The sequence below is a fragment of the Saimiri boliviensis genome, chromosome 3 (assembly GCF_048565385.1).
Source record: "Saimiri boliviensis isolate mSaiBol1 chromosome 3, mSaiBol1.pri, whole genome shotgun sequence".
Classification (NCBI taxonomy): Eukaryota; Metazoa; Chordata; class Mammalia; order Primates; family Cebidae; genus Saimiri; species Saimiri boliviensis.
The window spans coordinates 173,550,590-173,694,768 of record NC_133451.1 but is presented as its reverse complement, the minus strand read 5'-3'; the positions used below and the strand labels follow the sequence as shown (position 1 = coordinate 173,694,768).

Here is a 144,179-nt window from a genome sequence, read left to right as displayed (position 1 = left end):
TGTGACTTCTAAGCCTTGGTCTCAAGAAGCCTTGCAAGTTTTGCTTTCATGATCTACCAAGTGAATTAGCCACTATCAAGTGAATCAGACCTAGCTCTCTTGCTGGACACCCATGGTCCAGCTGATAGTCAGCAACAACCACCAAACATGTGGCTGAGGCTGTCTGGGCCATTCAGCCTCCTTTAAGCCATTAGATGACTGAGGCTGCCTGAGTGATTCCAGACAAAGCCAGCAGAAGAATCACCAGCTGGGCCCAGCACAAATTGCAGAATTATGAACAATTTAATGGTAGCTGTTTTAAGCCACTAAGTTTTGAGATGTTTGTTATACCATAATATCTAACCACTTCAAGAGACTACATGGGTTTTATCTGATTCTCAAAGATTATGAACGACTACTGAAGTTGAATTAGATTATTAAAAATTGTAGCTGGGTGTGGTGGCTCATGCTTGTAATCTCAGCACTTTTGGAGGCAGAGGTGGGTGGATCACTTGAGGTCAGGGGTTTGAGACAAGCCTGGCCAACATAGTGAAACCCTGCCTATACTAAAAATACGAAAATGAGCTGGGTGTCGTGGCGCATACCTGTAATCCCAGCTACTCAGGAGGCTGAAGACATGAGAATCACTTGAACCTGGGAGGTGTAGATTGCAGTAAGCCAGGATCATATCATTGCACTCCAGTCTGGGCAACAGAGTGAGACTCTGTCTCAAAAAAAAAAAAAAAAAAAAAAAAAAGTATGATTCTTTGTCTCTCTACTCTCTTCATAAACTATGTCACAGGCATGATTTAATTTAGCAAATCTTGCATTCAAACTGCATTTTAAAGTAAATCCTAGAATTCTGTAGCTGAAGAATCAGCAGACCCTTGAGTCTGTCCTTTACAGAATTTCTCTTCTTTCTTCTTAAAAAAATAAGTTAGGCAGTGCTCAGGCACCTCTTTCATGCTCCAAATTTTTTAAAGATTAAAGCAATTCCGTCTGAAAATTCTGTTTACATTTTTGCTTGTTATTTCCAGGCCAGTGTTTGAACTTATTTGTGACAGTAAGAATCTGCTCCTAGGTAATCTTAACCTTCAATTCTTTCTTACCAAAGCATCTGAGAGTGTTCCATCTTGCATCCTTCACCACTGACACAATGCCGTCACAGCTGGCCATGGATCCTAGACTTTCTTGCTTTGAATTCAAACAGCCCTCTTCATCATCTAGAATGTTAACCTCCTTTAAACTTTCTGACTCTTCTCACATAGTCTTGACAGATTTTTTTTTTTTGTATCAATGCTTGTTTTTCTAGATCAGCTTTTGCATTTTAAAATATATCTGATCTCAGCAGACAGCTTCCTGCCCAAAGACATTAAATCTTTTTGGCTACCTCTTTCCTTTTTCTTTTATTCTTCTTTTTTTCCCTCCTGTGTTGGACCATTTACAATAGTAGCAACAGAATTTTATTTTGAGGAATCTCCTCTGCTTCCTTTTGGAATCTCAGACCAGGGTGTCAAAGTCAAGCTTTTATAATTTCCTGAAATATTTTTAGGCTCAGACTAACAGAGTGTGTGTCTGGCAGTGACCACATCCTTCTGGAATTTTCTGATGGCCAGGTGGCCCTCTTCCAGGGTTCCTGTCACTTCGGATTTTCTATTTAGGGCCTCCTTGTTGTCCAGAATTAGAAGCAGGGTGTTAATCCTCCTCCTCACTTCCTCTCTCTCTCCCTTCTGAAAGATGAAATTATCATGTGAGTTACTGATTCTTACCCTGGCTGCACGTTCAAATCACTTGGGAAACTTAAAAAAAAAAAAAAAAAAGTTCTAGGGCCTCACCCTGAGATATTCTGCTTTACTGAGTATGGCGTGGAGCCTGTCTATCAATTTTTTATTTTAAATTCCGGGGCTATTCTAACGTGCAGGCAGGGCTGAGAACGCTAATCGAGGTAAATCATGGATTTATCAGATGTTCTGAATTTAGGAAATGAGACATCTGGCAGATGGCTGGGTAGTTGAAGCTCTCGCCATAAAGATTTTGAATGCATCTTTTCTCTAGTCCATTACATTTTAACACAAGCTATCTAGTTCTAGCATGTCTAAACAGGATAATGACAACCAGAACCATGATATTACATACTTTCTGATTGTTGATATTAATCTCAAAACAGCTCTAACATCTTTGAACAAGATGAAGTTAGACAGCAAAAGTCCTTTGAAAATCTCAGAAGACATGGTATGGGACATTAACTTTTCTGAAATTCCAAATAAAGGTGGATCATGTTGCTTTTGATGGTTTTCCTTATTAGTTGAGAGTAATTTGACAAAGGAAGTAAATTTAAAATGAGAAAATAAAAACTTTTTTCACCTTTTTTAGTCAGTGTTCAGGATGTTAATTCTTAGTCAAAATGTGATTGAGATATGAAATATATTAGAATTTTAAAAAATTCCCTCTCAGGACATGTCATATAGACCACACATTTGGGCTTTTAAAAAATTTTAAATTTGAGTTGTTAATTATCATCAAGTATGCAAATTCTGTTTTCTGTAAGCCTATTTTTCTCTTTTCTCCATAGAAATGGTCTGTTTTGGGCCAGGTGCTGTGGCTCACGCATGTAATCCCAGCACTTTGGGAGGCCGAGACAAGCAGATTGCTGAGCTCAGGAGTTCAAGACCATCCTGGACAATGGTTTTTTATTCTCTAATCCGTTACATTTAACACAAGCTATCTAGCATGTCTAAACAGGATAATGACAACCAGAACCATGATATTACTTTCTGATTGTTGATATTAATGTGTGGTGAAACCAAAAAAGGGGCTTATAAATTATTCTTCTTGTCTGTTTCCTACAATTTGAAATAACTTTTTTCCTTAATTCATGATAGGCTCTATAACTTCATCTCCATACATGCTTCCTTCTCCCAGAAGATTATTGCTTCCTACTGGCCAGAAGGTTTCTAGATAATTTTTCTTTTGGATTAAAAAGGAATATATAGACATTAGAGTTAGAAGTTTAACTGGATTCAGGAGTAAATAATCTATAGAGAGAGAGAGGAAAAAACAAAACAAAACAAAACAAAAACCTCTCATTCTCAGGGACTAAACTCAAGTCATACTCTAAAAACCAATGGACTTCAAGATGGCACTGTCAAACATAACCAGCAATAGCTCCATCTTAGATAGGGACATTATTTCTGGAGATATCTTTTGATTTCTCTAATACCCCAATCTTACTATGTGATAGATGACCAGAGGTATATATGAAGATCATGATTTTTGGTGGTTTATAATTAAATGTAAGAAATGTAAGAAGATTGTGGTACATTTGATAAGTGCAGGAACTGGAAACATTGGCTTAGAGGTACGGTTCCACCAAAGAATAGTTGTGTATCATTAACTGTAACTCTGTGGCATAAAACGAATAGTTCTTAAGATGACCTGTAAATGCAGATGCAGCTGAATACAACCATTCTTTGTCTCTACTAAAATACAAAAAAATTAGCTGGGTGTGGTGGTGTGCGCCTGTAGGCCCAGCTACTCAGGAGGCTGAGGCACGAGAATCACTTGAGCCCTGGAAGTGGAGATTGTAGTGAGCCGAGATTGTAGTGAGCCGAGATTGTAGTGAGCCGAGATTGTGCCACGGCACTCCAGCTTGGGCTGCAGAGTGAGACTTCATCTCTAAATAAATAAATAAATAAATAAATAATAAATAAAATGGTCTGCTTCTGGTTAGTGGCAGAGCTGATTTTGGTGTCATTTTCTGAGCTAAGTGTTGGCCAAACTGGGACATATAGGAATAAGTGGCAAGTCCTCACATGAGTCACATGACTCAAAATGAGCATCTCTTCAAGTTTCCCTGAACAAGGCATAGCTGCATCTTGGAAATGTCAGTCCACTCTGGGATTGGCCAAGCGTGATTATGTAATTTGGAAGGTGATGTTGGACACCAGGGGCATGCAGGGGAAAATCAGCCTCTTATGAATCAGAGGTAACCATGGAAGAACATGAGGAAAGGATTTTCTTGAATGTTCACTACAAGAACAAAAGGCCTAGAAATAGAGCGTTCTAAAATTCTTTCTTATCTGCGCTGAGTTAGCTGTGTAGAAACTGCTATCTGGGGACAGTCGAAGTTCAGACGTATGGTCTGTAGAATCCACAAACACATTGGCAACAGAGAGGATAAGCAACATGCTCATGTTGAAACACTCTACCTGCTTTCAATCAAGCAGGCCCTTTTGAGATGAAATGCATTTTGTCAAAAACTCAGTTCTGAAAATGTTTTGCAATGTGGTTTCATCTGACAGGACTTCTCGGTAGTGTATTTTTCCACTTTCCAAAGAAAGCACAAGTAGAAAAATGGTGTCAAGTAATATTAATGGGTGTGTTTTGAAACTGTGGACACTAAGGAAACTAGTGCTGGTTCTTAATCCACATCTAACTCATGCCATCTTGAGCTGGGATTGCAGTAGTTTGGAAACAATGCATGAAAAGATGGCAGAATGGTGGTGGCTCAACCGTGTAATCCCAGGACTTTGGGAGGCCGAGGCGGGTGGATCATGAGGTCGAGAGATCGAGACCATCCTGGTCAACATGGTGAAAACCCGTCTCTACTAAAAATACAAATACTAGCTGGGCATGGTGGTGCGTGCCTGTAATCCCAGCTACTTAGGAGGCTGAGGCAGGAGAATTGCCTGAGCCCAGGAGGCGGAGGTTGCGGTGAGCCGAGATCGCGCCATTGCACTCCAGCCTGGGTAACAAGAGCAAAACTCCGTATCAAAAAAAAAAAAAAAAAAAAAAAAAGAAAAGAAAAGAAAAGATGGCAGAATGAAAAAAAAAATGTCTGACAAGACAGAGCTAATAGCACAGTGAAGACAGCTGATACAACATTTCTCAAAATTGGTGGGTTTAATTCAGACTGAGTGTTATTTTAATGTCTCATTCATTTTACGTAGATGGACATACCTAAATACATGCAAACATTTCATCATCCACTGCCAAATATCACACTGAAAACCATGTATGCTTTTGTTCTGTGTCAGGGCAAATATAATAGATTCATGCATAAGTGTTTATAGAAGTTCTAAAAAAATAATCAAGTTATATTTCTGCTCCTACCAAAACTGTGAAGTCTTTCTAAGCAACTCTGTTGACTTCCTGGAGAAAAGAGAAGATTTCCACTGCTTCAAATTAAGATACACATATTAGAAGAGGAATTATTGGTTATGACTGATTGAAAACAGATAGAGCTTTCTTTTAATTAGAAATAAGGACATTCATTTTATAAGTGGTTTCTCATAAGGAGAGCAATCATGTTAAGATCTGAAGTATACATCATGAGTTCCTTTTTCCACTTCTTTCTTCAGTAGTTCAGGAAAAAACACAAGCAGTGCTTCTAATGGTTTTTTGTTTATCATTTGTTTTGGTTTTGGAAGCAATACAATAATCTTCAGATTTCATCCTAAAATAGTAGGCATTCCTACTTTGGTACAGTTCAACCAGGATTGCACAATTGCTGGGATCAAAAGAAGAAGACATTCTACCTCTTCACGTGAACTGAGTCAGTGTGAATTAATTTTAAATGTCAAACTAGATTTAGATAAAACATACTTGAAAAACAATACTGTTCGCTCAAGAAAGAGGTTAATGAGGAAAATGTAATCCCCACTCGAATGCCATTGGAATGTAAAACCACATTTATTTGCATGTGTGGTATCTGTAAAAGGTCCAAGGAATTTTGTTTTTGGTGTTTTGAATTGTTTATAATGTATTTTCTTTTTATTCCATCTACTAACAATTCCCAGAAATGATGAAAATCAAAAGATGGAAAAATATAAATGCATTTGGGTTCTAAGAAAATTACCAGTTGCAACATCAGTTCTAGCCACAGTTCATAAAGCAGGTGATTATGGGGACAATAAAGAAAATGTCATTAAATCAGAAAAATGCCTCGAATCTTGCCAATTCTGTTATAGCGCCTAGAAGTCTGACAATTCAAAATTGTCCATGCCAAATTTTGCAACAAAATTTCACTGATAATGATGCTTATTTGCAAGGATTTAGTTCAGATATTCCAGACTGCAGGACATGAAACACACTGGATAACTTCTTTGATGTTATGGTTTATTAAATCACTTACCGAAGTGTCAAGTAAAACAAATCTATTCTTTTAAAAGCAACCCTGGAAGGGTCACTGACTTTTCAATAGCCAGTTGCTTGTCTCACTTTTAGGTTAATTTCTCACATTAACATTTTTGGTTCAGGAATTGTGCATTTCAAAACAACCCCATTTCCCTCTGAGGCCCAGAAACCAGAACACAGCTCTGCACTGGAAGCCACAGGCCACCAATGAACAACAACCGGCCAGGCCCTGTGGACCATGGACACCTTGGCAGAAAGTTGGTCATATTAATGTTCAGGCCACAAGTTCCTATTTCACATGGAGTCGCTGCCCAGTTGCAGGAGAGTGCTAATGGTCAGGATTACCATTGCTTAAACTTTTATTTCAATGCTTTGATCTGTCACTTGACTGTTTCCCCCTAGGCTTTAAAATATACAAGAATAAAAATGAAACAAAAATTAACATGTTTATGACCTCTCCTCATATTTTTATTTCTGTAAAGTTCTCCAAGATACAAAGAGTAATACAGTTCTATTGTATCTGAATCCCTCCAGAATCCTCTATTGCCCTGGACTTAAGTTTTCAGGGGCAGGTCTTGCTGAGGTTAACTCCACAGGAATGGAGCCTGCCCAGTCTGGTCCCTCCTGTGGCTCTTCTGGACTAGCGTGTCTGTCTTCTCCCTTCCCTGGGAGGAGGCCTGCAGTGGCCTGCTATGCCAAGGCCTGGATGGCTAACAGCCGGTGGAGTCTACATAGAGATTGCGGCAGCTCTTTCAGTCTAGCTCTTTATCAGTAATACAGCTGATATTTTTAATCTGTCGATCTGATTCCTACACTGTAAATTAGCACCACACTGGCTGGGATGAAAGGCACAATTTATTAGGCCTCTTAAATCCTATTTCACAGAAGTAAATTAACTAATACAGAATTATTATTATCTCTCTCTTTTAACAGTTCTAGCAACAAGCCCATCCTGGATTCGTGAGGTTCTGCCGTCTTTGCCCTGGGACCTGGGGCTGATGAGTCACCTCTCTGCATCATTGCTGACATGGCGTAGAGGGACTAAAAACCAAGGGCAGTTGTTTCCAGTCACATTTCACTGCTGAGTGACAGTCACATGGTCACAACCGCCTGCAACAGAGCAGGAATGCGTACTCCTCCTGCAGAGATGGGCACCATGTATTTGTGAGCAAACAGTTACCGAACAATTCCCTCTGGACAAAAATTACTTACGTGGTATATATTCAGTCTTATCTCTGCTCAGGAACAATTGAAGAGCCAAGGAATCAGCTCCTGAATAAAATCTGTAGGTACAAGGTTCTAAGGTGGGGTTTAGACAGCAAGGTGGGTAGAGGAAATGACTTTAATGTTGCAGAGATACGCAATGCCCATCCAGCTCTCTGTTCACACTGAACAAAGCTGACTTTCCCCAGTAACTTGTCATTCAACCCTAGGGCTGAAAAGTGAAAATTCACCATCTTTCCTTAAGTAGTTTAGTGCTGCACTGGGGAGTGAATGTCCAGATATAAGAGCATAAAATAGGACAAGGCTGGGTACGGTGGCTCACAGCTGTAATCCCAGCACTTTGAGAGGCCTAGGAGAGTGGATCACCTGAAGTCAGGAGTTTGAGGCCAGCCTGGCCATCATGGTGAAACCCCCTCCCTCCTAAAAATACAAAAATTAGCTGGCTGTAGAGATGGAGGCCTGTAATCCCAGCTATCTAGGAGGCTAAGGCAAGAGAATTGCTTGAACTCGGGAGGTGGAGGTTGTAGTGAGCCAAGATCATGCCACTACACTCCAGCCTAGGTGACAGAGCGAAACTTTGTCTCAAAAAAAAAAAAAAAAAAAAAGGACAATTACATAATCAAATATCAAACCAGGCAGAATAGTCAGTCATTGAGCCTTAGTAAAAAATTTTGCCTAAATGCTCTAAAAGTTGCTGTTTTTCTTGCTTTGCTTTGAAAATTAGAAAAAGAATCCATGAGGCCTCATGGTGAAAGAGGCATTATGAGAGCCGTCTAGAATGTATGTCCCTTCAGCTTCCTGATTTGGGGATTGCTGGTGACCTCTCCTGGATTGGACTCATTTCCCCCACTCCAAAACTTCCTGCAGCGGAGGCAGCCATCTTAACACCTGCGGAGTCTATACTACTACATGCCCACACTAATCCAGACCTCAGGCATGAAGCACCCAAACAGGCTTGTTCCCGGTACCAGTCACGGTTCAATACAGGAAACAGAAAATTCTCTAGATCTGCCAAGATCACAGGGATTTAATAGAAGGTATCAAGTGGAAAGGCTGGAGGAGCAGAGTCAGTGACAGCCACCAGAACCCCCTATACCAGCGAGGCCGGTGACTAGAGAGTGGGCCATGGAGTCAGGCCACTGCCCATACTTACGTCTCCCAGAGCCCTCTTGCACACCTGCACAGCTGAAGAGGGAGAGCAGCTTCCTCTTTACTGCCTTCCAAATCCTATGTGACCACACTTCATTGTCGGAACCTAAATTACGTCCTGATCTCTTATAGCAAAGTGACTGAGAATTACAGTTTTTACACTCCTAGGCCTGCAATACAGGGTGGTGGGGAAACCTAGGAATACCAGGTGCTATAGACAAAAACTTACACACTCTCCTATAGGGACTGTCACACAGTCACAGGCCTTAGTGGACTATGTAAGAACAAAGTGCCCCAGTACACATGCTCTCCCAATTCCCTCTCCCCGGGAATCTCACTCAAGATGGGGACTCTCAAAACCAACCACCGAGAGCCATGTGGTTGCTTGAGTCACTGTTATGGTTTGGCTCTGTGTCCTCACCCAAATCACCTCAAATTGTAATTCCCACATGTCAGGAGAGGGGCTTGGTAGGAGGTGATTGAATCATGGGGCAGACTTCCCCCTTGCTGCTCTTGTGATAGTGAGTGAGTTCTCACTATCTGGTTGAGATCTGGTTGTTTGAAAGTGTGTGTCACTTCTCCCCTCTTGCTCTCTTGGTCTCCTGTTCTACCATGGTAAGACATGCTTGCTTCCCCTTCTGCTTTGATTGTAAGTTTCCTGAGGACTCCCAGTCATGCTTCCTTGAACATTAGGGCATTGAGGAGGGGTGGGGAATTGAAGGATTTAGGAGCACTTTCACCTTGCTCTGCCAGGCACCTTCCCAGTACACACCCTTTTCAAGATTTCATAGAGCAGCGGTTCTGAAGGTCTTGTCTCAGGCCCCAACTCAGACCTGCTGAATCAGAAAACAGGGGTGGAGCCAAGCCACCCGTGTTTTGGGCAAGCCCTCCACCTGATTCCAATGCCTGCCACAGTTAGAGAACAGCTGCCATAGGGAAGGACACACTTCTGGGATGGTGGGATATTGGAAATAATGCCTGCTTGATTACTGATGGGGTGTAACCTGCATATTCCTCAGTTGGCTGAGATGGAGCATGCTGTTGGGTCTGTCTTCCCCAAAGCCCATATCCAGATCTTTTTTCCCTCTGGCTGACCATGTGGTACAGGATCCCAAAGCCATGGCCAGCACATTTTTAGGTGAAGGGAGAGAAAAAAGGCCACGCCCAAGCTGGGCATTGACTCAGCTATGCAATCCTAGTATCTGGAATGGAAAAAAGAAGGACATGGTTGACATTCCTGACGACAGGGTCTCATGGGTCTACTTTCCAGGAAACAGGAGAATAGGCCTGCTGTCTAGTAAGTATGGTTTAATCAGTGTCCTGAAACTGGAGCAATAAAAGTAGTATCTGCTCCTCGTAGGCAATGGGGCAGACAGGTAAGAGGAGGAACAGAAGCATTCCTCACTCTCAGCAACAATTGCTGACCTCTCTGTGGTTCAAGACGATGCTACTTGCCCCTGTTAAGATAATGGACTCCCTTCCCCAAAACCTCTAACTCCAGCCACCTTCTCCCACCCTCCCGTTCCTAGCCTGAACAAGCAGCTTTTGGTCTCTGCCCCAGAGCTCCGATTCTAATCACGTTCCTGTTGTCAGCATTCTGCTCCTGGGCTTGGGACTCCATGTCATTCTTTCTTGCCAGTCCTTTTCTTGGGGCCTGAAGCCTGACATCGTCTCCTTTTTCCAGTATTGTTTTCATAATCAGGAAATAACTCACTGTGCTGAGATTCTGGAATTGAGCCCCTACCTCCCTATCTCATTTTCACGGAGGGCCATGCTCGGTTTCAAGTCTGCAAGGGAGACAGACACCCTGTAGCTCAGTGCAGAGCACCAGGAGGCAGCAGGGTCCTCAGCCGCACACTCCAAACCCGAACAGCATAAAATTCATGGGGACCTTGTTAAAAAAAGCCTAGAGTTTTCTAAAACCACAGGCTTCAAACTTCTTTTTCATCTATAAGAAATTTTACATTGCAATCCAGTACTCACATATACATGAAAATAATGTGAAAGAATTTTAAAAATCATCCTTCTGATATTGTCTATTCTATTTCATCTCTTAAAGGCTAGTCCTATCCCACATTATTGATTTCATGAACTACTAACGGTTGGCAACCTGCAGCTTGAAAAACAATTCTCTAAAGTACACACCATAATGAACACACTAGCAGGGCTAAATAAACAGCAGCGTTAGGTCAGGCACAGTGGCTCACGCTTGTAATCCCAGCACTTTGGGAGGCCGAGGAGGGCAGATCACGAGGTCAAGAAATCGAGACTATCTTGGCAAACATGGTGAAACCCCGTCGCTACTAAAAATACAAAAATTAGCTGAGCGTGGTGGGGTGCCCCTGTAGTCCCAGCTACTCGGCAGGCTGAGGCAGAAAAATCGCTTGAACCCAGGAAGCGAAGGGTGTAGTGAGCCAAGATTGTGCCGCAGCACTGCAGCCTGGGTGACAGAGTGAGACTCTGAAAAAGAAAAAAAAAAAAAAAAAGGAGCATTAGTGGCACATCATCATTACTGTTAGTGCTGCTGAGTGCTATGTGCGTTTGTGTGTCTGTGCTCCTTTCATTTCAATAAAAATCTTAAAATTTCCCTCTATTCTGTTAGTATCTCAGTGAATAAAAAAATACTTTTATTGAATTCATCTTAATTTCAGATTTGGTGGTATTTGCAACAGCAGCACATGTGGATGGCCACCTTTTTATTACCCAAGTCTTTTCCAAGTTTCAACAAGCATTTTTGTTTGATGACATTGGTTTAAATCCAGTTAATCAATATGACAATAAAATGGGGTTCTCCTCTGTTCCTGTTAAATAACAGTAGTTCAAGGACCAGAAATATTTAAAGAACAAAAAACTTAGATTTGAAAACTGAAATGCCTGCCTTCTGGAATAGATTCCTACCCTCAGCTGTCGTAAGAGAGACCCTCAAAGCCAGCATAGTTTTACAGCTGGGGGGATTTATTCTCCTTTATAAGCACGCATGTACTTGGTCACTTAGGAACAGGCCACCCACACAACACAGGGAGACATGATCCTGCACCCACCGATACGTGCACACCCAGGCGCGCGTGCCCACCGACCTCACAGGTCGTCGGCAAGAGTCAGATTCAGGATAGGGTAGACTGGAACCTTAACCTCTTCTGGCCCTCCTTCCCCCAAATCAAAACCCACCGTAAACACCGCGAAGAACCGGGAAGCCTCAAGGCTTTAATCATTTCCTTTCCCCAAGCTCCATGTGGCACACAGGACACTCCGTTTTCCTTTAGGCTTGCCGTCATGCTGCTAGAGGCGCTGAAGAAGAAAAAAAAAAAAAAAAAAAAAAAAACAAAAAACAAATCGATGTTTCCAAAGAGCGGAGGAAGCAGAGAGAAAGCGCCAATCCGGAGCGCGCTCTTCTCCTCTTCGCTCTTCTCCGAGCAAGCAAGGAAACCCTCCAGCTCTCGCAGGGTTTGAGGGTTAGCGCCACCTGGCTTTTTAAAGAACAAGAGGCAGTGGGTAGATGAGCCTAAGAGAGCCCGCGCCCTCCTTTCCTCCGTGGGCACCAGGCGGGTGAGAAGAAGGACCCGGGCGCTCTTGGCTCCAGAGTCCAGGGCAGTCGGGCTGCTGGCCACCGCGCGCTGCGAAGAGACGCAGCTACCCTTCCCTGAATCGAGAAACCCGGACACTTCCCTTGGTACTGGTGTTAGAATAGTGGATTCCACATTTAAGGCAGGCGTGAATTGTAGAAATAACTGCGGTAGTTAAAGCATTATAAACAAGCACCGATCAATTTACGCATTGATTCGTTCTGGCTCGTTTCTATTAATCACTTATTCTGCGTAAACTTCCTACACAGGCTGTGGGCAAAGAAAAAGCAGACAGGAGAAAAGCCATCCTAGGATTCTGATCACTCTGTGGCAGCCTTGGAAAGGACTCAGGTTAAATGAATACGTCTCTGAGCCCCCATTTGTTCACATGCAAAATAGGTGAAACAGTGCCTTCAGTAAGTGCCCCAAGTGATTGGAAAATCAAAGGAAAAACCGACAGGAGAGTGCCTTCGACATTACCATTTCTACCATATTATTGTTTTATTATTATACGATATTGTCATATTATAGTCATAGTGAAAATGGTAATCAGGTTATCATAATCCATTCAGTGCCTTATAAATTTGCACTGAGTTTGTATTTGAATATATGGATATAATTAATTCACAGTGACTGTTAATTGGAGGGCACTGCCACAAACTGCTTTATCTAGAACTTGGACCAGTTATCAAAAAGCAATTATCTACTTCGGCGTGACCTTTAAAGGGTGAAATCTAGAGGAAGTTGTTTGGAAACTGTCTTTCCATGTAATCAGTCAAGAACACAAACACAGATGCATGGATGCATATAATAGGTGCACACTATGTGCACATATGAAAATGTGTACATGCATGGGAAATACGGATTTGCATTTATTATAATAATGATTCATGTACATTGCTACTCTGTTTACAAAAGACTTTTGCATTCGCTTTTCATTTAGTTTTCACAACATTAGGAGGCATTGCTAATCCCCATTTTACGGATGAGGAAACTGAAGCATGGAACAATAACTTTCTTAAAATCTTGATGAGAAGTTATAGAACCAAAGCCATTTATTCAATTCTGTGTCATCCTTATATCCAGCAAACATCTCATGGGTAATTACTGCGTGCCAAGCACTAAAGCATGGTGGCCACACAGATCAAAGAAATATTCCACTGTCTTCAAGAAACTCACACCTAGTGGAAAGAAAGAGAAATTACTCTCCTGGAGGATATATACTACACAGTCAGCCTGGGGCTTAGTGAAGACTTCTGAAAAGAGGAGATGCCCAGGCTGAATCTTGAAGGACAAGAATCTTTCTAATGAAGAAGGAGGGACGTGTGACCTAGGCAGAAAGACAACATGTGCAAAGGTATGAGGGCAAAAGAAATGAGAGTATTCAATATAGCTCAGAATTATGGCTTAATGTATATATAGAGAGTGGTGAGAAAGATGAGAAAAAGCATTATTGGGGTTTTACTGAGGTCTATGGGGGAGTGAATGAAAGATTTTAAGTGGGGAAATGACATGATCCAATGTAATTTGTGTCAAAGATCAGCCCAGCTGCCATGAGGACAGACTTGAGGGTACATTAGCAGTAGGAGAAATGATGGAATAATGCAGGCAAAACTCAATATTTGTCATTGCTAAGGTAGGGGGCTATTTGAAAAAAAAAAAAAAAAAAAGAGAAGATTTTGGGCCGGGTGCAGTGGCTCATGCCTGTAATCCCAGTACTTTGGGAGGCTGAGGTGGGAGGATCACCTGAGGTCAGGAGTTCAAGACCAGCCTGACCAACATGGAGAAACCACATCTCTATTAAAAACACAAAATTAGCCAGGCGTGGTGGCACATGTCTGTAATCCCAGCTACTCAGGAAGCTAAAGCAGGAGAATCACTTGAACCCAGGTGGCACAGGTTATGATTAGCCGAGATCAGGCCAATGCACTCCAGCCTGAGGGACAAGAGCAAAACCCCATCTCATAAAAAAGAGAGAGAGAGAGAGAGAGAGAGAGAGAGAGAGAGAGAGAGAGAATTTAAAAGATATTAAGATACTAAGGAGGACCTCATTACAGTTGCTAGGTTATTGGCCTGAGTACCAGATGAGTAGTGGTACCTGTCACAGAGAGTAAGAGAACAGACTATTAGTATGCAACAGAGACTAGAAATAAATTCTGTATTAAGCATAGTGAGTTTTAAAAATCTAAATACATCTATATGAAATGTACTCTGTCAGGGAGTTGGATATTCAGATATAGCACTCCAAGAAGTCTGAATCATAGAGAGATACAGCACTGGTATCAACTGAAGCCAAATAATGATTAATAATAATATTTGCAAACAGGCACCAAGTACTTACTATGTATCTGGCACTGTGCAAAGTGCTTTTAGTAGATAATCTCATTTAGTCCTCACAACAACCTCACAAGGTAAGTATTTTTTTTTTTATTAAGTATTGCCCAGGAAGAAGGTTTCATGTAAGAGGTCCAAAACAGGACCCTGAGGATTACATTTAGGAAAAATGGCAGAACTCTTCCTGCTACATTGCAGAGCTATAGCATAACCATCTAGATTTAAATGCAGAAAGCTACACGTCGACCTCCAGTTGGCTGAATGTCAGCTCCATGCTTGCACTTTTCCTCTCTAGGACAACATTCTGGAGTGACTGCCAAAGCTAGCTGGCCCATTCCTACACTGCCTCACTGCTTTCCTATGGTCCCTCAGACCAGGTGCCACTTCTGGGGTTTTTTAGCCTCCAAGTCGTCAAGGTCCTCAGCCTGAAGGTGATAAAGGTTTCTCTACTTTTGTGTAGAGAAACCACCTGTTCTACTACATATCCAGGGAAAACATATCACAACCATTACTCTGAAACACTTTGGATTCCACCCAGACAGCATCAGTTGGGCTAGTCAAGGTCAACCAGGGCCAGGCAGGCAGGAGGAAGTGCCCTAGACTTAACTTAATTTTCAACAGGGCAGACAGTCCTTGAGTCATCTCACATCAAGAAGGCACTCCTTGAAAGCAAGCAAGCAAGCAAACAAACAAACAAACACCCAGCTTTCCAGCTTTACTACCTTACTCTTAATGTTGAATAATTCCTAGTAGCTTCTTCACCTTCTTCCAATATCCATCATTTGGGAGTTTGTTGTATGAGGGGAAAGGATCTGTTGAATACTATTCTGAACATTGGACTTACTTATATAATTTGCATCTCTGTTAAGTTTGCCTAGAGATTTTTCTCTTATATTGAATTCAAGACTCTTACAAACAAATCAGACTTGCTGCTATACTTCTTATTAGAGGAACCATAACCTTGTCCCAATGGCCTTTAAGAGCTCCAAGTCTCACAAAATAGAGCTGGTATGGTTAAAGAACCACCCAAGTGAAATGGTACCAAACATTTAAGTTTTGTTTTAAATTCATGCTCCTGAAGCCAATTTGGCCCAGATATCCCTGGTGTGAACGAGAAAGCCAGGTGAGGACTGCAGATATTGGGGATGGGGAGGAGGTAGCTTAAAGACTTGATCCGTGTTCACCTAAATCTGTCACCCAGATTTGTGGGCCATATCTCTGCGACCTGAAGAAATCAGTTCCCTGGGCCCCAGTGTACTCATCTGTGAGATGAAAGAGCTGAAGCATTTCTAAAGCTCTTTCCAAGTTTAATGTTCTCTGCGGACTTACTATAAGAATGATAAGGGTTCCAGTGTTAGTTTTGCTGCTTCCATGTGGTCTGGGTAAGGGACTCATTGAATGTTGATACATTACAGCATCAGAGAACACGAGAACAGAAATCAGATTTATGGACCAAACAGATCACCTAGATTAAAAATTAATAACATATCTGTATATGTATGTGTGTATGTGTGTGTGTGTGTGGGTGTGTGTGTGTGTGTGTGTATCTATACATACACACATATACTCAGAGAGAGAGAGACAGAGACAGAAATAAATATAGAGAAACTGACTGGTCAGGATAGCAGTGAGTTGATGGCAAAGGCAAGTCTAAAATCCAGGTTTTCTAACTATTGGTTAGGTAGTTTGCCCACAGGTCCTCGTGTGTGTCATGCATGCTGCTAGAACGCTGGAAGATTCGGTAAGATTCATGTTTAATTGGCTCCATGTGTGGTGTGCTTCCTTCCCCCACCAGCATCAATATTGCCTTAGAAAAAGCCCCATGTTCGGGAGACAGCATGGATCTTCTTTTAAATGGGAGCCCTAAGAATTCAACCCTGCCTTTAATACTAACTCTGCGTGTAAATTTGCTGAAGGATAATATCCTGAGCCCATTTTTCAGAGGTGATGGAGTCCATTTAATCAAAGAGGCTAAAATAGATGAAATTATTTGGCCTGTCCTCCCACTGAGGGCAATGTGGGGTATGAACCCAGCCTACACTAGATGTGGGGAAGAGGGCACCTTCCCAGCTCCATCCTATCCATGTGTCCTGAACAAATAACTTCACCTTCAGGAAAATTTAGAAGTTGAACTAGATCACTTTACTGAATCCTAGCATTCTGAGATTTCACCTAGAGAAATTACTGAAGCAAATTGCCTAAAGGCCCTAAACTTTTAGCCAACTGTCCTCTGCCTCTGTTTGCTAGGTAATTTTAAAAACTGGGGTAGTGGTTTAGATAACAGTAGTAGTAATAATAGTAAAAGCAGTTGATAAGGAAGAGGAGCTTTGCAAATGAATCTTGCTTAGACTGAAATCTAAAAAGTGGTTTGACAGGCTGTTGGTTTCACCTAGTTCAGTATATTCATTCAGTAAACACTTAGTAAGGGTCTCCCCGACCCACTGCTGAGCAATGTACTAAGGCCTGGGAATACAGTAGTGTACCGCCTGGCCCTTACTCCTGCCCATCTTCAAAGTCCTTTCCTAGGACAGATTCCGTTCTTGAAAAGCCTCATTGATCGCCTCCATGCGGCTGCCTACTGCCTAGGTAATCCGAGCCAATGGCTCCCTCCCATTTGGGGAGAAAAAAAAGTGGGGGGCGGGGATCCAAAGAAAGGAAAGGAGAAAAATACTGAGAAACATGTTTTGGCAGGCCAGGCCTTCAGAGACTACCATATGTGCTCCATATTGAGCAACCCCTGGTCTTTGATGTTTTTCTGAATGTAAAGGCATTATTCTTTCTCATACTGTGACTAAGTACTACAGACATTAAAACAATGAGGCTGTAACGGGTGGAGCTGGCTCTAAGTGTTTAATTTGTCCTTCACCCAAGTGCCTGCCACCAAACTAGCTCCCCAGTTTGCACCCAGGCAGCCGGCAGGGTTGCCATCCCCTCTGGCCCCCTCCCCCGTTCAGACTCAAGTTTGTGCGTTTCCTACAACACCTTAGCGCCAAGTTCCGAAGTAAGTACTTTTCCAAAGCCCTGCGAAAACGCCCCAGATGTTTCCTGCGTCACAGAAACAAGCCGGGTTTGGATCTGAAGCATTCCCACGACGGTGGGTCACAGGGTCCGCGCCACGCCAGCGAGCCTTGCACCTCCGAGAGCTGCGGGACGCACCCGAGGCCCTCTAGGCCTCCCTGGGTTCGCGCCCACCCCGGTTCGCCCGGGAGTGGCCAGCAGCTCAGGAAATACGGGCGAAGGAGGTGCTCATTTTGTTTCGTGCGGAATTCTGAATCACAAAGGAAGACTCCTAGTAAATTGTGTGTGTGTGTGTGTGTGTGTGTGTGTGTCTGTGCTGTCGACTTCCCGGACTCAGGTGATTCTTCTGCCTCAGCTCCCGGAGCAGCTGGGACCACAGGCCTCCGCCACCACGCCCAGCCAACTTTTATTGTCTTTTTCTTTCGGTATTTTTTGTAGAGACGGGTTTTCCCCATGTTGCCCAGGTTGGTCTCAAACTCCTGAGCTCAAGCGATCCACTGCCTCCGTCTCCCAAAGAGCTGGGATGACGGGCCCTGGTCAATTTATCCTGCAGTCTTGGGGAGTTGATTCAATGGTCACTCGCCCTGACTGTGAATGTCTCCTTCCCTGTAGGTCCTTCTACCCGCCGCCGCCGGGAGACACGGCGAACTTAAAAGGAGGTATCAGAATCCACTGGAGGCCTCTCCAGGGAACCGCCCTCCCCTTCCGGGGAGCAGGGAGGTCGGGCTCGCCCAAACTGGGGGAACCCGGAGGCGGGAGGCTCCGCGCGGCTGGGCAGGAGCGGGGCGCCGCGCGAAACCTGCTCACCTGCTCGGGGACGCCGGGACGCTTTGCGGACAGGGCCCCTCCAAAGCGGGCGGAGAGCGGAGGGTTGACCCCGGAGAGCGGGGCGTCCGGGCTCCCGCTGCTTCCGGGTCCCCGCAAGCACTTCCGGGGTGCGCGCCACGCGGCCCGCGCTCGGCGCTGACGCTGACGGACGATCCCACGTGGTGAAGGAGATTGGCGCCAAAAGGGAGCAGAAACCACCGTGGCCGATGGCGACGTCGGCGTTGGCTGCACCGGGGCCCCCTCTAGCCGTGGCCAAGGCCCCGAGCTCAAGCACTTCTGCGTTTGCTCTCGGCCTCCCCAGAGACCGGGGATTCTTGATGGGGCTTGAGGTGCCCCGGGGAGCCGCAAAGCCGGGAATCTGGGCGCAGCAGCCCCAGCCTCCCCAGTGCGCCTGCGGTTGCGGGCAGTGGGGCACAGCCCGGCTCCCCTCCGACCCTCAGTAGCCACGCGAAGACGGGCCTTTCTGCGCCCAGGCCTCTGCGGAGGTCTCTTTCTCAGGGCCCCGGACCTCCCTGACCCTCGAGGGGTCATCCTGGGAAGGATTTGTGTCGGGCAGAGGTCGCGGTGACGCTCGGCCTGTGCTAAACTGGTCAGCTGGAGCGGGCTCCCTCGATGCAGAGGCGTGGGTTACTAGGAGAATTCAGGTTGTGTTTGGGCGCTGGGTTGAAGGTGGGAGCGGATCCTCCTGAGGTAATGTTCTATGTGGGGCTGAAATGAACTGGATACACAGAAACCACGCGCGCCTTTGCACCCAATTTCCCTCAAACAATTGCTCCTTCTCCTTCGGAGCATCCCTTCTACCAAACAGAATCTGTCGTCTCAGCATCTACTTTGTGCTCAGATCTTTGCCAGGCTCTTTGGGGAATACAAGACCACAGAAAATCAGGTACCTAGCTAGACTGGTGCGTTAATGGAAGGGAGGGCGCCCACTAAAATTGCTTCTCTTGCTGCGCTTTTTTTTTTTTTTTTTTTTTTTTTTTCCTGGAATGAACCAGAGGCATCCTGGGAAGAATATAGTATTGCATGCCTGGATTTCAGACCCAGCTTCCTTTTTCTGACCCTTTCTCAACCTGGCTTTCCCTCTTCGGGAAGAGATTTGGAATTCCCTTTATGGTGGGGTGAGGTGGGGGGTGGGGAAACAGCTAGCCCAGGTAAGTATGTGAGCCACATGGTCTGCGAATGGAAGAAAGGAAAATCATCTCCAAATGCAACCAGGCAGGTGGGGGTAAATTGACTCTGAAAGGGAATGGGAAATCTGAATGACCCCAAAGGCAGCAGACTCTCCATACCCAGTGTTGAGGTGTGAGAAACAGTCAACATTTGGAGCCCTGGAGTCAGAAGATTTTTGGCAGCTGTTGGATAACTTCCTGATCTGCAATAAAGTTCACGTGACAGAGAGGATGTTTCCGCTGCTCCGTTGCCTGGCTCCTTTCCTTTCTAAGTCTGCAAGTTTAAAGAGATTTTACCAGGTCCCAGATGAATGGTGGCCTAACATGGTGGGCCCTGGGAGGAGTCCTGGTGGCCTGAGGCTGCAAGGGTTGGGTAAAACAGGGGCAGTTACAAGCTCACTGACTTGTTGCTTCCCCAGCTTTCACCTGACAGGTGTCCCCGGGGCCTCCTTTCTCAAAATGGGGAATCCAGGCTGCTCCCTTTTCAAACACTAACCTATCTGTTCCTGATCCTCCCAAGGTCCAAACAAAACCGTTTTTAAAGAGATCTATGTAAAGTTCCAAGCATCTTCCACAGCCCAGGTGCCCTCTGCCTGCAACAGCCTCGTTTTTGGACTGTTGATAAGGCATAATTAGGGTCTGATCTCTATAGAAATACATGCAACATGTTTACTTCCCTTAGTGGAAAAAATAGAAGGGGGGCCTGGCATACAACAGGACTCGCTAAGGAGTGCGCTATGAGAGGGCCTACCACCAGTGGACCTCAAAGTCTTCTCAGCTCGGAGGGGAAGTGGAGTCCAAGTTCAGGTGGTTCCCTACTGCCCAGGTCCCTGGGTATGTTCCAGGGCTCTGGCACAGCTAGTGCAAGTGTTGCCTCTTGATTCCTGTGGCCAGCTCGACCCTGTGGTTCCCACTCCCAAGCCCCATCATATACCTGCACCTGCAGACTGGCGGCAGATGGGCAGGAGAAAGTGGTGCTCCATCTACATATTGGGGTTTTTGCTTGGGATCCAGCCAGCTTTGGGGACCATCACTTGTGGGGAGGGTCGGACATGGACTTCCCAGCAGGAGAATAATAGAACTGGCTGAAGAGCAGTAGCCAGAACTCACGGATCAGACCTTATCCACCAAAGTTGGAGATTACAAATCAAAGCTGTTCAAAAACTCACTTGTGAGACGAGAGAGAAGGACATGAAGTCCCCAGAGCCCAGGGTCTTGGGGCAGGGAGGGGAATGCTGCAAGGGTAAACGGCTGGTCTAGGAAGCCACACGGTGCGGTGCGTGGTGAGTGGTGAGGAGAGATGGCTTTTCAAGCATTTAGGAAGGAAACAGAATTTTCCCGAAGACACAAACTCACAGTAATGAGGATATGTGACAAATATCCTTGTTTTGCAAAGGTGTAAAAGGAAAAGTCAACAGGCTGGAGATCACAAAGCCCGTCCAGAAGCCAAGACCCAACCCAGATGTGCCTGACTCTGAGTCACTTTAAGCACTTGCCACTCAGCCTCTGATAAGCAGCTTAAGCAACATCTTTGCCATGTCCCTAATTCTGTGAGTGGTGGATCTGTCCAAACCCCCACGGCTTTTAGGAGGGTGTCATTTTTAGCAAAGTAGACTTACAATAAACCTACTGCAGGGGAAGAAGTGGGGTGCTTGGGGTAAGTTTTCTTAAATGTGCCAGAGTGTCTTCTATTTTCTGTCCACCGTAAGCACGGTATAGTCCAATTGCTTCTAGTAATTGCATTTCAGTCCCGCACAATTGCAAACTCTGGAGCACGGAACCCACTCACGAGCACCTCTTCCTCTTGCGCTCAGTGGACACTTAAGAAGCAACTGTGATTGTGTTTGCCAGGGCAGTCCCCGGTTCTCAGCCTTTCCATGGTGTCTGAACTACATTGGTTTTCTCATATGGATCCATCTCTTTTCGGTCTTGGCTTAAGAAATCACTCTGATCATTAATAATTGTAGTAAGATCACTCTGGCCCAAGTCACCAGGGATGGCACCGATCCCAGAGGCTTCCCTGTGTGCAGCGCAAATGGCTGCTCCTCTGGTAGCTGGCTGTGGGAGAACCTATGAGGTACCTGCCAGCATAGCCAGGGGCCTTTCCTAACCCAACTCTTCACTGCAGCCTCCAGCTTTCCCTGTCTTAGCGCCAGTGGGTAGAACGAGACAGGAGACTAGACCTGCTTGTTTGCAAATGTGGGACTCCCAGGCAAAAGAGGCTCAGAAATACTGAATGAAGGAAATAGACTCCAGAAACAATGTGGAGAAATCCAGTGTAATGGAGACAAGTAGTTTTAGCTATGCTTGCTGCAAAATATCAAATGCCCTTCAAATTTTGTGCACGATTATTTTTATTCTCTTTTCCTAACATATCTTTTAATTTCTTTCTTGAATTTCTTGATTGTTAAAGTAATTGCCAGACTGCTGGAATCCCCTGCCAGGAGAGGAGATGTCACTGCCAGGTCAACGCCATCCTTCTCAGAGGAAGAAAAACTGAGTTAATTCACATTGGCAGCCTAATTCCAACCCCATGGCCCGGTGGGGTCAGCCTCTTCCTCCAGGGGTTCCTAAGGTGGAATGTGGTCCCCAGCCACGACTAGCAGCAGAAACCATGGCAGAGGATGATAGAGGAGAGAAAAATGCATGAATGCAGTACCACTTTCTGAATTTGGTTTTCACCTGTCAGCCTTGATTTTCGCCACTGAGTTAGACAATCAATAACTGTAACTGAAGAAGAGAAATCACCATAGTCTCTCCTCTGTCACTGTAACAACTGTAAAATGAATTAACATACCCTTGTGGGGGTTAGAAAGTCCCATTAAATGACCACTTATTTAGCCACCTCCAACTTTAGAATTGACCCCTCCACCAGGGACAATTAGGGCCTAGAGACCCAAAACCCCAGGAAATGCACCTGATACTTCCCAGAATATCACTTCTATGTCCAAAGGAAAATAGATGGCTCAGCTGGGATGAGTGTGGCTTCCAGGACTCTTTAACAACACTTCATTCTTAATGCCCACGTGGAGTCAGTGCCCTGGATGACTGATGGCAAAAAGACAGGGATGCGGGGTTTCTCTCCCTGATCTTTCTTGTTCAGCCATCAGTATATTGGGAGAGTGAAGAAAAAGGGAAGAGGGAGAGTAGGTAGACAGTGGAGAAGCTCTGTGCTGGAATTGTGTCTTTGTAGGAGAAATAGGGGTAAAAGTCTGCCCAAGCAACTCCCAAACCACAACTGCCCCTTGCCACAGGCCCCAGACACTCCTTCCTTGCTTCCTAGCTCTGTCTGTTCTATCTTACTCCTCCTACCTTCTGCAAAATGTTTGAATCCATAATTTACAGCATCCTCTCTAGAGTGTAAGCAAGCAGTCATCAGACAGCCTCTCTAGATGAGAAAGAAGGCCACAACACGTGAAGCAAAGGCTGGGAGTTGGAGGTGGAGGCATGAATAACAACGTTTGGGAGGCGGAGCTCCTGGAGCTTTGCTTTCAAAGGTTAACACGTGGGTTTCCAGAGCCCCCACTTTGTTCTTTCCCAGCTTAGGGGTGGGTGGTCCTTTCTGCTCACTAAATAAACCTCTGACAAGTGGAGACATGACTGAGGTGGCACCTGGAAGTTAGGAACCAAGTTAATCCTCTCCTAGGGTTTCCCAATGCTTCTAAGCCTGTGTTGTCCTTGCCCAGGCTGAAGGGGGAGCTCTGGGCTCAGTTTAGAGGTTGTGAGCTGTAACTGAAGTCCAATGAATTTCAGTTTAAGTCTCAAACCCTGGTGAGGTGGGGCAACAAAGGTGATACTTGAGGGACACGTGTGGTAGACTCTGGACTCTTCTGGTTGAATAAGAGAGTCCTGGTAACTGACTTTCCTGTGGATGTTTCAGAATAGGGATGGAGGTGCTACAGCTTAAAATAGTGCCCAAAGCTTCAAGTCCTTAGAAAGGGATTGCCCATCACCGAAATCCCTCTGGGAGTGTATGCTAGAGGCTCGTGGAGGGCAGCGTAGCTCCCTCTGCCAGGTTACCAGGAGACTACCCAGGCTGCAGGACCCCTCAATGGCGGCCTCATCAACTCTGAAGCCTGGAGTTTGTTTGGGTGCAGAGATCTACAGCCAGGTCTGCCCTCTTTGTGCCTCAATTTTCTTGTAGGCACTGAGTTCGGAAATGCCCTTCTTAGTTTGTGAAGATTAAACAAGAGGCAGCCTGTCAAATGCTTGGTACTTAACAGGCAATCATTAAAAGTCTGTTTCTTGCCCTGCGTCCTGGGGGTAGGGGGCGGGCAGATTTTATTACTTCTTTTTTTTCCTGATGGCAGAACTGGACGGGGGGTTGTGGAGGAGCGACGGAGGACCACCCCTGACTTCCTTTCACTTCTCGGGTTTGAAGCCCCAGGGCCACCGTGAGTCCTGTTATGCTGGCGGACTCGCGGGCTTTCTCGGCAGCGTCTCCCGGAGTCCGGTCCACAGTAACTGGGCTCTTTGAGAATTCCACCTCCATGGTCTGGGAGCGAGTGACTCGAGTTCATATGCTGGGAACTGTGGCTTGTCCTGGGCGGCGCTGAAACCGTTGTCAAGCCCGGCTCTGAGCAGGGCTCTCAATCCCCCTCCCGCAACCCCAGTTTTACCGAGCAGCCCGAAGTTTTCACAGCTGCTGCGGCCAGAGGAGGGTGAGGCACTGTCCCCAGCAGCCTAGTGCCCAAATCACTACTCACCCGGTCCAGTGCCAAGAACGGAAGACAGCGAGATGGTGCTAATTAAGAAGGAGCATGACTCCCCGGCCCCCCTTTTTTAGACAGAGTCTCGCTCTGTCACCCAGACTGGAGTGCAGTGAGGGCAGTCTCCGCTCACTGCAACCTCCGCCTCCCGGGTTCAAGCCATTCTCCTGCCTCAGCCTCCGGAGTAGCTGGGATTACAGGCGCCCGCCACCACAGCCAGATACTTTTTGTATTTTTAGTAGAGGCGGGGTTTCGCCATGTTGGCCACGCGGGTCTTGAACTCCTGACCACAGGTGATCTGCTTCCCTCGGCTTCCTAAAGTGTTGGGATTACGGGCGTGATCCATCACGCCCGGCCTGACCCAGCATTTATTTATTTATTTTACTAGCCAATCTAACTTCACACTAGTATCAAAAGCCAGATCTGCCGGCAAGCTCTTTCTTCCCACATCTCCTCCACAAGCTTGAAAGGGAGTGCTAAGACCTCCTCCACACCTGAGCCTCCACCCAGTGGCCGCCACTACCAGAACCACCTTACTAGGCTCTGGAGGCCGATCGGAGGAGAGAAGAGAAGCCAACAACCCTGCAGGAAGAGAGCGCAATCTCTTTTGTATCACAGACCATCCGAAGCAGTCGCGGGAGGGCTGGCTGGGTGCATGGAAGTATTTAGCAGGTTCAGTGCTATTACTGCCTAACAGGGTGTGAAAAGTAATATGAATGTGAAATACTGTGGGAAAATGGAGAGTTTCCAAAGCAGGCGGGGAGGCCCCTCGCTGGCCGGCCTGGAAGGCCAGAATCCCTGCAGCCCCCGAGTGCTGCTCCGGGAGGAGCCGCTGCTGGCTGAGGACTGCAGAGGGAACGCTGGGGACGCGGAGATGGGTGGAGGGTGCGGTCCTCCCTGACAAGACCAGAGTGGGGTGGGAGTCAGGCTGGCAGTGCATGGGAAAAGCCTAAGAAAAGTCCTGTCGACTCCCTCCTCCTGGCTGCTAAAGTTGACACGAGACTGCTTCCTTGAACGCCCCCTCCTCCCGCCTAAATGTTCAGAGCAAGACTTGAAGACAAAAAACAGACAGCGATCTTGTTGAAAGTCAGGTGGAGAACAAGGCTTCACTAATTTTATGAAGGGAAGAGATATGACAAAGAGGTACGTGGGCGCTTGTGCAGGAGATGGAGGTGTGTGTGTGAGAGGCGGGGGCGAAATGCCGAGGTTCTAGATTGATGGATATTTCACCAACTGACTCCAGATCGAGAGCCTACAAATCTGACAAATATGCCCACACTGTGCCCTGCAGACAAGCGCCCTGCCTCGCGACCTGACAATAACCCCCTACCCCACCGCCAACACACATGGAGGGGCTTGGACTGTTCCATCTTCCGGACCTCTGCGGTCCTTAGTCGAAAGACGCCCAAACCACAGGCCGGACACAGATGGAGCCAGACCACAGCCCCTGCCCCAGTCCTGGCCACCGCGGTAGGTGGGTGCCCAAGCGACTTCTCCGGTGAGGGTAGGAACCCCCTGAAACTCACCAGAGAAGGCCGCCCGCCCAGGTCTCCAGCAGTGCGGGGGAGAATTACATTTCCCCACCTCCTAGCCACCCTGCCCCAGGCCAAGTTCTGGACATCCCCGCCTCATTCCAGACTTGAAGGCCCTCTGCCGCCGCCAAGTGACCACTCAGTATCCTGGGCCGAGTCACTAGGAGAAGCACTCGGGGCCCAGGAGGCCGACGTGGGAATGCCTCCTTTTGGGATAAGTGCCGCTGCATTTGTTGGGCGGCTGGTCAGTTTGGAAACCCTGGTCCTTGCACTCCCAGTTTTCTGCGTGCAGGGCCTGGTGCTGAGGGGAGATGATAGCCAGCTTCCCTCTTCTTTAGAGTATTTCCATAGACCAGACTGCACCGGAGCAGCCGGGTGCTGTACAGCCGACTGGTTGCAGCGGTGCAGAGGGTGCCAGGTTTGGAAACACCCCATATTCCCCGCATATTATTCCACTTCACAAGTACTGAGGAGGAGTCCATAAAGGTGGCTGTCCACCCTCTTGTTTTTTCATGAAAATCACTGAGCGCTCTAATCGTAAATCAAAGCTCGAGGGCCTGCTTTTGCTAGGGGCACTGGAGAATGAAGAGAGGCGGGCGCGCGCGCGTGCGGGAGCGTCCGAAGCGAAATCTCTCACGCGGGAAGGATGGGACGCGTGGGGACTAGAGGCGGCACCGGCCTGAATGAAGCCCTCGCGCGCTTCGAGCCTCCCACTTCGGTCCTCGAGGCTGAACCTTGCGAGTGGAGCCTGGCGCTCCTCCTCCCCGAGAGCACGAAGGGCAGAATGCGCGGGAGGAGATGGAGTCGGTGGCGGCGGCCGCAGCGCCTCGCAAAGCCAGCCTCGGTCCCGGGCCTCCGTGGAGGGCGGCGGCGGGACCTGCGCTCGCAGCCTCTCCCTGGGGCTGTGCGCCTCGGCTTGGCAGCTGCCGAGCAAAAACCTCATTTCTTTCCTTCTTTCCCGAGTGAGCTCACTTCCTCCCCGCGCCTCTCTCTTCCGTCTGCCGGAACCGGCTCCCGGGCGGCGCCGCTGCAGCGGGGCGCGCGGGACTGCGGGTGCCCGGCGAGCTCCGCGCCCCTCCCCGCCCCAGGGCCGGTCTGCGGGGAGATGTCCAGGAGCTGAAAGAGATTCCATAGGAGGAAGTGGAAACCTCTGGTAGGAGAGGAAACGGCCTCTTTTTCGAGCCAAAGTGAGGGCGCCGGCTGGAAGGCGAGGAAGCCTGGGCGGCCGGGGAGATTCATCCGTACGTCTCTTGACTCGGGCCCAGGGCCTGCGTCTCCTTCCTTCTCTTTCTCACTCTCTTTTCCGCTGCTTCTTACTTTAGTTCACTTGTGTTTTAAAAATTCGTATGCGGGCCCATTTAAAAAGCAGTTTCACATTTTAAAGTCGGCAGCAGCAGAGGGAGAATTACAAATAGGACTGATTTAATTAGCTGGTAATGCTTCTCTCATGCCCTATAATTAAACAGAGATTCTAATGGCGCTTCAGGGCCCACAAGTGATTATTACTAGCATATTTTACATTTACATTAAAACGCTGTCCCCGGGGTGTAATCCAGGATCTGGCTCCATTTATTCAAATTTCGAACCTGAGTACTGAAGCCAGAACGCGGCTCCCCAGCAATAGAAGGATGGCGTGTGGGGGCCTGTGGTTTGGTTTGTTTCGCTGATTTCTGGTTTTGTCCTGTTCTGTTTCTAAGGCCTAAGGAAAGACAGCCGATGGCTCCCGAAACAACTGTGTCCAGCCAGTACATCGGGGCAACTTCAACTTCACTAAGACCCAGCCCCAAAACATGTATGCATATATGTATATGTCTATAAATATGTGTGTGTGAGCTAATTCAAAAGAGCCACTTTGGTGCCTACCCCGCCACAAGTAGGTAGGCACATCCAAGCAGCTCCGTCAGGGGACCGGACTTGGCGCCTTGCAGAGGGACTGAGTGGCCCTATAGAGATCCAGAAGTCCCATTTCGAGCTAGTAGGCTCTCTTCTTCTGCAGTCTTTTCTCCAGCGTGGTGATCTAGCAACTTCCCTCCCCCTACGATTCCCTGTGAATCCACGCTAGCCAGGACATAGCCTCTCTCCAGCCCAGTGACGTAGCGCGCTAAAACCTGGTACCCACCCCGGCAACCGGAAGACCTAGCTTTCCTCCGTCCTGCCTCCGCCGTCGATGATGTCCAGGATCCAAGCAAAGCGCCTGTCCATGTTGTCACCAGATCCACAAGCGCTTTTGATGAGAGCTGCTGTGCTTTTGGAAACACGATTCCTCTCCCCAGCAGAGAAGAATCTATTCTCCTGGGCTGGCTTAGAAAAAAAAATAACCAAGACAAAGTATGTGAACTGAAAATATCAGCTGCTTTTTTTGAAACCGAGTCTCCCTCTGTCACCCAGGCTGGAGTGCAGTGGCACAATCTCGTCTCACTGCAACCTCTGCCTCCGGGTTCAAGCGATTCTCCTGCCTCAGCCTCCCCAGTAGCTGGGATTAACAGGCGCAAGCCACCCCCACCCCCACCTAATTTTTGTATTTTTAGTAGAGAGGGGGTTTCACCATGTTGGCCACGATGGTCACGAACTCCTGACCTCAAATGATTTGCCCGCTTCAGTCTCCCAAAGTGCCGGGATTGCAGGAGTGAGCCACCACACCCGGTGGAAAACATCAGCTTTTAGTAGCAGTCTTGGAGTGAAGACTTTCAGGAAGTGGTGGAGATAGGCCTGCTCAATTAACGGGCCCCAGATGTCATTTGTCTGGCTACTTCTTTTTCTTGCCTGGCCTAGCCTTCTACCCGGTTTTTTTCTCTTTTTCTGCAGAACATTTTCTGATGCAGCTTGCTCTTTATTTATGCCCTTATCCTTCTTAAACAAGTGATCCCTGGAAGTAATTATCTAAAGAGGGGAGGGGAAACCTTCACCCCACCCCCAATTTCATGAATGAGAGCTACATGCTGGCAGGCCAGGTACCAAGAGCATCTTTGGATCTTTAGACCTGAGTCTTCTTATCTGTAAAAAAAGAGGTTAAAGCAGATGGACTCTATAGGCCCATTTCCAGGCTTAAATTCAACACTTTCGAAAAAAAAAATTCTTTTGTATTCGTGTGTGTGTGTGTGTGTGTGTGTGTGTGTGTGTGTGTATGTGTATATATATAAATGTATATATCTATACACTTGGCTTAGTAATTTTCTGTGCAGAGATACAGATGAGGAGGACAGTTTAAACTTCTAAGGGTGCCCTCCCTCTTTGGTTGGTTCCACCCAGATGAGCAAACCCTTTTGGGAACAGAAAGAGACCCTCAGGGTGGAAAGCACAAGAGGCAGAGAGGCAGGTCTCCTGAACACAGCTGATACCCAAGTCCACTCATGGTCACATGATTCATTAGGACTGTAAGTCCTCATCAGAGCACAAGCACCAGACTCTCTGACCCTGCCAATTTGAGTACTAATGCTAAAATCGGCCAAAAGACTGGCCAACATACTCACACATTAATTAGAGTTATGTGGGCCTTTGGCTTCCAGTCTGATGAACAGCTCCAGGGATGCAGGGGGCAGAGGGTTTGGGGTCCTTTTCACCCAGCAGATGCCCTTTGATCCTGTGAGGGCATTAGGCCAATACAGTGGGTGATCTGGAAGCTAACTCCTTTCAGAGGATGGCTTAACCTCAGTAACTAAAGCTGAAACCTAGTAGTAGGACCCTAAGAGGGGCAGGGAAAAAATATCTGTTCAGAGGTAACACATCAGCAGTAAGCTTTTGTTGTTATTACTGCATCTTATATTATTGTGAGACAGAAGTGTGGAGAAGCCCAAAGTGAAAAAAGAGAAATTTTTGGTATGCATGGAAGACATGGCTACTTAGCAACCCTCTCTTGTGGCACTCAACTGCACACACATAGCAAGTCATGGCTATAGTCCATCTAGAAGCTGAAAATGCTTTCAACAGGATTTACAAGGATAAGGGAAGGAGCGTTGCAGGGTGGGGGAAAGCATGGGCTTGATCCAACTTAACTGTAATTCTGACCAGGTACCACAAGTCACAGAGCATCCCAGAAAGCAGAACTGCCCCCATCCCTGTCAAGGGAGCCTGTGCATGGCACTTTCTCTACAAGGTGTGTCTTCTTTTCCATCCATATCTAACTCCTAGATGGAGGATAGTCAAGGTCAGTCACTGTCTGTATTAGACTTGGGGAGCAGGAGCCCTCAGCCTCTCCATGGGCCACACTGATATAAGTGAAGGTGTCACCTGCTCTGTATAGGGAATGATTTACCTTCATGCCTTTTTGAACTGTAAAGGGCAAAACATCTGGGGTCTATCAAGTGTATACATAGTTATTATAGTGCAAAATTTGTCTCAATTGTTTTATGATAAATGTGTATTTCCCAATCCCCCACCTCCTTCCATTATAACCCATATAAACCATCTCTGGACTAGAACATGGCAAAACAACCTCTCTTACGATAGGAGAAAGCTTATTTATTATTTATGTGATGCAGAACAATTTAGACCTTTTCAGTCTGAGTTGGAGAGAGGGGACGCATACAGAAAACGAGGGGCCACATTCCCACAACTCTAGACAGAATTTGATCTCACTCTTCCTACTTGCTTCTTTTACTTTTTTCTCCCTTTTTTCTTATTCTGGTGCCTCAGCTACGAGAAAACACAATCCATTTGGAGCTCTCGAGATTAATAATTTCACATGTGCCCCATCTTCTCATTCCCAGATATTTGAAATTACAGTCAGTTGGAATCTCACACCTTGCCCAAATTGTTTTTGATATGAGGCTCTTCAAAGCTTCCAGGACACCTTCCATCTTCTCTCTCCATATCAGTAGAACAGATACAACTGGAGCAATCTGCATTATTCTAGAATTCTATAGGCATTATTCAATAGCCATGACTTTCTCTGTGTGTGCAGCTGAGTGCCAGGAGAGAGAGTTGCTAAGTATCCATGTCTTTCGTGCATACCCAAAATTTCTCTTCTTACGCTTTGGGCTTCTCCCCACTCCTGTCTCATAGAGATGATATTTACTTTTCTACTCATTAGGAAGCTCTGAGAAGATGCATAAGAAATGAATCACAGTGAGTGAGGCAACCGGAGAGACTTTCCACATGTACATTTTGTGTATTTTTAAACCATGCGAATTACTGCCTGTTTATGAAAAATTAATCTGATTAGAATATATTTGAGAGACTAGATGCTAAATATATTTACACATAATGCCACATATTGAGGAGGAGGATATTATCTACAGAAGATACGGGATTGAAGAACATGCAATACTTTCTGCTTTGCTGAATGGGTCATAAGTTGAAAATCAGACTAGAAAATAATATTTGTTCACAGAAGCATAAAATCTTAGGTGAGGCAAAATGCACACTATTCCTCTCCCCCCTCATCTTCCCAAATGCAGAGGCTTGTCAGTTTAAAGTTACTTGCTCCTACAGTTAAGGTCTAGGATCATAGACTTGGAGAACTGGCTGAGCCCTCAGTCCCAAGTGGAAAGGCCAAGCTAGAACACAGTTAAAAAGAAAGACTGACATTGTCTAATAGAAGTTTGAAAATAGCCTTTTTGTTGTTGTTGTTACAAGGACAAGACCTTTTTCCCTAGAAATGGCTGCCTCTCAGAGCACTCCCCTTCACACACATCCTCTTATACCTGCATGGACTGAGCACTTTGCCTGCTTCCCAAGGCTTTCCCTAGGTGTAGAAGTTCTTGTTACTCACGAAACTTTGTTATAAGTCTAAATAAAATAAGGAGGAGTAATGATGTAAACTCAGAAACAAAGGGATCAACACAGCAGGGTGTTGAACAATCGACCCCCTCTACCCACAGGTCATTAAATGGCTCCTGGATGCCAAAAGATTTTAAGCTAGAACTGTTTTCCCTTTCAAGAAATATGCAAATAAACAAATCAATTCCACCAAAGGACAGAGATCTTCAGCTCATTCTTTTGTTTATTTCTCCTGCAGCTTTTCCTGTTGCATAGTCCCAGCTAATAAACAACTTCAAACACTCTTACAGGGAAGGTCAAATTGCAAAATAGAAAAGACTTAATAGTCTTATTTAAAGGTATGCTATATATAAATCACAGGGAAATAATATCGGTTCTATTCATATGTGGCAATAAACAGACCCTCCCCAAAACACAAAATCAGATTGCCTTTTCCCACAAAGGCGGATGGTTAACAATAGGATTTCTAAAGGGCACTCATTTATGTTGGAAACTTGTAGGTATTTCACAAAGCGACCAGCAGAAAGAATGGATCAACATTTGTAAAACCCAAAAAGGTGGCAACTGGGGGAACGGTGGGGCAGGAAGGAAATGGAAGGGAGTTGAAAGAGTCCTTGGTTTCCCCAGCTATTTGCAGAAGTTGGAACATATGGTGTCAGGGTTTTTCCAAGATGACAAAGAATAGAAAGTAAAATGAATTCTCTCCTCGCCCTAAAGAATGCCTTCCAACAAATAAGGATATATGCTCAGGTTGGAGACTTTTCTCCTTCCACAGGAAATGAGCAGAGGTCACTTAGAACCAATTCTCATCGTTTAGTAAAAATAACAGGGTGATTATAGAAGCAACAGAAGGAGTCAAGGTGTTTGTGCTAAAAAACTTCAAGTTCAGGCCTGGCCTGGAGTGGGAATATCCAAATGGGTTCTTCATATTTCAAGTTTTATAGACAGTCTTTTCCCTAAAGGATATACTTTCATTAGGTCATAAATGCACTAACAGATGAGAGAGGGAGAGAGGGGTGTGTGTGTGTGTGTGTATGTGTGTGTGTGTGTGTGTGTGTGTGCGTGTGTGCGCGCGCGCTTGCATGTGGCCAGAATGGCAGAGCAGGTAAGGAGGTCGGGCTGTGGGGGGAGGTGGTGGGGCTGTGTGTCACCCACGTGCGCCGGCAGCAGCCAGGGACCACGAGTTCAGACGGCTCTCTGTGAGGCTTCCTATGCTTCTGCTTGGTTATCTTAGCTCTTAGGTTTCCCTGAAGCTCCGAATTGCTCCAAATCCAGGCATTTATTTGTTTTAGAAGTAGGTTGGGGACGTGTTTTTTCCAGAGGGTTTGTTAAAAAATTAACTCGGAGAAGTATATTAGTTGAGGCCTCAGTGCCTGAACTTGGGTGGGAGAAAAATGGGTTATTTGGCGACTTTCACTTTTCGCTGGACACTAATTCCCCAGATTGGAGAGGTTTACCTCCTCCAAGACCCAAGTGACCCAACTGGGTGCCCTCAGGAGCCAGTGCCCTTCATCTCCCCACTCCCTGCTGCATGCAAGAGAGGACTTTGCAGACAGAATCGTCCTGACTCGCTAGCCACGCAGGCTTCCGTCCGCATACTCCTCAAAGTGTGTCCCGGTTATGCTACCAGCATCAATTAGCCGCTTGTGGAGAGTCCCAGAGAATGTTTAATTAACTCCACAGCTCTGATTCACACTTACAAGTTGGCAGCAGTTTAAAAATTATTGTAAAACACCACCCGGATAATATATTTACTGTGTCTAGGTCAGATTAGCAAGACACACGCACATACTTTACGTTTAACGTACACACTGAAATGCAGAGCAAATATTTCAATAGGCATGTGCAAGCAGCAGAGAAGAACTGGAGCAATGATTATTTTCCCCCTTTTTGATTTTCTGTTTCTAAAGAAAGCATTGGTATCAAGGACGAGTTGGGTAATGTGTATTAACAGGCAAGCAGGTCGCTCTCGTTTACGCCCAATCATAGTTCATAGTTCAAGGAAAACTGACTTTAATTGACACCGTGTATATTCCTCTGCTCCTCTCAGGCTGCCCTGGCAGGGGCGCCCCAAGAGTATTTATTTCTAGGGCTGGAAACAAAACAACCAACCCCGTCTACTGCGTAAGAGAGCGTTCCAAGATGGACTGCCGGAGAAAGGCTTTTTGACCCCTGTGGAAATTAGTCATATTGACAGACGCCCAGGGAAGGTAAATTACCCCGCGCGCTGACGTTACGCAGAGGCTCACCGGGTCCGACTCCACCGCGGCGCCAAGGGGGCCAGAGGCTCCCAGTTCTTCCCCCCATATTTCGACAAAGCCCCACTTCGCTTCTCTGGGCCCGGGATCTCAACGAGAAGACGGCCGAGAGAGCGGTAATAAGGTGCTAGAAAGGAAAAGAGAAGAGAAAATCAAAAAAAGGAGAGAGAAATTCTGTGCGCCATAGAGCCGAACAAGCTGGGGAAACGAGAAGAAAACGAGCAAAGTCTGCAGGGGAGGGAGAGAGGGAGGAGGCAGGGAAGCGGAGGACCACGCGGCTCGCGGCGCCCAGGCCGCCACTTGGGAGGTCCCGGCCCCAGCGCAAGCCCGGCCAACCGTCCCCCCGGGAGGCTCGGGGCTCGGGAGGGGTCACAATTACACCTCGGCTCCAGGCGAGGACTTAAATACCAAGTGGCGGAGACTGCAGTCTGGAAGCAAGGCCCTGCGGTCATCAGAGAGGGGCCAGGCCCGTGCACAGGAACCTTTTACAAGGCATGTGGGTACAAGAAAAAAAATAAAATAAAATAAAAATAAACCACTCTTATCCAGCATGGGCAGTGAAAAGAAAAACTGCCTTCCAGAGAGGGCGAGCGGGAGTTTTGAAATTCAATGTGTGTTTTGCCTTTATATAAAGAGTTTTGCGTTTTTACGGATAACCAAGGGGAAAAATGAGAGGGAAGTAATTTTTTTTTTTTTTTTTTTTTTTTTGCCTGGAGAGGGCTGAAATAAGGGGTTCACCGGTTCTGCAAGGAACTGCGTACATCCACACAGCGCATCACACAAACCTGAGAAGAATCCTTGCCCGACCGGATTGTTTCTGGTATAAAATGAGGCCTAGTGGTCCCATCTCTCTTCTTTATAAGAACTGAGTCTGTGGAGGGGGCTTATTGGAAAGCATCAAAAGTGTGGCATCTGATTTTACCAGAGATTGGATTGGGGGGTCTTCTTAACTAAGAGTCACCGGCTTGGCCACAAAAGACCCGGGTCTGGTGGCAAAGTGAAGACAAAATTAGTGTGGGTCCCCAGCCTCGCCGGCCCGGCCCTCGGAGTGGAAAGCGCAAAAGCGTCCTCCTGGGCAGGGCGGGAGCAGAGCAAGTGGCGAGCTCCTCCCAGACCTCGGGTCTAGCGTCGGAGGTGTTTTTAGCTTTCTCTCTGCTCCCCAGAGCCTCTTTTGTAAGCCAGACAGAGGCTCTGCAAGCTGCCCTTGCCCCAAGGGCTGTGGGAGTAGGGTGGAGGAGGCTGCACTAGTATCTCGAAGAAAAAAGAAATAGCTTATCTTGATGTTAAAACAATATTCGCGCTCTCTGGACTCCCCTTCTTCTGTTCTCTCGTTTTTTATTCCGCCCGCAGGAACGTGCCAAGTTCCACAGTTTAAGAGGACCGCGAGGGCAGGAATGGGTGGGGCCTGGAAATGAGCTCGGAAAGTGGGTGCGGCGCACCTTCCTCTCCGCCTTTCCGTCTCTCTCCCGGCTGCGGCTGCTTCCCGGGAGCCAGTCTTGGATACCTAGGGCGGGGGGCAGGGAATCTTGGTGGTCTCCAGGGAGGCATGGACCCCGGGGCACTTAAAAAATAAATAAATAAAGTTCCTGATTTTTTAAAATAAAGGATTAAAATAAGTCCAAATGTTTCTGCAACAGAGTTTCCAACACACAGTTTGTTCAGGAACGCGAAAATCGGGACCCAGACTAGCAAACCCCAAGTCGGTGAATTCCTATTATATAGAAACCGGGTCTCTAGGAGCCCCTCTCACCTTGGAGAGGCCTCACTCCAGCTTTCAGGCTTGGGCCGCAGTCTGGACTTCCGCAGCCCCCCTTCTCCCCATTCCAGACCCTGCAGAGCCCTGGCTCTATCTGGGACCCGCCTTCGCCGTTTCCCAATCTCAGCAGTTAGCCCCTGCGCCCCCTTTTTGGCCTCCTTAACAGACACACACGCACTCAAAACCAAGTTTGGAGTTGGACTTTTTCAGTTTCGTTGCCGTTCGAAAGTGCCCAGGCTGGCTGATCGACGCTCAGCGGAGCAGAGACGGATGGCTGGCGGGAGCAGGGTCTGGAGCCAGGCCAAGGTATTCTCTGCTTCCGCCTTTGTGTCCTCCCACCCCCCAGCCGCTCCCCTGCTCCCCGCATACCGCCAGCATCTCCCCTTCTCTGCGCATGAGTGCGCGGCCCTTGCGGTCCAGCCTGGTTTTCCCGGGGTACGCTGGAGTTGCCCCCACGTCCCGTCAGCCGCGCCCCTACCCACCGGATTGCCTTCGGGGCCCTTTGGTGCTGTGTCGTCGGCGTGGCGCTGTGAGCTAGGCGAACAGGAACCCTCAAGGCCCGCCACATCTACGCTATTAGCAGCCAGGTAACCCTTCGGGTCGAAGATGCTCAGAGGAGGAGGAAGTGCAGAGAAAAAGAGGAAGGAAGAAGAAGAAGAAAAAAAAAAAAACACGTAACATACACACACATGCACTCACAACTAACTTTGGAGCTAGAATTTTTCAGTTTCACACGAAGAGACTGGAGTATCTGCAGAAGGTTTTTGAAGACATTTAGGAGGGAGGGTGAGTTTTCTGCTGAGAAACTCAATCTGCCATACAGTAGCGGCCCCATCTGGGATCTGTCACTACTGACAGCACCACGGGGCACAGCCGTGATCTTCTGCACAGCCTGCACTCCCCGAAATACCCTCCTTAATCAAAGGATGTCTGCGCGCCTGAGCTCAGCTGACCGCGCCGGGAGCACCAGGGCCAGCGGATCCCACCCTGGCCCGCCCCCTTCCCACGCACACGGCCACGGCCCCTCACGTCTTCGCGGCATATTAATTAAAAGCGGAAAAGAAAAGAAACAGAGAGGCTGATGTCATTGCTCTCACAAGATCATAAACGTAAAAGAGTCATCCTGTGAGAATCCCTGAAAATGACTTTAATGAATAATTTCAGAGACAGTTATGGCTTTGGGTGATTACTGAGCAAGAATATGAAAACCAGATTTGCAAAGCGAAGGCGATGGTCAAGAGGCCTGGCCGTTACTTTTTCCCATTAAAACCGCACCCGCTTTCCTTCTTCTCCAAATACTAGTTACCAACTGAGGTTGCGTTTTCAGGTTTTCTTTTTCAAAAGCGACATTCTTCTTTCCATGCTTTTCTGCCTTATCCTAAAGACAAGAGGGTCAGCTCCAGGCAACGACATTAACAACCCACTTTGAATGGAAGGCAACCCTGCCCTGTCATCAGTGGCCATTGGCTTCCATCTTTTTGCAAAAGATGGATTTACTGCCATCTTAACGTAGTTTCATATCTATTTTGGCCTCCTTGCTGGAGTATATAATGAAGGTTGAGCATTCTCACTGACTCTGAGTTAGTGCACTGTTTGTTGTAAAGAATCTAGCAGGTGGGGCAGAAAAAAACAACAAGTTCCAAACAACCTGTCTTTTACAGAAAAGTTTACCGGACTCTTTAGTTCTGGGTCACCAATGAAAGATGATTTGGGGCTACATTAAGGAATGATATATCCAAACACTACATTTGCTCATGGAGGAATGTCAGGTTGGTTAGATCTGGTTGCTCATGTTTGGCCATGCATTAAAAATACTATTTGAGGAAACAACTAGGGTGTTAGTTGCAGAAGTGACCTGGTGAGTATACGCTCATCTTTTGCACCAACAGGTTAGCTGCTTGCAAGTCTGTCTTCTTTGCTTGAAAATATAAACTGGGACTCTTTGGGTCTGTGCCTCATGTGGATTTATTCCACTTAATTCAAGTAAAGTTTGTTTATACTCTGAGCAAGCGAGTATTATAGGCACAAGTGATGTGGAGTTTTTGTTTGTTTTTTTGCTGTTGTTTGCTTTTGAGTAGTCTGAGTGATTTAGGAAACTAATGTGTCTCAATTGGCTCCACCATTCAGTCAGATCATGGAGAACCCACTTACCAGCACTCTAGAAAACTGTACTTTGTGCAGACATTGCTGGTTCCTCCCCTTTCTAGAAGCACAGATAGGCCAGAATCCTTCAGTCATTAAGGACACAACTGTCTAAAAGCCTCATTCCCTACCCTTAGCCCCCAAACCACAGAGCTGTTTATTTCCCTCTTGTCTCCAGATAGGGGTGGATGGGAGAGGGGACCAGGCTCTCAATGTGACATTGCCCTGACTTGAGAGGAAATGTTGCTTTCTGGTTCTAGATTAAGTGAAGACACTTTGGAGTTGGACTATAGGGTTTCCTCAAAGAACTGAGGTGATGTGGACTTTTGGGAATTTCTCTCAATTGTATTCCCTGTTTGTGAAATTTTGTTTCCCAAATAGATCTTCCTGTTTTCCTTTTCCTGCCGTTACTCTCACCCTAGCTTCTGACAGAACACTCCGCTTGCCCTTTGTAGCCCGTGCAGGGATAAAGAGCATCTTCTGGGTTTGCTTTGAATACTTGCGCTGCTCAGTGAGCCGAAGGTGTAGGGCTGATCTATAATATGGCTAATTCCCTCCCTGTAAAGACTTAATAATGCAGGCCTCGCTTCACCCATCCCCCATTCTCACTGTCCTGGATTTCACGCCGGTCGTGGAGAAGGTGCCCAGGGTGGGAGACCTGTTGGGTGGGTGTGGCCTCCTCTGGTACAGTGGTTTGGCATTCTCTGGGGGAAATTTTGAAAACTGCAGGCTCCGAGTCAGTCCCTGAACCGCTGGATCAATTTCTGGTGAAGGTAGGGTGAAAACGTGGTTAAATTTGTCATTGTATCAAGTTCTCCGGGAAATGGACAGTTCAAGTGTTGGATTCATCCCAGCACCGATTACTTCAGGAGAGACCAGGTCAGCCCACAGAACGCTGGGGTCAGAGGTCTAGGGGGTCAGTCTGCGCGCCCAGAAAATATGCAAATCTAAGCAGCCTCTACCTTGAGCACTGGGACTTAGTAAAGGACAAAGCAGCCGCCGGCAGTCCTTGCCCTTGCGAGATGTCAGTGTTTGCTTCAAGGACAACTCCCTGGGGGGCTGGGGGAAGGGCGAGGCGAAAGAGGGCCGGGCGCCTCAGATCCCTGGGTCCTTTAGGCTTTAATAGCAGGTGCAAAGGCAGCTGCTAAAAGACACCGCATTCCGTAGTCAGCTTCTGCCAGGGCGTCCTGCTAGACAGAAACTCCCACCATTTTGGCCAGACGGCTGTAGGGCTGAGCGGGTGCCAGTGAGAGGAGGGCACCCCTAAGAGCCACCCTACCCCGTCCGGAACTTGCACTGGCACCGTCCCGGCTGCTGTTGTTGCTGTAGAGAAGCTGCGCCCTGCTGCAGAGACTCAGCAAAGAAGCGACCGCCTGTGGGAGGCTTTCCAGGCGGAATGCTTCGGCCGTAGCGAGTTGGAAAATTTAGAGTGGGGAGGGGGCAGTAGAGACGTTAACTGGCCCCTCCTCACCCCAAACAAGGAAAACACAAAGTCTTCTGGGCTAAAAATACATATTTATAAAGTCCCTGTGCGCAGGCGGGCGGCGCGGTCCAGCTGCCGGCCTGGCCCAGGGAGGACTTGGCCGCGCGGCCGCCGATTACACCCAGCTCGGCTGGGATGGCTCCGAGCCGTCTGCCCTGACGTCAGCGAGGCTCCGGCCCCGCCGCGGCGAGATAGGCGAGAGCGGCCGGGCGCGGGCGCGGCACTAATCACTCCCAGATGTCCCTAATAGCGGAGATAAAGACCGACAGAGCGGCCGGGAATAAATTTGTAATCAGGACTCTACCATCTGATCATCAAAGCGGCCCAAATGCCGGGAGCATTTGAAGGGAATGTGTGTGTAGGGGGGTCGCGTTTGGGGGAGGTGAGGGGTGCGCCAAGCGATGGGAACTGGCTTCGGCAGGATCGAGCGGGGAGAGCAGGGCGAGAGATCTGTAAGCTCCGTGCACGTAAGTCAGATACCCAGTGCTCTTTAACCTCCATTAGCCCGCCACCGAAACCGCTTAGCGGTTCCAGGCTGGTTGGAGCTGGGTACAGTTGCTGTGCGGAAAACACGCGTGGAACAGCGGCTGGGTGGTAAGGCGGCGCGCTCAGAACTGTCCGGCCTCCGGAAACGTGGGATTGGTTTCCTCTCCAGGAGTTCCCCCCTCCCGCTTCTTTCTAAACATTTAAAAAACACGTAGTCCTTCTCCCCCAACCCCCATTCCCGGTAGACTTAATCTCAACAGCAATTCGTTGCATCGCGGAGCTTCCGCAGGGAGGGGGCTGTTGGAGCTTCCAACCGGGGTCTCGCCCAGGGCTGAGGGTGACTCCTGGATTTTTCTCTCCAAGAGATCCTCAGGCTCTGACGGGCCAGGAGTCCTGTGCGTCCGGGAGACTCCTTAGCACTCCCTCCTCGCGTGGAGATCTGGACTCTTAGGAGCTGGGTCCAATGGAGGGAACGGGTGCCCTCAGGTCACGAGGGTCCAGATTCGGCCCCCCACGGGGCCCACGCCACGCCACGAGCCTCCCTCGAGACCATCTCTGCTTGGCACCCACTAGCCAGTTCCTTTTCCAAATCTGGGAGCGTAGTTGGGACTCACAGGCAGGGAGAACTCAAGGCGCCTGTGGAAAACAAAATCGCGTGCCGCCCGCGTGGCCTTTGGTTAAAGCTTCAGGGATAACTGAGCGGTTTCTTGCGCTTTGCAAATCCGCAGTGTATATTCTGTCCCAGTTTTCCCGGCACCCTTTGCCGTGCTCATGTCCCTTGCACACGCACCTAAGGCCCTTGCAACTGGCCCGAGTTCTCGCTGCAAATCTATAGTGTGGGAAGGAGCTCCCAGGTCTCCTACTCCCTGCGGCTTTGCATTTGAGCTCACCCTCACCTTCCTCATCCCATCCTGCGAATTCCAGGTGCGCCAACCTCTCTTGTTCTCCTGCTACTTCACCAATCCAAGTGGGAGACTAGCTCTGCAATTCACCTCAAGCCGGGGCAGCGACCAGCAGAGTCGGATGGAAGGAATTGGGCCACCCTCCATTCCTGACACAGGACACACGCACAAGCGCTTTTTCTAAGAGGCTCCCAGGTTGTGCTCTCTGGCACTGCTGCTACACCCACTTCATCACAACCAAGCAGCCTGGTCCTCTTTCACCTAAGGAGGCAGCCCAGACCACAGGCCTACCCTTCCTAGATGCCTGGGCCTTCTGGCTAACCGATCCAGAAAGCTGGAGCTTTCCACTGAGCCCCACAGGGTGGCCCAGCGGTTTAGAAAGCAAGCAGGATCCCCCAGTGATCTTGCTGTTATCTTGGGGTCTCGGTCTGAAAAAGCCCTTCAAGTTGCTGTGGGTGCCCAGGCAATTGAGAGCAGGGCCCCCACTCTGCAGTTTCCCAAATTGCTTCCCAAGCTGAGAATGAGTCTGTAGACACACACACACACACACACACACACACACACTCTCTCTCTCTCTCTCTCTCTCTCTCTCTCTCTCTACAACTGACCGAGCCTTTGCCCCGCCGGTGCTCCGGGGTTATCAGGCGCTTGGCCTGCGCAGGGTCTGGGGCCGAGCCCTGACAGCCAGATCTACCATCAATTTACCTTCCGCCGCGGCAGCTTCCCATTGAGCTTTTAACGTCAAATCCTACATTTTTGTCGGCTCCGGCCTGTCTAGAACGCTTGTGATTTCCCTGCAGGAGTGATTGCTCTTAACAAAATGGCAGCAACCACATTATCCGAGCAATTAAAACAGAGGCCTTTTAGCCAGTCCCACAAGTAGAGGTTTGGAAAAATTTTTTAAACAAAGAAGAAAAAGTTAAAAGAGAAATAAGTGTTGGAAGAGAAAAGCATGGAAGCAGAAGAAATGCCTGCCCAGTACGCCTTTCACTTTCTGGGACTCGACAACGTGGGGCGGGGATGTTGGGTGACTGAGAGCATTGGATGCGCAGGCGGCTGGGGTGACAGATAATCTGGGGTGTCCTGCCGGTTTCTGGTCAGTCGGGGTGTGCGTCTGGTTAGGGGGTTCAGCCGCCTGGAGTGTCAGGCAGCTGGGCGTTCTGCTGTCTGGTCTGCTGGGTGTCTGGCTGCTTAGGGTTTCTGGAGAGTTGAAATGGCAGGGCGGGTGGAGTGTCCAGGTCTGGTGCTGCTAGCCCTGAGGAAGGCGCGGCGCAGAAGGAAGAGCAGGCAGGCTGCGCTGGGCAGGGGCCAGACAAAGAGGAGCGCGGGTTTAAAAAGCACGTGTATTAGCAAGTTTCTCCGTAGCCATGGTGCACCGGCATCTTTTGGTTTCCCTCTGTTGTTGTTTATTAAGCCAGAAAAAGTGTTAAACCTGCAGAAGTGCCTTAAGGTCCAGATGGCGGAGACCAACTACCCAAGTCGCACAGAGGCGTCCGGAGAAGATAACTCCTCTCCGGTTCCTGTTTTTAAAACCTCACCTCCTCCACCACTGGTTACTCTGACACTTTGATGGGCTCCTTTCTTCCAAGTCTAGGACCTGATGGCTTTCTCCTGAGCGGATTAAAATAAAGACGCAGAAAACAACTGGAAGCAGGAGAGGAAGAGAGAGCCACTCGAGCAAATGTGGGAGGATTGGGAGAGCAACAGAAAATCAGGGCGCGCCTCCCCCACACCTCCTCCCGGTGCAATAAACAAAGGCAAGTGTCTGTAAACACAGCCCTGTGCCCACCAGGTCGGCCCAGCGCCGGCTGACCCAAGGGGAGAAAGTTCAGATCGCTTTGACCGAGTTGTTCTAACCCCTCGCCCTCGCGTTGTCAGCCGCCCGCAGAAGTCCGCAGAGCCTCTTGCTTGTCTCTCTGCGGGCACTTCTGAATTCGCCCACACCGGGTCTGATTCAGCCCGCTGCAGGCAGAGGGGTCAAAGTGGGCACCAGCGAGGCGTGGGAATATCCTTGGGATATCGCAGGAGGGTCTATGCCAGCGGCCGAGGTGCAAACATCACCCTGAGGATGGGTTCCAGGATGGAAACCCTCTGACAAGCCTCTCCAACGCCAGATTTATATACGCTACGTTTCATGAAAGAAACCACTTTTAAATATGGTTCACCTTTCTCTCTTTCTCCCACCCCCAACTCCTAGCCTTCTTCTCCCCTTCCCCCAGCCTGCACAGTTAGACACTTTAGTTTCTCTGGTTTCTAGAGCTGAGATTCGAGCTTCCGCCAAGGCTGCAGGCCAAGGAGGCTGCTGGGACTTTCTTTTGGGACGAGCTGGGACTCTGGGAACTCAAAGACCCAACAGGGCGAAGTCTGGGTCCCGGGCTGCCGGTGTAGTCCCGGGAGGGTGTCGCTTGTTCTGCTGGGCTGCGGCGGCCGGGAAGACTTCAGACACCGCACAGTTAATATTGAGTTCCCTATAACTCCTTGTAAATCTAACCCGCCCCTCGCCCCCCTTTAAAACCGTGGTCTTGTTCACGATTTCTTACGTGACGTAAAATTCCTTGTTACCTAATCATGGACTTTTTCGAAACTCCTTCCACCCCACTTCCGCCTGCTCAGATGAGAATCCCCTGTATAGCAAAGAAGCAAAACCTCTCTTTTTTTCTTTCTTGGATGGAAGTCTCATAGTTTGAATTAAACACCCCAGACTAGTTCCCGCTGCAGTAATAACAGCGGGGTCCTCCTCACAGCTCCTCCACCAAAAACGCACTCTCCAAACAAAAACTGACGACCTCATGAAACGGCTTCTGATTAATTTCAGGCAAGCAAGGGCACCTTTGCACCTTCTGAGCGAACTGCCGGACACTGGATTCTCCAGCCCAGATCCTCCTTCTAGAGACTACTCAGTGTTCTCCAGCTGGGGGAAGAGGGAAGGAGACACCACACCAACAGAGCCCAGACCATTTGCAGGCTTTGCAATAAGGACTTTGCTCTTTAAGAGCAGCTCGTTCTCCTGCGTAGACCGCAGGTCAGGTTGAGTGGTTGGAACTACTGAGTCTTTAAAATAAAGTTAGAGGCAATTATGATAATTTAGTTTACTTCTGAATATTTTAAATACTAAGAAAACAAGTATAACAGCTTTGTTTTCAAAACTCTCTTGAGGTATCAACCATGAAAAGATTAGGGTTTTTGTAAAAAAAAAAAAAAACACACACAGTGGTTTATTGAATACTTACAACGTTTACACCTTCAATATTAATTAAATTCCATTTAGTTTTAGAGGACGGAAGTGCACAAAACAAGTGGCTGTTGGAAACATCTTCAAAGAGGAAACGACCACAGATGAACGGACAGCACTAGATACCGACCCCAACGGAAATGTTAGCGGCCTTGTTTTCGGCTTTGAAATAAAACTTTATAAGCCCCAGGAATATTTATATCCAAAGGCCAAGTATTAAAGATACACTTCACAAACACACTAGTGCCCACTGTCTTTGTCTGGAAGGGGTTGAGTAGGGGGGGTGGGGGCAACGCTGCTGTCTACACAGCCAAGAGGGAACATTCACACACACAGAATCTACGAGACGACGGGATCCCTTACCACACACGGGAGTGTCCTCTTCATATTAAAATATGGAATGCTTTTCTTCAAATATCCACTTTTTCTTTTGGAGGGGGAGATGGGGAGCAGATGCCTCAAAGGGGGTCAAAGAGAGGGGAAGGAAATTGCACATAAATAAACCAGATGATTCCAAATGCAAGGAGTCCTCAGAGCCGAGCACGGACGGCTTTTCCGGAGTCCTGGGTCTGCATCTGGCGTCGTGGCCAGGGCTCACTCGCGCTCTCCTCCTCCTCCTCGTTCTCCTCCTCCTCCTCACTGCTTGAGCTCCAGGGCCCAGACGTGCTGCGGCCAGCCCGTCCGGCCTTTAGTTTTCTTGTCGTTGCTGCTCACTGTGCTTTTCAAGATTTCGTTCTGGGCAGAGGGAAGGCGAGGGCGAGAAAAGTGGAAAGAGAAATTCAGAGAGCATACCTTGTCCCACACTACCCCGTTGCTTCCTGGGCCAGAGGAGACCGTGAGCCAAGGAGGAAAGGATACTAGCGGAGAGCCCCAGCCCCTGCAGAGAATCTACAAAGGTTAGCACTACCCTAGCCTGCTCCTAGGCCTCCTTGCTGCAGTGCTCAACTACCAGATGCACAAGTTTATAAACAACCGTCCGTTTTCGAGGCGTTTATGGAGAAGCTGGGGGCCTTTTCTCTTACTCCAGATGTAGGGGCGGGAGCTGGAGTCAGGGCTTAGTCTGGTTTTTCTGTTTTCAATAGCAATCCCAGATCCATATCTAGGAAAATTAGGGAGAAGGAGCCTCTGGTTCGGCCTGGGCCTCTCGGCCAGAAGCTCTCGGTCCCTGGCTCAGCAGTGCCTCTCCTCCAAGGCCTCTGAAATCTCTGGTTATTCGGGAGGTCACTCGATTATACAGCCACCAAAAGGCTGCAGGGGCTAAAGAAGAAAAACTCGACAAATGCAATTATTTTCCGGGCCCTTCGTGGCCATAGCTCTATCCTGCACCACCGTCCTGTGGGCACTTGGTAGCAATCTGAGAAAACTGTAAACGGCTCCATTTACTTTCGTGTTTTTTTTAATAACAATGACCACGGTAATGCTTTTTTCCTATTAATATGTAGAGGCTCATTCAAATAAAACTAGAAATGCCCATGGCATATATTCATCTCGGAAATTACATTTTAACGTCATAGCCAAAGAAAAATTGGAGCTGTATTTTAAAGCCCAAGGTACTTATTTTATGTTTACCATTACGTCTTCAGGGCATATTAATGAGAACTACCACAAAACTCAGGGCTCAGTCTCAGTGGCAGCCTCCTTCTGGGGTGGGGTAGGGGGTGCGATCAACAGTGGTCATTGGGATCAAGGGCTTCTTCAAGACTCATTCTGTAAACATCTGAAAGCAAGATCGGATTGGAGGCCAAAAGAAAGGTCTAACAGATACGGGATGAGGCATCTAGGCCAGTGTGATTGCGGTCGACCGTGACGCAGAGTTTTCTAGGTCCGTCCTAAGTGCCTAGGGAGCAGCGATAACCCAGCGGTAAGATCACCAGCGCAAAGCATCCTTAACCTTCTCCTCCTCCTGCTGACATCCTACCCTCATCTCCCTGCTCGTGCTGGAAACCATCCTCACACAACCTGGTGCAAACAACCTTAGCGCGGGATGCACAAGATGTTATTTCCAGCCCCACTGGAAAGAGGCCCGGAGCACCCGTCTGCTGACCCCTCAGCCCCACCGCGCGCCGCCCCCTGGTACTGACCAGCTCCTTCTTCCTCTTCTCCTCTTTCACGTCGGTCTTCTTGATCTCCGCCTTGAAGGCCTCCGCCTCGCCATTCTGGTCGTCCTTGGCCAGAAGGTCCATGAGGTAGGCGATGTAGCTGGTGGCCAGGCGCAGGGTCTTGATTTTGGAGAGTTTGGTGTCTGCGGGGACGTTGGGGATGCACTCGCGCAGTTCGGCGAAGGCGCTGTTGATGCTCTGAGTCCTGCGCCGCTCCTTGCGGTTGGCGGTGCCTCGGCGCTTCACTGGGCGCGGTCCCCCCAGGCCCGGGGGCCCGGCGCCCGGCGGCACCCCCCCATAATGGGAGTGGTCCATGCCGGCGGCACCGCTGGCATACTCGGGGCTGTAGGACAGGGCCATGCTGTAGTCGGGGGGCGACATCTCGGGGTGGCCGATGAGCCAGCCGTGGAAGTAGGGGTTCTCCTCATGGCTGCAGCGGCTGGCGGCAGCAGCGGCAGCGGCGGCGGCAGCGGCGGCAAACGGGTAGCCCTCGTGGTGCACCACCGGGTGGTGGGGAAAGCCGCCCACCAGACTCATTTCGCCCTCCGTGCCCCTCCACAGGCCCCAGCGTGCGCGCAGCCCCGCCGCACCCTCGGCCCGGGCCCCTGGCTCGGCGCTGGGCGTCCTCCCCCACCCCCCACCCCCCAGCCCCCGGGCGCCCGGGCCCGCCCGGCAGCCACAGAGGGGGCTGCTGCAGCCCGGGCCCCGTCCCCGCGCCTGGCCAGCCGGGCTTGCTTCAGCAGCGCTGCGGCTGCCGGCTCCCCATGGGGCGCGGCGAGCTGGTCCAGGCACCGTGCGCCCCTGGCCGCTGCCGCCGCCGGCTCCCGCCTTGCTCCACGGCCCGCGCTCCGGCTCCTACTTCCCGGGCTGCTACGCGGAGGCAGAATCCTCTCGTGCTCATACAAAGGTGCCGGGGCTCCGGCTAGGCTGCTTCGCAGAGTCTCGGGAATCCACGCCCCGGCTGCGTTCCTGGCCCCGAAGCTAACCCGGAATCCAGGGGCGAGTCTGAGCCGCGGCTGGAGGAGCCGGTCTGCCTGCGCCGGGAGGCGGCGGGGTCGACTGCTCACTGCAAAGCTACCTCCGTGCGACCCTCCCTGTCCCGCCTCTTCCCCTCCCCCCCACCAGCCCGTCTGGGTTCTTGGGCGCTTATTGTTTTAATGGAATTTTTGGTTGTTGTTGTTTTGGTCCTTAAATGTGATTTTAGCTGCGAGTAACGTGTCCTCGCTCCTCTCGGGCTCTCTCGGAGGGTTTTCAGAGAGGTCTCAGTGCATCCATTTTCTCAGATCCTCTCCTTTCCGGGCAAGGATCTGGGGCCCTGAATGCGCCTTGGAGCTCGAAGGAGGCGGCTCGGGCTCTCGGAAGGCTCTGCGCGGTCGCCGAGGAAGCTCCGGGGTGGTGGCGGTGGTTCTCCTGAGCCAGAGGACGTGAGGGGAGCCAGCGGATTTTCCCAGCAAGATCTCCATGTACAGCTACATCTTTAGGGCCGCTCGGGTTAATATATGTCGTCAGAGGCTCCTCGCGCCAATCCCCGGGCGGCGGGGGCGGCGCCTCGAGCTCTCGGCAATAAAACTTTTTGATGTTCACGTTGCTAATTGCCGAGGCCCTCTTCCAGGATTGGCTGCCTCCTCATAACCATAAGATAATTAAAACTTGGGGGGAGGGCAGGGTTAAAAAAACTTTTTTTTTTTTTTTTTTAATCAGCAGAGGATAATGCAAGTGTTTAACAGATGCTTCACTATTAAACTATTTTTTTCCCCAAGTCTCAAATATTGAAGAATCTCTAACCAGGTACAGTATCACTCTGCTTTCTTTTCCGGTTAAAAAAAAAGAAAGAAAACGCAGGTATTGCTTTTCAAGTGGTTCGTGGGTAATCGAGGCAAGAAAATAGACGCAGGCAGCTTCTTACAATTTTATGCAGGGGGCGCCAGGAGCCTAGTGGCGGGCGGTGGGGGTCCCCACTAAGGTGCCGATAGGAGTCCCGCTGTCTCCTTGCCCCGGCGGCCGCGGCAGCAGCGACAGGGAGGGGGTGGAGAAGGGTGTTTCTTTGACCTGTTTACAGGCTGGAAACGCCGGTCTCAGTGGCTATTGACTAACCCACCCTGTTACCCCGGTTAGAGCTGTTTGGGGTGGCTCACGTTACTGCGGCAAACTTTAGAGATAACGGCTGAGTCCTCCGGGCGCAGGATCAAGCCGATTGTAAACCTGTTATTTCCACATCCTTCAGGGACAGCAGCCCCGATGAAGACCTCAGGCGATTGCGAAGTGCGGGCACCTCGATTCCCCGAATCTGTAGTGTGGCTGGTATCGGTGTTCCCCTGGTTTAACTAGCCTGTTTGGTAAGTAACTGAATATTTTTTACAGCGTGTTCAGAGCTTATTTTCCAGTTTTTATGAACAAACATATAAATATATCTCTGCATTCCTGCCTCCCTCATAAAAGCGGGCATCTGTGGAAAGCAGGTTTAGTTATCGGAGGGGAACCATTAAACGCCAGTTTAAGAGGCAGGCCGGGAGGACGGCTCGTGGATGTTTAGACTGCCGGCCTTGGTGATCTTGAACGCATTATAACGGAAAATGGATCTAATGGATCTCCTCTTGTAAGTCACCAGCCGCGGGGCACCCGGGCCGCAGCGCCCGCGGGGTGGGAGCTTCTTCGGGAAGGCTCGCGTGCCGCGAGGGGCGGGTGGTCAATGGCAGGAGCTGAAATCACCCAGGCTTGGCCCCAAGCCGAGAGGGGAGGCTGATGTGTACATACAGATTCCACCCAAAGGAATTCGGTGTGGAAAACGGTGTCAACAGGAGCCCGCCGGCTGTAAATTAGAGTTAGGCGAGGACAGAGTGTGCGGGCGCTGGCGCGGGACGGGGCGGCCTGGGGCTCGCCGCTGGGCAGGCCAGGGTAGCCCAAGGGAGACCAAAGACTCCACTTTGGGCATCGCCCTTTGGAAGCGGGCAGAGTCCAGCCGCAGGCCGCAAGGCGAACCCCACCTGAAGGACTCCACAGGACAGTCCTTTCCTTGCTCGCCGCAGCCGACAAAGTGGTTCCGGCTGGAAGGCGACGTCAGTGCGAGTGGAGGGCGTCCCATTTCGGCTTTGCGGTTGACTCTGAGCTCGGGCCCTGCCCTCCACTAGCCCTAGAGACTTGGGCAGCAGGATTAAGAAAGATACGTATTTAGGTTTGCTGCATTTGCGGGGTAGGAGAGAAGGACTTAAAAGCCCAGGATGAGAGTGGTGTAGGGTCCATTCTGTTTCTAGGTAAGGGGTTAACATTCTCGAAACACCACCACCCACCACCACCACCACCACCACCACCACCACCACCACCACCATCCCGCCACCCCCCGGCAAAGCATTCAATGCCTTAAGGCAGAATAGGGAGTAACTGAAACCAGGCTCCTTGGTAAGCGCCAGAGGCTTGCAGTTGAGCTGGGAACAAAATAGTGACCTACATACAGCTCTAAACCCCCAACTTGTGGGAGTCTGCAGATTTGAGCACAAGGAGAGCTGTTTAAAGACCTAGTTCTTCAAGGAAAGAATACAGGTAGTGTGGTTGGGGGTTCTGTTTACATTTTCACCCGGAGGCAAACCCTGAATGTGTAAATACTGGTAGTTCAATTCTCTGACATTTGATACGTTTTTGAAAAGTCTGTTTATAAAAACACATTTAGGCCTTGGGAGCAGGTAGACAAAGTAAGGTTGCATTGGGCTGGGAACATATAAAAATTCAGGGAAATTAGTTGGTTGGCTGCGTTGATACCCAGAGGGAGTTTTGCGACTTGAATGGAAGAAGAGTCTAGAGGAGGGCCCAGTTGGGGATTGAGATTCTCTGTTCACTAGAGGCAAGCAGTGAGTGGCCTCACTTTTGAAGGCTTCAGAATTTGCCACTTTAAGCCCTTCTCATGCTTTTAATTGAAACAAAACAAACAAACAAAAACGAGTGAATTGCTTCATCGCCCCAGATAGCATTGGGAGTGGTAAAGTAAATGAGCAACTTGATACAGAAAAAAGAAATCACAAAAGATGCTAATCTGAATGTCAGTTCTCACTGGCAGTGTCATTATTATCAATACAGATAATAATTAACTGTATTATCAGTTACTTGCTGTGGTCCAAGGGCCTAAGACGATACAGCTCAGAAACCCAAGCCCAGAGGCCACTGCCTTAGAAAGGTGGCTTGATGGGAGGGGACAAATGGGTGAATCTTAGTGGTATCCCCAACTGGAGTAACTGACTCAGGGAGGCCAGGCTGGCCCTGACTGGTTGAGCTCTACCCTAAATGCACAAACAGAGCCATTTTTCTCTTTCGATGTGCTATGACCTGTTTTGCTCCAGGATACCGGGTTAGCCTGCTCCTTTGGAAAGATGGGAAGCAAAAGATGCCATCTCAAGTTTGCCCCCAATTTAGGTTTCCCGGGCATCCTGGTGGCAGTGATGGAGGTGATGGTAGTGGTGGTGATGAAGGAGAGGGTGGTGTTGGTGATGAGAGGGAAAGTGGGGGAAGTAAGGGAGAAAGGTACGGTCCCTGATTTTGAGGTCAGCATGGGGACACCACACCTGAGCTACACTAGTGTGGCCACTGGTGTACAGGTTCCAAGTACTCAAAGACCCAGGGAACTGGCCTGCTGGGGGCTCCTCTGTGTGCCTGTGGAAGAATTCTAACTAGGGGCGGTTCTCTGTCTCTCCTTGGAGCCTGAGGGCTGGCTGAAACCGGTCTCATCTGAGTCCAGAAACTGCTTCACAAGGAGGCAGCCTGGGTTGGGGTGAGTGAGGGTTTGGGATGCTCTGTCTTCATTGTAGCTGACGGTGCACCTACTGTGCTGTGCATGTCATCTGCCTTCGGCCAAATAGTTTCAGGTTCAAACATTTATTTTGTTCCTCATGTCACTCGTCTCTTTGCCATCACTGCTACTTCTTTCCCTGGAAAAGATTGAAAGAGCACCAGAGGGACTGAGCATGCTCTTGCTAACATTTTGGTCTTGTGAGATATTATTATACTTTAAAAAATCAGTCTGGTTTAAACTAAAACTAATTTTAAAAAATCTTTAGTTAGGTTTTAACTAAAGATTGTCTCAGGGTATTTATTATTTCAAAGGCAAGGGCAGTTTTTATCCTCTGTTTTGCTCACAAGACCTCAAAATAAACTAGACCCAAAAAAAATCAGGCCGGAGGGTCATAAATGCACATTTTATGTTCATGGGAATTATGGCTCAAGTCTCCTCACCGTCTTTCAAATCTCGTTTCACTTTGTTTTTCTAACCAACATAGTGGAAGTGACTCTGACCACTCCCTTCAGAATCTTTAATGCTCTTACATGAGATGAGCCTCAGAACTTGCTAAGAACCTCTGAAAGAACATCAAGCCTGGAAGGTGACAGAAGGAGCAACAGGTTCTTGAAGATGTCACCTCAGCCCACCTGCTCCAAGGACAGTGTTTCTTGTGACACTCTGACAGCTCTGCGTTCCTGTCTGTACCAGGGTGGGGAGGAGTCATTTTACATGTTATCCACTTAGTCCCAGGATGTTTAGGATGCCCAGAACAAGGCATATTGTCTGAGTGGTGGCAAGGGTCTCCCTCTAACTGGGGTTGTGTAATCCTTCCCTTTCTTGTTTGCCTTTGGGAAATGGTTGTCTCCAGACACAGCAAGTGAAAGTGGCTCTAGGAATGTGGTGCTGCTCAAAGCACACATCTGCAAAGCAGAATCGAATTCTACTGGATTTCTGTGACTATTTTTAAAAAGGAAGGGCAAGAAAAGCTGCCCTTCTGTCTTATGAGGATTTTTCCTTCCTCTTTTAAGCAGGTTTTGTATTTTGGGGGTAGGAGGTGGTGTATTTAGTGAGTGGATCCTCTTCCTTTTTCTTTCCTACACAGAGAGATGGAGGGGGGAAGGGCTAGTTCAGCTGAAAGATGACCGTGGAGGGGCTGATTGCTTATGAATCCTTCAGTCCGGCTCTGATTAGAAAACAGTTAAGTCGGTGGAGAAAATCAGGGCTTGCTTAGTGTCTGCACTTCCCTCCTCCCCTTTCTCTTCTCCCTCCTTCCCGTCTTTCCCCTCTCCACCCTCCTCCCTCCCTCTCCCTCTTCTTCTCTCCATTTCTCCCTTGTAATTTGCCCCCTAGCAGCATTTGGGGTTACAAGGTGTTTTCTTCCCCTCATCACTGAATCAGCAACTAGTGTGGAAGAATGAAATTCTGGTTCACACTGAAGTCTTTTAAGACAAATCTTAATATCCACAGTCATTAGAATTTTCCTTTCTTTCTAAATAATCAATGACTAGATCCCCATATTAACTGATAGATATTCTGCTGCACTGGAGGGTTTTCATTGATAAGGGACAACTAAATATTTTGCCAGGTGTCCAAGTGTGTCTGTAAGTCTAGAGTACTTATTCAGACTAAAGGGACCATAAGATAACCCCGCGAAAGCCTCAAAGAAGCAGCATGATGTAGATACATGGAAGGTATTATTAATGTTATTCTACTAGTCCTAAGAGATACAGTAAGTCTAAGCTTTGCTGTTCTTTGCTACTTTGTAGTAAAATACAGAGTTTAAAGCAAAACCAGTGTGAGAACATACATCCCATAGGATTTATGTTAAATACTCATTCAAATTATTGTTTCAAGCAGATTGCATACACACTAGTGATATTTTCTTCCAAGCTGGGAAGAAATCACTCAACATTCAGATAAGGAAGTGCGATTTTGCATACGTGTTCTGTGGAAATAGTAAGTAATGGTCTTCACCTAATCTGCAATGTATTATGGGGTTCAGAATAAAATACAAGTGCAAAGGGCAATTTAAAATGGGGCTTGGGAGAGAAAACATTTATGTTACTGAAAGATTTGCTTCTGACTTGAGGCCCAGGAACATTCCTAGTTTTAACTGTAGTGTTGCATTCCTGGGAAGTTCTGTTCCATAGCTTCCTTTGCAAATTCACATAGATGGATTTCTTTAGCTCTGACAGTTTCCTCCAAACCTTTCCTGCATCGTTCCAGGGCCCTTGCTTATAGGCAGGGGAGTTACACCAGGATGGTTAGGTTTCAGGTTAACAAAAAGAAACACTTTTATTGTCAATATTAATGGCAAACCTCGATTTTTACAAGGCTTGGGTTTAGCAGTGTGAGCAGATCAAAAGCAGCTTGGTTTGATTTCTCAATATTCTCTGGAGCTTAGACAATTAACTGCAATTTTGCTGTTAACGAAACAACACAAAAAAGTGAGTTATAGAAGTGTTATAGGTAATCTTTTGGCAGAGACTTTAACCTGAATACAACATATCAGAAACTAAAAAATTTATCTACTGAACTTGAGTTGAGTTTTGCAGGAAAAGTCCTTAAGAAAATGTTGTGTGAACTGTGTCCTCCATTGCAATGTCATAAGCCTGTTTCAGTGTGTGCATTCCAGTCTTGCCTTTCTGGCTGGGTAAGAATCCGGCAGACTGAGGTCTCCTTGGTAATTTGGGTACACCGAGTCTCCAGTTAATGATAGATAATCAGCCTTTGGGTCATTCGGTCATTCTCTTATTACAAACCCCTCCTGCTCTCTCTGATCTCCTTTCAAACTAAATTTCAAACAAACAAATAAAGCAAGACAGGGACAAGTTCTTAAAAAAAGAGAGAGAAATATTAGAAACGCCTGATACAGAACTCTAAACAAGGGAAGGCAAGCTAAAAGAGGATAGGAAAGAACATCTTATCAAAATGAACATGTTGTGTACAAAACATTAAAAGAAAAGGCTCTGGTTTCTGTTAAAGTGACAGAAAATTAAAATAAAAATAATTGCAGGCAGCAAAGTTATAAACAGAGAAGGCAGGATGCTAGCTGGAAATGCGCAGCACTAGGGGGCTAATTTGTTGTTGCAAATTATATATCTGCACCATGGTTGGAGAGGTGCTGCTTTGCTCCATTTTCCAGAAGAGAATGGTTTTTCTTTTTAATACTTGCGTGAGTGCCCACTTAAGTTAACACAGGCCACAACTTCGAGGAATGAGAAATGGAATTGCATTCTGCTTGCAAAGCATCCAACTTCAAATGAAGAAATTGGGTTGTGTACAAAAAAAAAGTGGAATTTCATTCAGAATTCATTTGGAGACTTCACTAAATTGGTGTGACTGATGCTTTTTTGTTTTGCTGACAGAATGTGCAGATCATTCATGGGGAAGTATAACTGGAACCAGTCCTCCCACCCCCTGGGGGTCTTCACTTTCCCAGTCTACATCTGCCTGTGACTTCAGAAAGACAAACTACAGTTTGGCCAAGGTACATCTCAGATGAGAACCCTCTGGGAAAAGCACGGGAATGCTTGGCTCTAGCAGTTAGGAGCTCTGGTGAGAGCGCCCCTAGTACCGTTTTCCCATCTGTGCCCTTGACGGTCCCCTTTGGTCTAAATCCAGGGCTCTAGACAGTCAAAGTCTACCTGCTGGGTGTCCACTCTCAAGCCCTAGGATTTCAATACTAGAAGGGATTAGAACCTTGACTCAACATTTGGTCAAGGCAACCTTCAATTGAGGAGGGCAGCTGGGGGACGGCAGCAGGGGATGAAAATGTGACGTCTATCTTGTTCCCAACTGTGGGTCTGGCGCTCTTCAACTTGCCAGTATGCAGGGAAACAACCCATCTCTCTCCCATGTTGGAGAATCCACAGTTCGTTCCTTGTAGGCCCAGCCTAAGTGTTACCTCCCCCAGGGAGCTTCTCCAGATATTACTTCTCCTCTCTTTCCCTGCTCCTTCCCCCAAATTAAGTCTTCTCTTCTCAGTTCCTTCCTGGTGCTGTCACTTATTTTCTTTAGGGTAGATCTCGGGCAAGCATATGTCACCTTCTGTGACTGGGTTTCTTGAAAACTCAGTCAATGCATTGCACCAAGGAGATGTTTAGACAGCCCATATAAAAGGAATGACTAAGGGAAATCTGGTGAATCCCGTCTCCTCCAGTTCCAATAAGATTACTTGCCTTTATTTGGAAAACGATTTGAACTAGTAGAGGAGTTAGCTGTCACCCACTAAGGAAGAGATCGTCATCTCCAAGCCGTCCTCAGGCTCGGTGGGGCCTGCCCTGGGTCTGCATTAATTTCCCCTGGCTCTGAGAGGGAGGCTCAGCCCCAGCCTGTCCTCTCTGGTGCCCATTCACAAGATCCTGAGCTCCAACTCCAAGCTGGGCAGGGCCGACTCTAGACACCCCACGGTTGGCTGAGTGATCTCGGGCAAGCACCTCGGCGTCTCTAAGTCTCGGTTTCCCATCTGAACAATGGGGATGATGACGCGTACCTGGGGTGGGCAGGCTAGATTAAAGGGGATCAAAGCCCAAGCCAGAGCAGGTTGCGCTCAGTTAGAATTCCTGATTTTCTCCTCCTGCCTCTTTGGTTTCTTCCGTTTCCTTTTAGCTGCCTGAAGACCCAGCCCGACAGCGACGGGTGCCAGGCCGCGTCGCCCACCAGGGCAGCTGCTCTCTCGACTCGCGTGGGGGGCATCACCTCCCCTCGGTGCCTCCGCGGGGATCCCCAGGGCCTCAGACCTTGCGGCCGGCGGCGCGGGAGTGTGGCGGGGCAGGGACCGGAGGCGACCAGACGGAACCCCGGATTTAGGCCGCCTGCATTCCAGCCACTGGAGTGGCCACTGGGGCGCCCCTTCCATCCTGGTTAAATTCTCATTGTGACCCCCAGCCTCCGCCTAGGCGGGTTCTCCGCCGCTCAGGCCGGAAGAGGTCACGACTCCGGGCAGGGTGGACCCCCAGCTCCATTTTGGAGGAACTTTCGCCCGAAGCAAGCAGGAAGGGGTTAACCACGAGCCTCCCACCCTCACCTCGCAGCCCCCGGTGGTGGTGCCCGGCGAAGCGAAGGCCGCCGCTTCCCTCCTGAGGTCTCATTAGGGAAACCCTCGCCGCTATTTTCAACGTTTCCTCAATCAAGTGCCTTTAAATAGAGCTGCACAAACAGATTGGCGGCAAGAGCGTAGATCTTGTCACGATGGAGACCAATCCAGTATTTCAGCCTTGTTTGCTTTACAATTACGGGTTGGCTTGTGGCTGCGGTGCCACCGGGGCAAATCTGCAGCCGCTGGCTTTCTCCTCTGCGCTCCGGGCGGGCGGGTGGAGGAAGCGACCCTCGGAGTCACAGCCGGGAGGAAAGGGGGGCGCGCGCACTGGGGTTTGGGGACGGCGGCGCGGGGCAGAGGGGCCTCGCTTGTACCCCAGGGCCGCGGGCGCGCACGGCTGTGTTGAAGGACACACTTTTCAGGCTCCTGACAGCCACTGAGCTATGTGCAACAATAAAGTGCGTGATTCGCGTTTGGAAACCAGTGTCGTGCCCTCACCAGCTTCCCTTCCTGGCCCGCTTTCCCCTCTTCTCTACCTCCGTTTCATTTTTCTCCAGAGTATGCTGGTGGTTTGCTGGATTTCCCTTCTCCCTCGCTGTTCAACGGCTAGCATGATTTGTTACATTTTCCACAGCTGTTTATTCTTGTTTCACTTTTTGTACAAAGTCACTTTAAATCTGCTGCAGGAAGAATAAAGCTCCTAGCCCTCTGGATGGGATCCCGCAGGCGAGTGGCTGTCCCCGACCCACTTTTGATTCTTTGGAGGCGGCTCTTCTGTGTAAATTAGCCCCTGGGTGCGTTCGCTCACCTCTAGGCCAGCCTAGTTTGTATCCGCAGTACAGTAGTGAACTCAAATCAGGTCGTAAGCCTTATATTTCACAGACAATTACCTCTTGGCTGCTGTTGAACAAAACTGTAATATTTACTCCACTCTATACCGAGGAGCACTTTTAAAGCAAAAGAAACAAAACAAAATACAAATACTATATTTCAAAAAGAAAATATGACAATAAATCTCTTTTTTATGGATTCTCTCTGCAGAAATGGAAACAACATGATTTACATCCCTGGCACTCCCACCCCCTTTTCAGACACAGCAGAAGTTGTGCAGATTCTGTCTTCTAACACATAATCTCTCTCTCTGGGGGGAGGCACTTAGGTAGGCTACATTCGATTTCATTTCTAAGGTTTCAGGCCCCTCCCCGACCCGTGTAGTATGCAACAAGGGTTATCAAATAATAAGGTTTTGGTTGTAAAGTCTACTGCACACAAGAATTCAAAATGATGGGCAAGACATGGGTAATTATGTTACAACTTCATATTACTTTCCAAATGAATACCCATTTTCTTCTCATGTCAACTTCTAGAAATGGGAAGCTGAGGCAGAGAAATATTTTTACGAGACTCTGGAGTACATATTAAAATGTGTTTCTTTATTATTTGAGAATGTGTAAGGTATGGACCTAGATTTGTTTGCTGGTGGTCATAAAATAAATTCATAGCCATTGTGGCCAATAAGCAATCTCCTTCATGCTTTAAAAGTTCTTGGTTTATAATCCCACCTGGATTGTATTTTCACTATTCTGTATCACCCTCCTTTTGCAATATTTTGGTTCTCAATATTATGTAAAACAAACCTTAGAAATAATCATTTCCATAAAATTGTGCAATGGGAAAGCCACAGAATATTTTGAATCCATATTGTTATGCATGCTCAGGTATATAGCTCTTTCACAGTTTTCTAGCTAACCAATTGCTTTAGTATTTCAAGAAATAGGAAGCAGTAGCTACCAAGGATACCATTTCATAAGAATTGTATTTTCAGAGAAAAAATTGGTCTGGGGCATTATTCAATGCAAAAAAATTATAATATCACTTTCATATGTGTTAATCTGTTTAGTATTAAAACTGCTAACGTGTCTTAACCATGAACGTGTTTTGCCATACCACTTTCAAATGGGTGATCTGAGATAATTACACAGATTTTGATGTTAATCCCATGTTAAGTGAACAACTATGAAAATAATCTTAAAGCATTATTATTCTCTTGTAAGTGCCAGCAAACACAATTGTAGAGAGAACATGATTACTTTTTATCTGACATTATCCCATAATGGTATGGCTACATTTATTTCTTTTAAAATTGGAGCAGTTTTCAATTACTTTTTAACAGAATTGTTTTCAACACAGCATTTAGCCGTGCCCATAAATCATTGAAACTTTGTACTGACCAATACATATTTTTCTACATTATTATTTATTAGCCTTTTTGCAAACTCAATAAAATAGAATAGTATTAAAAATATGAACATACAGAGAACAATTATTAGGTTCTACATATTTATTTAGGTAAACCAATGTTATTAAAATTAAAAACATGTGCCTGGCATATAAGTGCTTCTTTAGGAATTCTTTTTTGGATTCCTAGTTATTATTTTTTAAACCAACTCAGATTTTCAAATATTGATTTGCTTCTCTGAATAGGCATGGCATTGTTTTAAACAGTAGCTCTTGGAATAATGCCGTCTTTAGTATTTTAGACTTTCAAATAACAATTGGAATTGGATAAATGCTTTCAGCTGGGAGCACTTTCCTAATACCTTTGTAGGTAATGTGATTCTTTATTTGTGCTGGGTGACAAATGGACAGTGGCCTGGACAGACTGCTTACCCTCTGTAGAATTTACCAAAAAGTAAAGTTTTCCTATGAGATTGCTTGTGGTACATATAAAAATGAAAAAAAAAATCAGAAAATGAGCAAGGACTTTTCTAACTACAGGTATGAAATGATGGTTTAAAAGGGAATTTAGAAAATAAGACTGGAGTAATACAGAAACAAAATCTGAAAAATAAAGTTTGCTTAGACAGGAACTGGCTCTTTGTCTATAAACCAGAGGCTAAGTAAGGAGTTGGATCCAAACGCATTGAATTATTTTTGTTTGATTGTTTATTTTCTTCCATTCAGTGCCTTTTAAATTGTTTTTTTACTGGATGAAGAAACTCGACCAAGAAAATGTATGTCAATTCTTTTAAATGGGACAATATTAGCTGCTGCAATTTTTAATACTAGCATAAAATATAAGAATCTTTTTTTATTACTATATATTTTTTTCCCTAAATGAATGCATAGTGTAACGATTGGTGTCAAAAAGCACTGATTTTTTTTTTTCAAATGGATTAAATTGGAATAATAAGCTATAGCCATGAGGTGATTTCTGTGAAGTCTGACTTGCTAAGAAGAAAGTGAAAAAGGTTTTTCTGGCAGAAATATGGCAACTTAACTGTTATTAATCTAGACTAAATAAAACAGAAAACTGCCTCTTTACATTTATAGTAATTTTTTCTGCCTTTCCAAACATTGTTACGTTCTATGCAACTTGTGCTATTCAAGTAAAGATGATATCAGTAATAAAATTACAGAATCTAATCAAGTGACTATTTTTACTTTATTACAAAATTTATATATTTAATTGGAATGTTGAATTGCTTAGTTTTTAGAACGCTGAATTTTTTTTTTTCTAGACAGTGTGTTATTTAATGAAGTGCTTATAAAGATAAACATGATGGTTCATCAAAGGTAAAATAGTTATGGTAACAAGGTGACATTTGAGTCAATGTGGTATGGACTCTTCTTTGACCTAGGTATTTATAAGGGGAACGTCTGAGAAGAGAAACTCAGGAGTCCTCAACTTACACAGCCAAGAATACACAACCATATAGAAGAACTTGCCCTCAGAAGCATTTTTTCTGCTGACATTGCCATTCTTTTCCTTAATCTAGTACCTCCATTTGCTGTATTTTACTAAAAAGTCATAGAATTAAGAGTGGCTGCTGCAAGTCACTGGGCGTTTCTCTACTTAAAAACGTTAATCTCACATGGTATTAATATTGCTACATTAATGATTGAAAGGTTCACTCAGCTGTCTGTATGATTTTTCTAATCATTGTTAACTATCTGAATATTTGGAAATAATTGTACCATGCACTGACTTTTTCTGATTGCCTTGGGTGCTGGAAGTTTTAACATATAATGTCAGACACAACTGAGTAAATAGTAAGCTGTATATATTTTATTGTATTGTTATTTATATTATGTCTACTTTGTGTCAGAAAGGATTTAAAGCTCTTGTTTTAAGAATTGGTATGCTACATTTTTCAAAATCTGTGTGTAAAAATAATTTCCATAAATATCATTATAATTTGCTTTTTATGTGTATTACAAAATCAGTTATGTGTTCTGGTAAATATTTTGCTCCCAAGAGGAAGCAAGATTACATGTAGAATGTGACAAATTTTAAACATTAATTTTGTTGTAAAGAAATCTTCATAATGATATTCCATAAAGTTATTACTATGCATGGAAGGTAGCATAACATAGTGATTAATAGCAGGTCCTTGAAGTCAGAGGCACAGTCTCAACTTGACTACAAAAGTTATCAGCTGTGTGATCTTGGGAAAGTAACCATTCTCCGCTTTAGTTACCATAGCTGTAAAAGGTGGATAATAATTGTAGATGCGGTCACGTTGTCGTGGCGAACATTTAGTGAGGCAACTCACATGAGGGGCTAGCATAGCGTAAGTGCTTAATCATCGCCAGCTGTTCCCCTTGGCATAGCTCTCGATGTTAGAGTGGCATGCCGCAGTTACCTTCTTGAGAGCCACTAAGCATGGGAATGCTAGCAGCCCACATAATTTTTGGAGATTTGTTTGAGGAGCCTGCATTGGCTCCCAGCTCTCAGAGTTGACAGAGTGAAGGTAATGGCTTCTGGCTTTCGTTAGAGTTCCTGAAAGATACGAGAAGATGGTTCTGGTGATGACAATCCACTGGTTTGTGAGTGGAAATCTAGTTTAATGTCATCTTTGTCATTTGTGGCGTAGTCTATTGGTGCCTGATACAAACATCTAGAGTGGGGAAAATAACACCTTAAAGAAATAGGTCCATGATTCCCCTACTGTTTTTATTATGTACCCCAACAGTAAAACGTTTTAAGTATATTTGCGAATTATACATCTGTACATCTTTACTAATATGTACATTACAAACCTGTGCCAAAAATAAGCTAAAAAGAGATAAGATTAAAAACTAGAATTAGTCAGAAGGTTTAAATGTTTTAAGGTAAGATTCAGTATCATCAACAGTGGGTGTAAACCCACATTTCAAATAACCTTGGTGGTTTCAGAATCCTCTAGTTGATTCACTTTTGGATTCATGTTGTCAGTGTTTCCATCTTGTTTTGTGGCTGAGAAGAGGAGGACCAGTGTCACTTCTGCCATTTTCCTGTTGATGGTTTATGTCTGCCTTCTTGGAATCATATTTAAGGAAAAGTTCTTTGCAGGAATCTTTTAAACCCCATGTTCATTTGGTGAAGATTAGTTAAAACTGAATTATATAATCTGTTTCTATCTAACTGAGCCAGACAAATTGTAACACATTTCAGGCCATGCGTGCTTGTGAGCTTGTGAGAAGGCCACTATCAACCCCTCTGTGGTCAAGAGCTCCCCCTTCCCTGAGGTTACCTTATGTGCTCAAGGCAGCTGTCAACATAGGATAGACCAAGGGTGTTGATGTCAATGGTTACTTTACCTGTTGTGTAACTATTAGTGAACTCATTTAGTGAGCTCATTTATGATTGTTTATATGATTTTAGTTATACTCATCTGGCACCCCGTTCCTTGGGGCACCACTCTCCTAGACTCAGAAGCCATTGTGGTTCCTGCAATATCTTGACCATGATGTTCTGTGACAGAATGAATGAGACCTTAGGTGCAGTGGACTTCGTTTTCTGAAACTAGCTTTACTCTCTTGATCACGTAGTGGTATAGCTCTTCATTGTTTGCAAATCAATGTTCACATATTTCTGTCATTTGAACTCAGCACCTCTATAGGGCAGGTATTGTAGGTCTGATTCCGTCCATTCTAAACATGGAAGAGATGAAACCACCAGACTGCAGATGGAAGGTAATTGCCTAAGTTCATGCAGCAGTAGAGCTGGGTTTGAATTTGTTTTTGAAAGCAATATCATCCTGATTCTGTTCTGTCATGTTAACACACTTTTTAAACAATATTCATATTCATCTGAATGGAGGAGAGACAGAGCTATAAAACCAAACAAGTGGTACTGGGAATGCATTAAGAGAAAGCATGTATATTATTAATAGAATAAATAATCAATTAATAGAATAAAGTAAATTAGATGGAAAGATATTTTATTGAAAGAATAAAAGAATTAATAGAATAAAAATATTAATAGAAAAAATAATCAAATAGATAATGTGCAGGAAGGGGATTTGCATTTATAAAGCATCTATTGTATCTTATGTTCTTTACACATATAATCCCTTTAATATAGTTCTATACTTGCAGGGATAGATTTTACATCTAAAGAAATTGAGGTTCAGAGATGTTAAGTAATTTATCAAAAGTACACAGCATTTAAATTGTAGCTTTTAAACCAAAGGGATCTGGCATTTAAAAATTTCAGGTAATGTTAAAATAGCACAATGTATTGAATGTGAAAGTTTTTCTGTCAGTTTTTGTTCCAAATTGGATCTCTAGCTTTGACTAAAAATCAACCATGACAATAAATGTTGGCAGGGATGTGGAGAAACAGGGTCACTCCTATACTGCAGATGGGAATGTAAAATAATGTAGCCTCTGGAAAACAGTTTGGCAGTTTCTTTAAAAGCTAAACTTGCTAGTACCATATAACTCCACAATTGTACTCCTCAGCATTTATCCCAGATAAATGAAGACTTAAGTTCACACAGAAATATGTACATGAGTGCTTATAGCAGCTTTATTCATCATAGTGAAAAACCGGAAACAACTCAAATAGCCTTCAATGAAAAGACAAACTTACCCATTCTGTTAACAGTTAAATATATATGGTTAATTGTGGCACAGCTTTACCGTGGAATACTACTTAGCGATAAAAAGGAACACATTATTGATAAGTGCAACAGACTGAATGGATCTCCAGGGAATTATGCTGGATGAAAAAGCCAAACCCAAAAGGTTACATACTGTATGGCTCCATTTATATAGAATTATTGAAATGACGAAATTATAGAAATGGAGAAAAGTGAGTGGAAGGGAAGTGAGTGTGGCCATAAAGAGGAACAGAAGCAGTGGGGTGGAAGGGAATTAAGGAATTAAGGAACAGTGGGGTGAAAGGGAAGTGAGCGTGGCCATAAAAAGGCAACAAAATGGATGCTTGTGACACTGGAAATGTTCTGCATCTTAACTGTGTCAAGATCAGTATCCTGGCTCTGATATTGTACTGTGTTTTTGCAAGATATTACAATTGGGAGAAACTGGGTAAAGGGTGCATGGGATCTCCACTATTTCTTACAACTGCATGAGGATCTACAATTATCTCAACATAAAAAAGCTTAATAAAAATGCCAACTGGTCTTCAGGAAGTTCTGTTCCATGCTTTCCATAACTTACCTGAAAAGAGGGGATGGGCAGCTGAAAATTTAGGAGCTCCAAACTCTGAGACTGACTTTCAGCAAACTACTCAAATTATTCTGAGTTTCCCCCTTGATTCTTCTTATGGATTGTAGGACATTCTTCCTCCTATTTTGGAGAAGAAAAAAATGCCACATCTCTATCATAGGACTTCTGCTCTACATATGACTTAAAAATCTATCAGTTAACTGATTTACACACTAGAAGATGAAACTTGATTATATTAGATTCCATTGTCACAATTTCTTTTAAAAATCAGAGTTTTCATCTTTCTTGTCTATTTTTTTCTGTCTTACTTTATTTTCTTCTTTTTCCTACTCTATCTAAACCCATATTTTCCTGTATTGCACTGTTTAGTCTAAAAACTAGTAAGCCTGAATATTGTTGATTAAATTCATAACTGACACTCTTTAAATGAGAACGATAAAGATTCTTGAGCCCCCACATATATGCTATGCTTGCTGTATGCTTGGGTGTTCTTATTTTCGGAGAGAAGTAATAGAAATTATAAATGTTATTTAAAAAAATTACTGGTGATTTGTTGAGAAGATAAAGTAACAATGCTCTTACAGAGGGTTGGTCTTGATTTTCCAGGCCACCAGTGCAGTAACAGAGCCCTCTGCAAACACCTGATAATGCTGAAGAGTGTTTTAGTCATTGTAGAGGAGCTGCTGTCATGACAAATAGGGGTTAAATTGTGAGAATTTCAGGATATATTTTGGGGAAGGATTAAATAAATCAGGGTACTTGCTGACAGAAAATAGTATCTTTGATTTGAAACACAGAATCAGAGAATTGAGATGAATCCCAGGTGGTGGTTGGGAGTTGGAAAAAATCCCAATAAGTTGGCTAAGTGTAGGCTTCGTTTCAACATCATTAAATAGTCTTTAAGTACTGACTTAATAGTAGTTGCCCCAAGAAAAGGCTGCTAAATACAGTGGTGGAATTAACTATATGAATCCAGATAGCATTTTATTTAAATGAGTTTTCTAACAATAGGGTTGGAAGGCCCTAGAACTGCTTCAAGGAGCTTAAAGTGTGTTTAGTACTTAACTGTCAGATTGAAAAATAAAATTTTAAATTTCAACAGTGCAGTTGAGTTCTTATTTTCTTACAGAAGTGAATAATAAATTTTATTCAAGGATACCACTGGCAGATGTTGAAATGAAAATGTTCACTCCACTAGCTTGCAGTGGACTAAGAGGTGTCAGGAAGGGAGATTGGTACCACAGATCCCGAAAACACAAAACAAAACTAAACCAAATCCACACTACAAATGGACACTTCCAGATACTTACCAAGAAGAAGTGCCTTGGAGGGCAAGGGCTGTGAGACAGGTGAAGGCTAGGGAACAAACAAAAATTCCTTGTTCCATGTCTGTTTACAAGAATTTGTCATGGCTGGTCCACCTCACTTTATAGTTTCCTCAGACCAAAGTGACAAAGAAAAAGCAAAAAACAAAAACAACGAAAATTCTGAAATGAATGGACAATACAACCAAAACTTTAATATGAACCAAAACAAAAATTGGGCTGATTTTATGAGATTGACTTAAAGTCAGGAAAAGAATGATAAACTTGTGAGAGGAAGAAAGAAATCATCAAAGCCACGAGGAGCTCAAAGTGGGGTTTAATAGCAGCTATCATATTGCGCCTGAGCCTTGAGCACTTCTGACGCAGCTGTTTCGTTTTAAGATGTTCCCGTTCCTGTTCCACTCACACAGTCCTCCACAGCGACCTGAGTGCACGCACCCAAGCATGCGGGCCACTCTAGAAAATCGTAAACCCCTCAGAGAGTCACTGCAGGGGGAGGGGAAATGGAAATGATGAAATCCAATATAGCATTTAGCTGAATCATCATCTGAGGTTAAGCCCAGTGAACAATTAGCAGTATCGGGAGTCCTCCTACCTGTCAAAATCGCACCGATGGGATTTCATGCAAATTATGTAGGTGTATGGAAGTTATTTTTTATGTTTGATTAAACAATGGACCCTGGGTAGTAATTTAGATACAACTTTTTTTTTTTTTTTTTTTTTTTTTTTTTTTTTTTAAGTACTAAAGGACAAGTGTGGTGATAAGCTTCATAATCGGGAGGATCTTTTCAAACATTGCAAAACATCAGGCCTTGAAGTAATTCATTTTATTAAGTAGTGCACTCTGTCTTTTCATTCACAAAAGGAGGATGATTTATTATACAGATGGATGCTTGCACAGGATGATGAACACCTGTAGGATTGCATGGTGTTCTGGAAGTTGATCAAGGTCTACCCTACACCAGTAATTAGAGGTCATGATGATGATGATAACAATAGTGGCACATACTATGTGTCCTCTCCTGTTTTAACTGCCTTTCTTATATTAACTTATTTAATTTTCACAATTACCCACTAAGATACCATTATTAACCCTGTTTTGTAGACAAGGAACTGAGTGAAGCACAAAGAAGTGACTAGGATCACACCGTCACACAGGCAGGAATGAAACCCCTGCAGATTGGCTCTTTAGTGTGCTCTTTGATCTATTATCATTCATCACATATTTATTCAGCATCTAGTATACGAAAGGCATTAGGCTTTATGCAGGCAATACTTTAACGAAGCCAGGTAGATCTCTCTGCCTTCTTGAGCTTATAGCTTGTTGGGCAAAAAGGCTAACAGGCTAACAGTATAAAAATCTTGATCTTGTGAGATGAGACGTATCAGTGTTTGTATGGTCTATTGATTTAAATTAAGTGCTGTAATAAAAACAGGGAGCCTGGGTCTCACACAGCCTTGGTTGTCTTCTTCCTTCTGCTCCCCACTGGAGTGGGTAGAAAGGTCATGCCCTCACTGTCAGGCTCCCTCACTGTTCTTGGCTGAGTGTCTCAGGTTATAGGCCATATGAGCAGGTTTGCACCTGGATTTGACTGTGGCAGTAATAACAGATGTGACTCTGCACAGTGGCAGTGGCAGCAGGGGTGGAAGTTGGGGATGGGGTTATCTTAAAATGCAGTGTTGGTGTTAAGTCAGTTTTGTTTTATTTTGATGTATAGCCATATGACTCTGGAGTATGACTCTGGGTTCACCAACTCGGGGATGGCCCAGGGATTTAGGAGATGGCAGCAATGACTCTCCTCTTTTATACAAAGGACTGTTCAAGCTATTTGTGTGGTGTGTGTGTGTGTGTGTGTGTGTGTGTGTGTGTGTGTGTGACAGGATCTCGCTCTGTCACCCAGAAGGGGGGCAGTGGCGTAATCTCGGCTCACTGCAAACTTTGCCTCCCAGGCTCAAGCGAACTTCCTGTCTCAGCCTCCTGAGTAGCGAGGACCATGGGTGTCAGCCATCACACCAGGCTAATTTTTGTACTTTCTTTGCAGAGACGGAGCTTCACCATGTTTCACAGGCTGGTCTTGAACTCCCGAGCTCAAATGGTCTATGTCTCTGCCTCCCAAAGTGCTGGGATTACAGTTCGCGCCACCTCTGCCTAAGCAATTCTGTCCAGATCTTAAGACTATTTTTTGCTGGGATTCAAACTCAGATTTATGTGGAGTCAACTATATGAGGTATATGTGAGCTTAATTTTTTAAAGTTTTATCTTGAACTTCATCTGGGATCTCCTATAGAGAACTCCACTTTATGATTACAGGTTGGATTCCCATGTTCAGGTGTTTTAATTTATTCATACATTCTACAGTAAATGTTTATTGATACCTAAAATAAACTTGAGATCCTAGAATTCATTGGTTGTCTTAAAAATTCTAAATATGAAATGCTAACTTCAGCTTCATGTGAGTATTTAGAATAGAAAAGAAGTAATTCAAAAAATGTTCAGGAAAACATCCATGATTTATTCTACTCTGGAGGAGCGTATTCACTTTAAAACATACTGATTCACATAAACTTATTTGGTAATGAGGCGATATACTTTTTATGAGAACGTATCGAATGATAAACACTGAGATCCAGCCTCTCCTGAGTGTGCAAAATGTCAAGGTTTTATTGATACTAATGATAATGGGAGTGACATATGTGCATAGAATAAGTCCATGGTTGAAAGCCCGGCTGATTAGGCGCTGTGTTCTGTGGTTTTTGCCACTTGTGTGTGATTAAACCCTGCAGAATAGAGTCTGTCGCCATGTATTTGGTTCATGAAGAAAACTAGTAAAGTGATACTGAATGAATGATTCAGTTTCTCAAAAGGGTAGACTATTGGCCTAACACCTTCCTAACTTGGAGCTGTCAACATGTTTAGTTTGGTTCTAATGGGAGCTAGGCTGGAAAAGGGAAAAGTTTTGTGAGAAAGGTTATGCGATATTAATAAGAACCACATTCCGTTTGATGTTTTCTCAAATGATATGTTTTTTATCTTCCTAAGAAATTGAACCATTCAAAAATAATAAATCGTCCTCTCCTATGGCCCATAAATGATCAACATTTTGGATGATCAAAACAATTTTGTCTCTAAGATATCCCAACTTCCAGCCCCACTTTATTTGGCAGTGCTGATTTATAGCAGAAAGCACCACTTCATATTTTTTCCAAGCATCAAAGTCATAATGTGTTTTACAAATACTCAAAAGTGCTTAAAATCCATGAACCTCTCTCTGTATTGCTATTTTTTTAATTCTTCTGTAAGTATGTATTTAAATTGGTTAAACAGATGGCTTTCTATTTTTGAAAAAAAAAAAAAAACTGCTAAGAATATTCACCTCAAAATGAAGAACTCATAGGTTAAATTTCATTCTGGAGTGCACTTTTACAACCAGGTAATTAACCTTTGAAAATGAGGGTACTCGAAGGAAACAAGGAAAATCTTAACAAGCTGATCTCACTAACACTAGTGTGTTAGACTTCTCAGAAGTAGAGATGCCCCACTAAGTTAAATATTGAAAGACTTTAAAATCTTTTTAAAAACGTAGTTAATTTTTGGAGCTTTCCAGTTTTCTCCCTTTATTACAATAACCTTAGGAGGTAAACACTTCAAGGGGTGTATCCTTATAATAATAGGAATTGGTACACAGATTTTGGTGGAAAGATGGAGGTGTCAACATTAATCAGTCAGTATATATTTGTTGACTGCCTACCACATGAACAAGTCTCTTCCATGATTGTGAAGAGATACAGTGATGTGCCATGTGTAGAATCTACCCTTTGTGAGCTTTTGATTTAGTTAGTTTGAGAAGGGACATTAGTGAACAGTTAAAAGAAATATTAGATGAAGTGTTGAGGCAGTCTGTGATTGTTACCTGAGACATCGAGTTAACAATGCTAAGTTAAAAGAATGAGAGACCACTATGGGATAGAGTGGACAGGAAGAGTTCCTTTCCTTGAAGCTTGCACTAAGCCATAAGAGGCAAAGCGATTTCAGAAAGGCAGAATTTGGAGATATGAAGTAAGAATAATTCCCTGAAAGGGAGAAGAGTTTTGGAGCCAGACAAGATCTGGATTCAAATCTTGGTTCTCTTATTTTCTAGCTGTGTAATCTTGGGAAGTTACTTAGCATTTATGGACATCGTCTATAAAATGGATATGATAGCAACTACTTTGTTAATTTTTTAGGACTAATTGAGTTAACATATATAAACTGTTATAAGCACATGATAAATGGTAATTCCCTTAGTTGAAGAGAACATCCTAAACAAGCCTGGAAGGAGACAGCCAGCCATGTTCATGGGGCAAAGAGAAGACTATTATAAGTGGAGGGGAGGGAAAGATTAAGTAAGAGAAGTGGAGTGAGATCTCATGGAAAGATAAATTAGGATTAGCTGTAGCTATTCACTTGTTTCTTTATGTAATAATTTATTGAGTTCTTTATGTGGGGAGCTCTTTCATGTGGGAAGCTCTTTCATGTGGGAAACCCTCTGCTCTGCATGGAGATACAAAGACAAAGAAAACTTAGCCTTGGATTTCTCTTGAATGTCAGGCTAAGGAGTTGGAACTTTATTCTGAGGAGAATTATATCTTCCAAAAGGGGAAGAGCTTGAAAGTAGTATTTTGGGGTAGTTAACGTGGAATATGATTCTTGTGACCCAAGATATGCATTCAGTTGCCTTCTCCTAGTGGTTGATGGTTAATGCCTGGAGATGTGACCCAGATTCTCTTGTAGGTCATTCCTGACAGAGAGTCCATTCCAGTGAGTGAGGAGGAGGAGCTTCTGGGATGAACTTCATCTCATCTCTTGAAATAAAGCAATGGCATTGAAACTACTCAGATTGCAATTGTGTTTAAATTACTCATCTAATCTGAGATATTCCACATTCGATGAGTCTTGTGTTATACCTACAGTCCTGGTGACCCTTATAAATTGTACTGGAATAGCTGTCTCTTCAGGGATAAGTAGAATCTTGGGAATCTAGTCTTCAGTGACTTTCTCCATGATCATGAATCTCATGAGAGGAGGTCTCTTTCCTGTTAGTAGATCTCTATAGCAAGAGGTTCTGAGGCACACAAGCACACTGGATACTTGCCAAAAGTTCTAGATTAACTGATGGAGCATAGGTATTTCTTTCATGGAGATAAATAACTCCTGTATCTTCTAGTGACAAAATTTTGCTTCTTGTTTTCTCCTCTAGCTCTATTCTTAATCTCTACTTCCTTGTTCAGTCCAAGGCTCAGGAGAACCCAGACCATATAAGATATAAAACCCGTTGCTTCCTGGGATCCCCTAGTACATGCTGCCTAATTACTAATTTCAATGATCAATTGCTTTCGGGAGTTAGAACCATGTTAAATTATGTTTAAGAACTGAAATAAAATTCTTCTAAGGTGATTAGATTTTGGCTCTCAGCTTGGAAAATGCCACTGGGGCATGGCATACAAGTTATATAACTTAGAGGAGGCCATGTCCTCCTTTAATACCCAAGCACCAGTTTCATGCTTGTTGTTATATGTTATTTTATTCCTGGCCTTGACACCCACACACAGACACGTATCTACACAAAGTTCAATGTCTATATATATTTTTGTGGCTATTTAGCTCAGGTGATTAGGGCATTGAGCTAACGAGAACAAGGTCACAGGTTCAATCTTTGTGTGGGCCAGCAAGGTTTGCTTTGTTCAGAGGCCACAGACCTGGTCCAGCCAGCTGTCTAGCACATGTCGGCCCCAGGTCATGAGAAGACAGGGCAGGAGTGCAGGGATGGACAAGAGCAAATCCATCACCACCCTTAGAAAAAGTCAAATTGAGCACGTGTCCTCCTAACGGGGGTCAATAATGCCTCATTTAAATGGGGCTGACATTTTATTACCTCTTGCTGAGAAGGTCTTTTGAATGTCAAATTTAAACATTGTTGGTTTTTTGTGTGAAGTTATTTTTAATAAATGGAAGGCTGTGCAAGACCTTAGATGATTAAGGTTTCCAAATATAGATTAATGATGTAAATATTTAAGAAGTTGGTGTGATAGTAAAAAAAAGTTCAATATGGCTATTCAGTTACCTTCCCTTATTAAAATCTGTTTTGGCTAATTAAATAAAAAGTTCATGAGTTCTTCAGAGAGTCGATGAGAATCATTGCCTTCATTCAAGAATGAAAACACTATTATTAAACTCATTGATAATGAGACCATTAAAAGTTAGCATGAAGCAAGTACAATACAATTCTGTATTATTGAGATTTTCAGATATTACCCAGACTACACATCCCACCTTTCATTTTTAGGCAAACACATTCCCTAAACAATTTTTTTTTTTAAATTTAGCATTAGGTCTTTTTAGGCTTCAAATTGGATCAAAACCAACCCTTTCCAAAGTGCTCTGCCCCAGCTCTTTCCCTCCGCTGGGTCCTAGTGAGTGTTAAAAAAGGCATTTGAAGGGGGGTGGGGAGGTGGGAAGAGATAGCATGGGGAGAAATGACAGATACAGGTGAGGGGACGGAAGGCAGCAAAGCACACTTCCATGTGTGTACCTATGCAACAATCTTGCATGTTCATCACATGTACCCCAAAACCTAAAATGCAATAAAAAAAAAAAAAAAAAAAAGGCATTTGATTAGAAGGGGGTGGCAGGGCAGAGAACAGAAAAGAAACTTGTTGAGAGAATGATGAAGAATGATATATTAGGGATTCTTTTAAAATTCATTCATTAAAAAGAGTAGCATGTTAATGGAAATGTCCATTAATTTTTTTGAATAGGTAATGCACTTGCAAGGGTAAACACAGAAATATGAAATGGTATATGATGAAAAATTTTGCTCACCCCCTTCCCTCATGAACCCAATTCTACTGCCCTTGTATAGCCATTTTTATTAGTTTCTTGTGTACTGTTTCAGAATTTCTTTATGCCAGTATATCTTAAATTCTCTCCTTTTTCATACAAAAATTAACACCATCAGTTTTGTTTCTGGCAGGGTGAGGTGACTGACTGACTCCTGTAATCCCAGCCTTTTGGGAAGCCCATGTGGGAAAATTACTGGAGCCCAGGCATTTGAGACCAGCTTGGGTAGCATAGGGAGGCCCTGTTTCTATCAAAAAATAAAAATTAGCTAAGCATGGTGGCATGTGCCTGTAGTCTCAGTTATAACTCAGGAGGCTGAGGCAGGAGGATCACTTGACCCTAGGCAGTTGAGGCTGCAGTGAACCATGATTACACCATTCTACTGCAGTCTGGGTGACAGAGCAAGACTCTGTCTCAAAAAAAAAAAAGTTTTTGATCTTGCTTTTTCCACTTAACAATATATTTTGTACATCTTTCTATATAGGCAAAGTAGCCTCATTTTTCATAATTGTATTATCATTCCACTGATGTAACACACTTTGTCTACCCCCATTGATGGACCTTGATATAGTTTCTAATATTTTCTATTACAGACAACAATGTAATGAATTACTTTGGAATGCATTAGGTAGAAAGCATTCTTCTTTCTTAAAACATTTACATGTCATTCCATTGAATGGCTATACCATAACTTATTTCTCTCACTGAGTTTCCAATTTTTTATTTTTAAAGACAATGTGATAATGAATAACTTTATACATGCATTATCTTATATATGTAGAAGTAAATTTACTGTCTAAATGATTTTGTTTGAATCCAATTAAGTATGATATCAAAAATTATAAAATCAAAACTGCAATGAGAATTCATCTTACCCAGTTAAAATGATTTTTTATCCAAAAGACAGGTAATAATGAATGTTGGTGAGGATGTGGAGAAAGGGGAACCTTCATACACTGTTGGTGGGAATGTAAATTCGTACAACCACTATGGAGAACAGTAGAGATTCCTCAAAAAACTAAAAATAGAGCTGCCATACAATCCAGCAATTCCACTGCTGGGTATATATCCAAAAGAAAAGAAATCAGTGTATTATCAGTGAAGTGATATCTGCACTCTCATGTTTACTGCAATGCTATTCACAATAGCCAAGATATAGAAGCAACTCAAGGGTTCATCACCAGATGAACGGGGAAGGAAAATACATACGTACACACAATAGAACACTATTCAGCCACAAAAAAGAATAAAATATCATCTGGGCATGGTAGCATGCACCTGTAGTCCCAGCATCCAGGGAGGCTGAGGTGGAGGAATGCTTCAGCCCAGGGAGTTCGAGGCTGCAGTAAGCCCTGATTGCCCCAGTGCAGTCCAGCCTGGGGAACAGAGTGAGATCCTGTCTCCAAAAGAAAAACAAAAAAAAGAATACATAATAAAATTCTGTCATTTTTAACAACATGGATGGAACCGGAGGACATTATGTTAAGTAAAATAAGCCAGGCACAGAAAGACACATTTCACATGTTCTCTCTCATATGGTAGCTAAAAATTAAAACAAATGATCTCATGGAGAGAGTAGCATGATGGTTATCAGAGGCTGGGAAGGGTAGTAGGGAGGAGAGAATAAAGTAGGGACGGTAAATGGGTACAAAAACACAGAAGGCACAAGATCTAGTTTTCCGTGGCACACAGGGTGACTATAAGTAACAATAACTTATTGTATATTTAAAAATAACTAAAAGAGTGGAATTGTAATGTTCCTGACACAAAGAAATGATAAATGTTTGAGGCAATGAACACTCTAATTTTCCTGATTTGATCATTACACATTGTATGCCTTTATCAAGACATCACATGTACCCCATAAATGTGTACAACTATCATGTATGTACCCATAATAATTTTAAAAAATGCAAAAGAATTACCATAATTATTTTAAATGAAAAAGGCACTAAGAAGAAAATAAGGTACAGTTTAATTCAGAATAGCATTCCTTAGCAGTGTTCAACCTACTTCAACAACACAGCCTCGCAGTTAACACTGTTGCTGGACGTTTACTGTTACGTGTGACCAGCATGACACATCTCTTTAAGGAAAGAGGATTTAAATAAGTTATGTGTAAAAGGCTGGATAAAGGTGAAACACTGTAAGACCTGGATTATTTTGGGGTTGTAGCAATCAGATTAGCTATAGGATATTCCATTCATAAATCCATTCATTCACTTCACTGAGTCATCCACTTCTTGTCAGATTCCATATTTATTCAACTCCTAGAAAGTTATCCATTGTACTAAAATGCTGGTAAATAGAAGAATTGCAAAGTACTAATTATAACTTGCAGTCTTGTAGAGAAATTAAGAAATGGACAGGAAACAGTAAGGGTGCATTGTAAGTATCTCAAGAATGATGTAAAGTGTTGTGGCCGGTCTGAGGAGGAAGACATGGCTTTCAATAGATAAGGGATGGTGGCATCTGTCCTGGAGTACCGGACAATTGGAGTAGCAAAATCACAACGGGATAGACTTTTTTACAGAGCAGTGATTCATACAAAGGATACCTTGACTGTTAGTTTGTGACTGGAAACTGTCAGTCAGAGCTGAGGAAAGGAGTCCTGCCCCTGCCAGCTGCTTACCGTTCCCTGGTGTTGGGGCTGACACTTCACGTGCTCATATAGTCTGATTCCATGCTGTCCACTAGGATTGGGTGGGTTGCTGGGCAGATAATTTTGGCATTTCTCCAGATGCACATGATGAGCACACCACCTCAGCAGTTGCTAATAACCCAGAGAATCCTTCTTTCATGACTTATTTTGTCTCCTCATCTTATTTTTTGACGTATTTTGGTGAGCTGATCTACTACCTTCTCAGGCAGTTCCAGCCTTGGCAAATTCACTGTGTAGCTGTCTCACATCTGATAGCGCAAACTGAGGCAAGCTCACATGCTACCGGGCTGCCTAGGTATTTCCTTTATGCAACTTGTTTAAATCACCCATTCTGATCCCTGTTGCTAACCCACCATGGCTGAACTTGGATGCAGTTCTGCCCAGCTTTGCCGAAGCATAACTATGGAAAGGCTCTTGATGAATTTCGACCTAGGGAGGGACATGAGAGGAAAGAGAAATCGTCTAATGGAAGAAAGCGCGCCAACAAAGACATGTGCACGAAAGACTGCCAAGTGTGAGGGGTGGGAAAACAGAGTTCAGCCTGGTTGAATGTGGGAATTGGGATGGGAATGGTGGATCATAGGCTCCTGTTTTTCAGCTTGCAGCTCTAGTTGTGTTTCTCATGGCTCTATTTTTCTAAGCAGAAGGAGCATTTGAAAGTGACTGCCATTTAAAATAAAGTACATGTTGCATTTGTAATATGTGAATTATGAGTATGAAAACTGACAATTAAATGAGAGTGATATACTTAACTGAAGTTAATTAGATCTGTTGGCACACCACTAGAAGGACAAATATGATATTTAATATATCACTCTACTCCAGACCTGTCCAATTAAACTTTTGGCCATGATAGAAATGTTCCATATCTGTTGTCCAAAACCAGCTACTAGTCACATGTAGCTACTGAGCACTTGAAATGGGCTAGTGCAACTGAAAACTGAATTTTAATTTTGTTTAATTTCAGTGAAATTTAATTAAACACCCCCCCACCACCACCGTGAGCTAGTAGCTACCGTATTGGACAGGGAAGCTCTAAACAGGGTCTAAACATGGAAATGATAGCACTTAAGAGCTGAAGTAGACCTTAAAGTTTACCTGGCCTGAAACTTTGATTTGCAAGTGGGAAAATGGCAGCCCAGAAGGTGAAACATCTTGTCCAAGGGCACACTAGTAGGAACTGGCAGAACTGGAACCCGGTATTTGGATGTTCTGGCTTCCAGCCAGAACTTGATTCCAACATGCTGTCTCCCCAGTTGTGACAGCAGGGCTGTGGATGGACTGAGGTAAGGATGGTGGGTTGGTAGATTGAGAAAGTAAGGCCACGCACATAGTCTTTTGAATCAAACAAACAAGGATATTTGCTGTACATGGTACCAGACACTGAGATCAGCAGAGAGGGTGTTGTGGGGTGAGGAGGGCCTGAAAAATGGCATAAGGAATCCGTTCTGAAAAGCAGGATAGTGATAGACTATATATCTTTATATCTATCTCTCTATATAATCTATTCAGTTTTCTCAATTGGATTTCCCAAATATGTGTCACTTGTATATCTGGCTGTCACTGGTACAAGGTAGTCCAAATGGATAGGGTGTGCAAACCCCAGATGGGGCCATGAAAATTTAGGGAAATCTCTGGGGAGTGGTCAGGGAGCGCTTTGGTGATAGGACAGGCTTGACAGAAGGTAAAAGAAGACATTAAGATCATTCAAATTTAACCATGGCTGATATGAAACAAACTTCTTATCCAGAGTTGGTTTTGTATTCTTGTTTTCTGTATTAACTATATGTGTTTACTTCTTCACCATAATCAACTATATTGTCCCTGGAATTTTAAAATGTGAAAAGAATGTGGTTTGTTTCAGTACTGCTTTTCTGTAGAATGGTGATTTTATAGAACTAATTAATATTGCAGTTACATTATTAGACACAGTAAGGTAAATGGTGACAAAAGACCATATATTTAAATTAGGAGAAAATTAATGGCTATTGTTATCCTGTAGGCATAGGTGGGAGATCACATCTTCTCTTGGCTTGTTAAAGTCTTAACCTAGTACTACATGACAATATCTCCAGAGATTTTTTTCCCCCCATTTGTAGGGATAACAAATGAGATCCAAGTGCTCATAGAACATTCCAAAGAGTCAACAGAGAGAAGTGGAAACTATTAGAAACATGATTGTGTTTGCAAAGGGAGACATAAACGTAAGTAAAAGGGGGAATGAAGAGTCATCTGTTCCTTATATTTGAAGTCCTTATTGTGGATAGTGCTTACAACTTTTTTTTTCTGACTTTATACAGGTAATACATGCTTATTGTGTTCAATAAAAGATAAAAAGCAGCTAAAAATCACTCTTAATCCCACTCAGAGATAACTATCATTCATCTTTCTTTCCCTTCTTTGCAAATACCCAGTTTTAAATGTTTAAGTAGTTAATATTGTATAGAGTGTTGAATGAAAAATTATCACTTAATCTTAATTGGGTTTGGTATGGAGGAATTTTTGAGGGAAAAATTTTCATTAGGGAAGCCTATGCAAGATGGGGAAGCCATGTGGTGTTTTCTGCCTCTGTAGGTCTTTAAGGATGGTAGTAAATTACATCTTGTAATCACTAGTTAATGAATTCCTACAGTTTTCTTTGTTGACATACTTTGGTAAGGGAGTAAAGTAATCTAGATTGGTACCTTATTCAATGACTAGCTGTTGATTTTAACCACCCATCAATCTTCTTCAAATGCTTTATGTACCCACCCTTAAGTCACCAGGGGCCAATTCAGAAAACACGGGATGTCATCAGTTGGCAGGGACCAGAAATCTCCTACTGTCTCCTCCTTTGCTTAGAGGGATTCAATTTTGTCTAAGGAGATTCTGGAGTAGACTTTGAAGGCCTTCTCTTTTCAATGAAACTGAGTCACATAATCATGTTGTCTTTATTATATGGATGTTTCTCATGCCATGTAAATGGTTAAAAATAACTTCACATATTGTTTTGTTCCATCTCCAGAAGGACTCTCTGGTTTGGCAGTTTGGTAATTTTCTAGTGTTTATTTCTGCTGCACATAGTCAGTTGGAAATAATTGCTAAAAATGTTGGATCCAACTTGGGTAACCTAAAATGATACTCAGTATTTATTAATCCTGAACTTTATAAATCAGTTTTTCATCTTCAGAGGCATTTTTTAGATGTTGTTTCCTGCATAATTATTACTTCCTTTGATCTCATATTACATTTGGTCTTTCAGATAAGGGAGACTAATAATTCCTTAGCTATAACTTCAATAGCCCAGATAACTATCATACATTGTGTGACATGCAATTCATTATTCAGTTGTGAATAACCACTGCGATCCTATATTACATGTTTTACAACTCATGCCTTCCTAGCTCATGGAGCTAATATAATGCTTGTGACTATTTTTCTTTCCAGGCAGGATAAGACTCCTTATATTGTTTAGTGGCAAGTAATATTTAATTTAAAACATGTTAAAACACCTTAGTAGAGGAAACTAACTGCAATGAAGTAAATTTTCACATGTAGCTTAATTATTTTATTTTATTCTCTCCGATAAAGGGGCCTCCTCTCTTTGATGTGTCCAGTAATTCTTATTATTGCCTTTTGGGTAAACTGGATGAATTTGCAGAAGTAAGATTCAGCTTCAGAGATCTCATGATCAGCATTTACTGATGTTCCATCATTCCTCCTTTATCCATTTTATAATGTACCATTGAGTTATTTGCCTGGTATAAAGACTTCTTTGGAATGTAGCAGAAGACAAAAGATTGGTTCAAGATCTAATCACATACTTAAGGACAATTTTCCTACAGTTTTCAGTTCACAAAATGAAGGGTTAGCAGTCTGGAGATGGCTGGAAGAGCAGTTTCCCAATTTTGAGTCTTTGGCAAGCTGAATTTCCACCTGCTAAAATTTAACAGTGTGGAGATTGTTACCCAGTGGGTATTTTTGCAACTCTCTGTTTGGTACTCAATAAAGCAGACTGTATTACTGTGCTGAAAAAATGTAACTTGCTACTCATTGGAGTATTAATCTATCAAAATATTTCCTGGACTTCTTTTACAAATTAACAAAAGAGCTATTATACATTTACGGTCAGAAAGCTCTTAGTTCATATTGATATTTTTAATTCCTTCATTGAATGGTTTTACTTTCTTGCTTAATGTAGACATTATTTTCAGATTATTAGTGAACGAAGAAAAGGTTAATTTGTAAGTTGAAATGGATTTTTGTTACAGACTGAAAAGCCTTTTTGTAGCCCAAGAACATTTGTTTCCCTGGACTCTGTTTCTCCTACCAACACGTCCCCAGGACCCAATTGCCCTCAAAGGAGACTCCCCTGTTCCTTCACTTCTACTTTTGATCAGTCAAGCAGCTACTCTGTCCATCAGCTCCCATGTTAGGGCCATTTGATTCCCAAACATTTTAGCAAGGATGCAAATGTTTAATATGATTGCAAATGAGAAAGCATGACTAGAGTGTAACATTTTCTGGCATAGACATCAGAATTGAAGTTTGGTCACTTACAATGTACATTTAAACTCCAGCTTAAAAAGCTTTTTATTTTTTTCTTCAGAAAAATCAATTGAGATGATAATACACAGTAGGTTATTTTCTAAATGTCCATATCTAACATAAAAATTCAGATCAGGCTAGGCGCGGTGGCTCACGCCTATAATCCCAGCACTTTGGGAGGCTGAGGTGGGCGGATCACGAGGTCCAGAGTTTGAGACCAGCCTGGCCAACACAGTGAAGCCTTGTCTCTACTAAAAATACAAAAAATTAGCCAGATGTTGTGGTGGACACCTGTAATCTCAGCTACTCGGGAGGCTGAGGCAGGAGAATTACGTGAACCTGGGAGGCAGAGGTTAGAGTGAACCAATATAATGCCATTGCATTCCAGCCTGGGTGACAGTGCGAGACTGTCAAAAAAAAAAAAAAAAAATCCAGATCAAATTTATTTTTTAAAATTTGTATTTGCCCAATCATTTCTTGGAACTGTATGTAGTAGTTGTTGTTTTCAACTCTTTTTGTAGAAAATTTTTAGCAGAGGGGGTTCAAAGTTTGTTTAAACTTGGAAGATAATTTTCCAAAAAAACCCAAAAATCAAGTATGGACAAATTAACCTAAAGACACATAAGAAGAGTTGCTTTAAATTTTGCTATCTTTTATTTCTCTTGCTGAAATCCAATTTGTTGGGGTTTGTGTGTGTGTGTGTGTGTGTGTGTGTGTGTGTGTGTGTGTGTGTGTAGGGTTTGTGTGTATGCATGAATATTGAAAATAAGAGATTTTAATGGCAGAAATGACTACAGTGAATAAGACCAAATTATCAGGCAAGTTGAGGCTGTGTAGAATTAAATGATGGTTGATCTTGATACCAATTCAACAATAATTTGAAAAAATATAATGATAAATTTTTACTTTGTCTATGTAGCTTCAACTTAAAGTGCGTAGTAACCTAAACCCACCTAGACAACGTTTTGTAAGAATGAACTCTATTCTTAATAATAACCTTTTCATTAGCCTCTTCTTTCTAATTGCCCATGTGGACTGTTTGCTGTGTTGAACTGTCAAAATGCTGACATGAAAAAATCAAGAGTTATAGAATCGAAGACCTCAGTTCAGAGTTTTATTTTTAGGAGACTTTGGAAAAGTCATGCAGCTTTTCTGAGACACAATCATTTCTTCTATAAAAGGGGTGAATAATATCACCTACCTCACAGGGCTGTTGTGAGGGCAAAAATTAAATATGTGAAGTGTCCAATAATAACTGGAACTTAGTAAGTATTAAGGATATTGTGTGTTTGCAGAATATGAAATATGAATGATAGTGATTATTGGTTAAACCGTTTTTTTTTTTTTTTTTTTTTTAGCTATTTTTTGAGATGTGGCTTTTATTTTATTTTATTTTGAGACACAGTAGCTTTTCTCTGTTGCCCAGGCTGGAGTGTAATGACACGATCTCAACTCACTGCAACCTCCGCCTCTTGGGCTCAAGTGATTCTTGAGTCTCAGCCTCCTGAGTAGCTGGGATTACAGGCACCTGACACCGCGCCCAGCTAATGTTTGTATTTTTAGTAGAGACAGGGTTTTACCATGTTGACCAGGCTGGTCTCGAACTCCTGGCCTCAAGAGATCCACCTGCCTTGGCTCTCCAAAGTGCTGGGATTACAGGTATGAGTTACCGCACCCAGCCGGCATAGATCTTAAATGTATTTTTGCACTAATCTCATTAATTGTCAATATGGCCCCACAACATGTATTTATATGATTGTTTATTAATGTCATCTGATAAATTGAAATGAGGAAAAGAAGAATAGAGAGTACACTTACAAGAAGCTTACTGAAGAGGGGCCTGGCTGTCCTCAATGTTTTCTTTCTGGAGATATCTAAATGCGTTTCTGATTCCTTACTGTGCAGTGGCTATTTTCTCAAATATTTTTATTGTGGACTCTCTGGGGGCCTCCTCACACCATGGGGTCCACCACCCACACAGCACGCCCCCCCAGGACATTATGCAGTTCATTTCCTTTCTAAAGTTATAGTAAATCTCAAAGGCCTGAACAGTGGAGAGGGCTGGAGGGGAGAAGCAGTTAGCCTGGGCTGCCACTCCCCTCGGAGCTCAAGATGCTCATAGTAAGGTCTCCCTGACCTGCTCTGACATGCCTTGTGCCCTCTTTGTGGTCGGAAAGGCTCTGCCTTCTGTTTGGAAATCACTTATATGATATGCCCAAAACTCTGAAGAAGAAAGGGTTATGTCAAGAATAGACCCGGCTCTCATTTGGAGGTTGTTCAAACCACCCCAACTGGCAGGGGAGTGTCTTGAAAGGCACTCAAGGCACTCTCCTGCTGATTGGGGTGTCCCATTGAAGGCTGAGACCTCAAATGCCGCAGCCGCTCGAGCTACATCACCCTATTTCTGTCCATGGTGGGCACTACTTTAAGGGATGAAGCTCTGGGGCCTTTAGATCTTTTTGCCTCTTCCTTCTCAGCAAGTCACTCCATTTACATAATTGTGAAGAGGCTGGTACTCGAAACCTGGGAATCCTTGCCAAGTTGTATGACCTTTAGTCATACAACTTACCATTATTATTTATTTTATTTTTTAGAGACAGGTCTTGTTATTGTCACTCAGGCTGGAGTGCAGTGGCATGATTGTGGCTCACTGCAGTTTCCATGTCTTGAACTCATGAAATTTTCCCACCTCAGCTTGCTGAGACTACAGGCGCACAGCATCATGCCTGGCTAATTTGTTCTTATTTTTATTTTTTGTAGATACAGGGGTCTCGCTATATTGCCTAGAGTGTTCTCAAGCTTCTGGGCTCAAGCAATCCTCCTGCCTTGACCTCCCAAAGTGCTGGGATTAGCGGTATACACCACCACACCTGGCCATCTTTATTGTTTAAAGCAGGTATAACGATACCTACCTCACATAGCTCTGTGAGCCTTAATGCAATAAGATGCTGTGTCTATTGCACTTGGCACATTGTATGTGCTCCCATTTTTATTGCTAATCACAACAAAATAACCAATAAAAACAAAAAAAATAATATTGACCTCAGAAACATGTACCTTTTCATACTTGAGCAAAGACAAATGACGTTGATGGAGACATGAGATGTGTTTCCCCTCTCTGATTCTGCTGGCCTCTGCCATTGGCAAGTAGGTGGAAGAATTGGGTTGACTGGTCCTACACGTGTTCCATGGCTTAAGCCACTGCTGGTTCTGACAATTGCAGGGAGCGCTGGCCGGGAGAAGGTGGCTGAGAGTGGCAGCATTTTGTTCGTTGGTTTCTCAATGAGCCATAACTCTTTCAGATTCACTGCTCACACATGGCCTGCATGCAGATCTGGCAGTTTCCATTCATGATGCAGGCTGGGAAGGTAGAGTCTGGAAAACTCATAAAAGCAGACTGAGTGGTAAAGGAAAATCAATCTTCTTCTGCTTTGGACCGAGTTGACGAGAATCATTCTCCCCGATTCTCCATAAATTGGAGCAAGGCTTAAGACACTAATCCTACTGTAATACCATTTGAAGACGAACACTGACATTTGTGACATTTAAATAACAGTTCAGGCCTGCTATTAAACCAGGGCCTCCAACTGTTTAACCTTTGCCCTTGTGTACTATTACCCTTGGCCCAGTGCATGCAAATGTACTTATTAATGCATTTCAGCTTTCTGATGCCACATGCTTATTTAGTTTTGCTGGATAACTTGCTTCATGGGAACTGCAGTGCACCATGCATGAAATTTGTTTTAAAACTTTTAAATGTGACACATTCCAAGCCTCTCTCAGAGATTATGTTTATAAAGCTAAAGTTCAATAAAAAGTTGAGGCAATTATCCAAAATCTTTCCATGGGCGGAGGAGTGTCTGTTTCTTGAACTAAAATTATTTAGAGAAATCCAAAGCCATTCATTCATTCAACAAAAGTTTGTAAGGGCTTTTTATGTACCACATACTATACTACATCCGAAATAAGGAAAATATACTCCCTGCCCTTAAAATGCTGTAGCTATGTGATTTTATGGCCCTACTAACATAGACACGCACGTTAATTTATATGTGTCTTCCTTTAGTCTTTGCCTGATGGCACATACAAAATCTTCACTGGTTTCAAAAACGCAGATTCTCATTCCACGCAGATATAATTTAAAAAATGTTAGTGTTAGCTGGGCGCGGTGGCTCACGCCTGTAATCCCAGCACTTTGGGAAGCTGAGGCGGGTGGATCACGAGGTCAAGAGATCGAGACCACCCTGGTCAACATGGTGAAACCCCGTCTCTACTAAAAATACAAAAAACTAGCTGGGCATGGTGGTGCGTGCCTGTAATCCCAGCTACTCAGGAGACTGAGGCAGGAGAATTGCCTGAGCCCAGGAGGCGGAGGTTGTGGTGAGCCGAGATCGCGCCATTGCTCTCCAGCCTGGGTAACAAGAGCGAAACTCCGTCTCAAAAAAAAAAAAAAAAAAAAAAAAAAAAAAAAAAAAAAAAAAATGTTAGTGTTGCCATTAAAGTCAATACTAACCTTTTTTCACCTCTTGGATGTTTTTCTAAACAGAGGAATACACTTTCTGTTATGTTCTTGATCATTACATACCATTTCTTAAGCATTGATGAATCTGCTTCACGTCTGACAGAGAATTAAGTTGCATCGTTTTACTATGAAGGTCACTTCAAGGTCTGAGATTCTGGTTGGGCTTATGTTAAGTAAAGCGCAGGCTGAACTGGCACGGATAGACCTAAGTTTGATGACTGGCTCTCCCAGTTTCCAGAAGTGCAAAATTCAGCGAGTTGCTTAACTTCTGTAAACTTCAGTTCCCTCATCCATAAGTTGGGTTAATAGTATGTCTGTTGCTGAATCGTTAGGAGGATGATAGAAAATAATTCTGGGAAGATTGCTAACATAGAGCCTGGTGCCCAGTTATTGCTGTTCTGGTCCCTACGCTTTAGAGAGCCCCCTGCCCCCTCTTCCCCCCAACTCCAGCCCTCTCCCAGCTCTGCCCCTTCTCTCAGCACAAGCTTTTCTTTTCTAGGTCAGTGGTTCTAAGTTTGCAGCAATCCTTCCACCACCTAGGAGGCATTTGGCAATGTCAGGAGACTGTTTTGGTTTTTATAATTTTTTTTTTTTTTCGAGACAGACTCTCACTCTGTCACCCAGGCTGGAATGCAGTGGTGCGATCTTGGCTCACTGCAACCTCTGCCCTCTAGGTTCAAACAATTCTCCTGCCTCAGCCTCCCGAGTACCTGGGACTACAGGTGTGCACCACCACACCTAGCTATTTTTTTTTTTAATTTTTAGCAAAGATGAAATTTTGCTATGTTGGCCAGCCTAGTCTTGAGCTCCTGACCCCAAGTGATCAGCCTGCCTTAGCCTCCCAAAGTGCTGGAATCACAGGTGTGAGCCACGGTGCCTGGTTTTGGTTTTTATAATTTTGAGTGGTGCTATAGCATCTAGTAGGTAGAGGCCAGGGATGTTGCTAAGCATTCTATAATGCACAAGAAAAGTTCTTTTTCCCCTCAGTAGGAAAGACTTAGGGCAGAAAATAAGTCCAGAGATTGAAAAATCCTGCTCTGAATCATGCTCTGGGTCCCAGCGACTCTGAAACACTCCCCCTAGTTAGTCCATTTCCAGGGTCTGTGCCTCTCCTCACCAGGGCTGATAGGGGGGCTATTTGAGAGGGCTGTGGACAATGGCTCTTGGTCCAGCCTTTTTGTGCCACCACGTTCCAATGTGGAGCTCCGAGGAGTCTGAGAATTCTAAATTGGAATCTGGCCTTCCAGGTTGTTATGAAGGTGTGCTTGTCAAGGTCAGAGGGTAAAACATTTTAGTTAATATGTTAGTAAGCTAGACTTAAAACTTAATTTTTAATTTTAATTTATTTTTTTGAGACTGAGTCTCACTCTGTTGCCCAGGCTGGAGTGTGGTGATACTATCTTGGCTCATTACAACTTCTGCCCCCCCAGGTTCAAGTGATTCTCCTGCCTTAGCCTCCCAAATGACTGAGACTACAGGCACCCACCACCATGCCTGGTTAATTTTTGTATTTTTAGTAGAGATGGGGTTTCACTATGTTGGCCAGGCTGGTATCGAACTCCTGATGTCAGGTGACCCACCTGCCTCACCCTCCTGAAGTGCTGAGATTACAGACGTGAGCCACGGCACCCAGCCTAGAACTTTAAATATTTTGATATTGGGTATGTAGGTCTTTGTTTGCATTCTTGCTCTGGACCCCCAAGAGTTAGCCATGGGCCTGCCAGTTAGATTTTTAAAACTCTGCATCCTTCCACCCTCATGGAGGGTGTTACTTGATTTCCATCTTTCAGGCTCAGTCCTAAGAGCTCACCTTTACTGGTGGCACATGATGCATAGGTGGCTCTAAGGCTACACGCCCACATGCTGAGGCTTACCACTGGTTTATTTTGGTTGCTGATTTGTTCCAGTTTCCGATCTTTTTTGGAGTTGAAACATTGAGAGTGATGATCTTCACAATGATTTTTTTTCGAGGACTCTACCTTCAGCTCAGGCTTGGGCCTCTGGCAGACATGTTAGTATCATCTGATCCAGGCAGGGGCCTTCAGAATCTCTTCCAGGGCATTTGGAATTGATGTGCAGAATCAGTGTCTGTGAGTGGCTATAGCTCAATGCTACAACTGTGAGAGTTGCTGTTGGACAGCCGTCTTTTACCAGAGGAAATGGTGGTGTAGAGAGAAAGGGAGAGAGAGCCAGGTGCAGTGGCTCACACCTCTAATTTCAGCACTTTGGGAGGCTGAAGTGGGAGGATTGCTTGAGTCCATGAATTTGAGATCAGTCTGGGCAACATGGTGAGACCCTATCTCTGAATAAAAAAAAAAAAAGTAAAAATTAGCTAGGCACGGCGACATGTGCCTGTAGTCCCAGCTACTTGTGAAGCTGAAGTGGGAGCATCGCTTAAGCCCAAAAGGTCAAGGCTGCAGTGAGCCATGATCCTGCTACTACATTCAAGCTTGGGCAGCAGAGCAAGACCCTGTCTCAAAAAAAAAAAAAAAAATGGTGAGGGGTTGGGGGTGAGGAGAGTGAAGAGAGGGAGAGAGAGATTGAGAGAAACTGCCTGGCTTCTTGATGGATTTTCAAGATCTGGAAAGATCTCTGGGTTTTGCTAGACATCTCAGTTCCTTCCAACAAGTTCTCCTGTTTGCTTAAACTGGATTGAGTTGGTTTCTGCTGCATGCAACAATAAAGACCTTGACAAAGAGCCCATTTTCCAAGCCTCTCTTCTGGTAACTTGCCTTGAATCTTGGTGCCCTCCTTGCATGGGGGTTTGGGATTGCTCTCTCCAGGGCACCAGTAGCCAAGGCAGTGCATACAGCCTACTGCTGGATGTCACACTCTGCCTGCCAGCAGGACCCCTTCCCATTGGTTTAGTAGAGACTTGACTTCTAGGAGCTGTCTAATGTCAGTGGGTAGGTTCGCTTCTAGACCTCATCCCCTCCCACTTGCAAGAAACAGGAATATTCAGGCTACGTTCTTCAATGTGATATATTTATTTTATTCTGTATAGATTTGTAATTTGAAGATGTGTCTATATATTTCCAAATAACCAGTTAAAACTCCCCAAATAAATGGATAATTGCATTTGTAAAATGTATGAATAGTAAAAAAGCAATTTAACCTGGATATGTGCAGTTTATCGGAGCAATCTTGAATACATATTATTGCAGAAAACTAGTAGAATAATTAAGATGCTGGTACAAGGCCAAACTTAGAGGATATAAGTGTAGTTTTATTATTTCCAATTTTAATGATAGGAAAACTGAAGCTTCTGATAATGATGAAGGTGGAGTTGGAATTGAGGTCTCTTTGTTTCCAAAGGTATGAGAGTAATAGTAAGAAGCCCCACTTGGGAAACACAGAAACAAGTGATTTCTTGGGGAAAAAGGAATGTTGGGAATGACTATTTTTAAAAAATCTGTTTGTGTCATGAAAAAAATAGGTTCTAGAAAACCACTTAGAAATTTTGTTATGTTACTTAACAATTGTGGCCTGCAGGCTCATCTGAGAGACTTCTTCCTTTTTTTCTCTCTCTTTGCTTACTTGAGGATTTAAGGCAGCATCCGCAAGAGTCTGTGAATTCACTAATAGAGCCACATTTTTGTTAAGGACCAAAAAATTCTGGCCTTTAGGTCTAATGTAGTTAAGACAATGAATTGACTGGATTGCTCGTTGTCCCTCTGCCCTTGCTAATGATCTTTCAGTTTCCTCCCTCTGGTTTGTCTATCTTTTCCCTCTCATCTTTATCTAGCCTACTCACTCAGTGTCTACCAGTTTATTTGTGTGGATTTGTCTGAAGTTTTCTGTGGCTAAAACAATCATCTATGCTAATATTACTGTTAAGATGCCTTAAAAAAAAGTAAACACATTCTAAAAATCAATTTCTTAACCTCCTAAACATTCTATTTTTGTGTTTCCAGGCTTAGCTTGGCCAAAATCTTAAATTCAAGTGATGAATCTAATTACAGATCTACATACAAAAAAAGATGTTTAGAGTAAGTTTGTCATGATGTGGAGAATTCTGTGCCGACAGTTTTATGACTTAATTTTGTTTATTTCCAAAATTCCCAGTCTAATGGGCCTATCCAGGATCATGTCAAATAGGAAAGTCTTACCATGGTGTGGAGTAATTAGATTTTTCCCCCAAATTACTTTACTATATGTTTTAATCAACAACTAGCAAAATTTAAACTCTTACAATCCTACCAGCTATAAGAGAAAAGTAAAGGACTAATTAAAAGAGCGGCATCCACAGTAGAAAAAAAATGATGAATCTTTTCATCACTTAGCAGCTTAGAGATGCTTCAAATATATTGTTTTCTTTTTCCGCCTTGGAGTTATTTATTGCTCAGGGGGAGGTTGGACAGAACTGCTTTTGAAGTTAAACATCTTGCTTGGATGAGCAGATATGTTGCATCAAATCAAAGTAATAAAAAGACAAAATGCTTTATTAAATCTTCTTTATCACTATATTGTGCTCCAATAGGATGATCTAATTAAAGACACAGTTGAGCCTCTTTTCATCTGAAGAGGAGTTCACGGGCTTTCATTATTAAAAAGTTTGCTCAGAAACAAATACTTGGCTGTATTGCTTCCAAGTTTCTCAGCGGTGCCTCCTTTCTGTTTTGCTCTATTTGTTATGGAAGTCTTGGCTGCCACTTCATGGCTTGATACTACCTAGTCCTTTTCATCTTCAAAGTACCTGTGAGGCATTAACATGACTAATATTCATAATAACACTCTGAGGTAGGCACTGGACTTCTGGAAGTGCTGTATTCTTTTTGAAGATATGAAAACAAGAGAATTGAAAGTGGTGTCTACGTGAATGCTGTTGATGAACACTTGGCTTTCTGATTCTGAGTTCACAAATGTCTAAGCTGGCGCTTTGTCTCCCTAAGATATTGCTAATTCATTCTGCATAATGGGAGACTCCTTCAAGTCACCATACTCGTCACCATAATCCCCATCATCAAAAAATGTAGAAAAACTGGAGAGAACTGGACTAGTGATTGCTCCTGGGTTGCAATATTCTTAGATCATCTCAAGCATTCAAGCATTCACTAGGTGTTAAATTGTGTTTTACTTTTTTTTTTTTTTTTTGCATTATTTCCAAGTTCTGGATAATTTAGATTTTTTTTTTATAAGAAAAAGAATAAAGAAGAGGAAGAAAGAGAAAGAGGAAGAGGGAGAGAGGATGGGGGTATTGCTTTATTGTCCGGGCTTTTTTTTTTTTTTTTTTTTTTTTTTGAGACTGAGTCTTGCTCTTTCACCCAGGCTGGAGTGCAGTGGCCTGATCTCAGCTCATTGCAACCTCTGCCTCCTGGTTCAAACAATTCTTATGCCTCAGCCTTTCGAGTAGCTGGGACTACAGGTGTGCACCACCATGCCCAGCTAATTTCTGTATTTTCAGTAGAGACGAGGTTTCACCATGTTGGCCAGGCTAGTCTCGAATTCCTGACCTCGGGTGATCTACCCACCTTGGCCTCCCAAAGTTCTGGGATTACAGGCATGAGCCACTGTATCCAGCCAGTGTTTTACTTTAATTCCTGAATAACATTAGTCTTGCATAAAATGTCACTCAGATTTGGCTAGCTTAAGGGTCAAAAGTAGCAGCTGTGTATAGGTCTTAATTGACCAGCCAAATTGTTTTATGATTTTTTAAAAATTTGCAATTCTTGTGATGAGGTTTGTGCTCCCTCATTTACCATAGAACTTGCTGCCTTCTATTGTTTTACACAGAGTTGATTCCGTGTAATAGATGTTACCTGCACCACTACTGGAAGCATTTGAGTTTACTTAGTTAAATAGAGAAGAGAATGATTTTCTCATTTTCTTCAAACCAGGACAAATTTGGTAAGTTGGCAAAATGGATAAATTGTTGAATTTTCTTGACTTCATCTCACTCCTGACCAAAAATAAGCTCTTCCCTCTTCCCTTTCTCCATCAAATTCTCATTTTTCTTTTCCCTTTCTTCATCAAATTCTTATTATTTTTATTGCAGTTAGCATCCTTCAAGGAGAGTATTCTAATAAGGGAATCCACAGTGATGTAAATGACTGCACCAGCTTGACGTTTTACCCCTCCAGAGCTCCTGGAAGTTTAAAGAGGATAGTAACTACGGCTTCACCTCTGGCATCTGCCAAGTCAGTGGCGATATTTATAGGGACATAACTTTTGTTTTGCATGATTGTAATCTCTCAAATCAAATTATATATTTTTGATTATTGGCTTTTACACTGTGTATGTAAGGCAAGCCTTTACCCAAAAACCTATTTCTATGAGCCCATTCAGATTTCTACACCAGAATCTAGAAAATTGAAATAAATCAACAAGGAAATATTTAAAAAGGTAAGTCTACAACGTTGTTTATTTACTTAGGCTTCTTATCTTGTGTATGAAAACACACAAGAAGACACCACAAGGGAAGAAGATGTTTTGGGACAGAAAGCAAAGAAAAGCTACACAGACCCACTTCCATTTTTATTTCCATTCTGTATTGGATGCTGACCAGCTTGGCCCTGGGAGTTTCAGATGCAGATAGGGTGGAGATTTCCAGCTACGATGAATGATAAATGATCGCAGACGGAGGAGCTTGTCGGGGAACAGCATCTATGCGTAAGAAATGTGAAACCTTCCAGTTGTGACCTATTTCAGAACAGAACTGCAGGCTTGAGAGCGGACAGTGCAGAGAAGAGCCACAACCTCCCTGCATCTTCTTAGCCGTGTTCTTGGCAGCTTCGTTCTTTCCTGCCTTTAACTTCCCCTCTGTGGAGTTAAGTCAACCTAAGTCCTCAAGGGCTCCGGCAAGTGTAAAAGCAAGTCACTTCCTGGGACATGAGCATCTCAGTTAATTCCTTTGGACTTCCATTTAAAATTTTTTACAGGTTTTTAGCTTTCGTTTAACAATAATTTGTGATCAAGATTAAATTAAAGTTTATTTTATTTTTAGTGACATTTTCACAACTAGTTTGAACTTAGGTCTCCTGCTGGAGAAATATTTACAAAGAATTAACATCAAATTGCATGGTATAAATGTCATGCCATTCAACTATGTAAATAGCAGCCATGATGTTTAATTGAAAGTAAAACACTGGTAAAATGTAAACATCATTTTTGTTCCAGTTGCAATGATGTAGGCTTCAATGGCACAAATGAATGCAGTAACTGATGGTGGAAGTTAGAGTTTGTAACAGCATCCAATAACTCTCGTGTGTCTGGAAACCCTTTTTAGTAATTGCTGTGCTCTTCCATGCTGTTCAATCCACTTCTCAAAACACACTCATTTCTTGTCACAAAGATTGGCTGTTTGAAACCTTCTACACTGGCGCTTCAATATAGAATTCAGTGCACCTTCAGACATTGGATTCCTGCGCTCATTAAGCTATTTCCTGGGTGTAAATTAGATGTCTCTCTAAATTGCTTTATTTTCTGAGGCCACTAAAATTACACGTGACACCCTATGGCATCAAATTATGCTTAGCTATTTATGTAGCTGTAACTTTGTACTGCATAGTGCAACCTCTGCAAAACTTTCACAGGTCATATCTTGACCAGTATAATATGGAAGCTGCATGCTTGGTTGTGGTATAAGGAATGTATAATTACATTGGTTGGGGACAGTTTTCTAAATACATCTTTTCTTTGAAAGGGGTCCTTTATTCCAGATTTATGAGCTGTAATATGTGGGATGAAATTGTAATACGTTTAGATCCCAACTTCGGTGTAGGTGGAAGATTATATCAATGATCCCAATGATTACACAATTTGTCTTTAAATTACATTAATAATGAGCTTCTATTACCTTTCTTGAAAACCTGTAGCCTGAAAACAGTAACTTACTGTGAAGGGCATAGATCTAAAACCAGACTTCTTATGTTACCTGTGAAATCTTTGACAAGTTACTTTTCTACCACTTGGCTTTCTCATCAATGAAATGGACCTGAAAACAATGCCTAGTTCATTGGGCTGTTGTAAATTTTATGCAGTAATATGTGTACAGTGATGAGAACGGTGCTTGGCATGGTGAATGTTACATATATGTGATTATTATTCATTTAATTAGTTAATATTTATTAAGCATTTAATGTTTTATCATCTACTAATATACATTGCCTTTCTACATTATTATTATCTTTTATGGAAAACAATTCTGCAAGGAAGTAAATCTGATTACAAGTTCTCATTGTTATTTCTCTATAGTGAAGAATTAGAATATGATGAAAATGTGCTCAGATGTAGCAAAATTTTTAGTATAAACACTTTAAAAAATTTAAAAAGCAGTATCTGGACTTCGGTAAGCACATATGCAAAGAAGTATTAGTCTGACCATTTTGAGGTGGAAATGAATATTTATTGGAATAATAATATTTCAAAATGTATTATTGTGTTTAAAAATAGATTATAACACAGCAGGCACAGAATGTTTCCACTTTTTTAGTAAAAAAGTAATGCCTATGGATGCACAAATAATATTTTGACCTTTAAAAAGTTGATTTTATTATACTCAGATGGTAAAAATATCACCAAGTGTAAAGTTCTATGTCAAATTGCATTTTTGTCCTTATTTAGTGAAATGTTTATATGCAAATAATACTTTCACATTTTATGTCTTATACAAAGCAATTGAAGCTATAAATTTATGGGAATCACCTAACGTAAAAAAGCTCAAATGTTGGAATTGAGTTTAATATACTGTATTCTTTTTTGTTGAGAAATGGCCAGATCTTGTTTTCTGGCTTAAGGGTCAAAGATCCCAAGATAGACTATTTTGTTCCCTGTTATAGCCATGTCTCTCTCTATGACTGGAATAAAGTAAAACCCAGGAATTATTTTATGACCTTCCTTATTGCAGCAAAGACATTGGTGTGAGGCATATTTACTTTGTTTTCCATCTAAGGAATTTCATTTCTGAAGCTCAGAGTGGACTTTGTCAGAAATAGAAAATTATTTCCCCAATTCAAAGGTTTTTTGAAGAACAAATGAAACTAGCACATTTATAGGACAGATCCTCCTTCTCTCTTCCCTGAGATGTCCGTGTAATTTAGATTTGGGCCATCAGCCACTGTCTTTTTGGACTTTGAGTCTTGAGGAAGGAAAGGAATAAGCGGGTAGTGGATGGAGAGAGGGCCTGGTGTTGCAATGGAATTGGGCTGTCCTGCCTAGCCTGCCTGGCTCCCAGCTCTGTGGGACTCCTGGGTTCCAAACTATTTTCCCAGCCTGGTCCCTCAGCCTCTCATCATTTCTGCAAGCCTCCATATGCCTCCATTCAATACTCTTTCCACCTTTTTTTCCTTATGATAATCAGAGTAGATTTCTATCACTTGCATCATTTTACCCTGAAATTACCAAGGCAACCAATAGGAACTAGTCTTAGAGTGATGTAACCTTTAAATAATGTTTTATTTGAAACTATTCTAATAGCTACCGGAAGCTGTATCAATTATATGCTTCTGTAGGAGCTAATAAATAAAATTTGTCCAAATGTATTTGCTTTTGGCAGTCATTTCTCAATCAACCAGTGATGGCACATACGGTAACTCGATTCTGTGCTTTCAGAATTTGTGCTGCTATTTGGGAATTTGAACTTTGACATTATTGGAATGAGCAATTCTAATGTTTTGGGAAGGTGGGGAAAGGTAAATCAACAGGCATGTAATTGGTTTCAATACTGTGCTTTTCAAAAGTGAAATGTTTGCAATGGTGTTATTAGCTGAGATACTGTAGATAGTTTTACATGTCGGGAACAATTAACACGTGTCCTGTGGGTCTGATTACTAGCATTAAGGAAGTTCTGCTCTGTGTAAACCCCAAAGCAAAGCCTCCAGGAAAGTTAAAGGTCCCTGTTCTACCATTAAAATGGGAAAGTAATGTGCCCTTTTTTGATTGACTATAAACTTTGACTTGTGGGACTTTGTTCTCCAAGGTGAAAACAAACATGAGTACAACACAAGTTGTTTTCCTTAAAAATTCAACCGTTAGCAGAAACCATTTATCAGAAAATTTCTTAAAATAAAACTAAATCAGTATTGCTTATGGCTAGCACAGGAAAAAAACAAGTTATAAAGCCAAAGTGGCTATTTTCCTATAAAATACAGCACAGAAAAATTTTTGTATGTTTAGGACATTGCCCAGAAGACTGATAAATTTGATATTTGACGTGTGAAACCATTGGAGGCATTGCATGAAAAGTTGTAATTATAAAAGATTTTAGGAGTAATTAAATGATTGAACGTAAATTTATGAGATGTCCTGGTTTTTATGTGTCATAGATCCTTGAAATACAAAAGTAATTAGGTGAGATTCACACAAACACAGTAAATTAAATGTATTGCTAGTAACGTAGAGTAGTATTCGGATTCTCCATTATGTGTGAGTAGAAGGAGAGTCGTAAACCTGGCCTTCTGCTCCCAGCTTCTTTTTTTTTGAGACGGAGTTTCGCTCTCGTTACCCAGGCTGGAGTGCAATGGCGCGATCTCGGCTCACCGCAACCTCCGCCTCCTGGGTTCAGGCAATTCTCCTGCCTCAGCCTCCTGAGTAGCTGGGATTACAGGCACGCGCCACCATGCCCGGCTGATTTTTTGTATTTTTAGTAGAGACGGGGTTTCACCTTGTTGACCAGGATGGTCTCGATCTCTTGACCTTGTGATCCACCCGCCTCGGCCTCCCAAAGTGCTGGGATTACAGGCTTGAGCCACCGCGCCCGGCCCCAGCTTCTTTCCTAACACCAAGTAACCTGAGGCCCAGTTTCCTCGCATGTAAAGTGAAAAAAGCATGGACTGCAGGAGTTCAGTCTTCCTATTAGCTATGAAAAACTCCACGATCCTAAAGTTAATCTTTTAATATATATAATCTTATTATTTATTTTTATGTTTTCTCACTCATGGACTCAGGCCACAAATACGTTTAATCTTTTGTGTAGTTGTTTGATCATGTTTTTCTTTTCTCAAGATGAAGGAGAAAAGGAACAGAAAGAAGTGTGATGTCAAAGTAGACAGTCTAATTCAAAATGTCTTGCCTCTGAGTGGATTTAGGAAGGCAGAAACCCCTTAGTTTATGTCCTTCCAGTCCGCAAAAGACAGGTGGGAGCCTTGTTCCTCTAGCGACTATCACCCAAGGCCAACAGTAAGTTTCTTCATAGCACGGGGAAATCCTGGTGTCAAAATGGAAAGTGCTGGGTTAAAGAGGGAGTTTCTTCCTCTGTCACAAAAAGCCTTGTGGCTCTGAACAAATGCTGTAGCTTCGGTAGACCTGTTATCTTCCAAAGCGGGGGGACGGCTTCCCAGCTCTTTCTTTCATCCAAAGAAGCTGTGTTTTGAGTATAATGAACTAATTTACCTGGTATTTTGAGGTTAAATTTTCTTTAATTTGCCCAAAATACGATCATTCCGAGTTAAAATAGAGATAGCTCCAAAATCGAGACCAAGTTTCTCATTTTAAACTCCCCCAGGCCATGGCTGAACCTTCCCTCCAAGAAAGGAAAGGAAAGAGCTAGGTAAATGGTCAGGCGGACTGTAAAGCTGTTGGGAAGATAGAGAGATTAGATGTTTCTCTACCGAAGGCAAGAAAGTTGTAAGAGGAAAGTGAAGGGGGGAAAAAAAATAGAGGCACAAGAGAAGAAGTGGGGGAGGAAGAAGGAAATAGAATAAGGGCAGCCCCTCCTGGCGGGTCTTTGAAGTGAGGCCAAAACTACCGCAAAGGACTGTGGGAGACGAGGTCAAGACAGAAAGTAGATGGAGACCCTCTGCTCAAAGGTTAATAGTTATGTGTCAGAAGTGTTTTACCAGAGTAAAATGCACTGTGCATTTTTAGATACTTTTTAGAGGAGTAAACCAATTCTGTGGAAGTTTCCCAAGGTCTTTAGGAAAGAGGAGTTCCATGGTTTATAACCTAAAAAAAAAATAAAATAAAATAAAAGATATTCTGTAATTACAGAATCTGTTTTAATTTGCAATAACAACAAACTATGGAAGAGGCCTGGTATTTCATATTTAAGACAAGTTCAAAACAAACGGATTTTATTTTTACTTTGGGTTGCAAGGGGTGGGCGAGTGAAGCCGCTGATCGTGATCTAGAGAGGCTGTTAATTGCTCACCAGCATCTGCTCTGTTTCTCCAAGTTCTGTACCATGCAGCACTGTAAATTATGAATGAGAAAGACGACCTTTGTTCTTCTTAGGACTTCTGACTCCTAAGCCGTGCTAGACAAAGGCCATAGCCGAGGTGAATTTAAGTCAGCTTTGGCAAAACCCATTTTGTTGTTCAGATAGCCGAATAGATGGTTATGCAAAATTAGCAAAGGTTACTATGGAAACATGAAGAAAGTTTACCAAATGTAAACTTTCTTAGGAGACAGTAGCTCAAGAGGTATTTCCTTGAATGAGTTATCCAAAGGGCTTCAAATCATAAGTTCCAGGGAGATAGTTTTTCGTTTTGTTTTGTTTTTAAAATAAGAACACCAAACATTTTCCTTTGTGTTTGGCAGATTTCTTTGTGTGAAAGTGATGCGGTCCAGTTTTTATTTGTGTAGCTCTCCTGGAACAAGCGGTCATGCAGCCGCTCAGATGATTAAGAGGGTTCGCAGGAAACCTCCACCTCTGACTGTTTAATTTACCAGGACTTTTAAAAGCAAGGCTGATAAAATTCATAAATTTATCACATCTCTAGCAGTTGATGACACTCATCAAGTCTGTTCCTGAAACTCTTCGGTTCTGTGTTTTTGTAAAGCCAGGTCACTGATGACAAACCTAATGCAGAATGATCAAGTCATAACTAACTTTTAAATGTTTCCTTGAAGGTTAAGACCAGAGGATCTGAATAAAAAAGTAGCAGGATCCTTGCTCTGATCTTTCCTGACATTTCCTAAATCCACAAGGCAGAGGGCATGGTGCAGGGGTTGGAGAGTAAACTGTTCCATACTCAGCCCTCACTGAGGAGCAATGGCAAGCTAGTTTTTGCTGGCAGGTAAAGAAATAAACACACACACATTATGGGACTAGTATTTGATTTGCCCGTGGGTTTATTTTTAGTAAGCTTATCAAAAACATGTGTCTGCAAAGAGTATTAAAGATATTTATTATGCACAGGTATAATAAATAATCATATAATTGCAAAATGCTGAGATGCAAATTTCTATTGTTTGATGCATTTAAAAAAATGCTCTCATTCTTCTGGCTTTTCCCAGTACAGTTGTTATGGAACAACTGATTTAATTCCCTTTAGGATTATGAAGATGGTTGGAAGCCTGTTTAAGATTATGTTGCCTCCTCTTTTAATTGTTGGTCAACATTTTCAAATAGAATGCACTATATTATGTGCCTGATGACAAGCAAACTGCATGTTTCTTATAGAATGGCTGGTTAGTTGTCTTTGTAAAACCAAATATTATTCTCTGAAAAGCAGGTCAGGTAATGCTAGCCTTAGTTAATAGCTGTGGGTACCTTGAGCACTTCTCAAATCAATAATGACAGAGGTAGCCTGATAGCAATTTATGAACCACAGTCCTCTTGGGAAACATATTTCAAACCATAACTTCATCTAAACTGTTTATCGGCTAAGCTTGCTCAAATGTATGAAGTGTCAAAAAGTTTCTCTGACATTAGGCTTGTTATTGTCCTTTGATTTATGCACTTAAGCAAAATGTAGTAAATAAAAAGATTGTTTGGTGGTTTGGTATTTTAAGGAAATGATTAGAAACATTTGCCAACGCTATTCATTTTACACAGTTTTTTTCTTTCCAAATTACAAAAAAAGTGTTTCAATTCAGTGAATGACTTCACCATAACAGAATCTTAAATGATCATTATAGTAAGTGGAAATGCTGATGAAGTTACTATGATATATTTTTAAAACTGCAAAGTAAACATGTAATGCTCATATATAAAGCCTTTGTCTCTCTCTCCTTTAATTTTGTATGCCTGACAGTTTACAAAATATACCATTAATAATCTAAGGCACATGTATGTTTGTGAATTTACCTTATTAAAAACATGACCATCATATCTTAGTTGGTTTTTGCAGAAACTTTCATGTGAAAAATACAAAGGACAGTTCCCTTTGAAAGAATCCTTAAAGAAAATTCTTGGTTTAGACAAAACATTTTGACTTGCTTAGAAATGAAAATATTGACTTTCCAGATTTCTTGTCTTGATGATGGAATATTCTAGAGGCACCAAATGCATCAAAAGTCAAACTCTAAGACAAATCTATCTATCTATCTATCTATCTATCTATCTATCTATCTATCTATCTATATTTTGAGATAGAGTCTCACTCTGTCACTCAAGTTGTAGTGCAATGGTGCGGTCTCGGCTCACTGCAATCTCTGCCTTCCAGGTTTAAGCCATTCTCTCACTCAGCCTCCTGATTAGCTGGGACTACAGGCGCATGCCACCATGCCCAGCTAATTTTTTCATTTTTAGTAGAGACGGCGTTTCGCTATGTTGGTCAGGCTCATCTCGAACTCCTGACCTTGTGATCCGCATGCCTTGGTCTCCCAAAGTGCTAGGATTACAGGCATGAGCCACTGTGCCTGGCCAAGACAAATCGTTTAAACAAGATTTCATTTCAATATTGTAGTTCATGATTTTACATTTCATTTCAGTTTGAAGCTTTTCATTCTTATAATTACTAAACCGCATTTTCATATTAGGCAACTCTAGGCAGTTGTATATATAACTATAAGAGTTGGCCAAGGATTCCAAAGGATGGCATTATGAGTTTTTCAAAAGCTTATTTAAAAAATAAAACTGATAAAAATTAAATTCACTTGCACATTGTAGGCAAACAAAAAACCTAATAGAGACAGACACATTTTAATGCAAGAGTTGTTTATATAAAGCTTTACGTGTCCAATATATCTTTTTCTGAGTGCTTAACTACTAAGTTGATGGGTACTATGAAAAAGTCACAGCTATAAAAGAACAAATGAGTTCACAGATATCTATACCAGAATTGTTAACTTAGTGAATCTGTTTCCTTGAAAACAGGATATAGCAAATCTGCATATATTTAATGGAAAGTGGTTGCATTTACCGGAGAGTTAGGAGAAATGACTTCTTAATGGATCCAGAAGTTCTGATCTGCTATCCTTCAAAGAAAGACTGTTTCCTAGGCTGGCCAAAATTCCTATGGAGCAACCTATGCTTATTGATAAGTTATCGGATTCCTCTCCGGAATCAGCTGGTCAGGAAGGATACAGAGGGGAGGAAGGGGAAGGGAGAGGAGATTTCGATAGTGGCTCCATCTGGTTGCCAAGGTAGGAGGGGTGGAGAGTTGAGAAAGAAAGAGTAAGAGAGGTAAAAGGAAAGAGAACAGGAAAGAAGAGAAAAAGTCAAAAAGAAACAAAGCAGAGACCAAGCAGGGTGATGATAGCCACATAGAAAATGCATCCTTGTAAGTGGAACAGCATTCCAGATCTCCAGGCTCATTAGAATGGCGGATTGCTCACCTGGATTGCATGAACTTCTCAAGTCTCTGAACCCACTGAAATTGTATACATATTTTGTGAGTATGTATACATGCATTTCCCACCCCTGGGGAAAGTGTCCTTTGCTTTGATCTGATTCTCCAAGTGGTCCAAGACTCAATAAAATTTAAGAATTACTACTTTAGTGGGATTACAGACAAATTTTAAAGACAAATGTCTTTAAAGGAGTCATCGAATGCTTAGGATTGACTGTACATAGTCCAGGAATGTTACCATCTAGTATTAACTTTATGTTCTGGGAAGAGTATCCATTCTTTCAGCCATGTAAAATGATAGCTGTTCACTGAAACGCTATTTAAAAAAATATTTTTTTGAGACAAGGTCTCACTCTGTTGCCCAGGCTGGAGTGCAGTGCCGTTATGAGGCTTACTGCAGCCTCTACCTCCTGCGCTCAAGCAATCCTCCCACCTCAGCCTCCTGAGTAGCTGGGACTATAGGCACATGCCACTATGCCAGGCTAAATTTTGTAGAGACAGGGTTTCACCATGTTGACTAGGCTGGTCTTGAACTTCTGGGTTAAAGGGTTTCACTGCCCCAAGTGCTGGGACTACAGAAGTGAACCACTGGCCTGGCCTTCAGTCAAATACTATTAATTGACCATTTGCACTAAGTTAAGTCAGTATTTTTCTCATTGAGGGCCCTGAGAGTGTGCAGAAACCGTGTGGTACAGGGGAAAGGGCATTAATTTGGAGCCAGATAGTTCTGGGACTCAGGTACTATATGGAATTCGAACTAATGGTGTGAACCAGGAAGGTGAAGTGGCCTCCTTGACTCTGTATCCTCTTCTGTAAATGAAGAGGATGCTCATTACTTCCCAGGGCTGTTGTAGACATGGAAAGAAATGCAATACTAGCCTACGTTTATTGGACACTCACTACCTTTCATTCAGTATTATATATGTTTTCTCTGCTTTATGTAATTTAATCTTCTCAACAATTTTATGAGATTGATATTATGTTTATTTCTATTTTACAGATGGGGAAATTGAGGCAGAGAAATCAAGACGTTTGCTGCAGGTCGTGCAGGCTATGAATGGAGCTGGAATGTGAACGCAGGCCATGTGACTCCAGAGCCCATGTTCTTGAACTCTTAGGAAGACAGCAGCAATGCACCTGGTGCAGCAGCTGCTTAGCTGGAGTGGCTGACAAGGCTGGGAGAGGGTCCTGTTCCTCCATGGAGTGGCTGCCGAGACATTGCTTACACCGAAGCTGCTTCTATTGCTGAAATACGGATTGTTATTCTTTTCCCCTCCATGTTGAACATTATACTCTTCTGTTCTTTCCTATTCTCTTCTTCCCTTCCAGATGGCTTCTAGGGTTTTTATGATTCTGTAATTCTAGGAAGAAAGGATAATAAAAGTTGTAACGTGAGTGTGCAAAAAACCCCTAATTTCCCATCACCTACACATACCTGTTTCCTAGATGTTTCAGGAAAAATTGTGACTTTCCGGATACCTGGTCACCTGGTTTTCTCCCTCCCTCCCTTCCCCCTTCCCCACTTCCTCCTTTCCTCCCTCCCTCTGTTCCTTGCTTCCTTCCTTCCTTCCTTCCTTCCTTCCTTCCTTGCTTGCTTCCTTCCTCCCTCCCTCCCTCCCTCTCTCTCCTTTCTTTCTTTCCTTTTTCTTTCTTTCTTTCCTTCTGTCTCTCCATCTCTCTCTTTCTTTCCCCTCCCGCCCTCCTTGCTTCCTATTTTCTTTCTTTTCTTTCTTCCTTCCTTCTTTCTCTTTCTTTCTTTCTTTCTTTTTCTTTCTTTCTTTTTCTTTCTTTCTTTCTGTCTCTCCATATCTCTCTCTTTCTTTGCCCTCCTGCCCGCCTTCCTTCCTATTTTCTTTCTTTCTTTTATCTTTTCTTTCTTCCTTCTTTCCTTCCTTCCTTCTTTCTTTCTCTTTCTTTCTTTTTTTTCTTTCTTTCTCTTTCCTTCCTTCCTTCCTTCCTTCCTTCCTTCCTTCCTTCCTTCCTTCCTTCCTTTCTTCTTTCTCTTTCTCTCTTTCTCTCTTCTCTTTCTCTCTCTCACTCTCTCATTCTTTCTTTTCTTTTTTCCTTTTTTCCCTGGATACCTGGTTTTCTATCAGAATGAGATCTAATGCTCATAAGTATTATCCCAGCAAAATGGGATTCCACCTACTCAATACACCTTTATAAAACCCTAGAACTGTACAAGTTGTTTTTTTTTTAATTCAGTCAATTTTCTGTGGGCAGTTACATAATGTGAGCAGGCATTATATGACTTGGTGCTTTACATTCAAAGAAGGTTCAAAAATTTTCCTCTTTTGGAGTGTTTTTCTTTTTTACTAAGAGAGCTGGGTAATACTGAGGTGTTTAGTGTATTCAAATCCTAGAAAAGCACATATATAAAAATGTAAGTTTCTTTTTCTTTTAATCAAATCTCCTGTCTTTTTTGTTTTTGTTTTGTTTTTTTCTCAGTGCTATTCATCAACAAAATGGCCAGGTCTGGCCTTAAGGGAATGTTATTCAAAGTTTTGGGAGATTTGAAAAGATATGTTCCCATTGAAATAGAGCCTTATTTTTTCTTCTAGGAGAGAATGATTTCCAGGAAGAGCAGGACACATATGGAAGGCCTTAGCTTATCTTTAGCGCCTTATACAGCCGTTCTGGACTCCAGAAAGGCCAGTGAGAGAGATTAGACCTCAGCAATAGGATGTCAGTCCCTAAGAAAGATGGCCTATAGCATTCGTTAATTTTTTTCTTTGGGTCACACATAAGAAACAATTTTCCAGCACTGATGAGTGTTATTAACAATGAGACAGGATAGCATTTTGTTTTCCCTATGGTTGTGCTTAAAAAAATATGAAAGCTGTCTTTTCTCTTGAATGATTGAATGAGGCTCTTGGGAAGGAAAAGGTAGATTGACAGATGTCTTAAAAGAAGCTTCTCTTTCTAGGTACTATTCTATGGCTTAATACTTCAACTCCCTGTATTAACCTAGTTCAACTAAACAGTGATCTGTGTAATTTTATTTTTATTAAAGCTCAGATCAAAATGCCAGTCACATTGATTGAGAAAAAGCAAAGAAATCTGATGTGAGTGATTAAATTGATGAATTATTTCAGTCTCATTACCCTCATAGCATGAGTATCTGATCTGATAGGCCTCCTTGGAATTTTTTTGTTTGAGACAGAGTCTCCTTTTTTGTTTGAGACAGAGTCTTGCTCTGTTGTCCAGGCTGGAGTGCAGTGGCATGATCTTGGCTCATTGCAACCTCTGCCTCTCTGTTTCAAGAGATTCTCGTCCTTCAGCCTCCTGAGTAGCTGGGATTACACATGTGCACCACCTTGCCTGGCTAATTATTTTGTATCTTTAGTAGAGATGAAGTTTTGCCATGTCGGCCAGGCTGTTCTCAAACTCCTGGCCTCAAGTGATCTTCCCACCTCAGTCTCCCAAACTGCTGGGATTACAGGCATGAGCCACCGTTCCTGGCTAGAATTCCATAATAAAGCCCTCTTTGTCTATTTCTTTTTCCAAATATAATTTTCTTCCTTTCCAAACATCACCTTTTAAGAATCCAAGGCTTTTTTTCAGGCATAGTGTCTCATGTCTGTAATCCCACTGCTTTGTGAGGCCAAGGTAGGAAGTTCATTTGAGGCCAGGAGTTCGTGACCAGGTGGGCAACATAATGAGACCTCGTCTCTACAAAATAAAAAATAAAAATAAAAGCCTGAGGAAATAATGGTGCCTCACTACCTTTCAAAGCTTTTGACCTTCATGTCAGAAAATAAATTATTTTTAGGAAAGGCATCTCAACCTTATTTACAAATGAACTCTCTATTTGTCAGGAGCAACCTCAGTAAGGATAATAGGACTTCTCAGTATGACATACAGCATGAACAGTTCTTCTCCGAGCCTCCTGAAAGAAAAAGAATGAGGTTTCTTAACTCATTCTCCCTCAGCATCTTCTCCTGCTCTCCTCCCTCCTTCTCAGCAGCTGCGTGCAGCAATGGGCTATGCAACTGGGTTACACTGGTGCTTGGTGGAACTTTTAATTCCTCCCTGTCAGCACATTCCCTAGTCCACTTTCATAGTTCGGATAAGGACTGGATAAGCAGCTGAACTCCTGGGGACTTTTCCAAATGAAATTCAACCTCTAGACCTTTGAGGGTTTACCCAGTCTTCCTCACTACCCGAAGATGAGTTTGGAACGAATTTTCTCTTAATGGATTCTATTTGTGGGCAGAAGAGGCAATGACTCCCTTGCACAGAGTCATGAGCATAACTTCAAATAAGGAAAAAGAACCACGCAGGAATGTGAGCATAGATTCGACCCTGAGGAAGGTGTGCCTGAGGAGGTGCTGGGAGGTTCTGATCCGCTGTTGAAGGGAGATACCGTATCTCACGTGACAGAAGTCACCTCCTGACATCAGAGTTGTGTTTGAGGGGTAATTTAAAAAATAATACAGCTGACAAGGAAATATGGAAGGCATTACTTTGCAATACAGTGAAATGAATATACAACATTCAAGAATAATTACTGGGTACTGATTAGCTGGGAGAAAGGCAATAAAACTTTAAAAATAGAATTTGTAGAAATAGCACCCTGTCAAGGTGGGACTATGCCTCCTGCTGGTTTGTTGCAAAGAATTCGTTTTTGGGAAAATCCTGTTTAATTGTATGACTTGTGAATCTGGCTCTAAAACTGTTAATGTTATAAGAATTGAAAGAGAACTGTCTAAAAATACGAAGACATCTTTTAAAATTCCCATTTTTAGCACAGCTACTTTTCATTAAAATAAATCATTCAATTCCTTTTTTTTTTCTTTTTTCTTTTTTTTTTTTTGAGACAGAGTCTTGCTCTGTCATCCAGGCTGGGGTGCAGTGTTGTGATCTTGGCTCACTGCAATCTCCGCTTTCCAGGTTCCAGTGATTCACCTGCCTCAGCCTCCTGAGTAGTTGAGACTACAGACGTGTGCCACCACGTCCAGCTAATTTTTGTATTTTTAGTAGAGACAGGGCTTCACTATGTTGGCTAGGCTGGTTTTGAGGTCCTAACTTTGTGATCCACCCACCTCAGCCTCCCAAAGTGCTGGGGTTACTGCCGTGAGCCACTGCGCCCGGCTAAATCATTCCATTTCTGTTTATTGAGGTTACTGTTTTCACAGCAGGTCCAGGGCTCTGGTGAAGTCTAGGAGGTGCCCAGGCCCCTTCAGTGTAGTCATGGTTCTGTTTCATGCCACATGTTTTATTTAATAAGTGGTTAGGCTCCAGATATGCATGCAGACATGGTGTATCTCTGTGTATTGGTTTTGATAATGCTGTAAACAAGGGGAGAATACATTAAAATTTGGTAATAATGCTCCTTTACACTCAGTCTATTCTTTTAAGATGAAATGTGTTTCCCATAACAGAAAAATGTAACCACCATCTTCTTCAGCAGGAGGGAACATAGCCTGTACAATCAGTGAGGTTATCAACAGCGGTAAGATTTATCTGACCCTGAGGAAGGTTATGGTCTAGTGAGGAATGAACACAACACGTGTAGATGGTAGGAGAACTTGTTGCTTATGGTGGCATAAGGTGAGTGCCAAATGTGTAATACTGATGAGTGATACTCCAGGAAGAGCAAATGGTTAGTAGGGCAGACAGGTGCATAAGCAATGGGACTTGGACCAAGGCTTGAACAGAAGGTGGAGTATTAAGAGGAGTAGGGAAAATGATTCTGGTGGTGGAGTAGGTTTTATTTTTGTTTGCAATGATTAATCTCTGTCCTTTCCTATAAGAAGGTTATACACCCTTGCTAGTTACAGTGTATTTTGTAATGCTTAGTTATAGCAGAAGAGTATTTAATTGGCTCATTCATGTTGAGCTTGCCTATGTGACTTGATCTGATGAATAAAATATGAGTGAATTCTGATATATGCCATATCAGAGTGGAAGCTTTAAATATGCCTTCATGTTTTGCTTCTGCCCTCTCCATGGGCATAGTATGTCCCAGCTAGTGGCAGGTTCTGGAATGTGGATTTCAGAATACAGCAGTGCATACCACAGAGTTGGAACCTGGAACAGGGCTTGAGCCCACTAAAAAGATACATATAACGTGAATAAGAAATAAACACGTGTTGTTGTTTCCATTGAGATTTCAGGGCTGTGACTGCAGCGTGGCTGACTCATACAGGAGGCGAACAAAACGTGAGCAAATGTGTGGGGACAGAAAACTACATGTCTGAGAGACAGTAAAACAAGTATCTAATTTGGCTCAGGCTAGGGCTTTGTGTAGGAGAGGAATATAAAAGAGGTTGTGCCTATTATGAAAGCCTTGAATAGCTGATAAAGAGCATTGACCTTGATCTATAGGCAGTGGAAAACACTGAGGATTTTTTTAGCACACACATAAAGGAACAAAGGGAGAATTTAAGAATTATCTGTTCAATACCAGTGTTAGGATAAAGTTGAAGGTGGGAAACAAACCAGTTAGGAGCAGTGTTTTTTTTTTTTTTTTTTTTTTTTTTTTTTTTTTTTTCGAGATGGAGTTTTGCTCTTGTTTCCCAGGCTGATGGTGTGATCTCAGCTCACTGCAACCTCTGCCTCCCAGGTTCAAGTGATTCTCCTGCCTCAGCCTCCTGAGTAGCTGAGATTACAGGCATGTTTCACCACGCCTGGCTAATTTTGTGTTTTTAGTAAAGATGGGGTTTATCCATGTTGATTAGGCTTGTCTCAAACACTTGATCTCCGGTGATCCACCCACCTTGGCCTTCCAAAGTGTTAGGATTACAGGCGTGAGCCACTGCACTCGGCCAGGAGCAGTGTGCAGGAGCAGTGTTCTTAAGCATTTGCTTTAAACGTTTCCAATAAGAAGTGATTATTTTGTCAGAAGAGACTAGATTTTGATATGTATCATATATAAACATACAATGGAAAAAATCTAAGGGGCAAAACAACTTTAAAAAATTCAATATGACCATGGTAACATAAATGTTTCCCTAGGACAGGGGAAAAGAATAAATGGGCCATGATTTGCTGACACCTTCCCAAGTGGGCTTTTCATACAACAACATGAACCACCTGAGGCCAGAGCCTTCAAGGCTGTCATAACTCAGGTGTGTTTATCTCTTTGAACACATATTCCAACTAACATGCAATCTTTCCCTTTGGTATGAAGACCAATTGCTAGTGTTCATCTCACTGTGGCATAAATCCTGCGAAATTATATAGGGGAAGAGAAGTATTTAAAACTTCATCATGAGAGACCTTTGCCACACACATGAACAGGGACGGAAATTGACATGAAGGAAGCCTATCTGGTATTCCATAATAATACGATGTTTACCTACTTTCTACTTTGTTCAATAATTTACCTGCTTTGGGTTCAAGGCTGAATGTCTTTCATCTAAGCAGGACAATTACTTTACATGGATTCTAGGAACTGTCTTGCATTTTCTAGATAATGTATTATTAGACTGTCTTGCATTTTTCTGCATAATGTGTCACCTTGATACTGTATTATTTCTAGATAATGTATCATTAGTTCATTGAGGGCAGAGAATAGAGGCTCATGCCAACAATACCATACAGATACAGCCAAGGTCATCTCAGTGTTACAGTCTTCACCTGCGTTGAAATATGAATCTATTTCAGTTCTAATTTCTTTTTTTTTTCTTTTTTTTTATTGCATTTTAGGTTTTGGGGTACATGTGATGAACATGCAAGATTGTTGCATAGGTACACACTTGGCAATGTGGTTTGCTGCCTTCCGTCCCCTCACCTGTATCTGTCATTTCTCCCCATGCTATCTCTTCCCACCTCCCCACCCCCCGCCCCTCCCCCATTTCCCCCCAACGGACCCCAGTGTGTAGTGCTCCCCTCCCTGTGTCCATGTGTTCTCATTGTTCAACACCCACCTATGAGTGAGAATATATGGTGTTTCTAATTTCTTAATAGAGTTGTCTTTATTTCAGTGAAACTTCTTCTGTTTTTTTTTTTTTTTTTTAGACAGACTCTGGTTCTGTTGCCAGGCTGGAGTGCAGTGGCATGATCTTGGCTCACTACAACCTCCACCTCCCCTGTTCAATTGATTCTCCTGCCTCAGCCTCCCGAGTAGCTGGGACAGCAGGCACGCACCACCACCTGTAGCTAATTTTTATATTTTTAGTAGAGACGGGGTTTCAACATGTTGGCCAGGATAGTCTCGGTCTCTTGACCTTGTGATCCAGCTGCCTCAGCCTCCCAAAGTGCTGGGATTACCATCCTGATCACAGTGCCTGCCTCCAGGCTCATGAAACGCAGCATGTTACTGCTGTTCTGAATGTCTCTGCTTTGTAAACGACATGTTTAATGAATTGGGAGTATCTGTGCACATTGAATTCACTTAAAAAGGAAAAAATACCTTTTAACAGCTATAGCTACAGAAATTCAATTTAGTTTATTTGGGAGGAAATGAGAGACTTGAATTGTAGGTGTGAAATCTTACAATCTTTCAGCATGATTTGGTTTGGGGGATGGTTGGAACTTCACAGAATTGCCTCAGCAAAATAATTTTTGTGAGCACATTCCCAAGCTCACGATCATGTTTTGATAAGAAAAATCCCTTTCTCCGCAAGTTCTCAGGTCCCATTCATTGGCCCTTGCCCTCAATTCTGGAACCTATGTTAGGTTGTTATGTGGCTCAGTTCTTGGTGATATGTTTTCAATTTGAGTCAACTTGATGAGAGAAAAATTACTAAAAAGTGGGAATGAGCTGTGAGGTGAACAGGGTTTTCCTATCAAAGTGGAGGTATTTTAAAAAGCATTTATTATTTCAAACTCAAACATTTATAGAAAGCCATGAGTGTGAAGTGTATAATTACCAGTTGTGGCCTGCCGCATTGAAAATTTCAAGTTCATAGGAAATATTTACTGTGGCTCTGGCTTGCTAGCAGTTTGTTCCAGAGGACAATTTGGTCCAGAAGGCATGTCAGCTAAAAAATAGTTTACTAATATAGTAGTAACAGGCAATTAGGATTCATAAACGTTGCCACGTCTGAGACATGATTTAGGGTCTTAGATGGAAAGAGTTCTGTTATGAAGCGAACAGAATTTAAATGCTATATCTGTCTAGGTCTCATGCATGTCAGAAGTGAGAAAACTATTCCTTCATTTTCCATTTTTATGAGCTCTGATGTAACACAGTTTTTTTTTTTTTTTTCTGTGTTGAAAATGATGAATATAGTTCTTGGCACAATTGTTCCATAGTAAAGAAGTATTTAACTTACAAGTGAAAAACATCTGCCTTTGACCATGGATTAAAGAGATGTTATATGATGAAGTTTACTTCCTAAGGAAAGGTTGGCTTTGTGTGTCACTTTCTGAAAATTTGTTTGGGACATATAAAATTCTTTTGTATAAATTCTAGAGGTCTGAGGAAAATGTACTTAATCACATTAGGTGAGAATATTTCTTTTGGTATGAATTGAGGTGTTATCAAGGTTCTGATGGTTTTTTTTTTTCTCACTTATTTGCTCTGGGGCGCATCTCGCTACAATGCATTTGTGTACCATTGAATAAAAAGCAGGCGGCAACAGTATTTATTATATATGATCCTATACACACATAAAATCTTGTGTGTGTGTGTGTGTGTGCGTGTGTGTGCACATGTGTATAAAAAGAGCTATGTCTTTAAAGTTGTTAATCGTTAATTCTGGGTGATGGGTTTTAAGTGATTATTATTTTCTTTGTGTAAGTTTTTTTTTAACAGTGCACAATTTTCTTTTGTTGTTATGAAAGGTGTAATACACTTGAAAAAGGACATATATACAGTTTAAATAATCATAAAACAGTGAATACCAACTGCTTAGCTGAAAAAAGTAATATATTACTCCGTTGTAGAAGGCAAGCTCTCCTTCTGCCTCTGCCTCTGTCATAGAGGTAGCTGCTTGCTTAAATTTTGTGCCAATCATATCTTTGCTTTCTTATATAGTTTAGCCCATTGTGAATGTAACCATAAACCATAAATCATTTTATTTTGATTGTTTTTGAATTTTAAATAAATGAAGTCATACTGGATATATTCTGTAACATTTACTTTTTTTTTTTTTTCCTGTTTTTTATGTTTTGGAGATTCATCCATGATGACATGTGTATCTGATTTTTTTCTTTGAATGTAAAAAGATTTCAGTCACACACATACAAATCAATCAAGTTACAGTCATTTTGAAAAGGAAAACCTCATATGTACATTAAAAAATATGTGCTGAAACAGTGCTGAAATAACCATGTTTTTGTGAATGAAAAAAATTTTAATTCTTTTTTTATGTGTCCACATATGGATGGTATAACAGCTGCCTTCAGAATATTATTTTTAGGGTTCTCTGGCTGCACCCATAACAGAGAAATATCTCGCTTTTCTGCCCCTGCCATTCAGCAACTGTGTCTAAATTCAACCATTAGCTACTTTTTTTCCTGAGGATTTTAGGAACTTTCTTCCAAAAGAAAAATTGTTTCATGCAGCGATTCCACATGAACTAGTTTACCAGTGATTAGTACCGTGAAAGCGAAAGAGCGTGTCTTGAGTAGCAGAGGAAGGGGACAGCTTTAGATCTCGAGACGTTTGGAGAACAAGCTTTACTGTGGCTCTCAAATGGGGACTCAGAATAAGGTACGAAATCAGTCTTAGTGTTCATCCACATACACAGTGAAATCCTATTCAGTCATAACTTGTTGCTGACATTTGCAGCAACATGGATGAACGCGGATGCCCTTAAATTAGGTGAAATAAGCCAGGCTCAGAAAGACAAATACTGCATGATCCTACTGATAGGTGGAATCCAAAAAAAGTTGAACCCATAGAGGCAGAGACTTGAAATGGTGGCCAGGGCCCTGTGAAGGTCGGGGGAAACAGTGTCGTTGGTCAAAAGATAAAACATTTCAGTTAGTCAGAAAGAATGAATTCAAGAGGTCTAGTTACCAGGTGGTGACCACAGGTAATAATAATGTATTGTGTATTTGAAAATTGCCAGGAGTTTTTAAGTGTTCTCACCATGGATTAATATGTAAAGTATCATGTATATTAATTCACTTGACTTAGCCCTTTCACAATAGATACATATTTCAAGACATCGAATTATACACCATAAATATATAGAATATTCATTTGTATATTAAAAAGTTTGGGCATCCTAAAGGTAACCAAAGATGCAGGGCAAAGGCAACATCCAGGTGTATGTGATGTGGAGAAAGGAGTCGGGAAGGCAGCACCCTAGCCACTTTATGACTATGCCCATACGCAATGCCAAGCACTTCTCGAGAACCTAGCATATTAGACTCTGCGCTAGGCAGTCACAATTGAAAATATAAGAAGTAAAGCCAGTCCCTTCTTTTAAAAAACTCTTGGCCTAGTGGAAGAATAAGACATACCAGCAATCTTTGCTCCGGGTCCCAGATAATTACTGAGTGAGCACAAAAGAAGAATGAACTGGTAGCAGGGGAGTCTTCAATGAGGAGCGACACTTGAAGGATGTGTCTGGTGGGCGTAGAAGGGGAGGTTGTTCCCATCAGAGGCAAGGCCATTGACAGAAGCACAGGGGTATGAGATCACAGAGTCCAGCGAGTTGCTGAGATGCGTGACTGACGTGCTGGGGCCATCCTGCACCACCAAAGTGATGGCTCTGGAGCCTGACCTTGTCACCCATATGGCATGTGCAATCATGCCATACCTCTCCTGCTCAGCACATATTGTCACACTTGGCCTCAGTTCCATCTCTCCTGCTGTGCTTCTCAAATGAGCTTCCTTACATGACGCTCTGCATCACAACTTTCTTAATCGTAAACATAGAGAATGACATCAGACAGCCTAAACTCAGCTTTCTGCTTTTTCCACAGAGATCCTGGAAAATGGGTGTGTTTCTTCTCAGAATGGGATTTTTCTCCATGACTTCAGTTGAATTACAGAGTTGTAGAAACATCCGGGTTCTTGTTGAGGTGGATGAACGATCCATGAAGGTCGGAATGCAGGAGTCTATAAAAAGACCAATTAATCAATTGTCAGATTTTTGAGTATTTATCGTGAGCAAGGCACTGTATAACCATTATGCCATGTATTAATCTATTGGAAAATAATTTGACCTTGCTTGCATAGTAGTTTGCTTATCTTTACCTTAAATATTGTAACTCTTTCATAAGTGTTTACATACCAACTATTTGAGGGCTTTAATGCAAGGTATGGTTTTATTGTTCTTTGCTTCTTCTGTTTCAATAACGTCTAGGTACAGTAAAATAATCATGTCTGGCTGGGCATGGTGACTCATGCTTGTAATCCCAGCACTTTGGGAGGCTGAGGCAGGTGAATAAGTTGAGATCAGAAGTTCGAGACCACCCTGGCTAACATGGTAAAACCCCGTCTCTACTAAAAATTAGCTGGTCATGGTTGTACACTCCTGTAATCTCAGCTACTTGGGAGGCTAAGTTGAGAGAATCGCTTGAATGCAGGTGGCAGAGGCTGCAGTGAGCCAAGATTGCACCACTACACTCCAGCCTGGGCCACAGAGTGAGACACCACCCCCCCCCATCATATATTACCAATATAAGCTAACATATCATTTTAAAGAATGTTAAAACCATAAATAAGAAAGCATCAAAATGATAAGAATCAAATAGGCCCATTATCTAGAAATAAATAGAACTTGTTGTGTAATTCAATTAAACTTGACAGAGCAAATAATGACTGGCACCTGTTGTAGGCACTGTGGAGCACACCAAGCTTTCCATGAAACACTCCCTCTACCCTCTGCACTTGTTAGTGTATCATGAGCCCATGTTCTCTGTACTGAAGAAACAGAGAATGGAGAATTTCCCATCCTTCTCTCTAGCCTCAATATCAAAAGGAAACCTTCATATAATATCACTGTCCTGAAAAGGAAAATCATACAACACCCATCAACCATGTAATGAGCCTAGAGCAAGTGGTGAAAACGTAGGGATGAGCACAGGCAGATTTAGCAACTCAGGGGAAATATGTACCTTACTCCAGAGACTGGTAGTGACTGTAATGGATATTTTCCTCTGCTACTCATTTACTTTCATGCCCAAACTTAACATTATCAGTCTAGAATCTCTGATACTCCAGAGGAAACCCTTATGAGATACTGCATGTGGCTTTCTGACCTTTCTCCCTGCCCAACTATTCTGGGATCCCTCACCAAGGAAAGGCTGTTGAATTGCAGCAAGATTATATGCAAACCATATCCCATTTCTTTCCAGGTCTTTTGTTAAGATGTATTAATTCTGGGAAAAGCTAGAAGTAGGAAAATCTCTACTACTATCACCTTAGTCCAAGTCATTACATGTCTCACCTGGTTATTGCAACACGCACACACACACACACACACACACACACACACACACACGAGTTGAGAGACAGAGTCTTGCTGTGCTAACAATGCTGGAGTCAGTGGTGCAATCATAGCTCAGTGTAACCTCGAACTCCTGTGCTCAAACAATCTTCCTGCCTCAGCCTCCCAAGTAGGTAGGACTACAGATATGCCTCTCCATGCCGGGCTAATCTTTTTTTGCTTAAAAAAATTTTTTTTTTTAATAGAGATAGGGTCTTGCTATGTTGCCCAGGCTAGTCTTGAACTTTTGGCCTCAAATGATCCTCCCACCTTAGCCTCCCAAAGTGCTGGGATTACAGATGTGAGCCACTGTGTCAGGCCTGGTTGTTGCAATATTCTAACTGGTATACCTGTTTCTGTTCTTGACTCTCCAACACATCAGACATGGTGTCACCTTAGAGCGCCTACACTTGTTTTTCCCTCTGTCTGCACCACTTTTCACTCTATTTTGGGCTCTACCCCTCAGTGTCCCTGGACTGAAATGTCAACATCCTCACTGAGGATTTGTCTGGGCTACTTTGTATGAAATTGTAACTCCCAGGCCTTACATTTCCTAATCCCATTCCCAGTTTTATTTTTCACGATGTTATTGATTGTCATCAAATGTATTGTATATTTAAAATTTTTACTTTGTCTGTTCTCTGTCTCTCACTACACAATGTAATGTTTGTGAAATATTTTTGTCTGTTTTCTTACAATTGTGTTCCCAGTTCCTGAAGGTGCTGGCACATAGTATCATCAGGTATAGTTTTTCTTGTACGTTGCTTCTTCTGCTTCAATAAAGCACAAATACAGTACAAGAATTATATCTTACCATTACAAGCTAATGTATTCTCATCATATATTTGATGACAAATAATATGTATACATAATTTATATATTTATCTTTCAACAAACACATGTACTATTTGTTGAAAGAATAAATAAATAAATAAATGTATAAAAGAATGGGCTTACCTTTTATATTATTTTTCTTAGAATACTCTAGTTCCAGTCCAAAATTTAGTTAGAACAACACTTAGTTTTCACTTCAGCAAAGAGAATCAATTCTCCACATTTGCAACTGGTGTTTTCTTTGTTACAGACCATGATATTCAGTGTTTGAATTTTGTTTTTTCTAGCTTAAGAGAAGAATATTGAGGGCAAGTTTAGTAATTTCTGATCTTTCTCACGTTTTCAAAAGAGGTACTTGTACTAGAAAGTAAAAACTCTTCAAGCTTTCCAGAAATAATCCCTTTGAGGAAACATCTCAGATGTTTAAATGTATCTCTGTGTAATCTGCATACACTAAGAGAAAAGACCTGTTTAAGTGGGAACAGCTCATTAAATTAGGGCTGCTTTTAATAACTGAGGCATGTGATCACATTTCTAACTCAATTCTTCATCTTGATCTTCAGACATTTAACAGAACATTTGTGTTAGGTGGTCAACAACTGCATATATTTCTGTTTTCTTCTTTGACATAGTGAAGGGAGTAACGAGACTTTTCTCTGCAGGACGAAGAGTTGGGGGTGGGGAGTCAACATTTCCGTCCCACCACCTGTTTCTATAAAGTTTTATTGGAACACAGCCATGTCTATTTCATAACCTGTTGACTGTGCATACAGTCTATGCTCACTTTCATGCTAAAACAGCTAAATTGAGTAGTGGTGACAGAAATCATATGACTTTCAAAGCCTAACATATTTGCTGCCTGGTCCTGTATGAAAACAACTGTGGATCCTAGACATTTGACTATAACCAATTCTAGTTGGGAAGGCCAGTGGAAAGGCGGGTAGCCACATGGAGGAGAACTTACTTACACTTTAAGAACTTAATACATATTAACTAAAATACTGCCTTATCAGTTATATTGAGACAGCTGAAACTAGTTACCAGAAACCTAAGATATGTACAGGTAGGTGTCTGCCTTGAGAAGGAAACATTGTACAGAATTATTATTATTATTATTATTATTATTATTATTATTATTTTGACACCAAGTCTCACTCTGTCGCCCAGGCTAGAGTGCAGTGGTGCAATGCCGGCTCACTGCAACCTCCGCCTGCTGAGTTCAAGCCATTCTCCTGCCTCAGCTTCCCGAGTAGATGGGACTACAGGCATGTGCCACCACACCCAGCTAATTTTTGTATTTTTAATAGAGATGAGATTTTACCATGCTGGTCAGGATGGTCTCGATCTTGACCTCATGATCTGCCTGCCTCGACCTCCCACAGTGCTGGGATTACAGGTGTGAGCCATGGTGCCCAGCCAACTTTGTTTTTCTAAATAAATTATACTAAATGTAACTTAACCTTTTCTTAATGACATAAGGTTCTCATTATGAGTAACACATACCTGAGATTTTGTTTTGAGCTGAATGTCTTTTTCACTGGAATTTTGGTATTTTTTTTTTTTTTAATTTTGTGGATACATAGGAGATGTATATATTTATGGGGTATAGGAGATGTTTTGAAACAGGCATGCAATGTGAAATGAGCACATCATGAAGAGTGGGGTGTCCTTCCCCTCAAGCATTTACCCACTGAGTTGCTAACAATCCAAGAACACTCTAAGTCATTGGAGTACTAGGTTGCTTCCAAGTCTTAGCTATTGTAAACAGTGCTGCAACAAACACTGGCATACAGATACCTATCTGATATACTGATTTCCTTTCTTTTGGGCGTATACCCAGCATTAGAATTGTTGGATCACATGGTAGGCTAAAACAAAAGTGTTTGATAATTCAGAGAATTGCTATTCCATTCTTAATTAATTTGTAGTTACGTATTTTCTCAACTTATACAATTGCTCAGATCTGTTACATTATTTGTGAATATAAACTTACTAAATAAAACTATTCTCATTGACGTATTATCATTCAGAACTGTTTCATTTTAGTTTGGGATTGATTTTTAAGTAACAGTGACTTCTGCCACTAATTTGCAATTATTTTACAGTTTTTTAGATCAAGTGCTATTCCATAAGCAGTACTGCATTTCTTTAAAATTTTATTTCTGTTCTGAACTTGATCCCCTGCCTTTATTTATTTATTTATTTATTTATTTTTTATTTCCATTTTAGGTTTGGGGGTACATGTGAAGAACATGCAAGATTGTTGCATAGGTACACACATGGCAGTGTGGTTTGCTGCCTTCCTTCCCCTCACCTGTATCTGTCATTTCTCCCCATGCTATCTCCTCCCACCTCCCCACCTCCCCGTCCCTCCCCAGTACTGCATTTTATAGCACAAATTACACACTAATTTACCTGTTTCAAATGTGTATCTTTTAATGTATGATTAAAATTCGTTGAAAGTGAGCCGTGTTACAGTGATTAGTTTAGATAACATCACGTATCTTTAAATATATAAAAAATATATTTAAAATATATTTAAAAATATGAAAATGTGTAAAACTACATCACAATGGGAAAGTTAAGTAGCAATAATACTACAGTTTGGCAGTCCCCAACATTTCTGGCACATGTCTGGTAGACACTGAGTGAGTAGGCTAGATAAAGATGAGAGGGAAAAGATAGACAAACCAGAGGGAGGAAACAATGGTGGGGGGCAATGATTTTGGGATGAAACTGTTCCATCTCATGAGAGTGAGCAACCTAGATCCCTCGCATGTGAACTTCACAATAGGGTTCGTGGTTCCATGGCAATCTAACGCCACTGCTCATCTGACAGGAGGTGGGGCTCGGGGAGTAATGCTCCCTTGACCACCACTCACCTCCTACTATGCGGTCCAGTTCCTAACAGGCCATGGACCAGTATCGGTCAGAGGCCTGGGAGTTGAGGACCGCTACTGTAGTTAATTTGGTCACTACAACAAATTCTATTAAAAACAACTTGCTTTCTAGATTTTCTTGAAGCACAGACAGCATCTATAGATTTAATGTTCTATTAATTTAATATCCAGCTAAACTACATTGAAATGCCTATCGAGATCTGTGATAAGTAATCAAAATTAAGTACAGTTTAACATTCGAGAAGTTTTCAGAATGTGTTATCTGAATTTGATAATCTCTAGGAAGGCTATAAATAGAATATTTGTCATTTCAGCAAAACACAAAGTATCAAATGAAGGCTTTGGATAGATTTATTGGAAAATGCAGGGACATGTGACATTTTTAGTATTAAATGCAACTCTACTGATCTGAAAAAGTTAGTTGTCTCTGTAAACATATTACAATCAGATCTACTTAGCACTTTGGAAAGCAGAGTAGACTTCTGCCCACAGAACAGGCTTAAAGGAAAATCATCAAGTCACAAATAAAAAAAGTGCAATTTAGCAGAAACACATATTGCTGATATGCTGCCATCAGCCTGAATATGCCGAGGTGATCTACAAGCACATTCTCTGTACACTTTTATGTAGAGCTAATCAGTATAGTATTTAGACACAATCTGGATAGTACCTTTGCCCTCCATGATCACGGGAATCCTTGTGACTCTTTGGAAAAAAAACGTACGGTGTTGGACTTCCTTTCTCCATCTCCCAGCTTCTGGACTGTTTGCTGAATGAGCAGAAAACCATTATGCAGCATATAGAGGTTGAAGAGTATAGCCACATTGACTGCTTAATGCACATCTGGCTGGAATTTTTACTTCTGCCTTTAGAAAGGTATTGAGAAAAGGAGGTGAGATTTTGGGCTAACAGTTGATAGATTCATCAAAACTCAATTATGTAAATAATCAGTGATCTATTATTAACTAACAAATAGTCTCTTCATTCCAGAAAAGACTTGAGGGGCTATGTATCAATATGTAAAATAAGTTAAAAAGCATGCATGAATAGAAAGTCAAGGCTAGCAGAAACATCATGTGAAGGTCAAAGCTAGGGAGAATCAGAACTGTTCAGACCAATGGGAGTAAAGCTGAGTTCCATTGGCTCTTAACTTCCTGGTGACTCAGGTGGAAAGGAAAACATGATTGGTGAAGCCTAAATTTAATTCACTGAAAATAAACTTTGTAAACATTTCAGTGCTTTTATCACCCATTATGTTGAACACTAAAACTCACAATGGGTGGTATAGATTGAATGTTTGTGTTCTCCCCAAATTCATGTGATGAAATCCTAACCCATAATGGGATGGTGTCAGAAGATGGAGACTTTGATGATCCTAGGTCATGAGAGTGGAGCCCTCAGGAATGGGATTAGTGCCCTTAATCAAAGGGACCCCAGAGAACTCTCGTACCGTCTTTTCAGAACCTGACAGTGCTGGCACCCTGATCTCAAACTTCTAGTCTCTAGAACTGTGAGAAATATGTCCCCATTATTTATTTATTTATTTGAGACAGAGTCTCTCTCTGTTGCCCAGGCTGTACTGCAGTGACACAATGTGCAATCTCCTGGGTTATGTATGTATGTATGTATGTATGTATTTTTGAGACAGAGTTTTGTTCTTGTTGCCCAGGCTGGAGTGCAAAGGTGCAATCTCGGCTCACTGCAACCTTTGCCTCTCAGGTTCAAGCGATTCTCCTGCCTCAGCCTCTTGAGTAGCTGGGATTACATGTATGTGCCACCACACGAGGCTAATTTTGTATTTTTAGTAGAGACAGGGAAACTCCACGTTGGCCAGCCTGGTCTGGAACTCCCAGCGTGAGGTGATCAGCCTGCCTTGGACTCCTAAAGTGCTGGGATTACAGCTGTGAGCCACCGCGCCCAGCCTCCATTGTTTATAAACCGTTCAGTTTATGGCACTTTTTTTTTTTTAATTGCATTTTAGGTTTTGGGGTACATGTGATGAACATGCAAGATTGTTGCATAGGTACACACTTGGCAGTGTGGTTTGCTGCCTTCCGTCCCCTCACCTGTATCTGTCATTTCTCCCCATGCTATCTCTTCCCACCTCCCCACCCCCCGCCCCTCCCCCATTTCCCCCCAACGGACCCCAGTGTGTAGTGCTCCCCTCCCTGTGTCCATGTGTTCTCATTGTTCAACACCCACCTATGAGTGAGAATATACGGTGTTTGATTTTCTGCTCTTGTGTCAGTTTGCTGAGAATGTTGGTTTCCAGGTTCATCGATGTCCCTACAAAGGACGTGAACTCATCGTTTTTGATGGCTGCATAATATTCCATGGTGTATATGTACCACATTTTCCCTATCCAGTCTATCATCGTTGGGCATTTGGGTTGGTTCCAGGTCTTTGCTATTGTAAACAGTGCTGCAATGAACATTCGTGTGCACGTGTCCTTGTAGTAGAATGATTTATAATCCTTTGGATATATACCCAGTAATGGGATTGCTGGGTCAAATGGGATTTCTATTTTTAGGTCCTTGAGGAATCGCCACACTGTCTTCCACAATGGTTGAATTAATTTACATTCCCACCAACAGTGTAAAAGTGTTCCTATTTCTCCACATCCTCTCCAGCATCTGTTGTTTCCAGATTTTTTAATGATCGCCATTCTAACTGGTGTGAGATGGTATCTCAATGTGGTTTTGATTTGCATTTCTCTGATGACCAGTGATGATGAGCATTTTTTCATATGTTTGTTGGCCTCCTGTATGTCTTCTTTTGTAAAATATCTGTTCATATCCTTTGCCCATTTTTGAATAGGCTTGTTTGTTTTTTTCTTGTAGATCTGCTTTAGTTCTTTGTAAATTCTGGATATCAGCCCCTTGTCGGATGGGTAGGCTGCAAAAATTTTTTCCCATTCTGTTGGTTGTATGGCACTTTTTGTAGCAGACCAAACCAACTAAGACAATGGGTTAGGGTTTTTGTAAGTCCCACCTTGATGTGTCACTCATTTTTAGGGAAGGGAATTGATTCATTCTGTCCTGCCACAGATAGCCTAACTAAATGTATTGCTCCTCTACCTTAAAAGGCACTGGAAAGAAAAATAAAATGTTTTTACAATGTAGGTCATTTAAATCTGGAGTATAATTAATTCATTTGGTAGATCTGGCCAGTCGTATTCTTAGTTCAATTATAAGGACCAAATCCAGTGATGTTATTTAAAGCTACCTGGAGAGATAAAGTTTTCTTTGCATTTGCCCCTGCATATTCCTGTCTCTAGGCTTTTATTTAGTCTGTGATATTTGTCTCAAATATATTTGTTAAGAACTGTGAGGGGTCTGATATATTATCCTACCTGATAGCTAAGAAGTTAGCTGCCATTGTTTCATGACCCAAAGCAATAGCGGTAGCTGGTGTATTAGCATTTATGTCACTACCCCAAGCTCCAGTTCCCACAGTGTACCACCCAACAGGGTGACATAAAGTGGGCCAGGTGACACCAGTACATGCAGCAGGTTGCACTGCAGGCTAGGAACTCTGAGCTTATGGAAACTAAGTGCTTTATAAAGGGCAGTTAGCATGTCTGCTCCATTGCCCCAAAGAGAGATATTCTCTCTACCTTTCAAGGTGGCTAGCTATACAAACATCTCTGAAAAGACAGTTTGGAACAGTGACAGTTCATGCCTCTGCTTGCAAGAAATTTAGAAATGCCCAGTTTGATTGCTCATCAGAAATAAAAAAGAAAGGAAAAAGAAAAAGAAATTAATACAAAATGTGAGAAAACTCTCCTAACAATATCCTCACTACTTTTTATCTTCTTAAATGCTATTCACCTTGGAAAATCAACACTTTTTAAGAACCACCTCCTTCAGCCTTCTTGGTGCCTATGTTTTAGAGGAATCTTCTCTCCCATTGACTTTTCATTGTGTTATAGCCTCTACCAATATTTTGTATTAATCATCTAATATACACCTCCCTGTTTCTTCTGGTTTCACAAGAGTATTGTCTTTTCAAGAAGTGTCTAAGATCTTAAGAAACCACCCTAAGAGCTATTTTGTATCCACTGTAATACTCAGTACTGTAGATGATATGTAGAGAATATATATAAGGATGTGAGAAAAGGCAACAATTGGAAAAGTTGTCCATGGCAACAAAATAAAAAATTGGTATTTTGTATCCACTATAATACTCAATACTGTAGTTGCTATATAGCAAATATATATGAGGGTGTGAGAAAAGGCAAAGATTGGAAAGGTTATCCATGGTAACAAAATGAAAAACTGGCCACAGTTTTCTATTTGTCATGCAATAGTGACCAAAAAAATGGAATTCCCAGACTAAGAATCTGAAGGTCTTTATGACTTCATAGCTATAGCATGACAGGATTCCACAGCTAACTCCTGGCTTGACTTTACTGGAGTTTAATCTCAGTGTGTTGGAGACTTACGTTGATTTATCTCTGATTAAATATAGGGGATGAAAGGTACTCTCATGAGGCGAGGCTGGCTCTTTTTTTTATCCAAAAGCTGCTTGGACAAATAGGATCATGCAAATGTGCAGAAGAAAAGTCGCAACAAGGTGGAGGATGAAATTCTGGGACAGCATCATCCACACAGATATGAATTCAACCAGCAACAAATCCATATTTACCACAAACGAACTATCTGCACTGTGCAAGTCATGTCAGTCTGGTTCAGACATGAGATAATGAGACCAGCATGTGACTTTAAACTATCTTGGCAACACTCACAAATACTTTTCTTTTTCCCCCTCCATTTCCCTTAAAAAGGAAAGAAAAAATATATTTAAAAATGGAAGGCCAGGTGCGGTGGCTCATGCCTGTAATCTCAGCACTTTGGGAAACCAAAGCAGGTAGATCACCTGAGGTCAGGAGTTTGAGACCAGCCTGGCCAACATGGAGAATCCCAGCCGGTCGTGGTGGCACATGCCTGTAATCTCAGCTACCCGAAAAGCTGAGGCATGAGAATCACTTGAACCCAGGAGGCAAAGGTTACAATGAGCCGAGATTGCACCATTGCACTCCAGCATGGGCAACAAGGGCCAAACTCCGTCTCAAAAACAAAACAAAACAAAACAAAACAAAAAAAACACCAAAAAATATTATTTTATAGATAGATATGTGAGTGGTATTATGGCCAAGAGGAAAGCATAGGCTTTGGAACTCAGCTGAAATCCAGACTGTACCATTTATCCAGTATGTGTGTCTGGTTAAATTGTGTGGGCTTGCTGAGTTATCAGTAAATGTGGAAAATGAAACTCACTTCTTGAGATATTTGAGAATTAAATGGAATAATGTATTTCACACACCCAGTGCAGGGTCTGGCACCAAAATGATAGCATTTATCATTATTAAGCAATTGACTCATAGAAACGATTTATGCCTAGAAGACTGAAGAATTAAAAAGGTATGTTAGAGGAATCTGAAGTAGGAAATAGGTGTTGATGTAGGTTTTAACTGCAAGCAAGGGTACACACCAGGCCTCAGAAATGGAGGAAAAAAAGATGACTGCTTTCCAGATGGTTGTCCTAGTTAGTGATGAATTAAATCAAACTTTTTAGCCTTCAGGACCACGGAGAAATAAAAAAAAAAAAAAAGAAAAAACTTTCTTATCAATCTTTGTAAATTTTTCATGTTGAAAGTAGACAATTTACATAATCCCTCTGATATAAGGCTTTGCCTGAGTTTCAGGTTGGCTTTTCATATTTTTTGCATGCTTTTTAGATCTTCCCATTTTTAATATAAAATAAAATTATAATGTAGGGAGTGACTGTTTCTTTGTCAAACTGAAATAAGGTAATTGGTAGTTTTCCAAGATAGTCTAAAGGGGGTAAGTTATATTTACGTGATCTAAATCCATTGGTTAAATGCATAGGGATTAACATCTGTTAAAGGAGTTGTGCTTGGCATGCAGGTGTTTCAATATTTGCATTTAGTATGTGTTTCAGAAACAGCCTCTGAGAAAAACATTTATATAACAATCTGGTGTTTTATTGTCTAAATCTGTCAGGACAGTCATTTTGTTACTCAGACTTTGTGACCCTCTTGTAAGCCGTAAACTATTTAACGAAGTGACTATATTGAGAAAGATGACAGACTTTCAAACTTTGGGGAAAGAGTATTACATGAGAAGAATCAGCTTTTCCTCCTGAGACTGTGCCTAATATGTGAACAGCAAAAACAATTACACTGGTGATTTCAGGAAGTCCAATAAATTCCATAGCACAGTCTCACTTTTGAAATATTACATCACTCAACAAAAGCTTAGGTTCGTGTATTAAGCTGAAATGAACTAATCATGAATTAATTACCATCAGTTCAGTTTTGTGAATGGAGTGTGGAGGTAGGGCTCTGGTTTCAGTCCACTCAGCGCGGCAGGGTTTAACTACGCCTGCAGTTGAAGTCTCACAGTGCCCATATGCAGAGGGCAAGCTGATCTCCTTATTTCAGCCGTCTTTGAGATCACCTCTCATTGTGGTGATTGACTTAACCATTCTGTAAGCCACACTGTTAAAATAAGTTGTGCTCTGGTCCGTTTGTTTTGTAGGTACAGTGGGGAAAATAAATGTAGTGCATCTCCAGAGATTTGTGGCTTGAAATTAGAAAGAAAATAGAGGAGTCAAGTGGTTTCACACATTGCCAGATTATACCTCAAGAAAATTAAAACTGGATAAAAGCTGAATTAGTGAGTTCTGCGTTATGAAAACCACACATGGCTATGATAGTGCATGATGGATCACTTTGGCATCATTACTTTAAAAATGTTTAAATGTACTTAGGGTGTATGAATTCCAGTCAGGAACAATGTTTTATGTGTAAATAACATTTAACTTTTAATGTGAATGTCCGTTATGTGGCTTGTTCTCACAGAATTATGTTGTTTTTGACTTCTAGATAGTTCCTAAATCACGTTCAGGACATGTTGAGTATTCACCAAGGAAGTTTCAGTGGATGCAGATTTCAGATACTTTCTGGCTTCAGGGAATTATCTCCTCAAAACCACTGGGTGGGGCAGGGATGTGTATGTGAGGTCGTGTTTAGACTTTTGTCTGAGAGCTTCTGGAATGGTCTGCACTTCTACAGGGTGAGAACAGCCATCTACTATGATATATTTACTAAATATAAAGATTGTCCTAAATGCCGTGGCCAGTCCCATGAACTCTACCTTATCCCTGTCTCTCCTTCAGGTGGTTTCCAGAATTTTGGAATAAATAAGCAGAAAAATTTCTAGTGCTTTGTGGGGAGGAGAACCTAGCTGATGGTCAACTTTCAATTTTGCCAATTATCGACGTGAAAGAAACAGCCTTTATCACTTAATAAATGATAGTAGTTTTTAATACCAAAATTAAGACAATTATAATCAATGAATGAAAAATCGTGCTTTAATGGAGTCAATTTAACTTTTGCAGAAGTAATTTCATACTCTCTTTCCTCGTTTGAATGAAAATTTTGCCATGGACTGAAATCCAGCAAGAGAATGTTGAGAATCATTGAAAAACTTCAAATACCTTTGACTTGGAATCAGGAGACCTGAGTTGGGAGTCAGACAACACTCCATGTTAGCTATGAGATTCTTTCTGAGCTTTCTCTGTAAAATGGGGATGGTAACCCTTGCCTGGCTTTTGTCACAAGGCTATTGTGAAATTCATGTGGAATGATGTATGCAAAAGTGTTTTGTAAACCATAAAGCACAACCAAAATGAAATAGTTTTATTGTAAATGTATAGAAGATTATCATGAGGTAATAGAATCCTATTGCTGGGCACAGCCTTAGCAATTAATCTGAAAAACCACCTCACATTGTTTCTGCTATTTCAGCCAAAGGAACTGGACCATTTCTATTCAAATGCAGCCCTGAATAATCATGTGTGTTTCTGTTGCTGAATTATCTACCTGCTCCTTTCCATCTGAAATGTAAACTCATGAGTCCGTTGCTTCCCAGTAAATGTTATCTCAGGTTTGATAGGAGGCTTGATTCCTGGGGATTGACTGTTATAGGATTACTGGTCTCCAGGAGTTAGGGAAGGGACTTGTGAAATTCATGAATGTTTTCTAAAAAATATATAGTTTGTCACATCCCTGGGCTATATCAGGGAAAACAAAAGCTCCCCTTTGGAGTCACTTGTGAGCTATTGGATACTTGCTTGCAAGTTGTCATTTGTCCTATAGACCCTTAAGTACTCGAGTTAGAAAGTCACGATTTGTGGGCTTTGGACTTCTCCACTTACTGTGGTGGCACATACCATCTTTGGTCTCTGATGAGTAAAGGATTTTTTTTTTTTTTAAATCGAGCTAATTTTGAACATTAGAACTTTCCCTGTAACAACTACCTTTTAATATTGGTTCCCTAAAGAAAAAAATGCTATTTTTTTTTCTCTGTAATGGCCTTTGAGAAAGGCAAAAAAAAATTTAATTTCTGAGATTTTATTTTATTTTATTCAAGCCAAACGTCTCTAATTCTTTTTATCATTTTCATATGGAAAAATTCTGAGTCCCGCAAATTCCTAGTCACCCAGTCCTGCTTTTCCAAACTCCCAGGTGGGTGCCTTTGCTTGTACTATGAGTCAAAAATATTTTAGCCCAATTTGTCTTTTGGCTTTGTTTATACTATTTTTGCATTTGAAAAATTTTAAATGTAGTCAAATATATCACTTTTTCTTAAATAACTCCAGTTTTTGTGTTATACTTAGAGATTACTCACTTCAAGATTATTTTATTTTTTGAGATGGAGTTTTGCTCTTGTAGCCCAGACTGGAGTGCAATGGTGCGATCTTAGCTTACAGCAACCTCCACCTCCCTGGTTCAAGTGATTCTCCTGCCTCAGCCTCCCAAGTAGCTGGGATTACAGGCATGCATCACTATGCCCAGCTAATTTTTGTGTTTTTAGTAGAGACAGGGTTGCACTATGTTGGTCAGGCTGGTCTTGAACTCCCGACCTCAGGTGATCCTCCTGCCTTGGTCTCCGAAAGTGCTGGGATTACAAGAGTGAGCACCCATGCCCTGCCTATTTTATTTTTATTTTTAATTGATATGTTTGTGCATATTTATGGAGTACCTGTACAGAATGTGTCATGGTCAAGCCAAGGTATTTAAGGTACTCATGCCCTTGAGTATTCATCATTTCCATGTGGTGAAAACATTTCAAGTCCTTTTTTCTAGCTATTTTGAAGTATGCAATACAATGTTGTTAATTATAATCACCCTAATCTGCTATTGGACATTAGAATTTATCACTTCTGTCTAACTGTGTGTTTGTACCCATTAACTAACCTTTCTTTAACCCCCCTTTTACTCACATACACACCTAGCCTTTGGTATCTATCATTGTACTCTTTACCTCCATGGGATAAACATTTTTGGCTACCACCGATGAGTGAGAACAATGCAATATTTGTCTTTCCGTGCCTGGTTTATGTCACATACTGACTTCCAGTTCCATCTATGTTGCTGCAAATGACATGATTTCTTTTTTATGGCTAAATAGTATTCCATTGTGTACATATACACTGTGTTTTCTTCATTCATTTATCCATCGATGGACACTTAAGTTGATTTTATATCTTTGCTATTGTAACTAGTGCTGTAATAAGCAGGTATACATTTGTTTTTTTGGTAGAAGAATTTATTTTCCTTTGGGTATATACCCAGCCATAGGATTGCTGGGTTGAATAGTAGTTCAACTCTTAGTTATTTGAGAAATCTCTGAATTGCTCTCCACATTGGCTGAACTAATGTACACTTCCACCAGCAATATACTAGCACTCCCCTTTCTCTACATCTTCACCAGCATTTATTATTTATTGTCTTTTTAATAATGGCTATTCTAACTGGGGTAAGATAATATTCTGGTTTTGATTTTCATTTCCCTGATGATTAGTGATATTTAGCATTTTTATATTCCTGTCGTACATTTGTATATCTTCTTTTGAAAAATGCCTACTCATGTCCTTTACCCACTTTTTAATGGGATTACTTGTTTCCTGTTGTTTGAGTTCCTTGTGTATTCTGGATATTAGTCCTTTACTAATAGTTTGCAAATATTTTTTTCCCAGTCGACAGATTGTCTCTTCACTCTGTTGATTCCTTTGCTGTGTGGAAGCTTTTTAGTTTAATGTCGTCCTATTTTTCTATTTTTGTTTTTGCTGCTTGTGCTTTTGAGATCTTAATCATAAAAGATTTGCCTGGACCAATGACCTGAAGTGTTTCCTTATGTTTTTTTCTAGTAGTCTGAAAGTTTTAGACCTTGTGTTTAAGTCTTTAACCTGTTTTGAGTTGATTTTTGTATATGGTGAGAGATAGGGATCCAGTTTCATCTTTCTGTGTATGGATATCCAGTTTTCCCAGCACCATTTTTTGAAGAGAGTATTCATTCCTCATTGTACATTCTTGGTTCTCTTGTCAAAAATCATTTGGCTGTAAATATGTGTATTTATTTATGGATTCTGTTTTCTGTTCTATTGGTCTATGCGTCTGTTTTTATACCAATACTATGCAGTTTTGGTTGCTACAGCCTCATAATGTATTTTTTAAAATTATACTTTAAGTTCTGGGATACATGTGCAGAATGTGCAGGTTTGTTACATAGGTATACACGTGCCATAGTGGTTTACTGCACCCATCAACCTGTCATCTACATTATGTATTTCTCCTAATGCTATTCCTCCCCTAGCCCTTCCTTGTACCTTAAGGACTTAAACATAAGACCTAAAACCACAAAAATCCTAGAAGAAGACCTAGGCAATACCATTCAAGACATAGGCATGGGCAAAGACTTCATGACAGAAACACCAAAAGCAATGGTAACAAAAGGCAAAATTGACAAATAGGATCTAATTAAACTAAAGAGCTTCTGTACAGCTATCATCAGAGTGAAGAGGCAATTTACAGAATGGGAGGAAATTTTTGCAATCTACCCATATGACAAAGGGCTACTATCCAGAATCTACAAAGAACTTAAACAAATTTACAAGAAAAAAACCTAACAACCTCATCAAAAAGTGGGTGAAGGATATGAACAGACACTTCTCAAAAGAACACATTTATGCAGCCAACAAGCATATGTAAAAAAAGCTCGGCCGGGCGCGGTGGCTCAAGCTTGTAATCCCAGCACTTTGGGAGGCCGAGGCGGGTGGATCACGAGGTCAAGAAATCGAGACCATCCTGGTCAACATGGTGAAACCCCGTCTCTACTAAAAATACTAAAAATTAGCTGGGCATGGTGGCGTGTGCCTGTAATCCCAGCTACTCAGGAGGCTGAGGCAGGAGAATTGCATGAACCCAGGAGGCGGAGGTTGTGGTGAGCCGAGAGCGCGCCATTGCACTCCAGCCTGGGCAACAAGAGTGAAACTCCGTCTCAAAAAAAAAAAAAAAAAAAAAAAAGCTCATAATCACTGGTCATTAGAGAAACGCAAATTAAAACCACAATGAGGTACCATCTTATGCCAGCTGGAATGGCTATCATTAAGAAGGCAGGAAACAACAGATGCTGGAGAGAATGTGGAGAAATAGGAACACTTTTACAATGTTGATGGGGTGTAAATTAGTTCAACCATTGTGAAAGATAGTGTGGTGATTCCTCAAGGATCTAGAACCAGAAATACCATTTGACTCAGCAATCCCATTACTGGGTTTATACCCAAAGGATTGTAAATCATTCTACTATAAAGACACATGCACACGTATGTTTATTGCAGCAGTATTCACAGTAGCAAAGACTCGGAACAAACCCAAATGCCCAGCAGTGATGGACTGGATAAACAAAATGTGGCACATATACACCATGGAATACTATGCAACCATAAAAAAGGATGAATTCATGTTTTTTGCAGTGACATGGATCAAGTTGGAAACCATTATTTTCAGCAGATTAACAGCAGAACAGAAATCCAAACATCAGATGTTCTCATTCATAAATGGGAGTTGAACAATGAGAGTATATGGACACAGGGAGGAGAACATCACATACCAGGGCCTCTCAGGATTCTGTTTATGTGATGGATAATGTTTATTGATTTGTGTATGTTGAACCAGCCTTGCATCCCAGGGATGAAGCTGACTTGATCGTGGTGGATAAGCTTTTTGATGTGCTGCTGGGTTTTGTTTGCCGGTATTTTATTAAGAATTTTTGGATCAATGTTCATCATGGATATTGGCCTGAAATTTTTGTGTGTATGTGTCTCTGCCAGGTTTTGGTATCGGAATGATGCTGCCTCATAAAAAGACTTAGGGAAAAGTCCCTCTTTTTCTATTGCCTGGAATAGTTTCAGAAGGAATGGTACCAGCTTCTCATTGTATCTCTGGTAGCATTTGGCTGTGAATCTGTCTGGCTCTGAGCTTTTTTTGGTAGGTGGGCTATTAATTAATGCCTCAATTTCTGAACTTGTTATTTGTCTATTCAGTGATTTGATTTCTTCCTGATTTAGACTTGGTAGGTTGTGTGTGTCCAGGAATTTATCCATTTCTTCTAGATTTTCTAGTTTATTTGCACAGATGTGTTTATAGTATTCTCTGAGGATAGTTTGTATTTCTGTGGGATCAGTGGTGATATCTCCTTCATAATTTTTTATTGTGGCTATTTGATTCTTCTCTCCTTCCTAATTAGTCTGGCTAGCACTATATTTTGTTAATGTTTTCAAAAAACCAGCTCCTGGATTCATTGATTTTTTGAAGGGTCTTTCATGTGCCTGTCTCCTTCAGTTCTGCTTGATCTTAGTTATTTCTTGTCTTCTGCTAGCTTTTGAATTTGTTTGCTCTTGCTTCTCTAGTTCTTTTTTTTTTTTTTTTTTTTTTAGACAGAGTCTCTCTCTGTTACCAGGTGACAGGCCGGAGTGCAGTGGCACAATCTCAGCTCACTGCAACCTCTGCCTCCCCAGTTCAAGCAATTCTCCTGCCTCAGCCTCCCAAGTAGCTGTCACTATAGGCGTGCGCCACCATACCCAGCTAATTTTTGTATTTTTAGTAGAGACAGGGTTTCACCATGTTGGCCAGGATGGTCTTGATCTCTTGACCTCATGGTCCACCCGCCTCGGCCTCCCAAAGTGCTGGAATCACAGACGTGAAGCTGCACCCAGCCTCTAGTTCTTTTAATTGTGATGTTAGGATATTGACTTTCCTGCTTTCTTTTGTGGGCATTTAGTGTTATAAATTTCCTCCCAAACACTATTTTAGCCATGTCCCAGAGATTCTGGTATGTTGTATCTTTGTTCTCATTGGTTTAAAGAACTTATTTATTTATGGCTTAATTTCATTATTTACCCAGTAGTCATTCAAGAGCAGATTGCTCAGTTTCCATGTAGTTGTGTGGTTTTGAGTGAGTTTCTTAATCCTGAGTTCTAATTTGATTGCACCGTGGTCTGAGAGACTGTTTGTTATGATTTCTGTTCTTTTGCATTTGCTGAGGAATGTTTTACTTCTAGTTATGTGGTCAATTTTAGGATAAGTGCAGTGTGGTGCTGAGAAGAATGTATATTTTGTTGATCTGGGGTGAATAGTTCTGTAGATGTCTACTAGGACCTCTTGGGCCAGGGCTGAGTTCAAGTCCTAAATATTCTTGTTAATTTTCTGTCTCTTTGATCTGTCTAATATTGACAGTGAGGTGTTAAAGTCTCCCACTATCATTGTGTGGGAGTCTAAGTCTCTTTGTTGGTCTCTAAGAATTTGTTTTATGAATCTGGGTGCTCCTGTATTGAGTGTATACACGTTTAGGACAGTTAACTTTTCTTGTTGCATCAATTGCTTTACCATTATGTAATGCTCTTCTTTGTCTTTTTTGATCTTTGTTGGCTTAAAGTCTGTTTTACCAGAGACTAGGATTGCAGTCTTTTTTTTTTTCCATTTGCTTGGTCAATCTTCCTCCATCTCCTTATTTTGAGCCTATGTGTGTCTTTGCATGTGAGGTGGGTCTCCTAAATACAGCACACTGATGGTTCTTGACTCTTTATCTGATTTGTCAATCTGTGTCTTTCTTTTTTTTTTTTTAATTGCATTTTAGGTTTTGGGGTACATGTGAAGAACATGAAAGATTGTTGCATAGGTACACACATGGCAGTGTGGTTTTCTGCCTTCCGTCCCCTAGCCTTTATCTGTCATTTCTCCCCATGCTATCGATTCCCACCTCCCCACCCCCCGTCCCTCCCCCATTTCCCCCCAATGGACCCCAGTGTGTAGTGCTCCCCTCCCTGTGTCCATGTGTTCTGGGTATATATCCAAAGGATTATAAATCAATCTGTGTCTTTCAGTTGAGGCATTTAGCCCATTTACATTTAAGGTTAATATTGTTATGCATGAATTTGATCCTGTCATTATGATGTTAGCTCGTTATTTTGCTCATTAATTGATGCAGTTTCTTCATGGTGTTGATGGTCTTTACAAATTGATATATTTTTGTAGTGGCTGGTACTGGTTTTTCTTTTCCATACTTAGTGCTTCCTTCAGGAGCTCTTGTAAGGCAGGCCTGGTGATGACAAAATCTCAGCATTTGCTTGTCTGTAAAGGATTTTATTTATCCTTCATTTATAATGCGTAGTTTGGCTGGGTTATGAAACTCTGGGTTGAAAATTCTTTTCTTTAAGAATGTTGAATATTGGCCCCATACTCGTTTGGCTTCTAGGGTATCTGCAGAGAGATTCATTGTTAATCTGATGGATTTCCCTTTGTGGGTAACCCAACCTTTCTCTCTGCCTGCCCTTAACATTTTTTCTTCATTTTAACCTTGGTGAATATGAATATTATGTGTCTTGGGGTTGCTATTCTCAAGCATTATTTTTTGGTGTTCTTTGTATATTCTGAATTTGAATGTTGGCCTGTCTTGCTATGTTGGGGAAGTTCTCCTGGATAATATCCTGAAGAGTGTTTTCCTACTGGGTTCCATTTTTCCCCATCACTTTCAGATACACCAATCAAACATTGTTTTGGTCTTTTCACATAGTCCCATATTTCTTTGAGGCATTGTTTATTCCTTTTTATTCTTTTTTCTCTAATCTTTTCATGCTTTATTTCATTAAGTTGATCTTCAGTCTCTGATATCCTTTTTTCCCTTGATTGATTCAAAAATTGATACTTGTGTATGTTTCATGAAGTTCTTGTGCTGTGTTTTCCAGCTCCATCAGGTCATTTATGTTCTTCTCTAAACTGCTTATTTTAGTTAGCAGTTCCTATAAGCTTTTTCTAAGGTTCTTAGCTTCCTTGCATTGGGTTAGAACATGCTCCTTTAGCTTGGAGGAGTTTGTTATTGCCCACCTTCTGAAGCCTACTTTTGTCAATTTGTCAAACTTATTCTCCATTCAGTTTTGTTTCTTTTCTGGCAAGAAGTTGCGATCCTTTGGAGGAGGAGAGGTATTCAGGTTTTTGGAATTTTCAGCCTTTAGTATTGGGTTTTCCTCATCTTTGTGGATTTATCTACACGTGGTCTTTGATGTGGTGAACTTCATATGGGGTTTCTGTGTGGATGTTGTTTTTGTTGATGTTGATCCTATTTCTTTCTGTTTGTTAGTTTTCCTTCTAACGGGTCCCTCTTCTGCAGGTCTCTTGGAGTTTGCTGGAGGTCCACTCCAGACCCTGTTTGCTTTGGTATCACCAGCGGAGGCTACAGAACAGCAAAGATTGCTGCCTGTTCCTTCCTTTGGAAGCTTTGCCCCAGAGGGGCACCTGCCAGATGCTAGCTGGAGCTCTGTTGTATGAGGTGTCATCAACCCCTGCTGGGAGATGTTTCCCAGTCAGGAGGCATGGGGTTTGGGAACCCACTTAACGAAGCAGTCTGTCCTTTAGCAGAGCTTGAGCACTGTGCTGGGAGATCTGCTACTCTTTTCAAAGCTGGTATGCAGGAATGTTTAAGTCTGCTGGAGTTGGGCCCACAGCTGTCCCTTCCCCCAGGTGCTGTGTCCCAGGGAAATGGGAGTTTTATTTATAAGCACCTGACTGGGGCTGCTACCTTTCTTTCAGAGATGCCCTGTCCAGAAAGGAGGAATCTAGAGAAGCAGACTAGATACAGTGGCTTTGCTGAGCTGTGGTAGGCTCTGCCCAGTTCAAACTTCATGGTGGCTTTCATTACTCTTTCTTTTCTTTCTTTCTCTCTCTCTTTTTTCTCTTTCCTTCTTCCTTCCTTCCTTCCTTCCTTCCTTCCTTCCTTCCTTCCTTCCTTCCTTCCTTCCTTCCTTTCTTTCTTTCTTTCTTTCTTTCTTTCTTTCTTTCTTTCTTTCTTTCTTTCTTTCTTTCTTTCTTTCCTTCTTTCCTTCTTTCCTTCTTTCTTTCCTCTTTCTTTCTTTCCTTTCTTTCTCCCTCCCTCTATCCCCTTTCCTTCCTTCCTTCCTTCCTCCCTCCCTCTCTCTCTTCCTCTTTGTCTTCTTTCTTTCTCTTCTTTCTTCCCCCCTCCCTTCTTTTCTCCTTCCTTCCTTCCTTCCTTCCTTCCTTCCTTCCTTCCTTCCTTCCTTCTTTCCTTCCTTCCTTCCTTTCTCTTTCTTTCTCCTTGTTTTGCTATTACAGTAATGCTGGCCTCATAGAATGAGTTATGGAGAATTGCCTTCTCTTTAATTTTCTGGAATAGTTTGAGGAGAATTGGTGTTAATTCTCTGTATGTTTAGTGAGATTTGGCAGTGAAGACATCCAGTCCTGGACTTTCATTTGTTGGGAGACTTTTTATTATTAATTAAATGTCATTATTTGTTATTGGTCTATTTGGATTTTTTTATTTCTTCTTGATTCAATCTTGGTAGGTTGTGTGTGTCTAGGAATTTACCTATTTTCTCTAAGTTTTCCAGTGTGTAGTGTATAGTTGTTCTTAATAATCTCTGATGATCTTTTATATTGCTGTAATATCAGTTGTAATGTCTCCTTTTTCATTCCTGATTTTATCTGAGTCTTTTCTTTTCTTGGTTAATCTAGCTAGCAGTTTAAATTTTGTTTATCTTTTCAAAAAATCACTCTTTGTTTCATCAATCCTTTGTATTGTTGGTTTAAGTCTCAATTTTTTTTAGTTCTGCTCTGATTTTTATTATTTCTTTCTATTAATTTTGGGCTTTGTTTATTCTTGCTTTTTTAGTTTCTTGAGGCGCATAGGTAGATTATTTATTTGAAATCTTTCTACTTTTTTTTTTTTTTTTTTTTTTTGCTGTAGTCACTTACTGCTGAAAACTTCTCTATTAGCCCTGCTTTTGTTGTATCTCATAAGTTTTAGTATGTTGTATTTAGATTTTCACTTGTTTCAATACTTTAAAAAGAAGATTTTCCCCTTAATTTCTTCCTTGATCCAGTGGTCATTCAGGAGCATAACTTTTTTTTTTTTAATTTTTAATGTATTCAAACAGTTTCCAAAGTTCCTCTTGTAATTGATTTATAGGCTTATTCTATTTTGTTCTGAGAAGATACTTGACATGATTTCGATTTTTAAGATTTTTTTTTGAGACTTGTTTTCTGTCTTAGCATATGGTCTATTAGAGAATATTCCATGTATTGATGAAAAGAATGTATATTCTGTACCTTTTGGATGAAATGTTCTGTAAATGTCTGTTAGGTTCATTTGGTCCAAGGTGCAGTTTAAATACAATGCTTCTTTATTTTCTGTCTAGATAATTTATCTAACACTGAGAATGGGATATTTATGTCACCAACAATTTTTGTATTGGAGTCTATCTCTCCCTTAGATTTAATATTTGCTTTATATATCTGGATCCTGTGGTGTTGGGTGCATGTTTAGAATTGTTAGATCCTCTTGCTAAATTGGTCATTGTATAATGACCTTCCTTGTCTCTTTTTACTATTTTTGACTTAAAGCATGATTTAGCTGATGTAAGTATAGTTGTTCCAGCTAATTTTTGATTTCTACATGCATGAAATATCTTTTTCCATCCCTTTACTTTCAGTGCATATGTGTCTTTATGGGTAAGATAAGTTTTTTATAGACAGCATATAGTTGAGACTTGCTTTTTAAAATCCCTTCAACCAGTATATATCTTTTAAGTGGGAAGTTTAAGGTTTACATTCAAGCTTATTATTAATATGTGAGTGCTGATTCTTATAATGTTATTAATTGATTTCTGGTTATTTTATGTATCCTTGATTTCTATCTTCATCTTTTATTGTTTATCATTGTGGCTTTCTATATGGGTAACAGTTCAGTCTTCTATTTCTAATTTCTGTGTTTGCTCTTCTAGCAGGTTTTATATTCTGAGTATTTTCATAATGGTAGATGTCATCTTTTCACTACCATGTGTATGATTCCCATAAGCATTTCTTGTATGACTGGTCTAGTGGTGATGAATTTCCTCAATTTTTGCTTTTCTAGGAAGAGCTTTATTTCTCCTTTATTTATGAAGGATAACTTTTCTGCATATAGTATCCTTGGCTGGCAGTCTGTTTCCCTCAGCTCTTTGAATATATTGTTGCATTCTCTCCTGACCTGTAAGGTTTCTGCTGAGAAATCTACTGTTCATCTGATGGGGGTTCCCATATAGGTAACTAGTCACTTTTCTCTTGCTGTTTTTAGAATTTTCTTTTTTCTCTTTGACTTTTGACAGTTTGATGGTAACACACTGTGAATAAGAAGACCTTTTGAAATTGTATCTGTTTGAAAATCTTTGAGCTTCTTGCATCTGGATGCCTGTATCTCTTGCTAGACTTAGGAAATTTTCAGCTATTATTTTGCTATAAAGGCTTCTATTCCCTTCATTTTCTGGTCCCTTTCTGGGACACTGAGAATTTGAACATTTGGTCACTTTTTGGTTCTCCATATTTGATGTAGGCTTTGTTTATTCTTTGGAATTCTTTTTTCTTTATTTTTTTGTCTGACTGGGTTATTTCAGAAAACCAGTTTTCAAGTTCTGAAGTTCTTTCTTCTGCTTAATCTAGTCTATTTTTGAAGCTTTCAAGTGTATTTTATATTTCAGTCAATGAATTCTTTAGTTCCAGAATTGCTGTTTGATACTTTTTAATGTTATTGATCTATTTGCTAAGTTTCTCATTCATATCCTGAATTGTTTTTCTGATTTCATTTGTTGTTTTTCTTACTTCTCTTTTATCTCATTGAGCTTCAGTATTATTTTAAATTCTTCTTCCAGGAGTTCATAAATTTCTTAATTGAAATCTGTTACTGGAGAATTATTGTGTTCTTGTGGAGGTGTTTATATTTTCCTGCTTTTCCATATTTATTGTGTCCTTATATTGATATTTACACATCTGGTATAATAGTCACCTCTTCCACATTTTTGAATTTGATTTTATAGGGAAAGACTATTTTCTAAAGATGTATCTATGGTGTTGTTTAAGTAGGGCACTTTGGTTTTGATTCTGTGTGAGTGTGCTAGTATAGTTCCCATATGGTTTCTTCAACTATAAGCAGAAAAGTAATGTCTGTGGTCTTCTCAGTGGATTAGGTTGCAATTTTTATGGAGACCATGTTTAAAGTTTTGCTGGGGATGGGGACATTGCGTGAGCCAGTCCTCAAGCCCCACTGGTCGGAGTGGCAGGCTGAGTGTGCCTAACACTGGGCCCTGGTCAGTGTCATGGGCACTGATGTTAGCAGGTTTAGGTGGGTGACTCTTTGGTCTCTAGGCAGCTTACTCAGGTGTGGGGGCAGTGGCAATGGTTAACCAGTCAAGTGGGAGGGTCCTTGAGCTCTTGGGCAGTGGGCATGACATGGACAATGGCAGTAGCAGTGGTGGGACTACCCTCTGGCTTCCATGTGGTCTGTGCTGCTGTTAGTGGTGGATATGATGGGCTAGGCAGGTTAGTTTCTGGGCCTTCAGGTGGCATTTGTGGATGAGTGCCAGCTGTGGTGGTAGTGGTAGGTTGGGTGGGCTCATCCTCAGGCCACTGGGCATGTCTGGGAAAGAGTGTAGAGTTGGGGCAGGTGGGCCTGTTCTCACACTCCCTAGTGGTGTCTGCAATAGCTGGCTGTTGTAGGCAAGGATGGGGTGATTCTTAGGCCCCTGGTGGAATGCTCAGGTGGGAGTGACAGTGGCTGTGTTGTGAAGATGGGGTTCAATAAATCTTCAGATGAGGGTGGCAGTGGCTGTGTTGTGAAGGTGACACCTACAGCTGGTGAAGATGGGGTCTCTTTTAGTGGCAGCAGTCACAAACAGGTGACTAGGGAGCACATGCTCCAGCCCTAGGTGGTGGCTATAAGCAGGGTAACTTTCCTCAGGGCACTTTTACATGTATCATGACCCTGCTATTGGGTGTGGTATGGTCACTGCCAATGACTCTGTCTCTGGCCCTGGTGACAGTAGCCAGCAATGGTATCTGGGTATGATCAGTTGATTTCAATGGGGTCTTGGAGATATGGAGGTGTAGGGGTTGTTGGGCTCCTAGGCAAGCTCCATTCTGGTAGGGGCTGGGCCTTCAGGATGGCACCTTGCTGTTGCTGCTTAGAACTTGCACCAGTCCAAGTCAACTAATTGTATGAATGTATTAGTTGGCTTGGGGTGGGCGTGAGACCCAGTGTGAGGCTGTTTCTGAAGCAATTCTGTTATACAGTCTCCAGGCAACTCCCTATGTTAGTCTCAGGGTCCACATAGTTCAAAGAGCTCTTCTGTGTCTAGAATTGCAGTAATCTGTGGTGGAAATATGGGCCACTTGTGGTCTCTCAATTACTCTTTACCCTTATTGGGGAACCTTTCCATGCTCTCAGCTGATATTGGCAGTCAGGCAGAGCAGGCTCCTCACTTCCTTCTCCTTCCTTGCCTTATCGTCCTTCTTCCTTGCCTTAGGTGTCTCCTGTGACTTTTCTATTGAATTCCAGCATTGTCTCTTAGGTGATCTATTTAAAGTATGAATATATATTTGTCATTTTAGTTTTTCTTTGTGGAAAAGGTGAGTCCCAGAGGTTTCTAGTCAGCTAACTTGAAGCCCTTTCAATATTATTTTTAAAACTGTAATTTTCTTCTAGTATTTTTATGGCTTCACTTTTCCCTTTTAATTTTTTATTCACTTGAATTTACTTTTAAGTAGAGTAAAATAGAGATGGCTTCCTTTTTTTTTTTTAATGCCACTAGCTTTACATTTCAACCTATTTTATAGTCTAACTTCTTCCCATTGATAAGGAATTTTACCTTTATTTTATGCTAAAACTTCAAATACATGCAATTCCATTTGGAAATTTTGGTTTTAGTTCATTGATCTATCAATCCTGCAATGTGTTATGACAGATAAAAAAAATTTAGCTTTCTGTAATGTCTGGCAAGATGTATCTTTATTGTGGTATATATTTTATTGACATAAAATAAATGGGATATATTTAAAGCTAGCAACTGGCATAGTTATATACCTGTGAAACCACTATCACAATCAAGATGATAAATATATTCATGACCCCCAAAACTTTTTCTGTGACCTTTTGAAGTCACTCTCTCTTGCTCCTTTCTGTTTCCCTTGTTTCCAAGTAATCACTCACTGATCTGCTTTTTGTAATCAAGAGATTAGTTTGCATTTCTTAAAATTTCATACATGTAGAATCATATATGTACACTTTTTCTGACTTCTTTCACTCAGTGTAATTTTTCTTTCAGATTCATTTTCTTTTGTGTATATCAGAAGTTCATACTTTTTACAGCTGAGTAACATTATATTGTATGAATGTATTAGTTGACTTGGGCTGGTTCAACAAATTACCTATGAACTAGGTGGCTTAATCAACAGAAATTTATTTTTCACAATTTTGGAGGCTGGGAAGTCCAAGACCAAGGTATCAGATGATTCAGTTTCTGATGAGGTCTCTCTTCCTGGCTTGCAGTTGCCTTCTCACTGTGTTTATATGGCTTTTCCTCTGTGCATGCACACAGAGTTTCCTCTTTTTATAAGGCCACATATCACATCATGAGGGCTCCACTCATGACCCAATCTAATTCTAATTACCTCTCAAATGTTCCATCTTCAAATACCATGACACTGAGGACTAGAGCTTTAATGTATAAATTTTAGGCAAACACAAACATTCAGCCCATAACAACTTAAAGAAACATTCAGCCCATAACAACTTAAAGAATCCCTTTAGCTATTGATCGACATTTATGTTGTTAATAATTTCTGGATATTATAAATCAATCTACTATATATGCAAGATGTATACTTTTATTTCTTTTGGGTAAATATTTATAAGTGGAATGGCTGGATCATGTGTTGAAATGGATAGATCATATCATAACAAAAAGGTTTACCTTGCCTTTTAATTCTTTTTCTTGAATTATTGAACTAGCCAGAATTTTCCAGTCCAATGTTGTATGAACATGGTGTGAGAAGGCATCATTGCCTTTTCCCTGTTCTTAAGGAAAATGCATTAATCTCCATTAAATATGATATTAGCTTTAAGTGTTTTAAGTAGATGCTGCCTATCAGATTGAGGAAGTTCTCTTCTATCCTTGCTTTGCTAAGAGTTTTTAGCAGATATATTGATTGGATTTTGTCAAATGTTCTTCCTGCATTTATGGCCAAGATGATTATATGATTTTTATTTTTTAGGATGTTAATATGGTGAATTACACTGATTGATTTTTTAATGTTAAACAAATCTTGCTATCTGTGAATAAATGTTACTCAACCATGTTATATTATCTTCTTATATATAATGTCTCTCTGTTTTTCATATTCCCCAAACTTCTGGCCGTATGAAAGGAGTTGGACAGTATTTCATGTTCTTCAATTTTCTGTAAGAGTTTTTGTAGAACTGACATCATTTGTTCCTTAAATGTTTGGTAGAATTCTCCAGTGAAGTCAGATGGGTCTGGAGTTTTTTTTTTTTTTTTTTTTTTTTTTTTTTTTTTTTTTTTTTTTATTGTGTTGTTTGTGGGGGTTGGGGTTTAAATTACAAATTTAATTTATTACATAGGCTATTTAGATTATCTATTTATTATTGGATAAAATTGGTAGTTTGTGTCTTTTAAGAAATTTTCCTATTCATCTAAATTGTTAAATTTATTGGCATAATGTTCATTATAGTATTTTTTAGTTTTAAAAATATATGCAAAAGTATAGTGATATCACCTTTATTATTTCTGACAATGGGTAATTTGTGTCTTCTCTCTTTTTTCCCATTTAGTTTGGCTACAGGTTTACCAATTTTATTGATCTTCTTAAAGAAGCACTACACACTGTGGTCTATTGGGGGGAAATGGGGAATGGATGGGGGGTGGGGAGGTGGGAAGAGATAGCATGGGGAGAAATGACAGATACAGTTGAGGGGAAGGAAGGCAGCAAACCACACTGCCATGTATGTACCTATGCAAAAATCTTGCATGTTCTTCACATGTACCCCAAAACCTAAAATGCAATAAAAAAAATAAATAAAATAAAATATTTGCCACTCAGAAAAAAAAAAGCAGCAGCCTTGGGTTTCATTAATTTTTCATTGATTTTATATACTTTATTAATATCTACTCTGATTTTTAAAATAGGATCTCTTCTACTTTGGTTTTAATTTGCTTCTTGGCTTCTAGTTTCTTTATTATTTTCTTATTCCTTTTTTTTTTTTTTTTTTTTTTTTTAGAAATGAGGTCTCACTCTGTCACTCAGGCTGTGACAGCTGATGTTGTCCCACTCAGGACAACTGATGCTCCTCTGTCTGTAATGTTTTTTACTTTATGGCTACTTTTAAGATTTTTTTTCTCTCTATCATCAAAATTTTAAGCAGTTTAATCATGTAGTGACTTGGTGTCTTTTTATTTATTTATTTTTATGTGTGTGTGCTTTCATTGAGCATCTCAGATCTGTGGGCTTTTGTACTTCATTAAATTGAAGACATTTTGACCATTATCTCTTTAAACATTATCTTAACCCTTGCTTCTGTAAGAACTCCAATTACATGCATATTAGACAAATTTATTTCATCACTTAGCTTAATGATAACTCTGTTAAATATTTTTAGTCATTGTGTTTTATTTGGGATAGTTTCTATTGTCTTCAAATTAATATTTTCTTCTGCAATGAATAATCTGCCATTAATCTCACAGAGTGTATTTTTCTTCTTGAACATTCTAATTTTTTCTTTCTAGATGTTTAGATTTGTGTTATGTTTTTATTTTTCATATTTCTGCTTAATATGTTCAATATTATCTCTTGTTTGAACATATGATAGGTATAATAATGTGTCCATTTTCACTAATTCTATAATCTATGTAATTTCTATGTCAATTTTGACTGATTACTTTTCTCATTATTGTTTTTATTTTCCTGTTCCTTTGCATGACTTAATTTTTAATTAAATGCCAAACATTGTGAGTTTCACCATGTTGTGTTCTGTGTATTATTCTATTCCTACAAATATCAAATTTTATTGTTTGAAGCACTTAAGTTACTTGGAAACAGTTTTATTTTGGCAGGTAGTTTTTTGAAGTGACACCAAAGTAGAATTGAGTTTAGGGCTAACTTTTCCCTAGTACTATACTGATACAAAATCCTTCTATGTACTTTATCCAATGCTTTTGAAATGATGAGATTTTAGACTTTGCTGATGAGAATAGGAGCTATTCTTCTATGGGAACTCTCAGTGTTGTTCCCTATTATTATTATTATTTTTCTAATTGCATTTTAGGTTTTGAGGTACATGTGAAGAACATGCAAGATTATTGCATATGTACACACATGGCAGTGTGGTTTTCTGCCTTCTGTCCCCTTGTCTGTATCTGTCCTTTCTCCCCATGCTATCCCTTCCCACCTCCCCACCCCCCCGTCCCTCCCCCATAATATTTTTCTCACATTCAGAAGCTGGTTAGTACTTAGTTGAAGGTTTGATGTGGACACTGCAGATCTCTGAAGCTCTCTCCTCTCTGTATCTCTGCTCTACAGAGTCTACTTGCTGTGATATTTCTCGGCTCCCAGCTACATCTTCTCTACTCAAGGTGACTACTGAAATCAACTATGTTTTTCTTCTTTATGTCATGGCCTGGAAATTCTTTTTATATAATACCAAGGCAATCATAGAACTCACTTTGTTCATTATTCCCATTTCTCAGTGATCAAAGTTTTTTGTAGCATGAATTTTAATGTTTTGAAAAGTATTGTTTCTTTTATTTTGTTAACTTAGTTGTTTCAGGGATATAACCAGTATATATGGTCTTTATTACTTTGTTTTGGCAAGAAGTATAAGTTCCTGAGTATCTATTTTTTAATGCAAGGTTGTAAACCTGTTTCTGCATGTATTAAAATCACGTGGAGAGCTTTTAAATATGACCTTGTCTCTCAGATTCTGATTTAATTGGTCTAGAATGATGTTTCTGTTAAGTGTTATATCATTTATACCTCTGTTGTAGTTGTTTAGTTCTCTGTTGCTTTATAATTGTCACACATAACACTATTAAAAGTGTCATTTACTTTAGCTAACTGATGACCATCAAAGTCCTTTAAGGGTTTGCCTGTTTATTTATTTATTTATTTTTAGAGATGGGGTCTTTCTATGTTGCTCAGACTGTAGTGTGATGACATGATCATAGCTTAGCTCACTGCAGCCTGAACTTCTGGGCTCATGTGATCCTCCTGCCTCAGCTTCCCAAGTAGCTTGGACTACAGGTATGTGCCACCATGCCCAGAAGTTTGTCTATATTTTGACATGCAAAATTAAGTCATGTCATTTGGTATTCTTAAAAATTAGAGTAGCTGGATGGGTGTTTATCTTACTCCACCAGGAAGATTTTGATGCTGGATACAAGGCAGCTAACGAGTAGTCCCTTTTTTTCCCCCATACTTAGATGACAATTCACAACTTACACATATTTAATGGGTCATATAAGCTCACATAATGAAATCAGAATTGGTATGTTTTAAATTGGAAAGAAAATAGGTCATTTTGATTTAATGTTTAAAACTTAACTTGAAATTTTGCAACCCTAAAAAAGCTGCAGTGCCTTGCATTTTAAAACTTTATTAATTGAATCTTAACTTCAGGTTCTTTCTAACGGATATGATAATCATCATAACTTGATGCTGAAAATCTGTCTACTTAATACACAACTTGATACAACAAGGCATAATATATTTTCCTAGAAGATTTCTAAAATTACCCAATGTAGTTGGCTGTTTAGGTTGCTAACTTTTTATGCTTATATGTGAGCTTTAGAAATGAGCATCTTTAAGGAATTCTTGTGTGCTGAAGTATACACGTAGGTTACAAACAATTGTAATTTTTGGTTAGCATTGGGTATGGTGTTGAGCATTTGTGACGTTGCTTACTCTGAGTTTTCAGGACCTAGCTAGGCTGAATTCTTACCTATATTTTATTTTGCTCATAACATTATTGTGAAATAAACAACAAAAAACAAGAGAAATTAAACAACAGCAGCAGCAATGATGAGGAAGTAGAGTCATCACAAGGCCTAAATGTCACAGGATATCAGGGAGAAAGTCTCTATCCTATAAATTTGCTTTACTGATGACATGGGACTTACATATAAAATATACAACAAAAACTGCTAACATAGAAAAATCCCACTCCTAAAATCTGCTTATACTGCCTGATTTTTATATTTCCATTTATAGCATTATTATATTTCCATTTATGCCATTATTATATTTATAGTCATATGACTAGGGTCAAAGCTTTGGAGTAATGTTTTTCTTCTCTTTCTGTATATTTTTAATCAATCAATCATTATAGCTACCTTTTATCAAGCAGTTAGTATCTGCCGGAAGCCTTATATCATCTAAGTCTCATAATATGCTTCAAAGAAAGCACTATTATTCCGGTTTGCCAGATGAGGAAACAAAAGCTCAAAGAAGTTAAATGGATGGCTGTGTTGCTCAGTTTGTAAGAAAAAGAGCTATAATTCAAGACCAGGTTTATTTGTATCCCAAGCCCATTTTTTTCTAATTTATAAGTTATATCCCCCAAGAGATGCTGACATTCTCTATAAAGCTTGTCTCTTGAAGAACCTTTACTTTTATTAGTTTTTAAGTCTCAGGATCATAGAATCATATAAATCATAATTCTTGGCTCATGGCACATTCATCTGTGGTTCATTCATGGTCATCTTTTATTTGTTTGGTTTTTTATTTGATACCATTATAACAATAATAATAATTCAGGAATAATAGTAATAAATAGAATAAATAATAAAAGACTATGAATAGGCAAGCTAATTTTGAGAAAGAACAAAGCTGGAGGCATCCTGTTAATCTGCTTTCAAAATATGTTACAAAGTTACAGTAATCAAAACAGTACAGCACTGGCATAAAGAGAGGCATATCAACCAGAAGAGTAGAATACAGAACCAAAAGTAAACCTACACAATACACAGTCAACTGATCATTGGCAACAGTAGTAAAGGTACACAAAGGAAAAAGAAGTCTTTTTTTTTCCCCACGTACAAAAGAATGATATGGGATGCATATCTTATACCATACATCCTAATTAACTCAAAATGGAAAAAAGAATTAAAATTAAGATTTGAAACTATAAAAATCCTAGAAGGAAATTGAAGGGAAAGCTACATGACATTGGTCTTGGCAATGATTTCATGGATATGGCACAGGCATAAGACCAAAAATCGAGTGGCATTATATCAAACCAAAAAGCTTCTGTACAGCAAGAGAAACAATAGAGTGAAAAGGTAACCAATGAAATGAAAGAAAATATTTCTTTGAATCTCTTATATATTTTATTTTCCTTAACAGATGGTGAGCTTCTCAGAGATAGGGATTATTTTAAATTTACTTGTGTATTTCTCACCAACATAGTCATTTACTCTGGTTTGCCCTTATTTGTGGGAGAGATGGATGTCTACTAACCCCATGTGTTCTTCAGTACCAACACAATTACTTTTGCTTTTCCTTCTCTAAGATTTTCTTCTTTTGTTTCCATGACTCACTGTTTCTCCCTACCTGTGTGTAGAATATACTGATGGTGGTGGTGGTGGTAGTGTGGGTGGGAGGAGCCGAGATGAAAGAAGGAAGCAAGAGAAGTTTTCAGTGCATCAGGCTATAGTCCCCATTGGATATACAAGAAAGTGATATAAACACACTGATGGGCGAGAAGATGTCAATATCTCTGCTTGTTATTTCAAGGGTAAGAAGCGACTGAGCTTGAAATGAGATCAGTGAAAAGAAGGTAGGTAGGGACTCCAATTTCATATTACTTCTTATGTGCTATTTCTGGTGCATCCTAGATGAGCAACCATTCTTACTACATCACATAATATCTTGCTCTTGAATAGAGGATTAGAACGTGGTTCACATTATCTCCATTTTAAAGATGAGGAAAATCATATTGATGAATATATCTGAAAACTGGAGAATACATTAAGGGAGCTCTCTCTTGTTTGATGTGGCTCTATCCTAACCACATGCTTTCACAAACTGAAATACATTTCCTGAGGCTTCTTAATGTTTATTTTGTATGTCTTTTTCTTCCTTTCAGGGCTTCAAATGTTGCTGCTGCTCTTTTGGAGCTCCTTGATTCCTGAAATACTGTTTGTGTCCAGGTTCGCCTCTTGCCAAGCTTAGTATTTGGAGCATTAAAACAATGTCGGGCAAATGATATCCTATTTAATCATGTGAATTCTAGTTTTTAGATCCATTTCAATTAAGCTGTTCAGAAAAAGCAGCTATTTCTGACACTTATTTCAGAGAAAATGCCGCTAAGGAAGACATTGTAGATTCATAGCTCAATCTGCTTTCCAACAATTTGTATATGGTGTGACCTACCACATGCTGCTTTTGCAGATTTACACCTTGAATACTAAAGCCCTTAGGAAAGAGGGAGGGAATGAGGGTGGGGAAAAGAGTGGGGGAAGAGTGAGAGAGCAAGAGTGACAGCCAGAGTGAGAGTGAGAGCGAG

The 144,179-nt window shown here is 42.0% G+C and overlaps 1 protein-coding gene and 3 long non-coding RNA genes across 5 annotated transcripts; 3 read left to right on the top strand and 1 right to left on the bottom strand.

The window, feature by feature from the left end:
- The first annotated feature begins 26,653 nt into the window (after positions 1–26,653).
- LOC141584087 (uncharacterized) lies at positions 26,654–27,984 on the top strand. The gene is made up of 2 exons (XR_012517043.1): positions 26,654–26,881; positions 27,338–27,984. It is a non-coding gene; the product is annotated as an uncharacterized LOC141584087 (long non-coding RNA).
- Positions 27,985–43,879: 15,895 nt separating this feature from the next.
- HAND2 (heart and neural crest derivatives expressed 2) lies at positions 43,880–47,190 on the bottom strand. Its single transcript, XM_003938736.4, has 2 exons — positions 45,699–47,190; positions 43,880–44,352 (listed from the first exon to the last, which is right to left on the bottom strand). Exons 1-2 carry the CDS (start codon positions 46,251–46,253, stop codon positions 44,254–44,256), a joined length of 654 nt encoding a protein of 217 aa, XP_003938785.3. The 5' UTR covers positions 46,254–47,190; the 3' UTR covers positions 43,880–44,253.
- A 104-nt stretch (positions 47,191–47,294) lies between these two features.
- Positions 47,295–99,891, top strand: LOC101048910 (uncharacterized). Of its 2 annotated transcripts, none has more exons than XR_012517041.1 (3): positions 47,295–47,504; positions 47,941–48,052; positions 66,345–70,762. It is a non-coding gene; the product is annotated as an uncharacterized LOC101048910 (long non-coding RNA). The 2 variants fall into 2 exon arrangements; XR_005582065.2 differs by lacking the exon at positions 66,345–70,762 and adding an exon at positions 99,343–99,891 and having other exon boundaries at positions 47,297–47,504.
- LOC141584086 (uncharacterized) lies at positions 73,336–96,447 on the top strand. The gene is made up of 3 exons (XR_012517042.1): positions 73,336–76,045; positions 88,624–88,737; positions 88,886–96,447. It is a non-coding gene; the product is annotated as an uncharacterized LOC141584086 (long non-coding RNA).
- Positions 99,892–144,179: the final 44,288 nt, after the last annotated feature.

Excerpts from the sequence above, each read along its gene's own strand:
- HAND2 (XM_003938736.4), bottom strand. The coding sequence starts at position 46,253 with ATGAGTCTGGTGGGCGGCTTTCCCCACCACCCGGTGGTGCACCACGAG. Across the intron at positions 44,353-45,698 it reads AGAAGAGGAAGAAGGAGCTG|AACGAAATCTTGAAAAGCAC; the intron begins GTCAGTACCAGG and ends CCCTCTGCCCAG.